The 140,037-nt window shown below is 36.0% G+C and overlaps 16 protein-coding genes, 1 long non-coding RNA gene and 2 pseudogenes across 29 annotated transcripts; 9 read left to right on the top strand and 10 right to left on the bottom strand.

The window, feature by feature from the left end:
* Positions 1–4,133: 4,133 nt before the first annotated feature.
* On the top strand, positions 4,134–8,499 carry LOC110668063 (reticulon-like protein B16). 4 transcript variants are annotated; one of them, XM_021829100.2, is made up of 7 exons: positions 4,134–4,350; positions 4,463–4,627; positions 5,873–6,053; positions 6,145–6,289; positions 7,388–7,457; positions 7,560–7,663; positions 7,780–7,971. In XM_021829100.2, exons 2-6 carry the CDS (start codon positions 4,465–4,467, stop codon positions 7,613–7,615), a joined length of 615 nt encoding a protein of 204 aa, XP_021684792.2. In that variant the 5' UTR covers positions 4,134–4,350; positions 4,463–4,464; the 3' UTR covers positions 7,616–7,663; positions 7,780–7,971. The 4 variants fall into 4 exon arrangements, with proteins under 4 accessions (XP_021684792.2, XP_021684786.2, XP_021684788.2 ...); XM_021829094.2 differs by lacking the exon at positions 7,560–7,663 and having other exon boundaries at positions 7,755–8,499; XM_021829096.2 differs by lacking the exon at positions 7,560–7,663 and having other exon boundaries at positions 4,138–4,350; positions 7,780–8,499.
* On the bottom strand, positions 8,371–26,069 carry LOC110668061 (uncharacterized). 5 transcript variants are annotated; one of them, XR_009150777.1, is made up of 8 exons: positions 25,568–26,069; positions 24,937–24,985; positions 24,753–24,855; positions 24,553–24,648; positions 24,391–24,465; positions 23,928–23,997; positions 8,773–9,127; positions 8,371–8,677 (listed from the first exon to the last, which is right to left on the bottom strand). XR_009150777.1 is itself a non-coding variant. In XM_058151932.1 (7 exons), exons 1-7 carry the CDS (start codon positions 25,916–25,918, stop codon positions 8,831–8,833), a joined length of 1,041 nt encoding a protein of 346 aa, XP_058007915.1. In that variant the 5' UTR covers positions 25,919–26,069; the 3' UTR covers positions 8,371–8,830. The 5 variants fall into 5 exon arrangements, 4 of the variants coding, with proteins under 4 accessions (XP_058007915.1, XP_058007916.1, XP_021684782.2 ...); XM_058151932.1 differs by having other exon boundaries at positions 8,371–9,127; XM_058151933.1 differs by lacking the exon at positions 25,568–26,069 and adding an exon at positions 25,465–25,538 and having other exon boundaries at positions 8,371–9,127.
* Positions 10,551–12,118, bottom strand: LOC131182394 (uncharacterized). The gene has a single exon (XM_058151930.1). It carries the CDS (start codon positions 12,102–12,104, stop codon positions 10,638–10,640), a length of 1,467 nt encoding a protein of 488 aa, XP_058007913.1. The 5' UTR covers positions 12,105–12,118; the 3' UTR covers positions 10,551–10,637.
* LOC131182395 (uncharacterized) lies at positions 12,961–21,932 on the bottom strand. Of its 2 annotated transcripts, XM_058151935.1 has the most exons (6): positions 21,668–21,928; positions 21,476–21,524; positions 21,297–21,399; positions 13,837–13,932; positions 13,558–13,739; positions 12,961–13,094 (listed from the first exon to the last, which is right to left on the bottom strand). In XM_058151935.1, the coding sequence occupies exons 2-5, from the start codon at positions 21,501–21,503 to the stop codon at positions 13,562–13,564; spliced, it is 405 nt and encodes a 134-aa protein (XP_058007918.1). In that variant the 5' UTR covers positions 21,504–21,524; positions 21,668–21,928; the 3' UTR covers positions 12,961–13,094; positions 13,558–13,561. The 2 variants fall into 2 exon arrangements, with proteins under 2 accessions (XP_058007918.1, XP_058007919.1); XM_058151936.1 differs by lacking the exons at positions 12,961–13,094; positions 13,558–13,739; positions 13,837–13,932 and adding exons at positions 20,276–20,829; positions 20,942–21,040 and having other exon boundaries at positions 21,668–21,932.
* Positions 26,070–26,083: 14 nt separating the features above from the next.
* On the bottom strand, positions 26,084–27,581 carry LOC110668062 (expansin-A8). The gene is made up of 3 exons (XM_021829091.2): positions 27,214–27,581; positions 26,808–27,120; positions 26,084–26,708 (listed from the first exon to the last, which is right to left on the bottom strand). Exons 1-3 carry the CDS (start codon positions 27,353–27,355, stop codon positions 26,405–26,407), a joined length of 759 nt encoding a protein of 252 aa, XP_021684783.2. The 5' UTR covers positions 27,356–27,581; the 3' UTR covers positions 26,084–26,404.
* Positions 27,582–29,888: 2,307 nt separating this feature from the next.
* LOC110668060 (folate synthesis bifunctional protein, mitochondrial-like) lies at positions 29,889–34,038 on the bottom strand (annotated as a pseudogene).
* Positions 34,039–34,519: 481 nt separating this feature from the next.
* LOC110668059 (transcription factor RF2b) lies at positions 34,520–38,085 on the bottom strand. Its single transcript, XM_058151931.1, has 4 exons — positions 37,492–38,085; positions 35,942–36,074; positions 35,758–35,842; positions 34,520–35,213 (listed from the first exon to the last, which is right to left on the bottom strand). Exons 1-4 carry the CDS (start codon positions 37,989–37,991, stop codon positions 34,855–34,857), a joined length of 1,077 nt encoding a protein of 358 aa, XP_058007914.1. The 5' UTR covers positions 37,992–38,085; the 3' UTR covers positions 34,520–34,854.
* A 1,770-nt stretch (positions 38,086–39,855) lies between these two features.
* LOC110668058 (RING-H2 finger protein ATL74) lies at positions 39,856–41,618 on the top strand. The gene has a single exon (XM_021829087.2). It carries the CDS (start codon positions 40,641–40,643, stop codon positions 41,235–41,237), a length of 597 nt encoding a protein of 198 aa, XP_021684779.2. The 5' UTR covers positions 39,856–40,640; the 3' UTR covers positions 41,238–41,618.
* Positions 41,619–43,555: 1,937 nt separating this feature from the next.
* LOC110668057 (chalcone isomerase-like protein 2) lies at positions 43,556–44,837 on the bottom strand. The gene is made up of 5 exons (XM_021829086.2): positions 44,656–44,837; positions 44,464–44,547; positions 44,215–44,370; positions 43,908–44,134; positions 43,556–43,819 (listed from the first exon to the last, which is right to left on the bottom strand). Coding segments are annotated over exons 1-5 (630 nt in total). The 5' UTR covers positions 44,657–44,837; the 3' UTR covers positions 43,556–43,657.
* A 2,461-nt stretch (positions 44,838–47,298) lies between these two features.
* On the top strand, positions 47,299–48,343 carry LOC110668056 (uncharacterized). The gene has a single exon (XM_021829084.2). It carries the CDS (start codon positions 47,473–47,475, stop codon positions 48,175–48,177), a length of 705 nt encoding a protein of 234 aa, XP_021684776.2. The 5' UTR covers positions 47,299–47,472; the 3' UTR covers positions 48,178–48,343.
* Positions 48,344–49,402: 1,059 nt separating this feature from the next.
* LOC110668054 (uncharacterized) lies at positions 49,403–53,852 on the top strand. Of its 3 annotated transcripts, XM_021829082.2 has the most exons (8): positions 49,403–49,920; positions 50,029–50,131; positions 50,528–50,770; positions 50,837–51,655; positions 51,829–51,891; positions 51,983–52,203; positions 52,566–52,684; positions 53,408–53,543. In XM_021829082.2, exons 1-8 carry the CDS (start codon positions 49,876–49,878, stop codon positions 53,511–53,513), a joined length of 1,719 nt encoding a protein of 572 aa, XP_021684774.2. In that variant the 5' UTR covers positions 49,403–49,875; the 3' UTR covers positions 53,514–53,543. The 3 variants fall into 3 exon arrangements, with proteins under 3 accessions (XP_021684774.2, XP_021684772.2, XP_021684773.2); XM_021829080.2 differs by having other exon boundaries at positions 49,405–49,920; positions 50,528–51,655; positions 53,408–53,852; XM_021829081.2 differs by having other exon boundaries at positions 49,406–49,920; positions 50,588–51,655.
* A 129-nt stretch (positions 53,853–53,981) lies between these two features.
* On the bottom strand, positions 53,982–58,222 carry LOC110668055 (U-box domain-containing protein 62). Of its 2 annotated transcripts, XM_058151939.1 has the most exons (8): positions 57,551–58,214; positions 57,198–57,453; positions 56,885–56,966; positions 56,155–56,212; positions 55,458–55,546; positions 55,042–55,137; positions 54,882–54,952; positions 53,982–54,408 (listed from the first exon to the last, which is right to left on the bottom strand). In XM_058151939.1, the coding sequence occupies exons 1-8, from the start codon at positions 58,095–58,097 to the stop codon at positions 54,285–54,287; spliced, it is 1,323 nt and encodes a 440-aa protein (XP_058007922.1). In that variant the 5' UTR covers positions 58,098–58,214; the 3' UTR covers positions 53,982–54,284. The 2 variants fall into 2 exon arrangements, with proteins under 2 accessions (XP_058007922.1, XP_058007921.1); XM_058151938.1 differs by having other exon boundaries at positions 53,982–54,952; positions 57,551–58,222.
* A 4,412-nt stretch (positions 58,223–62,634) lies between these two features.
* Positions 62,635–69,782, top strand: LOC110668053 (uncharacterized). 2 transcript variants are annotated; one of them, XM_021829079.2, is made up of 12 exons: positions 62,635–63,473; positions 64,228–64,329; positions 64,404–64,574; positions 64,877–64,942; positions 65,597–65,662; positions 66,095–66,211; positions 66,865–67,016; positions 67,193–67,283; positions 67,399–67,467; positions 68,018–68,109; positions 68,750–68,813; positions 69,412–69,782. In XM_021829079.2, the coding sequence occupies exons 1-12, from the start codon at positions 63,390–63,392 to the stop codon at positions 69,514–69,516; spliced, it is 1,179 nt and encodes a 392-aa protein (XP_021684771.2). In that variant the 5' UTR covers positions 62,635–63,389; the 3' UTR covers positions 69,517–69,782. The 2 variants fall into 2 exon arrangements, with proteins under 2 accessions (XP_021684771.2, XP_021684770.2); XM_021829078.2 differs by having other exon boundaries at positions 62,653–63,473; positions 66,089–66,211.
* Positions 69,783–69,907: 125 nt separating this feature from the next.
* On the top strand, positions 69,908–73,077 carry LOC110668051 (two-component response regulator ARR17). The gene is made up of 5 exons (XM_021829076.2): positions 69,908–72,157; positions 72,246–72,325; positions 72,405–72,482; positions 72,568–72,638; positions 72,728–73,077. The coding sequence occupies exons 1-5, from the start codon at positions 72,013–72,015 to the stop codon at positions 72,822–72,824; spliced, it is 471 nt and encodes a 156-aa protein (XP_021684768.1). The 5' UTR covers positions 69,908–72,012; the 3' UTR covers positions 72,825–73,077.
* Positions 73,078–73,246: 169 nt separating this feature from the next.
* LOC110668052 (uncharacterized) lies at positions 73,247–73,942 on the bottom strand. Its single transcript, XR_002497436.2, has 2 exons — positions 73,797–73,942; positions 73,247–73,681 (listed from the first exon to the last, which is right to left on the bottom strand). It is a non-coding gene; the product is annotated as an uncharacterized LOC110668052 (long non-coding RNA).
* A 401-nt stretch (positions 73,943–74,343) lies between these two features.
* On the top strand, positions 74,344–79,308 carry LOC110668050 (glycerol-3-phosphate dehydrogenase [NAD(+)] 2, chloroplastic). Its single transcript, XM_021829074.2, has 9 exons — positions 74,344–74,882; positions 75,026–75,162; positions 75,278–75,383; positions 75,530–75,731; positions 75,827–75,914; positions 76,540–76,687; positions 78,544–78,693; positions 78,780–78,929; positions 79,051–79,308. Exons 1-9 carry the CDS (start codon positions 74,595–74,597, stop codon positions 79,063–79,065), a joined length of 1,284 nt encoding a protein of 427 aa, XP_021684766.2. The 5' UTR covers positions 74,344–74,594; the 3' UTR covers positions 79,066–79,308.
* Positions 79,309–79,445: 137 nt separating this feature from the next.
* LOC110668049 (uncharacterized membrane protein YHL071W-like) lies at positions 79,446–84,069 on the top strand (annotated as a pseudogene).
* LOC110668048 (uncharacterized) lies at positions 84,016–102,805 on the bottom strand. The gene is made up of 21 exons (XM_021829072.2): positions 102,536–102,805; positions 101,592–101,690; positions 101,059–101,210; positions 100,689–100,761; positions 100,439–100,561; positions 99,841–99,949; positions 98,638–98,717; positions 98,423–98,504; positions 91,262–91,401; positions 91,065–91,175; positions 90,849–90,965; positions 90,637–90,726; positions 88,986–89,039; positions 88,713–88,787; positions 88,520–88,595; positions 87,324–87,423; positions 87,140–87,209; positions 86,602–86,675; positions 85,835–85,944; positions 85,010–85,270; positions 84,016–84,635 (listed from the first exon to the last, which is right to left on the bottom strand). The coding sequence occupies exons 1-21, from the start codon at positions 102,659–102,661 to the stop codon at positions 84,358–84,360; spliced, it is 2,400 nt and encodes a 799-aa protein (XP_021684764.2). The 5' UTR covers positions 102,662–102,805; the 3' UTR covers positions 84,016–84,357.
* Positions 102,806–104,667: 1,862 nt separating this feature from the next.
* LOC110668094 (WRKY transcription factor 55) lies at positions 104,668–106,733 on the top strand. The gene is made up of 3 exons (XM_021829185.2): positions 104,668–105,178; positions 105,646–105,777; positions 106,111–106,733. Exons 1-3 carry the CDS (start codon positions 104,745–104,747, stop codon positions 106,520–106,522), a joined length of 978 nt encoding a protein of 325 aa, XP_021684877.2. The 5' UTR covers positions 104,668–104,744; the 3' UTR covers positions 106,523–106,733.
* Positions 106,734–140,037: the final 33,304 nt, after the last annotated feature.

A 140,037-nucleotide genomic window follows, 5' to 3' on the forward strand; every position in this document is an offset into this window, starting at 1 on the left:
TGAATGCAATTATTAATCTATGTATGAGAGATCAGCAAAACATTGTAAGCATGAGATCGGCCTAAACTGAGAACAACCCCTGAACGGAACTTTAGATTATTAAAATTGGAAACCTGATCTGAACACTTAAGATCGGAAGCACCATTAAGCCGGATTAAAACCTTAATTTTATTGAACAACTATCTACAATATTTATGAAAGGGGGATCGGATGGCATGAAGACCTAATGTTGGTTCAATTTCGTTTGACAAGGGATCGGATGTGTGATTGACTGGCCAGGAAACTTGGTAATTGATTTGAGAGATCGGTAAGGATGGAGACCTGGTACTGGTTTGATCTCTTATAAAGAGAGATCGAAAATGTGATTAGTTGGCAAAGAGACTTGACTTTGGTTTGATCCCAAGGAAGAGAGATCGGAAATGAATTGAATGATAAGGAGGCTCGGTGCTGGGGGTCGATTTCAAGGTCTATTGATTTCGGGGATCGGCCAAAATATGGTGTCGACAGGAAGAATTGATCCATGAAAATAGTGAGGGAGTGGATAGAGGTGAAGTTGTTGAAGAGCAACTAGGTAGGGGACAAAGGGCCAAGCAACCTAGTGTTCGTTTGAAGGATTATGTGACAAACGCCATCAAAATTAGCCCCTCGGTATGCTCACCTTCCGAATCTGATTCCTCAGGTACGCCTTACTCTATAGCACATTATGTGGGTTATAATAAATTCTCTGCACAACACCAATGTTTTTTGGCAGCCATTACTATAGGACATGAACCAAGCTCTTATGCAGAAGCAGTTAAGGATGAACGGTGGAGAGCGGCTATGAGAAAAGAAATACAGGCTTTGGAGGATAATGGTACATGGACAGTTGAAAATCTGCCATTTGAGAAGAAAGCAATTGGAAGCAAGTGGGTATACAAAATTAAATACAATTCTGATGGAAGTGTTAAACGATACAAGGTGCGGTTAGTGATATTGGGAAATAATCAAGTTGAAGGCATAGATTATCAGGAGACTTTTGCTCCTATAGCAAAAATGGTTACTGTGCACACCTTTCTTGCCGTTGCGGCTGCAAAGAATTGGGAACTCCATCAGATGGATGTCCAAAATGCGTTCTTACACGGTGATTTGGAGGAAGAGGTTTACATGAAGATGCCTCCTGGATTTGCTTCTCAATCATCAGGAAAGGTTTGTAAACTCCGTAAATCTCTATACGGTTTGCGGCAAGCACCTACATGTTGGTTTGCGAAATTGGCTACATCTCTGAAAGCTTATGGATTTCAACAATTATATTCAGATTACTCTTTGTTCACTTTTCAAGCTGGAACTATTCAATTGAATGTGCTTATTTATGTGGATGACCTTATTATCCCCAGCAATGATGTTTCCGCTGTACAAAAATTCAAGAACTATTTGAGTCGTTGCTTTCATATGAAAGACTTGGGGAAGCTGAAATTTTTCTTAGGGATTGAAGTAGCCAGAAACTCAAATGGTATTTTCTTGTGTCAACGTAAGTATGCATTGGATGTAATTTCAGAAGTTGTATTACTAGGTTGCAAGCTGGCTAAAACTCCTCTTGAACAAATCACAAGCTGGCCCTTACCGAGAGTGATGATGTGGATGACCCTGCTCAGTATAGGCGTCTGGTGGGACTGCTTATTTATCTAACAATAACTCGGCCCGAGTTGTCTTACTGTGTGCATATTTTTGCTCAGTTCATGCAACAACCGAAGAAAGCTCATTGGGAGGCAGCTGTTAGAGTTGTGCATTATTTGAAAGGAAATCCAGGTCAGGGTATACTACTGCATGCCAATTGTGATCTCAAATTGTCTGCTTACTGTGATTCTGATTGAACTAGCTGTCCTTTGACAAGACGGTCTTTGACCGGTTATTTTGTTCTTTTGGGTGAATCCCCTATCTCGTGGAAGACTAAAAAGCAACAGACAGTGTCTCGTTCATCCGCTGAAGCTGAATATCGGTCTATGAGTACTACAACTTGTGAACTTAAATTGTTGAAATGATTATTGAATTCTCTTGGTGTGGCACATACTGAACCTATGAATTTGTATTATGATAGTCAGGCAGTTCTGCATATAGCTGCTAATCCTGTCTATCATGAACGTACCAAGCATATTGAAGTGGACTGTCATTTTATCCGTGATGAGATATTGAATGGTAACATTCGAACAGATTATGTACGTAGTTCAATACAACCTGCAGATATCTTCACAAAGGCGTTAGGAAAGAATTAGTTTGACTTTCTTCTTCGCAAGTTGGGCATTCGAGATCTCCATGCTCCAATTTGAGGGGGGGTATTGGAAAGGCAGTTGTTAGCTGCCACTTATTTTGTATTTATTTAAGATATTTGTTTAGGAATTTTTGTGTCCATATCTATTTTTACCTTTTGTTGTATAATTGTGATACAATTTTAGTAGTTTAGCTTGATTAAGAACCTAATTGTTAGCTGTAATTTTTTATATATATTTTTGATTTATGGAGCAATAAAGATCAGAATTCTTATTCTAGAATTTCTTAGTTCTTTTACACTCAATAAACATAAAGTTTGAACCTTGATTCTAATTCAAACCTGATTAGGCAGCTAACTTCAATTTCGCCCACCCCTTTCTTTCTCCCTCTTCGAAATAATAAAGTATTTCATATCATAATCATATTCATAGTATAAAACGGAAGAGAAACATAGTTCTCACTGGCAGCCAGCGAATCCCAACCAGAAAGATTGGAAAATTCTTCAGCCATCAATTAATGCATCTCCAAAATTCCCAGTATATATGCTTCCCACAATTATCAGTCCATTTCCTCCCTTGCATTCAATAATCTTTACAAGTACATCAAAGCACCCCAGCTGGATAAGGCATATATAGTATTCAGAGAAAATGATCAACGCTAGCTTTGATTCTTCGATCACCTGTGAAAGTACAGGCGATCAAAGTGCAGGGGATATTTCGTCTCCTCTTCTAAGCGAATCATCCATGAAGGTCTTGAGTTGTTTCTGACACGCAGCAACTTAGAGATCAGTGGTAAAATTAGAGTACGTGTGCTGTCCCAATGGGAATATTTCCTCCATGACTAATGATATATATATAGAAACGATAATTACAATTAAATCCCTCAAATTATAAATTTTTAAATATTGACTTGGGATAGACTTAATAAGAATAAATATATAATTTAATAAGTAATATTTTTAGTATAAGATGAAATTTTAAAAATTTGAAAAATATAGATTTTTTTTTTAGCATTTGTCCCTATTTTTAAGTTTTGTAAACTTAAATTTGAATTACTATTTTTCATATTCCCTCGAAGTGAATAGTATAATAAATAAATTTGTAAGTTTGCAAATGGAAATAAAAATAAATGAAATTAAATATAGAATTTTTTAAATTCAGTTGAAGTTTAATAAATTAAGAATTAATTAGTTACCCAATAAGCAATTATTTCCTTTTTTTTCACGATAATAATATATTTTTCAATGTTATTACATTTAAAATTAAAATAATATCTATTTATCTGTGCTTTTTCCATTTTGTAAAATTTAACTTAATAAACATTTTTTTAAGGAACTATTAAAATATAATTCTAATTTTCTTTCCTAGTAAATAGTCAGCAAGTTATCATTTGACATAAATTTTAATAATTATTCTTAAATTTTAAGAATTATAATAAAATCGTCCCTTAAAATATAGTATAAAATTTTTTAAATTTTAAAATTTTACATAATAGATTTTTTTAATTTTTAATTATTAATTTATAAATAATATGTTAATGTAAATAATTTAAAATGATGATAATATAAATAATTACTTTTATTTTTTAAAAATAAAATTTCTTTAATTAATTATTATATATTTAATTTTTATTATTATTTTAAATTATATAAATTAATTATTGAAAATTAAAATAATTTTATTATATAAAATTTTAAAATTTAAAAAATTTTATATCATATTTTTAAATTTAAAAATAATTTTATTATAATTCTTGAAATTTAGAGATAAGACTTGAAATTTACTTTTACCCCTCCAGTAAATTATATGAAAACTCGATCTATTAAAAAATTAATGAACTGAATATTCAATAAAAAAAAAAATTAATACTAATTATAGCTTGAATTAAGAAAGTGAAATTCATAATTTGGTGAGGTTAATATGCACACTGGACACAATAATTTGCCCACGACTTGGGAAAGTAGGTGATATTCATTCGCCACCGTCTATGACTTCCCTGTCGGCTTCTTCTTAGCACTTGACTTCTAGATAATCATGAAGACATTTCAAAAACGCAAGAGATACCCTTGTTTTTACACTAGCAGATCCACCAACCTATAACGGAAAGGTAAGATTTTTTTTATTCTTCAAATCAGTATTGTAAAGGATTTGGATTTGCTTTCGATATTCTCTTTCTTCGTGGAAGTGAATTACTAATTGGGATTGTTCTTGTTTAACAGTAATGGAGAATTCAGCTGATTTTGTAGAGAGAGTGGATGGCAATGGGGGAGAGACTAGAAACGACACAACAGCTTCCTTTAGTTATTCTTCTTCGACGATAACATCTGGCTATCGATTATTTGGTCGGCAATCCTCACTTCATCAGTTTATGGGTGGAGGCAAAGGTATTCTAAAATAAGAAAAAGGAAAAAGTTAGGGCTTTTTTTTTTTTTTGCATTTTTTTTATAATTTTTTATGTCTTAATCAAAGATAATAAGAAAGCTGCTTCCAGAATTGTGTTTCTACTTTCAACTGGAAGTTTTTAAATGGGTTCTCTTGCATACAGGGAAAAGCGTCTCTTTTGGTTTTGGTTAACTCATGCTGTTTGGTTCCATTTACATTTTGGAATTGGTTTTTTTTTAGAATGCATAATTAATAACAAACTCTTATGTGTTAAGATATCTGAAGTTTGAGCAAACTAGTAATGAAAGATTAACATGCTCTTCTTTGTGAGAATGAAAAATGACAGCCACTTGAATTAAAGAAAATTATTGATATGATTTCTGGTTTAAAGTGGCATTTGTTGAATAAATTGCTCTTCTACTTTATTTGATTTCTGTGGAGGTTAGTATTGAAATTGCATAGTTGAGGTCTTTTTTTCTTCAAGATATATATATTTTTTTTATGCATATACTGTCAATTACAAGTTTGTGTTTCAACTTCTAGACTAACTGTAATCTTCTTTTTTGTTTCTTTTTTTCTTTCATGTGATTTCATAAAGACCTATCTTGTTTTCACCATCACCATTGTTCATTTTATTCTGCTTACTTTTCTATTGGTTAATAAGTGAAAAATGCTGTTTATATTGCCACTGTTTTGCGGTTAAATATTGAGACGTACCTTATGTATGATTTGGTTGTTGTTTCAAAATCAATAATGAAATACTCTAATCCAGAAACTTGTTTTCTTCAAAACTTCAGAATGTAGAAGTAACATGATAGGAGTGCAAGATGAATTTGTGTAGTGTACTTTGGTGGTTGTACTACTATTTTTGCAATACAGTTTTTATTTTTATTGGCCTTTGATTTTTGAGTATTTAGCTCCACCCTTATGTACTTGTATTTTAACTTAGTTCATTCATTCCTCTTCTCTACCATGCCTCATTGATTGAATTAAATATTTGTCACAGATGCTAACTAGTTGGGGTAGAAGCATTGTTGAGTGGAGTATTGCTGGTTGATCCTTGCTGTTTTGGAAAAAAAAATCTCATCATCTAAAAATTTAATGCAAACTTAGGGAAATTTGTTACTGTTTATCTTGATTATGTTAGAACATATGATATTATTTACATAATTACTACATATATTGCATATTAGTGCACTTGATATTCTGCATGTATGGATGTTTGACAAATTTCTCTTTTATGGTAGCTGCTGATGTGCTTTTGTGGAAGCGGCAGCATGTCTCTTTTGGTGTAATTGTTGTTGCAACAGTTGCATGGTTTATATTTGAGCGGTCCGGATTACCATTCTTAACTATTTGTTCAGATGTCTTGCTGGTTGTGATTGTATTGTTATTCGTCCATGCCAACTTTTCTGCTTTCAGAAATAAGTATGCCTGATACCTATTACAACTATTCATCTGTAATCCCTTTTTGTTTCTGAAATCATTTCTGATGACAACCACTGTTTATTTTTTTAAGCAGACAACCACAATCATTACCAGAGCTAGTTTTGTCAGAGGAAATGGTTAATAATGCTGCTGCATCTTTTCGTGTTAAAATCAATAATGTTCTTCTTATGGCTCATGACATCACTATTGGAAAAGATTTTAGACTCTTTTTCAAGGTTAGTGTTGATTAACCTAAGATGATTAAATATCTATATGCCATCTATTGAAGGTTTTGGAGCTTAACAAGGCATCATGTAAGCGATTTGGATTTAGGTATTATATTTATGTACTTAAGTTTGCATGGGGATATTTTAGTCTTATTAATTTTGTAATATAAGTGATGTTGAATTCATTGGTAAATTCCATCAATTTTAAAAGAATTTGCTCCAAGTGTGAATTCCTTTTATGTTAACAAACGAATAGAAGAGGAATTGCAAATGAATTCTTAAAAGTGGAATTGCAAATGAATTCTTAAAATTGTGGTCCAAACATGATAAGTTCAGATGCGTGTGGGATTCTTATATTTCTGAAGTTATGGCAGCAGTGTTGGGTTTGCGATTGGCTCTTCAATTGTCATTTCATTCGCTTCTTGTTGAGTCTGATTGCAAGTATTTGATTGACTTACTCTCTTCAGCTTCTCATTTGCGTAATGGTTTAGCTTTATTTTGGATGACTGCTTTGATTATCAGAGTCAATTTCAACAGTGCAGTTGGTCTTTTGCCCCTCGAAATTGTAATGCACCAGCTCACTTTTTAGCTACGTTTTGTACTCGTGCAGTGGATGAACTGATTTGGATAGAGGAATTTCCTTCCTCTATTTCATAGCTGATTTCTGCTGATGTACCTTTTTCTTCTTGCTAATAATATTTGCTTCGTTTATAATCAAAAAAACCTTCCCTCAAGAATAATAAAAATGAAAGGACTCAACGAATTTTGGGACTTCTTGGTTGTGGAGAAATGTGAATCATCCTTAAAGCCTCATTACCCTGAGTTACTAGCAGGAATATCTGAAGTGGAATTTCCACTATGGCCTATGAAAATTTTATGGCGCACACTGCACAGGCATGAGGTCAGCATTTGATATAGTTGGTTTGTGAGTGATCCATGCTAATCAGCGTATTTTAGGTCCCAACCCACACCATTCTGAAGGATTTCTATATTATTTGAATATGTTTCTCAGGATCTATGTCAAAAAAAGCTACAATATCTATCTTTCTTGCGTTGTGTAGTGAACTGATTTAGGTCAATTATACAAAAGCATTTTTTATTTGACAGGTGGTGGTCTGTCTATGGCTCCTGTCTGCCACTGGTAGCTACTTCTCTTTCTTCACCCTCGCCTATGCAGGTATGACCACATGATCAATATATTTAGAAATGCAGCCTCTGTTATTTGTTAAAATTCTTTGGCACCTCGTTAAAATCTTTTATGATCTACTCCCATGTTAAGGAGCCAAGCTCTCTAGCTCCAAAGCACATTGCCATAGGAAGGCTTTCTTGCAATAGTAATGAATTGTCTTGAACCTAATGAGGTCCACTGCATATTTTAGTTATGTATGTAATTCACGGCCTCTCCTTAAATTGCTTGAATACATACATATTGAATGTTTGTGATTTAATAAATGGAGGACCTAAATGTTTACAGGTTTGTTATTGATCTTTGGTCACAGGAACCATCTTATCCATTACAATTCCTGCCTTGTATAGCAAATTCGAGGAGCACATTGATAAATACTGTGGGATGATCCATAGAAAATTATCACATCACTATAAGATAGTGGATGAGAGTGTTACTAATAGAATTCCTCACAGTTTATCCAAGGACAAAGATGAGTAAGTGTGAAATGCATACGGATGATGGTTGAGTCTGCTTTGCAGTGAAGTTCTAAAAGTTGCTGCCAAGTCTGCCCAGCGTCATGTTTGGCGAAATCATCTATTTTTTGTCATGTTATTTGCAGTGATTTTCCCTCACTAAAGATGTGCATCTTTCCCCTATCTCCATTACAATGAACTGAGCAAAGTGTTCCATAAGCTTCTGCAAACGTGTGAAATTCTGAAGTTTGGCTCGCTAGGTTTATCTTCTATTCATTCTTAAGGTCTGTATTTTAAATTTTAGAGCTAGTTTGTTTTTCATTCCTGGGGATTATTTCCTTGGGAAAGATGACGAATCAGATGGGTTGTGCATTGATAATAGGATGAATTGTACATTGATCTTCTTAGATAAAAAAAGAGGAAATGCCCTATAAAGAACAGTGGCCATGTACCACATACAAGATCGTGCTTAGTTACTTGATTTCTGGTATCGTGCATGTTACAAACTAGAAGATGGCAGGACTCGGCTGGAGTTCTTTTTCCTGTAGTTTATTGTAGACTTGGTTCTGATTTTTGAATCTTTCATTTCCACATTCAGCAAATTTTCAATTAAATGTTCAACATCCTTTCTTGTCTTATATTTATGGTGATTTTATTTTTCTTCCAATGCCGCCAAATGGTTGTGGACTTAATCAAGATTGAGCAAAACGTACTGATGATCCAGGCTATGGACACGAAGAGATTCCTGTGTTCTGCCTATATATAGCACCAGCAGATTGCAATGAGCTCTTCTTAGCGTTCATACACAATGTCATATTTTTTCTTAATGGTTTAATTAAATAAAAATATACCTTCCGACATCATTAACCTTTAACCAGTTGTCTTCTCTTCCGCACTCGCTGAGCAAATCTAGCCGACTTCCCTTGCCTCCAAGCAGGGGCAGATTTTGTTTTGGTTGAATTGTTTTTGGTTGGTGTTTCTTGTGCAGGTCGACAGTTCATGGAGAGGGCCTCCTTTAAAGATCTGCTTATGGTCTAAATCTGCTCGAGGCCAAAAGAAGTCTCTCCTTGCTTTGGCTGTTTGCATCTTCAGGATTTGATTATACAATACAACTGGAAAGGTCCAATGTGGCTGTTTGAGCTTTGCCGCAATGACTTCTTTTGTTGTTAGAGGGGAAAAAACACCCAGCAAGCCCACCGCCGCCACCTCCAAAGATTGCTACAATCAGAGGTGTTGAGCTCATATTCTCCTATCAAAACAAAAACTTCTCTAACAACAAAAGAAGTTATTGCGGCAAAGCTCAACCAGTTAATTGGAAAATCGGTTATAATAGATTAGAAGGAGTTTATTGTTACTCTAAACTAAAATTTAACCGGTTTGGTATTATAAATTGAAGTTTAGGGACAATATTGTTATACTAAACTCAACTAAGCCTTTTTCCCAAAAATTTGGGGTCGGCTATATAGATTCGCTTTCTCCACTCTGAACGATTTTGGGTTAAATCCTCAGAAATGTGTAATGTTTCTAGATCATGTTGTACTACTCACCTCCAAGTCAATTTAGGTCTACCCCTTTTTTTCTTTCTATCCTCTAACCTAATGTGCTCTACTTGTCTAACTGGAGCCTCTGTATGTCTACGCTTCACATGACCAAACAACCTCAATCTCCCTTCTCTCAACTTATCTTCAATTGGCACCACTCCTATCTTTTCTCTAATACTCTCATTACGGACTTTATCTAGTCTAGTATGGCCACTCATCCACCTTAACATTCTCATCTCTGCAACTCTTATCTTAGATGCAAACGACTCTTTCAGTGCCCAACACTCACTACCATATAACATAGCCGGTCGTATAGCTGTACGGTAAAATTTTCCTTTCAATTTATTGGAAATCTTACGATCACATAAAACTCCCGTGGCACGTCTCCACTTCAACCATCTGGCTTTAATCCTATGACTAACATCCTCCTCACATCCCCCATCTACTTGAAGGACTGAACCTAGATATTTAAAGTGATTACTTTGGGGCAGTATCACTCAATTCAAACTAACTCCTTCCCTATCACTAGTTTGGCCTTCACTGAACTTGCAATGCATGTATTCTGTCTTCGTTCTACTTAACTTAAAATCCTTTGACTCTAGAGTACTTCTTCAAAATTCTAGCTTTCTATTGACTCCTTCTCATGTCTCATCTATCAGAACAATATCATCCCCAAACATCATGCACCAAGGAATACTCTTTTGTATATGTTTCGTCAGTTCATCTAAAACCAATGTAAAAAGGTAAGGGCTTATGGCTGATCCTTAGTGTAATCCAATTAAGATCGGAAAATCTCTTGTGTCCCCTCCCACTGTGCGCACAATACTAGTTGCTCCTTCATACATATCTTTCAATACTTGTATGTACCTAATAGATACCCTCTTTTGTTCTAACACATTCCATAAAACCTCTATTAGAACACTATCATAAGCCTTCTCCAAATCAATAAAAGCCATGTGTAGATCTTTCTTCACATCTCTATATTTCTCCATCAAGCTTCTAATGAGAAAGATCGCTTTCATAGTTGAACAACCGGGCATGAAACCAAATTGATTGAGAGAGATAGAAGTATCATGACGTAATCGATGCTCCACAACTCTCTCCCACAACTTCATAGTATGACTCATGAGTTTAATTCCCCTATAGTTTGAGCAACTCTGTATGTCTCCCTTTTTTTAAAAAATAGGTACTAAAATACTCTTCCTCCATTCATCAGGCATTTTCTTTGAGTTTATAATCTTATTAAATAATTTAGTTAACCATGCAACTCCCATATCTCCCAAATACTTCCACACTTCAATTGGTATTTCATCGGGTCCACAGGCTTTACCCACTTTCATTCTCTTAAGTGCTTCCTTTACTTCTAAAGATCTAATCCTTCTAGTATAATTCACATTCTTTTCTATTGTTCTATAATCTATATTCACGCTATTACCATTTTGACTATTATTAAAGAGATCATTAAAATAATTTCTCCATCTTTCTTTAATGTCCTCATCTTTCACCAACACTTTTCCTTCTTTATCCTTGATGCACCTAACTTGATTGAGATCTTGACATTTCCTTTCTCTCATCCTTGCTAATCTATAAATATCTTTCTCCCCTTCTTTAGTTCCAAGTTTCTCATATAACTTTTCAAAGGCCTGTGCTCTTGCTTGACTAACTGCCTTTTTTGCCTCTTTCTTTGCTATCTTGTACTGTTCATATGCCTCATTATTATCACATTTAGGTAATTTCTTATACCATTCCCTTTTTCTCTTCACTGCTTTTTGTACTTTCTCATTCCACCACCATCTCTCTTTTGAGGGTGGTCCATGTCCTTTAGACTCTCCAAGTACTTTTCTAGCTACTTCTCTAATCTTTGACGCCATCTGTATCCACATATCATTGGCCTCCATATCCAGCTTCCATACTTCGGACTCGAGAAGCTCATTTTTGAACTTCACTTGCTTTATTCCTTTGAACTCCCACCACTTTGTTCGAGCTACACTATTTCTTCTGACCTTACTTGAATTGTTCCTAAACTTGACATCCAAGACCACTAACCGATGTTGACTCGTTAAAGCCTCTCCTGGAATGACCTTGCAATCTTTGCATAGAGCTCTATTTGTCTTCCTAGTTAAGAGGAAGTCGATTTGGCTTCTATGTTGCCCACTTTTGAAAGTCACTAAATGTGACTCTCTTTTTATAAAGTAGGTATTTGCCAGTATTAGGTCGTATGCCATAGCAAAATCCAAGATGCTTTTTCCCTCTTCATTTCGACTGCCAAAACCAAAACCTCCATGAACATTCTCATAACCTTGTCTATCACTCCCTACATGCCTATTCAAATCTCCACCAATGAAAACATTATCTTCATTCGGTATGCTTTGCAGTAAATCATCCATATCTTCCCAAAACCTTTGTTTACTCTCACTGTCTAGTCCTATTTGTGGGGCATAAGCACTAACTATATTTATTGTTTCTCCTTCTAGTACTAGCTTTACTAGTATAATTCTATCTCTTACTCTTTTCACAGCTATTACTGCGTCTTTCAATGTCCTGTCTATGATTATGCCCACTCCGTTCTTGTTTCTCTCCTTTCCGGTAAACCACAGTTTGTACCCTGAATTACCCACTTCCTTACTTTTCTCTCCTACCATTTAATCTCCTGAATGCAAGCAATATTCACCCTTCTCCTTTCCAAGGTATCCACAAACTCCATTAATTTTCCTGTAAGTGATCCAACATTCCAAGTACCAACCCTGATCCTCCTCCTATCCTGCTTCTTCCTAATTGGTCTCTTTCTATGATATCTTCTATTATTTTCTATGTCTATCTTGTGTTCTGTTCCACTATTTATTCTACTATCTGTCCTATGGACTAACTTCTTTACCCACACCCGTCCATGATGTGGGAACACTTGCTCACTTAAGACTACACACAGGTGCCGGCATAACGCGTCGCTTTCGGTGAACGCCCTACACCCTTGCATATTTCTCACTACACCCGGGCTCCGATGTAGCGCGTCATTAGTAAAAGACGCCCCAACGTTTATATCATTTGAATCCATATCATAGGGTGTGACGAAATTTTTACGCTGGTTGTCACCTACCGCAACCCTCCTCCTTTATCCGGGCTTGGGACTGGCTAAGCGCAAACTACTTAGGCGGAGTTAGGGACAATATTGTTATAACGCCCTAAATTCAAAAATCACGACGAAATTTGCCCCTCCATGCTTGCTATTGTGTCCCTCCTAGCTGGTCCATCCTTAGTCATGACAATTAGTGACACCACTTATTTTTACATCATAAAACTAGAGTTGAACTGATAAGATTAGCACGTAAGTTTTCAATAGAGTTGCTCTGTGTATAAAGGACATCAAACGAAACTACAAGAAGACTTAGTTCCAAAAATAAATAAGTAAAATAAAAAAAATGAACAGGAATCATGGCTGACAACACCAGCTTGTTTCGACCAATGGCAGGCCATATAATGACAACAAACAACATATTTGTGCAGGTATTGATCATTCAACTTCAAATTCTGCATAATCAGAAGTGGATACTTGAATCAAGCTAATGTAGAAGCAATTCCCTTGTCTTATCCAACCAAAAGTTGTAAGCTTTATCCACATACAGAACAAAGTGCATCTGCCAACAAAATTTAAAAGCAACAAGCAGTCAAGTATATGCAATTCTAAAGCACATATAGCCCTTAGAAGAGAGCTGTAAGCATCTATGGAAATCAAATGGCATTTTCTTGTGGTGTTCCATCATAGAAGCCTCTAGTTTTTATCCACACCTCTTTAAAATCATTTGCAAATTCTTTGACTGTACATATAGCTATCGTAGCAGCTTCCTTTAATGGATACTTGTAGAAATACAGAATTACCAGAGGTTAATGAACTCGTCACTAATTATGCAACACCAAACTCAGTGAATTCGATATATGTTCTTAACACTTGGAGCTCCTGTCCTTGTTGATGGCCAAATATTGCAAAAAGCAAGCCAAATATCTGAACATTCCAGTTAATTCTTTCTCCTATTGACTCACACTCTCAAGGCATATATGGCTATGATTCAACCGAAGCTTTTAATGAAAAATACTTTTTACCTACTCAAATCAGAGTTATGAAATGTGACAATTCATCAAGGGGCCAACAGATATCAAGGAGCCAACAGAAAAGGCCTTGGCCTAGGTGGTTCCATTTGGCAACTTGCCCATAAGCACCGCAACATATGGCAGGGAAAGCAATGTACTCAATCTTGTTGGCTTTGGCCACCATCAAGCTGTTCCTGTGACCATTAAACAGGGGATCTTATCTAGGTGAAAAAAAAAAAAAAAAAGATTAGTCATATCCTAAGAAAGAGAACCATCAATGCTACAATCCACCTGTAAGCATTTCTTAGAGAGGCTGCGGGGTTCTTATCAATAAAATGGATGGGGCCAACAGTGTGAATCACACAAGATGCAGGCAATTTGAAACCCCTGCACACAGTCAACATATCATCTCTCCAACAGAAATTGATTCATATGCAATAGTTAAAAACTATTATTATTAGAAAAATACACAGATGTCCACAGAAGACTCAATACTCACTTGGATCATATAATATTAGTTAGAATCTTATCATGAAGATTGTAATTGGATCATATACTATTAGTCTATACGCATTTATTGGTAATTTGGTAAATAAATACACAGAAGTTAAACATGCAACTACTGCAAGAGGAGGCTATGTGCAAGTGAAAGAGAGAAATGGGAGGTCTAGTACTAATTACAAAAGTCAAATTAATGTAAAGCAAGAAAAGCACACGGCGTAATTCTTGCTTCTCCTGTCGGGCAACGGACTCCAGGTTTGACTTCAGGGATGTTATAACATGCAACTCCGAGTTTTGGTCCGGCAGCTCTATGTATATCTAGCAAAATGTATCTAATTTTGTCAAAAATTGGGACTTTTAAGAGAACATTAGTGAAAAGGGGGATTAGAATTTAGATTACCTAAATCCCCGCCTCCATCTGCAAACATTAGCTTGTTTGTTGAATTAACCTGCAGAAGATGATAAATCAAAGGATGTAAAACTGGGATGAACATTGTATTTGCATTCATCAATTGCTCCACTGCGCATCACCTATTACTTGAACAAATTGACTCGGCATAAAAATATTCATTGTAGCATTCAAACAAGCACCTCCAAGATGATTTTGTGGAAATTGTAAGCCTTTCGGAGACGCAAGATGAATGATAATTTAAGAACTTCTTAATGTAAACAACTAAGAATTGTTAGTGGAAAATGAAAGTAAGAGATGGTTACAATAGCATCAGAGCGGCCATCGAAGAACCATTTGGTGATATGTCCTTTGTTGACTTTGAGGAGAGTCGAAGAAGACAAGGGAAAAACGTGGGTATGCTCATCTACCAACGAAAAATCAAAAAAAGCCAGCGGATAAACAACGGCTGAGATGTCCACCGGCATGACAAACAGAGATGGTGATGTTAAAGGAGGAGATGATCGTTGCAATAGGCCTCCGCTGAGTGGAAGTTATGGCCAGTTCGCAGAGTTTTGAGAACAAGAGAGAGTCAAGATAGAGCCATTGGCTTCGCGCGGTTTCCAACAAGTAATTTTATAATTACGATAAATTACAATTACGTCCTTAAAGTTTAATAAAACTCACATTTCAGTCTCTGATGTAAGTTTAATAATAATTTAATCCTTAAATTTTATTTATGTTTTATTAACAAATTGATTCTCAAAATTCACTAGTTATAAAAACCAATTTGTTAATAAAAGTAAAACATAAGGATGAAATTGGACCATAAAGTCCCTCTCAATTTTCAATTTTGAACAGGTTTGATTTGATTTTGATCAAAGTCAATGGTTGAAATTTTTTCGGTTCTCATAAAAAATTTGGTTTGGTCAGAAATTGAACTGGCTAGTTCTAATTCAATGCCAGTTTTGATCAATTTGATTTTGACTGGTTTCAATCCAATTTTTATTTCAATTTCAAATCAGACCATAGTTGAATCTACCTGCAAGTGATTGAGTTTTTCTTCCCATGCTTTCAAATGTATAAGCTGCAATGAGCCTTGATTCCACCATTCTAATGTTTGCCCACAATCAAATTATCACTCTCAGGATATTTTTCTGATTATTCGACTATGCATGAAATTATCTAATGAATGTAATCCCTTCTCTTTAATCCAACAAAGCTGACAATATCAGTTTATTTAGTCCAATGGAAGGTCACTATAACATGAAAATGAACAGCATAACTGTACAGGGATTGATCATTCAGCTTCAAATTATTCTGCACAATGAAAAGTAGGCACTTGAATCAAGCTAACATTGGAGGGAGCAATTCCCTTGTCTTGTTCAACCAAACATTATCCAACAGCAGAACCAAGTGCACCTACCAACAAAAATTTCGTAAAATCAACAAGTTGTCGAGGATTTTAGAACATATATAGCCCTCTAGAGTAGACCTGGCCAGGAGCTAGTCAAATCAAAACCAGTCAAAATCAATGATTGAATTGAATCGTGACTGAATTGGACTGGAATAAGCCGGTTTGGTTTTCTACTGAAGCTTTTAATAAGAAGAACAATTCATCAAGGGGCCAACAGAAAAGGCCTAGGTGGCTCCTTTGTGTCACGGGGCCACTTCCTAGCTCGGACAGTAGTCCCGTGCGGCGCCTAGACTTCCACCCAATCTAGGCCAGCCTACTCGTATTCAAGGGTCTTTCCCCCTTAAAGAGGAATTCCAATATCCTTATCGAGGGTCTCCGACGTATCTTAGCCCGATCATCGAGCATTGATATTCCTTGTAGCACGATGTCGCCCTTTATCGTGCACATCCTCCCGCATCTTCCGAAAGCCTAGCAACAGGCATTGTCCGACAGCAAGGTAATAAGCAACATCCGACCGTATGGCTGAACCCAAAGCCAATGTTCCCCTATACCGAGTAGCATCATTGGCCCGTATGCCGAGCAGCATCGTCGGCCTTATACCGAAACCTCGGGCCTCGGAGGAACGCGCACTACAAGCTCCTCGGCCTTGTAGTGTCCATGAAGCTCCTTCTTCATGGAGACACCGAGCTCTTATCCCTCGAGAACCCGATGCCCGCCGCCTAGTACAATGAGTACGTAGGGAGCTCACTTAGAGTCACGCCCTTGCGCCAGTGACCCCGGGGATGGTGGAGAGCTTGACACCAAATTCGGCAACTAGCTGGGCCCGACCGTGCTCACCAGTGCCCAACTAGTCACACCCCCCTAAAGAGCATTAGGAGCATAGTGACCTCTGGCAGGAGGAGACATCAGTATGTCTCACCCATCACACCCCCCTGGACTTTTCCATATTTATAAAAGTGTCCAGCAAACTTCTCATTCTCATCAATCGTGCCCTTATATCATTTCATAGACCTACGGCTTGGCTGGGTTTGGCCAATCCTCATGGGGTAACGGGCTGTCCGCCTTACATTCTCCCCCACTTAGACAATCGATGTCCTCATCGATTTGCCTCGAACACCTCTTATTGCACAATGCTCTCCTGAACATCTTGTGCCTCTCCAAGTTAGTCACTATATTGAACAAAGATCTCCCCAAATGTGCCTCTTCATGTTATTCATCATGTTGAACAAAGCTCTCCCCAAACATCTTGTGCCTCCACAAATCTTTCATCGTATCTGGTTCTCACATATTGATCTCATGATTCTCTTATGTATCTTCATATAAACTTGTGTGTCGTCATATACATTCTTCACGTCATCCTCATGTTAGGATTATGGCATGGTTGCTCCACTCAATCAATGATGGAACGGCTGCCCCGCTTGATTAATAATGACATTACCATTTTCTTCCTTGTGACATTCTGCCCCACTCGGATACTCGACAACCCTGTCGACTACTGTTGCTGTTACCGGCCTTGCATTCCAGTGATTTCTCACTATGATGGATCTGTTCAATCATCTGCATACTCCCCCACTTAATTCTTCACATCTCATGTTGTGATGGTTCTTCCGATGCTTCGTTTCTCCGTATTGTGATTACCATGCCTCTGCAGGAATATCCTCACCTCCGCTAAGTCATTCTCGTGGCTTTGCCTTATAGTTGCGCCATCATAAGTACCTCGCAAATAATCACAATACAAAATAGTATTATACATGAACTCAAGCATAAGGAAATAATAGTATTCCATTTCGGAGCTATGCTATAATATTATAGTTGCCAATAAGAAATAACATCGTCATCATGTAAATGAATCGAGAAACTTACACATTAACGATTTTGTGTATCACCACGTTCCTCTCAGGAACTCACATTATGCTCGTGGGACTCATTGCTCAAGTTATGCTTGCCCTCATTTCTTACTGCACACCCATTATTTGTATACTCATCTCTTGATGTTACGGCTTATCAACGATCAATAATTCTCGGCTACCAATTGCTTCCGCTCGCCTCGTTCTCTTCCGGTTTGGCTTTGATTCATCTTGGGCACCCCCAAGTGAGTTTGGCCTTCATGTTCTCTTGAGGTCTCCACCTTTTGCTAATTCTCATCCTCAACTTAGAATGTGGTTGACATCTCGACGAGATACTATATTGCTCATGATGGCACTCTCCACCTGCAAAATTTCCACAAGATTGTCTCGAGGGACTTCTCTTATCCCGCATGCTTCTCATTTTAGTTTCCTCGGTGAAAAACACATATACACGATTGCCACAGTCATCAGCTCATTTCGTTATCGCAATCTAAATGCTTGGACATCACAATTGCTTAGATTTCCCACAAATGTCTAGAACTCTGTTTGACACCACTATCATCACAATTGTGATCCCAAGATCATTCGTTTGCCCATAACTCAATGTCACTTGACAAGTGCTTCATCATCTCTATGTATTCTCACTTCATAGGGTATTCAAGGTGGCCTCAAGCTCTATTGGCACACCCAATTTATTGGGGAGTCATTACCCTCTCCTCAAAAGACTATATCTAATGAGGCGTGTAGCCCTCCCACATGTGGCAACACCACTTTTATCACAATGTGGCTCTGAACAGCACCATCTAGCATTTTAACATTGTTTTGGCAAGCTTTTCTCATGTAAGCTGCCACCATCAGCATTAGGACCTAGTTACCAGTACTAGGCATCCGAAACTTTTGAGTTTCATTGGGACATTCGGGCTACCGCTTGCCAACGCAACTTAATAGTGCTTACACGCACAATTGGGCCTCCGCCCTTTCTCATGTTATCACAAGTCAACTCGTTACCTTCGAAATTGGACCTTGGGTTTTATACCCTTTCTAGGCTTTTCATAAGCCATATCAATTTCTACGCAACATGATTAGGGATCCACCTGTCCCTTTTCCGAATTTATCTCGTAGCTGATTTTACTTCAGCAGCTCTTAGCATCTATTGCCTCGAAATTGAAGGGGATTCAATAGAATCCACGCATAATCTGAACTTGCCAGCAATGGCATTCAAGGGCCGTCTCGCCTCAAGTTGCACTCTAGCAACAGTTTCACTTTCTATGTTATCCATAAGATAGCAACATTCATATTTCAAGGGATTCAATATATTTCTCATCCTTCATTTGAAGGTTATAACAGCCAACCGCAATGGGCATTCTCCAAGGAGAAAACAACCGTCTCCATACCGATTAGGGTATTCCAACCCATAATTCCGAAGGTTCTCATAACCATTTAGCTATCTCGAATTTTCCCATCTCTTTACTCGCACAACATATGTTAAGGTATTTTTGAAGGCTCTCATAGCCAATAAGTAGCTCCCAAAATTCTAGCTCTTAACCCAATTAGGGTAAGACACCATCTCCATGAGATACGCCAATAATTTCGCAACTCTTGGGGATAGCACACCCCATGTCTCGAAAGACTTCCACAGTCTATTAACAATTCGCAGCCGTCTTATCAATCCTTGGGGCTTACTCGTCCCCACACATCTCGAAGACTTTCACAGTCTTTTAAGCAATCCCGAGTATTATCTCATCACCCGACAAGGGTCATTCACCATCTCAATGGCTTTAGGGCTACCAGTTGCCCCATATTTTCTAGTGTTTTCTCAATATCGATTGCCTCATTTTTATCCGACCAAAGTCTCAAATGATGTTACTTGCTTGGCAAATGTTATTTGCCAACTTCGCACATCGTTTTGCCCACGCTAGCATCCTTTGCATTGATGATCCCCAATTGGTGTACTGCACTCGCATACCACCTCTTCAGGGCTCAACAACATCAAGAATACTCATCTGCCCAACATATCACTTATACGTTGTGCATGCCACAATATGTTTCTGATAAGGACATCATGCCCTTCCCCCATCTCGGGTTGCATACTCCGCTCACCCTTTCTCAAGGTGAACACACGGTTAGCTTCCATCGCTTCTCATTATTTTCGCATCTCATGTGCATCACCCATCACGAGCACTGACCTTGCTCTGATACCAACTGTCACGGGGCCACTTCCTAGCTCGGACAGTAGTCCCGTGCGGCGCCTAGACTTCCACCCAATCTAGGCCAGCCTACTCGTATTCAAGGGTCTTTCCCCCTTAAAGAGGAATTCCAATATCCTTATCGAGGGTCTCCCACGTATCTTAGCCCGATCATCGAGCATTGATATTCCTAGTAGCACGATGTCGCCCTTCATCGTGTACATCCTCACGCATCATCCGAAAGCCTAGCAACAAGCATCGTCCGACAGCAAAGTAATAAGCAACATTCGACCGTATGGCTGAACCCAAAGCCAAAGTATAATATTTGTTCCCCTATACCGAGTAGCAACATTGGCCCGTATACCGAGCAGCATCGTCGGCCTTATACCGAAACCTCGGGCCTCGGAGAGACGCGCACTACAAGCTCCTCGGCCTTGTAGTGTCCATGAAGCTCCTTCTTCATGGAGACACCGAGCTCTTATCCCTCGAGAACCCGATGCCCGCCGCCTAGTACAATGAGTACGTAGGGAGCTCACTTAGAGTCACGCCCTTGCGCCAGTGACCCCGGGGATGGTGGAGAGCTTGACACCAAATTCGGCAACTAGCTGGGCCCGACCGTGCTCACCAGTGCCCAACTAGTCACACCCCCCTAAAGAGCATTAGGAGCATAGTGACCTCTGGCAGGAGGAGACATCAGTATGTCTCACCCATCACACCCCCCTGGACTTTTCCATATTTATAAAAGTGTCCAGCAAACTTCTCATTCTCATCAATCGTGCCCTTATATCATTTCATAGACCTACGGCTTGGCTGGGTTTGGCCAATCCTCATGGGGTAACGGGCTGTCCGCCTTACACTTTGGCAACTTACCCATAAGTACCACAGCTTCTGGTAGGAAAAGCAATATGCTCAATCTTGTTGGCTTTGGCGGCCATCAAGCTGTTCCTGTGACCATTAAACAAGAGACTTATCTAGGATGATAATAATAATAATAATAATAATAATAATAATAATAATAATAATGAGAAAAAGCACAATAATTAATGCTACAATTCACCTGTAAGCATTTCTTAAGGAGACTACAGGGTTCTTGTCAAAAAAAAAATGGATGGGATCAACTGTGCGAATAACATGAGATGCAGGCAATTTGAAACCCCTGCACACGTTCAACATGTCATCTCTACAACAGAAATTGATGCATTTACCGTTGCTAATGACTATTATTAGTAGACAAATACACAGAAGTCCATAGAAGACTGAATACTCACTTGGATCATATACTATCAGGCTATTATTTGTAGAGAAGTTAAAGCATGCAACTACTACTAGAGGAGGCCATGTGCAAGACAGAAATGGGTGGTCTCTAGTACTAATTACAAATGTCAAATTAATGCAAAGCAATAAAAGCATACGGAGTAATTCTTGCTTCTCCTGTTGGGCAAGGGATTCCAGGTTTGACTTCAGGGATGTCAAACAATGCACCTAGAAGTTGTTGCCCCGCAGCTCTATTTATAGCTAGCAAAATGTCTCCAAACTTGAGTCAATATAAGAACATCAGAAAAAACTGAGAAAGGGATTAGAATCAGATTACCTGCACCTGCGCCTCCACCTGTGCGCATTCGAATGTTTGTTGAATTAACCTGCAGAAGAAGATAAATCAACTGATGTAGGACTGGGTATTTGTATTCATTAATTAAAACCCAACTGCTCCACTGCGCATTATCTATCAATTAAACAAACTGACTCAGCAAGAAAATAACAGTTGTAGCATTTAAACAAGCACCTTTAGGATGAATGATTTTGTGGAAATTTCAAGCCTTTTGGCGTTGACGAGCTCTTGGGAATTGAAAGTTAAAAGGAATTACAACAGCATCATAGTGGCCATTGAGAAGATTCGAAGAAGCCAAGGGAAAAACGTGGCAATGCTTAACTTCCAATGAAGGAACTGCCGGATAAAACCCAGTAGAGATGTCACCGGCGTTATAAGGAGGAGATAATCAAGTTAAGGTCTCTTTGCAGAGTTTTCAAATCAAAGAGAAAACGTCAAAACATAGCCATTGGTAAATGACAAGATACAAAGGTTATATATATATATATATATATATATATATATATATATATATATATATATATATTTATTCTTCAGGATTTAAGTCTTCCAGAAATGGCACAGAAATTCCTTTCCTTCATTGTGAAGGAAACTTTTTTCCTATTGAAAAAAAAATAAAAATCCGTGAGTTAAACATGCACTTGCACTTTGATGAAATAAAGATTTTTAGCTTTGGATTTTGGTATCTGTCGAATGGAAATTTCTGTCAGGTACAGCATAGAGATTTTTTCCAAGTTGACAAGGCTAGCTTCTTGAGTTTTCTATTTTGGGCTTCAGATCCTCGACTGCCATATTCTCCACATTCTCTTCCTCCATTGCCAAATTCTCCAGATTCCTCGGCTCGCAATTGCTTTTAGTAATACATATGAGGAGTTCTTATTCCAGATTTGTCATTGAAGATTTTATAACTTAACCTTATTCCTATCATTCCTCAGGTTTTGTTGACTGCAAGAAACAGAACTTGCAATAAAATTTGAAGTTGAGGACTTTCTCCTTCTCAAACATTTTTCATCATCATCATCAATGTCTTCATCACATAACCTTGGAACAAAATCCTTCTAGTCCTGAACAAAAACTATTGATTTCACTTGCGTCTCTCTCTCTCTCTCTCCACCATTTTGCTGCAATACACAAAGAATTTCATCCAGTCACTGTTTCATGCATAAATTTAACTGGTTTAAGTTCATGTAGTCTCTCAAGCCTCTCATTTTAGAATCGGGGCTTTGTCTTCCAACTTTCATTGGATATGTAATCCCTGTAGTGACGGCCTCGATTCTTCCACTGATTCCTTGCTTGCCATAATCTCCACTAGTCTCAACTCTTCCATCTCTGTAGTGGCAGCCTCTAGTCCTTGTGGGCATGCATAACACTCCCTATCAGAGGCCTCCACAAGATAAGTCTAATTCATTGGATCGGTCTTCATGGTGATATCAGTGAAGCAAATACTACAAGTAAAATCTACGCACTTTTCTGTCTCCCATGAATTTCAATCATACAACACAATAAACCAAAACCAAAAGGAAAATCAGATTGACAAGCAAATATGAAATGTGTTTCTGATACAACCCTTCTTACACACCAGGATGAACATACAAAATCCCACTACAAATAGGAATAGTAATCCTATTCCTATTCCTATTCCTATACAAGTACCTACTTATGTTTCAACATTGAATTCCAGTGGACAATGTAACAAAACTACCTTAGAATAGTTCTAATTAATATTGGAACAGTACAGAGGCTCACATGCATTAATAATTAACTAAAATGGCTGTCGCCATCTTTCTATTCCATCCAAGTGAAACTCACAATGTTATCACAATCCCACACAAATATATAATCCTCAGCATCAACTTCATAATAACTAAAATAACAGTTCTGCATCTCATATAAAAGGGGATATGAAGATCCAGCTGCTGTGCATGCTAAGGTAGAAGCAATTGCTTCGCCTTCTTTAACCAAATATTGTAGATGTCATCCAAGAAAAGAACAAAATGTATCTGTCAATAATAATTGTGAGTAAAGGCCTAAGTTGTAAACTACAGGATCTCATGGACCAGCATGATGGAGAATGTATATGATTGATTTGCAACTTAAAAGGAGCAAGGAATGAGTTTTATAGAAGCTTAAAGGTCCTTTGATTATATAGAAAGGAAAAGCACATGAATTTTTCCACCTTAAAAGTAATTTCATTGCAAAAATTATGCGAAGAACCATGTATAAGAGGTCTATAAAGATAAGATGACCATTTATATTTTTGTTTCACCACAGGTGCACATTTGGTAAGAAAGTGGGGAAAAAGAAAACAATGACAATACTGCAATGGTTAGAGAATGCAAACATGAAACTTATGGAATAAAATGCCATGACCCATTTAAAAAGTGAAATGATTTAGCGTCCACATTATGAAGCTAAAAAACAAATAATATGATACCTCTTTCAAGTCATCTGCAAATTCTTTGACAGTGGATATAGCCACTGCAGCAGCTTCCTCATAAGGATATCTGAAATAATAGATAAATGAAGAGAAAGGAATGATTTGTGAGAGATAATGAATTTGCTGAATAGATTTTTCAGACGCCAAACCAGGTGAAATCTAATTCTGGGCCCTCATCCAATGATCCAATAAATAATAGTTTGAGCTCATGTCCTTATTGAAGGCTATTTTGCAATCATTACTCATAATAATTCTTTCTCCAATGAAATAATACTCACGAGGAATAGATAATTAAAACAAAATCAAATGCATTAGGAAAGATAAGTTTTTTCATTTATATTGGAATTAAGCAATGTGATCAATCCTTAAATTATATCTGGATGGGAAGAGAGAAAGTGATTTGGAGTGGGAAGAGAGAGAGATTGGGGAGGGGGAAACTCAGTTCTCCCTTTCAACTTACCCATAAACACCACAAGATATAGCAGGAAATGCAATATACTTGATGTTGTTTTCCTTGGCCACTGTCAAGCTGTTCCTGTAACCACGGACGGTAAAGAAGAGACTTTATTTGGCATAAGAAAATGAACTCACAATAAATGACAAGATCAATGTCAAGACAAACCTGTACGCGTTTTTCAGGGAGGACGCAGGGCCTCTATCAGTGTCATAGATAGGGCCAACAGTGTGAATCACATGAGATGCAGGCAATTTGAAACCTCTGCACATATTCAACGTGTCATCACTCAAATGATAAATGATAAATAAATTACAAGGATAAAGATATATCCCCATAGTAACAAAGGTTAAGCAAGAAAAGCATACAGAGTAATTCTTGCTTCTCCTGTTGGGCAGCGAACTCCAGGTTGGACTTCAGGGACCCTATAGCATGCATCTAGGAGTTCTGGTCCAGCAGCCCTATGTATGGCTAGGAAGATGCAATATTTATCAGAAGTAACCTGAAATCAAGTTAGTAAATTAAAAAGAAGATTATAAAAGACAAGAGTACCTCCATCTGCACCTCCGCCTCCAAGCATTTTCTCATTTGCTGGATTAACCTGCAGAAGATCAACACTTGATATATGTAATATGCCATCTGTCAGACACTTAAAGTGGAAAACTTTAGATTCTAACTTTGCGCAATCAGTCGTTCTCAATGTAATATGGAAAAAATTTGTACTCCTTGAAACTTTTTTGCGCCACTGCACACTGCTTGTCACTTAAAAATCTAAAATTTCTAACAATCCATTAGAGAAAGTTGAATCTATCACCAAACCGAATCAGTCGTAGGAATCTGTGGAACCCTCCCATCTCAAACACGATCATCAATTAAATTGCATAAATTTAGAGCTATTCATTCATGCATCTAAATTAATCAGCATGGTTGGTGGGTTAATAAGCGAAGCTCAATTAATGTCAAGACTACTATACCACATTTTCTCACACAGCAAGCATAGACTACAGTTACCGCGAAAGCAACAATAGCATCATTAATAAGTCGAGGTAATCAAGAAAACAGAGCATAGCATACCCATATCAAGCAACTTGATATTACTAAACCAAATAAGAATTAGAGAGAAATCAAAAGCGAAACAGAGAGAGAGAAAGAGAGAGAAAGAAAGAGAGAGATGTTTAGTTACAATAGCATCAGAGGAGCCATCAACGAACCACTTAGTGATATCCCCTTTGTTGATTTTGAGAACGGACGATGAAGACAAAGGAAAAACAGTGATATTATCCCCTCCATCATCAAAAGATGGCGCTGTAGAAACCCCAGCGGAGCTTTCTATCTGGGCCATGATCGATGACGATGATGTTAAGGGCAAGTGTTTCTTGAGGAGGCGATGGTGGCAATAGTGAAGTGATCTCTTTACAAGGTATGCGTTGTTACAGGAAAGGGAGAGAGAAGAATGAGGAGAGGCAGCCACGAGGAATCGAGGAGTTGATAGTCTCGATCCCACTAGAAGTATGCCTGTACAGAGTGCAGTCATTTTTGTGACTGGACATGTTTTTTTTCCTTTAGTTTTTATCCGCTAAGACGGCCTGAAAACGACTTCTTCTTTCATTTCAATGCGATAAAACTTCCACTCACCCAGCATCATAAATTCACAGTAACAGGAGAAAACCAACAGCAACAATGCTCCAAAGGCGGTTGCTAAAACGACAATAAAATTGATCGTTTACATATTACATAAATTGCCCCAACTCAACTACGATTCATCACAAGTTGGGGACTAAATCTACAAGCAAACAATGATATTTGATGGCTTTGAATGAAACAGAAAGCCACTAGGGAACATCCATCCCTATTCAGTCATATAAAAAGGCCTAGCGGGTGCCAATAAACCACCTCAGCAACGGCCAGCCATATTGGCCAACCTTCTTCTATACCCTAACCCCATCCCCTTCTCACAAACAGTTTTACAGTATTATAATAGAAACATAAATACAGTTGCTTCTCCTTGAAAAAAAAAAATCTAAAACTGGCCACCCTCAAATGTTTGCCCAAATTGCCAGTTAGCAGGCACAATATTGTAGCTTGTCACTGTCCTACCATCACTTGTGGTGACCTGAAAAGATAGGCTTTGCCCATTGAGGATTGCATTGCTTTGCCAGTTTTGGCCCCAGTTTCTTGACATGGTTTGCCACCCTGTCTTAGACCCCTTGATTGATATTGTATGTACATCTCCCGCTCCACCAACATTTGTGACCAATACCAAGTTGAAGTATGAGTGTCCATTGATGGTGAACCTTATTCCTCCTTTCTTCACACAGGGGACCCTGTTTAGACCACCCACAAGAATGTTAATGATGCCAATACAATATGGTGAAATTGTGAAGAGTTTAATTAGTTGACTTTGGAGGATGCTTTCTTTTTACCTTCTGAAAGAAATGGGTACAATTCCAGCTCTGTATTGAGCAATTTGCAAGAAAGCAGGCTCAGCCAAGTCAAAATGTTGGAGAGGAGGATTGCACCAGCCACCATTGTCATTTGACAGGGCGTTGTTTGGAGGGCAGAAGTTGGTAGCAGTGACTGTGATGGTTCCAGGGAGGCACCATCTGGGATCGTTGTCACATCTCATTTCATAGCAAGCTCCACAGCTCAATCCACTATTGAATAGGGCAGTACTAAGCGCTGCAGTGTTAGTACCGTAACCTTGGCTATACAAATTGCCATACCCACAAGCACCTCCTGCAAGAAACACAATCATTCAATCCATAATTCACTTAGCATTTTACTTCTCGCCCAAAAAAAAAATCATAAAGACAATTTCTTGAAACTTACCCATTGTCCCAGAAGCATCACCCCCACCGTAGAAAGTGGCATGACCACCTTGCCACCCTCCATAGTCCGCAAATGTGCCTCTAAAACAAAGATTGAGCACAAAAAGTAGAAGGGAAATTGCAGAGAATGCTACTGTGGCCATTGTCTGTATAAGGTTGTATGTTGAAGGGAAAAGAGAAGAGGGGATAAGAGTCTTAAATGCTGAGTGCTTGGTGCTTAGCAGAAGGGAATGAGAGCTTACTTATATAGCTAAAGGAAGGAATAGGATTTGATGTGGACTAGGAGAGTAACAAAAGACAAGTTGTAACAAAAGCTCATGTCAGAGAATCGCGAAAGAGGAAAAACCACAAAAACTGATTTTTCAAGTAATTTCCAAGAATCGAAATGCACATGCAAATGTTGATAGTTGGCCTACCAATTGCTAATCCAATGACCCCACAAGCACATGCGTTTTATCGACTGTTTAGTTTTAGGTTTACTTGTTCTTAGCATTAACATGTCTTATGTGTGGAACTGCAAGTATAAATGTTGAATTTTTCTCCCTTGAATGGCCTGAAATTCCGAATATTAGCCTGCAATCTTTTAGCCTTTGATTATGGGATTTGGGGTCCAATTTGGTGGGTTGGTTATAGAAGTTAAGTATCAATTCATGTTTGGTTTCATTCTTGACAAATCATATGCAACTCTCATATGAATAATAAACATGAATAAGTGAACATGATTAGCATGAATAAAAAAAATTGAGAAGCACACGTATGATGATCATTGATGATGATGATGATTAAGGGAGTTCCAAATAAGGAGAGAACTAGTTGGTTAGTGCTTGTGTGGATGATTAGGGTTTTCAGTCAAAAGGATTATGAGTTGATAATTACATATGTGTTTCTATGTTTGTAGTTTTATATATAATTAAAACTTGATTGATAGTGTAATTAGGGACCTACCATGTTACAAGCACATGCCTCTCCCACCCTTTGCGGTCCCTTATATTCATGCATCCTTTTCATGTATCAATTTTTCAATTGAAAAAAAAAATTCAAGAAATATGGGATTGTGTAAAGAAAATATATGATGCTACTTCACCATGATGAAATTAGACTTTGATTTTAATTATAATTATAATTTTTTACTGTTAAATAAACAATTAGCCTTAAAGAAATTTCCCAATATTCAATGTGGTTTGTTGCATGCCAAGTCAAGATTTGTGGCTTCCCAGCAAAAGATGGTGGCAATGTCAAAAAGGTGCCGTTTTCTCAACAGATTGTCCAGAAGACTCATCATGGAAAAAACAATAACGCATTAATTATTTCAAGATTTATACCTTGACTTTTGGATTCTTCTCTTACTTTACATCGAAGATTGAAACCAGAAAATGCCATGCACTGGTACTATACCAGCCACGAGCCGGTTAAATCTTGAACTGGACCGAGATTACTATGAATTAAATTTAGAGTTGGATCAGATCAACGGTTCAGGTTTATGATTCGGCCTGAACTATAAGGGAACCCATTCCAATTCTCATTTTCTGAACCTAAACAGAAATCGACCTAGAATTGGCTAAATTTAGGAAAAAAATTCTTTTTTTTTTTAATTATATTGAATTTATATTTGAGTCTTTTTAATTTTTTTAATTTAAAAAATTTATTATAATTTGATAATATTCTAGCTGAACAAGAGTCAGACCAAAATCATTTCAAAACAAAATTAATCCATACTATGAAGCCAGCTAAACCAACAGTTCCAACTTAGAACAGAACGAAATCAGCCCACAGCCACGTCCAACTGGTACCATGCAGCTGAAGGAACATTTAATATTTTGAAGCAACTTAAATATAGGTGGTGATATTTTTCTAAATATGAGGAAAATGCAAGTATTGGTTTCAGTTTTTTTTTTTTTTTTTTTTTTTTGTACAAATCTTATACTGGCAGGAACTAATATTTGTGAACGTAAAACACCAAAGAGGAACAATCTTGGGACCAACTCAAAATGACATCCACGAGGTAGAAGGATTTTATCCAAATGATATTGTCGGTTAGAGATCAAAATGAAAGAGCCCTTCACAAGGGGTTGTCTGTTAGTCCCAGTTGAAAGACACTAACAAACCCCAACATGCAGAGGACAACAGCCACTAGGGTTTTTGAATAGTCACTTTCTAATGGGTAGTTAACAACATGGCTGCTTAGGCCATCTGCAAACAACCCCACATGGACTTTCCAACAAGGTGCAATTCACTAAATAAAGGTGCAATCCCTACCATGTGAATTTTTAATGTGAGATCGGGAGTGTAGGCCACCATAACCCTTTGTAAGGAAACAAGTTAGTTATATTTGGTGCCTTAAGCTTGAGTTTTAGATACCTGATGACAAAATATGTCGGATGGCTTCATAATTAATACCACTTTTCTGGAGTAACTAGCTACTTAATCTTCTCGTTTACAGATACTCTGCTCAAGTTACAGTCACATGCAAACAGTTTGAAAACTGTCCTTCAGAAATGGTAATAGTTCAGGGATTTAACTTGGTCATATAATCTTACATCTAATTGCATAATCACTCAATGCAAGAAGGGAAGTACAGATATTCAAACCATGTCATCTATACTATAACCTGAAACATACCTTTTAAAATGGGAATAGTACTCCAGGAGACATGCAGCAAACAGTTTTCAAGAAAGAAAAGAAATGAATAATTGTCTGGTGATTATCATATTTTATTAAAGATACAAGGCACAGTATGGCGCAGCGCCTAGGCATGCACCTTTGAATATGAGGTGAAAAGCAACAAATTTGCTGGAAAATTCAAATTTAACATCATGCATTCATAAGAAAACTATTACACAAGACAACAAATTTGTAGCCCATACTCTCTTCTTTTGTATTAAGCAGTGTTTTATATAAACTCTCTTATGGAATTGTTACTGCTAGAATTACTAGAATCTATAGTTCTTGCCAAGACAAAGCCACAAAGGGCAAAAAAGAGTATGGGAAGACAAATCTATTAGAAACCATATTTAAGACAAAAGGAATGTTAATCTAATATTATAGGCTTCTTAAAACTCAATTTGGGGGAAAAAAAAAGAAGAAGAAATAAGTGAAATAAAGGTATAGGAAGGGGACAGGAGGGCAGGGGAAAGGAAAAAAGAAAATAGAGAAACAAGAGAGAGAGAGAGAGAGAGAGAGAGAAGAGAAGAGATTGGAGAAAGCAAAAAAATAGAGAACCCCTCACTGAAGAATAAAGAAGAGTAGAGATAGAGAGAAAGGAGACTGACTAAAGGGTTCTGTGGAAATTCAATTTGTAGCATTGTCTTCTTCTCTTCTTTTTTTTCCCCCTATTTTCTTTGGTGTATTTTCAATTGAAAATATTACAATATCTAGATAGTCATTCTCTTTGTTCTTCTTTTGTTGCTTTCATTTTGATGGGATGTATCATAAGACACCACAAACTGATACTCAACATCTCAGCCTTACGCTAATGATGTAACATCAAATAAATGGTTGCAGTCAAATATTAAAAGGCACACCTTTGTTGCGCCTTGTGCTTGGAAAAAGCCAAGATTCTCAGTTAAATCACCCACCCAACCAAGGCAAAAGGCGCCAGCCCTAGTGCCTGTTAAGCCTTAAGCCTCAGTCGCACCCCTAACAACTAGGATAATTATGAAGCAGAGCTCTTGCGTTTCAGCATGGCATCACATTGCTTTGCAGCATCTAGATTATCTCTAAGACTAACGTTATGTACTCTTACAATGTTTGCACCTCCCAAAATCCCAGCAGTGATAGAAGCAATGGTTGCAGGATCTCTTTCAATTGCTGCAGGGCGAGCACAAATTTCACCCAAAAATCTCTTTCTGGAAGGTCCAATAAGTATAGGAGCATGAGACATGGCCAAGCTTTTCCTTGCAATCACTGCTCGAATAGTTGGTAACCCATTAAGGATATCCAAATTATGCTTACTGTTCTTTGAAAATCCAATTCCAGGGTCAATAATAATCCTCCAAGCTAGGACACCTGATAATTCAGCATCTTTAATCTGCGAGTACAACTAAGAGACAACCTGCTTACAAACATTATCATATTGCAGGCTCTCACTATTTTGCATTGTTGTTGAGTCTCCTCGCATGTGCATTGCAACATAAGGAACCTCAAGGCCAGCAACAACCTTAGTCGTGTTAGGGTCCAACTGCCCCCCCGCCCCCGATACATCATTGATGAGTTGAGCTCCCTTTCTCACTGCTTCTACAGAAACTTCAGAGTAAAAGGTGTCCACAGATATGAGCTTTCCATTCATTTCGGGTATCTTTACAACAACTTCCAAGACAGGCATTAGTTATCTAATTCCTCCTGAGGGGATATCCTAGAGGCCATTGGCCTCGGTGATTGAGCATCAAAATCAATAATATCTGCCCCTTCTGAAATCATCAGGCGGACATGAGAAACTACTGAATCCACTGACTGGAACTTTCCTCCATCAGTAAACTATCTGGGGTTAAATTAATAACACCCATCACATTAGTCTTTTGCGACCAACCCACAAGTGATTTCCAACCAGCAAAACTCTTTTCATCTCTTCCTTCCCAATGAGGTATTCACCACCCAGTTTCTCCCATGATTCAAAAAGCCCGCCAGAATGTATTGACAAAGAATGCCAGTAAGCAACTGTATCATTCTCAACATCCAATCCCAGTAAATCCATCAATGGGGCCATTACAAATGGTCTCTCCCATATTCTCTCATAAGGGACAGTAAGTTAATCTGAATTAATCCCGAACTTCCCATAGAACAAGATATCCAAATCAATGGGTCTTGGCCCATATCTTATACCATCAGTACAACCAATATCCCTTTCAATCTTCTCAAGCACTCCCAACAACTCATGTGGACCAAGTTTTGTAACAGCTCTAACTACAGAGTTAAGAAAGTGGGGCTGATCTGTCACATTGGCAGGTGCTGTCTCATATAAACAACCATGTCTAGTAATGGTAATGCCAGATTTCTTCATCAAATGCAATGCCTGGTTAAAATTATGAAGTCTATTACCCACATTACATCCCAAAGCAATTACTACTTCCTGCTCTTGAGAATGAAGCTCCACATGACCATCTGGGGCTGAATGGAGAAAGCACAAAGAAGATCCTGCAATGTATAATGAAACAACTATAAAAGAACCAAACCTGGTAAGGTATGCTTTATACTACTAAAAGATTTCTTATTTACCAGACTAAGTTTCAAAGAGGTGAACTATTAACAAGAGCCGGAATAGGGGACATAAGCATGACCTATCAGAACATAAGCTACCAAATTTGTCAAAGAAAGAGAGAGAGAGAGAAGAGAACCACAAAAGACTACACCTTTATTATTTTCATTACTTTATAAAATAGAAGGTTACATATTTATACACAAATATCCTATAATTACTCTACTTGATCAGGAATATAAATCCTACACTAATTAGGAATGTAAATCCTATACTAATTAGAAATATATAAAATCTACTAATTAGGAATATATAAAATCCATATTGACTCTCCATAACACTCTCTCTTAAAATGGAATCTCATTAATTCCAACAGTCCAAATGACAATTAGCCTGTGGGTATCTAATCAGAGTACAAAACAAATGTCCTATGACAAAACAATAGCAGGTAACTTGGAAATGTCATATGACAAAACAATAGCAGGTAACTTGGCCCATAAAGACTAAATAAACAATATTACCTCTAAAGTGCTTCACGGTGTCAACAAGCACTTGTTTAGTTGGCATCAGCCGCTTGAAGAGGCTCATATCAGAAAGGTCCCAAAAAAATGCAAAGCTCTCTTCCAATATCCAATTTCTATTATTCTTCAGTATCAAATATGCCATGCTAAATTTCATTAACTAACAAGGCAATTCCATGGATAGCATACATGAAAAACAAGAAAAAACTTTTCACAAAATGCACCCCAATTAAAATAATTTTCAGTTGCAATTGCATGGGATTATTCAGTGAGAAGCAGAATTTCTGTAAGTGTCCCTTGGCACAAGTTAATATGGTTGCACTACTTTTTTTCGTGGATAGACAACTGGAATGGAACTATAAGCCTACGAAAAATGCTAATTTTATAAGAGTTTGGTAAGTGAGGATGACTTATATTTTCGCCTGTAGTTTCTTTAAGATTAATCGGAAGTAAGTTTTAGCACTGAATAATATTCATTTTCAGTAAAATATCGGAAGGAGTTCATGCGGGCTGCAATTGCAAAGGCATTGAAAGACGAAGTTATACACTTTTATGTAGGTTTTGTGTCGAACAGTTTGCGTGCAACACCAATGTGAAACAATCCAGCAAGGCACACACTTCACATTAGAAGACGAAACCAACACAAGACAGAAAAATTCAACAAAATTATTAAAGTGTACCGTTACAAATCTGAACGGAAGAGGGTTGAGCGACGTGGAGCATATAAAATAGGCAACAGTTGGCCCTTATCACCTTCTCTCAGGCTGCTAAATTCCACAGGACAGCCTCCTTTCAAATATAATATGTTTCTCCTTCTGATTGGCTCTATGAGATGAAGGTATTGACCTTTCCAAGATTCAATTTATAAGACAACCAGAGCCAACATTTTTCAGACAGTGAAGTTGGATTGATGGAACTCGCCACTCCCTTTTTCTTTTTTTTAAGCGCTCCACTGCTTGTGCTGGATTGTCTGAATCCATTTCTTTCATATTTCTTGAGATTTATCGGTTCTGTCTTTCATTTTTCAAACTTCTTGTTATTCTTTCATAGATTTGGGTTTGAGCCTTTTACATATGAATAATTGCCAACAAATAAGAATGAGTTATCTATTTTGCATAGAATTTTGGGTAACTGAAGTTAGAACGTACAATTTAAATGTTTTTCATTTTCAGCCTCTGAAGTATTGACCAATATTGATAAAAGAATGGTCATTTCCTTAGTGCAGTAAAATGCACCTCCAATATGCATTGAAAAAACTCACAAACGGTTGGAAACCAATAAAGCAAATAGAGATTCCATGTTCGAACATCGAGTTTGAGCCATTAATCAAACAAGAACACATTGCAAATAAGTTTAGTTTTACTAACATGCCAAACATCCAATCGTCAAGAGAATCAACATTCTCATACATTCACAAATCTGGGCATCAATGTCTCCCCTATCCTTAACAAAACTTCTAGAGTTATGAATTATTCACAAGACACTTCTGTAAAGACAGTAAATGAATTGTCATGGACGACATCACAAGTAGCTAATATTAAAATGAGAGAGAGAGAGAGAGAGAGAGAGAGAGAGAGAGAGAGCACATATTGAAATTATTGAGTAAATGAACGAAATCATTTTTCTGAGCAATACAAGTTTTGGATGGTAACAAACAAAATCTGACAAGAGGGGGCACTCAGCATGTAGGATGCATCAGTGCTAGGAACACCCTTCTATTCCAGATTAATCATTACCCCAAGATATGTAAATTTGATTCCAACAGAGAAAACCTCTCATCTTAAAGAGCTGGTCAACCAGAAACCAAAAATCCCACTCTAGAGTAAAGAATCGAACTGAAAAGAATATTACCTTAGTTTATCAATATGGTCAGTCTATAAACAATTCAACAAATAGGAATGGAATAAAGTTCAGCCTAGCAAATCTTGCATCAAATGCTGCTGCTTTCACTAGCAGAAAGTGAGGGGCCTTCAGATTTAACTAGAAGAGTGCTTTTGCTACCAATATCAAGCCCCTGCAAAAGCCCAAGAGGATCCTGTGGCAGTATCTCCAGCAAGGCATGTGAATGAGATGCAGCAGCTATAGGCATGTTAAATTGAAAGGGATGAAGCTGTGGCATTTGCATGTTTTGGGTGTTAACTGGCCTAGGTTGTGACTGTATTTGAAAATAGGAAGATTGGGTGCACGGCACATGGTGCATCCCAAAATTATAGGCATCTGCTGGTGTCATCATTTCTCCAGTGGCAATCTTGAGTCTTTCTACTTCCTTCTTTAGTGCTTCATTCAGAGCTGTATATCAGAGTTACATAACAGCTTAAAACTGTTAGAAACTTCAAACTTACTATTGTACGTAATTTAAGAACTGGAGACATGTCATATTGGAAGGAAAATGTGCAAGGGGAAATATGTCATTCCTCATCACATGTCAAAGTCTTAGATCATAAAATGTTGAATAGAAACTTCGTACACTAAGGATCCCAATGATAATGAGCAATTCAATATTCCATGCACCGAAACCCCAGAAAGTGGTCCAGATTGATGGAAGGGTAAACCACAATTATTGTTTTGACAGTATTTATGGTCCAGAATAAGTAGCAGCACCAATTAATTTCACATCATACAGAAAATAATTATTGCACCAAAACTATCATTGCATGTGTTGAAAGAACATGGAACAATCTTCATAGCCTATAATCTCTATGTCACTGCAAAAACTATTCAATTGCAGACAAGTGGGAATTGTCCCTCAACTACCTACTCAGTACTTTCCAAAAAAGATGCATCCAATAATGAACAAGGCAATAAAATTAAAGCAAGCAGGCTTAAAACACACCATCACGTAATTGAGCCTGTTGCTCCATAGCTTGTAACCGAATCTTAAGCTCAGTGTTCTCGGTAGTCAGACCTGTTGTATCTCTCTGAAAAATAACACAGGAACATAAATAACTGGCTAATCATGAAGTTTTTTATCTACTAGAATCAATGTTGTTTATTTTCATGAAACGTGGATTTTAAACCTGGAATAATGTGAGCCGTGCAGAAAGTGTAGTTGCTTCTGTCTGAAGAGTCTGCACTTTTCTTTCAAGTTCTGACATATAGTGGGCTTTCCTCTCTTTTGACCGAGTAGCAGACTGCCGATTTGCAATAATCCTGCATAAATTATAGTTTTAGACGAAAGCTAAAGAATGCACACTGCCAAACACCCATTTTCATCATTAGGTACAAGTGAATCGGATTCATGAAACAAATTTCCTTGATTAATATAAGAAACAGTTCCCTTCATGAATACAATACATACTACAGTAAAATAAATAAACATGTAAAACAAGGATAATAATAATTTTAAAAAAAAATTAAAAGAATAAATCAACAAAGCTTTCCGCATTTGACAGTCGATCAGTGTGATACAAAACACTGGTGCAAATCAATTTGTCTATCCAAGCTTCTCAAAACTTCATTTGCAATGCAATCAAACTACTTGGTGGTGGAAGCCTGTCAATCACTGAATGACTGGATTATATTTTTGCATAGGCTGCACTTACAAGCAGCTAATTTTATGGCTTTTACTTCCGATAACATAGCATAAAGCAACATCAACAATTCAAACAACAAATGTTCATATGATTGGTAAATCTCTGAATAATTAAAGAAACAAAAATAAGAAAAAACAAAGGAAAGAAAGAAGCCGATTTGTTGAGTTATTTGGCCAATAAATGTTGATTATGAAAAAATATGCCACCATTATTACCAAAAAAAAATAATATATGCCACCATCCGCAGAGACAGAAAGAGAACCGGAGATCAAGAAGGCAATTAGATTAATACATACTTTATAGGATTTCCTGGGCCTTATATAGAAGACAGCATTTCCTAAATGTCTACTGCACTTGTCAATATGCCTTGACAGAAGAAACCTGTACCAACAACCCATATATCATTACACAATAGAGCAACCCATACATGCATACGTAAAAACTCTCACCCACTCATCAAACTATATACTCAACTCAACCAACTGGGGTTAAGCTATATGAATCCATTTCCCCCACTCCACTAGATTTGGGGCTACATCTTTAGAAAAAAATGAAACTATACATGTAAGCCACCTATTTAAGCAGTAATCTAAAAGAAGCCTCAAATTAAAATATTTTTACAAAGTCAAGACATCACAGGTCCACAAAGTAAAAAAAAAAAAAGAAAAAAAAAACTGATTCAGTTCCTAATATAATATCATAACCTCGATAACCAATAAACGAATTGCCTATTTACATGGTAGATCTTTGGTATGTTTTGGATTGAAGCGTCCATTATGCTTCTATATCACCAAAACTCACACAGCTACTTTTTTTTCCCTATCAACATTTATGGGTCCCTCATACGCTTCAGATTTTAACCACCAACTTCACCAGGAAGAAGAAAAAGTCTGCTCCAAGAAGCTTAACCAAATATCAATCCAAGTTTGACGCACTTAATAAAGAAAAACTAGCTGACAATTTATTAACCAACCAAAACAAAATATTCAGATATAATTTTTAGAACATATAGAATTAGAATAAAAAGACAAAACCTTTTGGCTCGTTTTGGATCTACAGTCCACAGCTCAGCAAGTTTACCAGGAGCCATAGCTTTCTTGGCCTCTATAGACTCCATAACCGAAGACCCATCAACAGAATTGCTATACCTATGCCTTGGCCGCACATTCTTATCTCCCTCCACCTCACCGCCACCGCCGCCGCCGCCACTCAACCCATGAACCGCATTGTCAGGTTTGATACCAGAGGGGCCTTCATCGGTTCTGGATTCAAACTTTTCAATATCCATGTAGGCAGAGAAGAGGTCATCTTCGGATCCAAGCTCGTCGAACGAGCTTCCAGATGGGCCTTCGAATGGATCTGGGACGAGATCCAGGTCTTCCGGCAGACGAAAATGGACCTCTGAGTGGGCCCGACGGTGACAAGAGGTCCGGAAAGAAAATGGATATCCTTGTCCATGAGGAAAAGTTTGGGTTTCTGGAGTTGGGTTAGTTTTAATATTAGGGTTTTTGTTTGGATTTGGCGGATCCTGCATTTTGGGTACTTTTTCTTCTTGATCGTGCTCCTCCCGATCGAGCTTTTCTTCTTCTTCTTCTTCTTCTACCTCGAGTCGACGACGAGTCCCGCGACCAGCGCAGTGAGATCGCGGGTTATAGATGCAAGTATTTTACTTGGACATGACTACACGGTGTCGTTTCATGGCATTTTCTTAAGATCTAATTATTTAATCCTCAATAATTGGTTATTTATTAATTATTAACCGTAATTGTTAAATAAATATACCTTAAAAATACATTTACTATGGGATGAAGTTTGTATATTTCTGGTTTTCAAAAAAAAAAAAAAGAAGAAGTTTGTATATTTCTGTTTAAGATTTAAGTTGATAAAAACAGCAAATGTTTAAAATGATTGGTGGTGATGATAGATTATCTGTTTATTTGAAAACTGTTTTTTTTTTAATATATATTTTAGATATTATTAAATTTTTTTAATATTTTAATGACTAAAATTCATTAAATTTAATTTTAAATATTTTTTTAACACTCTTTAGTTAATATAAATAAAGAGTTGTGGAAAAGAGAAAGTTCAAGAATAATCATAGAGTGTCATAGTCAGAAACAACTCGATTCAACTTAGAGTGCAATGAAAGAGGCATTTGTCTCGTTATGTGTTATCTCGAGTTTGGTGATAAATTCACTCTAATAAATTTAGGTTAAATTAAGAATATTAATTGGTGACCCAACTCTTGAGTTTAAAGAGACTATTACTATGGTAACCGAAAAATTCTCATTTTTGGAGTTAAAAATAAAAAGTAAAAAGTGTGGAGACATGGATGTTAGTTGATTAGTTCACCTAGAAAAGGTATGGGTTTAAATACAAGGGTAGCAAAGTAGGTGAAGGCACATAGTAAGGTGAGTGATGGAAGTTGTTGGATGGAGATAGTCAATGTTAGGGAGACAAGTGTAAGGACTGTCCATCAGACCATACAATTGTGGACCTATGCTACAGATGAACTTCCCTTGGCTACAACATCTCCATTCTTTTACTTCTCATGCCAATACTCTCATATCAAAGTAGCATTTATCTATTTTGCATATTTCATGTATTAAGTCACCAACATTCACATCATTATAAAATTTCAAATTTAAATTTAAATAAAAGTTAATTCAATTTATTTTAATTTTACTACTAAAATTAAAATTTTTAATTTCTTATATTATGGGAAATGTATTCCATCATTGAATTAAAAGAACTAATTTTTATACTGCTTTTAGTTTTACAGTCACACAAATCAATAAGTTGACCATAATAGTACTTCTTAAGCTAGTTGATAGCCCACTAGAAAGTGGGGAACCTCCCAATGTGCTTTTTAATTTGGTAAGATGTGATTTCTAAGGATATTAATATGTCTATATTTAAGTTATTTAAGAACTTATGATAAATGGGTTAATTCAAGTGAATCATAAATTAATAAAAGAATTACAAAAAGAAAGATCAAATGTGTAAAACTAATCAAATGGTTTGATCTAATGTAATGTCAAAGTACAGCAAAATTAGCAGCATCTAAACAAAGGGATCTAAAGATGGGTATTGCCCACAATAAAACAATGGATGGAATTACTTCACCTTTTGATTAAAGGGAATGAATGCAGAGAGTGGGAGAAGGATTTGGTGCCCTAGAATATAAGCATAATTTTTTAAACAACTAATTGTGATTAGTTGGGATCAGGTACCATAAATCATAAAATTCTCACCCACCTTTTCTTTACTCTTGATTCTTAAAAGTTCAATTTGACCCCTAAGCATGTTCAATTAAGGTTAAAAATTAAATTTTTATGTTAAATCTCTCTCCCTGCAAAGCTTTTTCATCCTTTAACCTTAAGAGTATCTTTTTCCCCTCTCAACAATAATGAAGACACCAAACACAGTATCTTTCTTTCATTTGGTATCTTTTTTTTTTCTCATATGTATTCTAGTGTCCTTTGCCACATCCAAATACTACACCCACTTTTAACCACTCTGCTATTATACTTTTTCACAACTATTAAGCCATCCCTCATCTCTTCTTCTGCAGAGAATTAGCACCCACATTATAATTCTTTTAATCCAATCATCCTTCTGGGTTGGAGAGCTTAATTACAAGCCTTAAAAGCTCATTCTTTTTCTTGAATTGGGTTTAAAGGTTCTTACTTGCTGCTATTCAACTTTCTTTCTTTCCCTTTTTTAGTGCTCAGAAGGATGCTTTTTTTGATGTCCTTTGCTCCATAACTAAAAGGTTCATCTCTTTGCTCCTTAACTAAAAGGTTCATCTCTCTCTTTATCCCGGCCTAAAAGCAGATCAACAAGAACCAGAAGCTAGAAACCACAAAGGTAACACTTTTCTGCTTCCCCTTTCTTGAAGCATCAAAACCCATCAATCCTCTTAGTCTTTAGAAAGAAATCCTCCATTGCAAGCCCTTGCTTAGAAATCCGACACCAAAAGAAGCTGCTTGAGCTTAGATAGAATGAACTCTTTGCTTTCAATTTCCTTCGTGGTTCGATTTGATGCTAAGAAGCCTTGAAGCAATGAAATCTCCAGCCCATTTGCATAAGTTCATTGAAGAAACTCTAAACAAGTTACACAAGACCAAGGGGGTACTCTAGTACTTGTCAAATATACGCAGATTCAAAACATTTTGCAGGAATGATAACTCTTCCTCACCGTCCTCATCGGCTGCTTCTGGATGCAGAATCAAGTACACCACCACCAGCAAATGGAAGCAGAAGTCGCAACACCTACACAAACGAGGCCAATTTTGACACCAACATGGTGATCATTCTAGCAGCTCTGCTCTGTGCATTAATATGTGCGCTTGGACTAAACTCAATAGTACGGTGTGCCTTAAGATGCAGCAGAAGGTTTGCTTTTGAAACTCCTGATGAAGCTGCAGCTCGTTTAGCAGCAACAGGGCTTAAAAAAAGTGCATTGCGACAGATCCCTGTGGTCATATATGGGGCTGCAGGGATTCACATCATAGCCACAGATTGTGCAATTTGCCTTGGAGAGTTCATGGATGGTGAGAGAGTGAGAGTTTTGCCAAAATGTAGTCATGGTTTTCATGTAAGGTGTATAGACCCATGGTTGGGATCACACTCCTCCTGTCCAACTTGTCGACAGTCATTGCTGGAGCAACCAGCAACAAGTTCTGATGGTGCAGAAGCTGATGTTGGGATCAGAATTCATGGAAATGGAGCAGCAGTTCAAAGTGATGCGGCTATGGCTGCAGATGAGGTAGGTTGATCTTTCATTTTTTAACACCAAAGTAAAGGAAGAAGGAGGGGGAAGGGTTCTTCTTCATTCGTAATGTATACATTATTCTTGAAATGTTGAGTTGGTTGATGTAATTATGAGTACATAGAGGGAAATATATTTGGCTGAAGTGAAGCTTCAGCTAAGGAATCATTCTGTGGAGTGGAGGTTTATGAGGGAAATCTTTGTTTGTACATGTTTAGTGGGTGAGAAAATGATCCTTAATTAATTAGGAGGTTTGTTGTTTGCTTTTGTCTTAAAATTCAATGGAACTTCTATCAGAAAGAATTTACAAAAATTATCTCCAACTTGTTTCTGCCATTTTCTGATAAGGGGCTTTATAATGTATAAATCCAGTTTTTGTTTTTGTTATCAAGTGGTTTGTATTTTAAATATGTTTTTATCAGGCTGAATTATGATTTGAAAATTCATAATGCCATTTGAGTAGAATATTTTGTCAGTAATAACATAGGATAAAGTGCATAGTTTTAAAATTGGTAAATGTGAGACTCAACTTTAGATTTTTCACTTCTTACGGCTTAAAGTGAAAGAAATATTAATTAAGCTATTTTTAACTCTTAACTATTCTTAATAATCACCGAATATGGTAGTTTAGTAAAATGGTCTTGTTCCATCCTAGTTTGACTCTCTGCACTAGCATGATGATTAAATATTGTTTATGCTTAAGAATACATTGAGAGAAGGCGGCGGATTGTCCAATGATTCGTCTCATTAGGTATCATCTCGGGTTGCCTTTAATTAAGTTTTTTACCCTTAAACTTGGGACATGAGAAATTCTTGTTTAGATCCGATTTATAATAAATTTAAGATATAAATATATGAAATCTATGTATTTAATAAGTAAACTTCACCATACATGTTGTGTCTTGGATTTGTGATAAACCAAATTTAGATAATAAAAATCTCAAAGACAATATTCTATTTTGTGTAAGAATAACTCAAACTATTGTTTACCGGAAATCTTTATGTAGTTTAAAATTCATTTTCATCCTCCCTAACATTACAATATGTGATATATATTTTTTAAAAATTATATTTTTTAATTACATTTAAAATAGTAATTTAAAAAAAAAATATTAAAAAATGTTTTTTTTTTTTAAATATTTTTTAGCCTTTTTAATTCAAATCCTAAATGAGATAATTTTTTTTAAGTACAATGTTAAGAGAGTGAAAAATCGAAAATCTAGTAGATAAGTAATATATGTTTAACTACTGCATAAGTCGGACTAAATCTAAATTCAAACAAGAAGTGAGCATTAAATACACCAAATATTAATTAATAGTCTTTAAATCAAAATAACTTATGGTAACCATTAAAGGTGCTTTTCAAGTCATAAGATTGGATAGGATAAGTCCAAAGTTGAGAGGAAGAAATGATTGTGGAATCCAACTTATTTAAGCCCACATAGTATTATATATACTAATAACATGGAGGGGAGGGATGATTAAATATATGAAAAAGAGAGAGGGAATTGAAAGCAAAGAAGCATATATATCTCAAGATAAGGAAGCTTAATTTATAGTCTACTTTTTCCCTGTTTGATTTGATGGGGCATTTTGGAGTAGAAGCATATGTAAAACAGGGAATCATGATTTTGTGCTTAAAGAATGGAATCTCAAACTCATTTCTCTTCTTTTTCTTTATTTCTAAAACCCTTTTTGTGGGTCTAGTAAGTTCATGATTAGGAAAATTCATTCATTCCACTACCTATACTCTTTGCACATTTGTCTGACAAGTAATGAGAACATCTCTACTAGGATTAAGACTTGATGTTCAGCATCTTTTATCATTTGCATCACCCCTTTTTCTGCCCCATTTGATTTGAAAATATTAAATTTCATTTTCATTCCATAATAATGTAGGTTTTATGATAATATTCAATAATTACAGTATGTTATATGTACTTCTAGTACCAAGACCCATATCTGGTAGAAAATGCTACCATAAGATGGTGATGAGATCTTATAGGTATGGGTACCCAGCATAAATCCAGAGCCAAGGGGAGGATTGGGCCCTTTCCTTTCTAAATGGCTTACCATACAGCACGTAAGATGACATGCTGCTGGGTTACATTTCAAAGAACAAAATAATTTTCCTTTAAAGCCCAATTCATAAAAGGCAGAAACTCAAAATGAGGCTTAAATGCATGGGATATTTTATTGAGGGAAAAGCATTAATAAAGGGCTAATTATTAGATCATTTCTTACAGGAAAGTGAGTCTTTTTTAAAAAATAAAAAATTAATTTCACATGAGAAATGATAATTATGAGAAATGATGCATTTATAATTACTTAATAATTGATCAGAGGCTTACTTCACAGGTAAAGGGTACAAACTTAGGTTCATCTCAATTTCCAAGCATACAAACAGAAACCCAAAAGGCCCATTTTCATTTAGACAAATGGGCAGAAAGGTTATTGGCCAGGGAGGATATGGTTGTGGCAGACACCCCCCTAGTTCCATCCAAGTACCATTTTTTGATCATCTCCACAACGTTTTTGTTCTCCACCTTCATCTTTGCCTCCTCTTTCCCTTCTGTGCTAAATACAATCTGTTCACATTTAACAAATCCATGGAATGATATTAGTACCTGCCCTGCTAAAAAATCAATATAAGCTCTGAATTGGTACAGTTTTTACCTCAGCAGCAGCTGGAGAAACTGAAAAATGATATGTGATAACAGAGTCTTTCTTCAAGTACTTGGACCGGAAGAATTCAACAATTTTCTCCAAGGCTTCTTCCTCCTCCTCTTCGTATTTATCATCTGCTGCTAATCTATCTCTCACAGCACTCTCTAGCTGCACCCCATATTGAGATCCTTTAATTTCCTTGATCACCACTATTCTTATGAACTTCTCCACAGGAGCTGCACATATAATTGGAAGAAAATAGTTCATGAAACTTGTTCCATGGTATATATGTTGCAGAGTAAAATCTGTTAATTACCAGCAATAAGAGCATCAAAGAAGTCATCATCTTCTGCTAGATGATTTCCAGGTTTTCCCTTCCACTGTTGCAAATGCCCCACAACTTCAGGGTCTATATAAACTCCAATTGCTGTGAACTTAATCTGGAGAAAGTGTATTTCAATGTCTGTGATTCCTGTCTCAGACCACAAGAAACACATTAATTAGTGACATATTTAAGAAAAGGAATTGAATTCAGTAGATTTGAACAAAAGTGTTTCAGTTTTACCATGACCAAGCAGAGATAAAGGCTTGGAGGTAGTGACCTGAGAAGGAAAAGGGACTTCATCCACCATAACAACTTCAGAACCCACTACATACAACACATAAAAAACATTAGAATCTGTCTCAGTACTTGTGGTAAAAGACAAAGCTTACAGAGAGAGAGAGAGAGAGAGAGAGAGAGAGAGAGAGGTTTTACTGGTTGATTTTGTAGATTATTTTGTGGAGGGGAAGGAGTTGTGAAGAGGGTTTTCAGAGATAGAATTAAGGAGGACAGTTGATAACTTAATATACATGACTAAGGTGGTTGGTGGTGGAAGTTGGGAGAGCTTGTGATTCATCTCATTTTCTCCTGTCATTAGAAGGAATGGTGAACCTTATTTGCTTCCAGCTACCCACGTGGTTGGCTACGTAGCTAACCATCTACCACTCATTTTACCTACCCCCTCTCCCATTTCTTTTTTCTTTTCTTTCATTGAAATTTTAAACGATGATAGAAAATTTCTTAAAAAATTTTATTATAATAAACACATAAGTAAGATAAAAGAAAAAAATTTTATTATAACGAATAAAGTAAGATATCATTATTCGAAACTCTCAAATCCTAATTCTAATGTATTTAGATTCATGAAAAACATATTTAAATTTTAAGTCACAAAAATAATAAAAATTTACTCCACTCGATAAAAGTCAAATTATTTATAAAATAAAATCATGATAAATTGTTTTATAATATATGCATGAGTTAGCTTTTGAGTAGAGTTAAACTCGATTGATTTTTTTTATAAAGTATCATAAGCTACTTACAGATGTGTTTGTCAATTTTAAGCTCTAAATGTCCATGTCTGGACATAAGAAGGTAAGGTGTTTGTGGTAAAGAAGTTGAAGTCAAGTATGCTCCTCTTCTCTTCACAAACACACAGATTTTTTCAAGAAAGTGACAGAAAAATTACTGTGAAATAGACCTCAGTGATAGAGAATGCAGGCATTAATGAAGCAGCCCATTTATCTAAAGCTATGCTTGAATTCAAAATGATGGATTGTTGGGCTTTTCATTTGGTTTCTGGATTTTGCAAATTGGATTTGATGGGCTAACGTTTTATGAATGGCTAATCTTTTTAAAGCCCATCTTTCTTTTTCACCAGTCGACGTGGGAGTCTCATTCCACCAAGCAACATCAATAGATGGAGGATGTAGAGTCGCTATGTATTGTTATTCTCTATAAAAAGTATTATTTTTTTCTGCTAGTAAATTAGATAATAAAAATAAAAAAATTTTAAAATTCAAACTGAAATCAAATCGATTAATCTAAATAGCTGAATTGAAGAATCAAATTCATTCAGTTTGATTATTCAATTTTAATAGAAGAGAGAAAAAGAGCTTTATTTTTTTTTATTATTTTAAAATATTTTTAGTTTATTTAATTTTTATTGAAATTCTAAAGCCTCATAATTTTAAGAGGTTATTTAATTTAACTATTTATTTTTAATTTTTAATTTAAAATATATTTTTTAATTTATAATTAAGTTAATTTAAAAATAAATAATTAATTATTTGATAAAATTATTTAAAATTAATTTTTAAATAATTTAAGTATTTAATTAAAAAATATTTAAAAAAACTTAATATAGCAAAATGATCAAAACGATGTTGTGGTTATTAAAATAAGGATAGTTTTGATATTTTTAAAAATTATTATGATAATATAGTCTTTTATTTAATTAAATAATAATTTTAACTTATTTTAAATAATTTATTTAGCTTATAAATCAAATTAAATATTAATATACTTATAAATAGATTTAACTAACTTATAAGTCAAACTAAACACCTTCATAGTCATTTACTTAATCAAATAGTAATTTTAAAATAAGTAGGTAAATTATAAATAAAATATGACTTCTTACTATTCTTTTAATATATAAGTCAAGCTAAATCAAACACCGATGAACTTATGACTTTTCACTTATAAATAGATTTGACTAACTTATAAGTAAAATCAAATACCTTATAAATAGCGATTTTAATATTTTCATTAATTTTGTGTATAATAAGCTTATTATAAACTTAAAGAGTCTTATGCTAACCTAAATTCTATTGTTAGTAAAATAACTAAATTTGAGTCATTACAAATATTCTTAAATTAAAACTTATGAATTATGTATAGGTCTAGTCAAAGTTTTAATTCCTTTGAGGATACGAGTCTAAACAAATCTTAAGATTTGATTTTGATTTCAGTTTCAATAGAATATAATTTTAATTAAATTCAAACGTGCATAATTTTTTTTTTTTCAAAATTTTAACATTTTAATAAATAAAAAAATAAATTCCATGATTTAAACGTTAATTTAGTTTTTTTCTCATGAAAAATCAGTCATAATCAAGAGAGTGTCTACAAGTGAAAAGAACCAAAATTTCATGATGTAAACGTTGCCAAATAAGCTTTTGCTGACTAGGAATTCTCGTGTCAACCTGCGGTTGCTGGAGAACCTTGGCGTGTGCTCGCTTTATCTCGCGTGCAATTTGTGCGTGCCTCCACGTGCTTTCTCCGTTTCATGCCCTCCCTGCCACATTCTCCATATTGGACTTCCTCCGTTCTTCACCATCAACGGCTCTGATTCAATCCACACCTAATACTACTACCTCAGCTAGTGTACCCGAGGACCTGTCTTCTCTTCGTCTAACCCTTGGATTTATTTCCTGAGACAGATGTAGAGCAAAAACTAAAATGAACAGTTTAAGACCGTTGGATTTGACATGTTGGAAAAGAGATGGCGCGTGTATGTGGTTTCAGGCGTAGAGGATTAGATTATGAGTTGGAAAATGGTGGGACCTATCTCAACCATTTGGAAGACACGGTCGTTAATCATGCCAATCTTGACCGTCCAATCAATACTCTGTTTCTTGCCTCCTTCCTTGCCCAATGTAAACTACACTCTCTTCCACGGCTCATATATACCAAGCCAATCCAGCAAAGGTTTTCTCGTGGTTTCCGATTTCCGATTCTCTCCGCTCCATGGCATCGGCGGCTATTCGTTGTCACGGAAACCGGCATTTCATCAATAGCCGTTGGCCGGGAGATACTTCTCCGATTAATCAGAATGCTCGTGTAGGGATGTGTTCCGTCTCGAAAAATGCTTGTTCCAGACGGAAACGATGGAGGATTTGTTCGATGTCGATGGGGAAAAGGACGGGAATAGCGGTGGCAAATTATAAGAATAAGATCAACGGCGGTGATGAGGTGGCGGTTGTATATGAGAAGTTGGATGAGTGGATGAAAAATTCGGTGGTGGAGATCGTGAAGAATTTACGAGAAGCGCCTTTGCTGGTACAGATTTACGATAAGGGAGAAACAACGACGTTGAAGACGGAGAAGGCGGTGGAGGAGCAAACGTGGCCTTTGGTGATGCGAAAATGGGAGAAAAGAGAAGCGCCATTGCCTGAAGGGGTAATATTCGTGGAGCAATTGGAAAAGGATGAGAAAGAGGAAGTGGAAGGGGAAGGGGAAGGGGAAGGGGAAGGGATGACGAGGGCTTGGGGAATAGTTGTGCAGGGGAAAGGGGTTGATTGTGGGCCGGTGTGCTACTTGTTGAAGACGAGCAGAGCTGGGTCATCGGGCTTAGGAGTCTGCTGCACCCATTTCTGCTTGATGAGGGTGAAGAATTTTAGGGAAAGTGCCAGGTCTCAGCTCAAGAATTGCTGGTTGCTACAAGGGCAATAAGCTACTGGGTTAGTTGATCAATTACTGGCGTAAACAATTTGGATTATTTTAATATTGGTTATGATGTAAATGATTTTTATAGGAACTTCATTACTCTAAACTGTAATGATACATTCATCTCATCAAATCTTATGAGCAGTGAAGGTTGATTCTTTTTTTCGTTAAACATCAGCCAATTTGCAAATAATTTTTATGTTTAAAAATGTATCTTTGTATCCTGAAAGAAAGAAGTTAGCAAATCATATAATTTCATCCAATCATATAATTTCGTTTAGCTTATAAGTTGTTAAATCTATATTATAAATAAAAAATTATTATTTATTTTAATTTTTAAGCTAAAAGTAATTACTTAAAATAAATTATAAATTTATTTATTTTAAAATTATTTAATAATATATTTATTTTAATCATTTTGATAAATTAAATTTTTTTAAAAATATCTTTTAATTAAAAATAGAAATTATTTAAAAATTTATTTTAAATAGTGTTACCAAATAATTGAAATCGGGACAATAATAAAAAACTAAAGAGAGTCTCATTCTCAATTTTTTTATAAATATAAAAATTCAAAAATTATCAAATGTATCTAAAATATTAAATTTTAATATTTTTTATTTTAATATAAACATAGATAATTTATAAATTATGAAGAGTAAATTTTACAGATATATTATTTACATTTATGTTTGGCAAGGCATAATATAATATAATATAATTAATTATGTAATATAATTAAAATTATAATTTAATATAATTATCATTATATTTCTCTATTTTGTCATAAAATAAAAATACAAATACTGTAATGTAATCATAATTTTTATTTTAATATTTAACTTATTTATAATGTTAATAATAAGTGATAGTGGTGTAATATAATTGAATGGTAATAATAGTTAAGTGGTGATTATTGTGATGGTAGTATCAACTGTAATTGAATGATGGTGGTAATAGCAAAATGAAGAAGGTAATAATTAGATTGTGATAATTGTAATAATAACTATAATCATAACGACAGCAAAGTAAAGGTAAAAGGATGGTGATGAAATGGTAGTGATTAGTAGCGCAGTAACGGTGGTGATTGATGATTAAGTAATAATGATAATAATAGTATTGATAATTAATAAAAAATAATATAATTAAATATATAATATAATTAAGAGTAATTTTGATTGCGCGGTATTAAATAAGACGCTAATGATTGGAGCTCAAATTGATCAGATGACCACGTGCACAGGGGGAAATGGCTTGTAAGAAGCTACGGCCTATAGTATATAGGCTATGCATTACAAGATGAGAATATAAAAGGCCCTACGGCCCAAACCAAAATCCCTCCACCACCTATTTTGAATTTGAAAAACTCTATCCTTTCAAAATTCAATCCATAATTAACTCGTTTTCTATTCCAATATTCTAATTGCTAAGCGCGCTCTTTCATACTCCAATTCAAATTAATAAACATTTCAATTACGGATCTGCTATTCCCTTTTCTAAACCATATTATCCATTCCATTCTACTTTCATTCACTCCCTTGTCAACAAAGTTTCTGTCTTGGTTATTATTTATTTATTTATTATTATTTTTTTGTTAGTTTTCGTTCATGGGTTACTGCAAACCCTCTTCAATTTAAAGTTTTTTTAATACTTTTTGAATTTTGTGCCAATAAAGTATTGGACTTGAACTGGGTTTCCAAGATAATGAAGAATCAAAGTGATTTACGGTTGCTCGGATCTGATTCTACGGTTGGTTTCTATATTTCTTGGCAGCTTTTGATTGAATTTGTGTTTTATGTTTCTGTTTCAATCTGATTTTATATGATTTTTTCCTCTTTTTTATTGGGTTGCTTTTAGGTGATTGGAGAGAAGCGAAGTAGTAGCAGATTGGGAGAGAAACAAGAAAGTGCTCATAAGCGGATTAAAATGAGAAATCTTGATTCCGTGTTGAGGTCTGAAGGTAATTATTGTTATTATTATTATTATCAAGTTATCAATTTTGTTGATTCTATTGGCTGCTTTGCCAATGAATTTTGAGTCTTAAGGAATGCTAGAATTGATTTCCGTTGAATTACTAATGGATATTTGGTTACGTAGTTAATTCTTTATAGTTTTTCATTTCCAAAAGGGCAGCTTTATTTATGTTTCTGTTCTATAAATTGCCCTTGCTAGCCAATTAGGCCAATTTTTGTTCGCTTTCTCAATGTACATTCAATCCTGTCACTTTTAGACCTCTACTAATTTACTTGCACTTACAGGAGATGCAAATTTTTTTTCCCCAATTATGGTAATTCTCATATAGACATTATTTTTGAAGCTTAAACTCTTACATTTTTAATGCTTTAAAATTCCACAGAAACCAGCACCCATCATTTGAAAAATATAGAAGCTAGTGACCAATTTCAGTTTCGTGTAGAAATTTCTCAAGTTACCAGTTTGCCTGTAACCTTGGATCCGGATGCTACGCAAGTAGAAAGACGTGGGAGGACTTCATTATCAGTCGAGGTCAATTCTTCCCCTAGACCACTGGATCTCAATGGTGAAGCTTGTGTTGCTAATAATTCAGCAAGCAATGAAAGTCCAGAAAACACTGAGACATGTAAGAAAGTCTCCTTGCTTAAACAGCATGATAGAGAACATGAAAGTAAATATGCAACCTCTGCAGGGATTGGATTGGATCTCAATGCAGAAGATGTTACTAGCTCCATGAAGCAGGAATCATTTCATAATTCCAAAAATCACGATCACTTGAAATCAAAAAGGGATGCTTCTGAGTGTGGGAGTACTACTAGTCCAGTTGAGGAGAAAGATCCATTGAGAGTTTGGAAGGAGATGAAGCAAAATGGTTTTCTCTCATCTTCTCATGGAGGCATTTCGATTCAAAGTGGTTTAACCTCATCTTCACATGGAGGAATACCAATGCCGAAGCAACGTGGGAGGAAAAGCAAGAATGATCTTCTCAAGAAAAAGATGGAGCTTGCAAAGAAAGAACAAGTTGATAGGTTCACGAAAATTGCTGCTCCAAGTGGACTGTTAAATGGATTGAACCCTGGGATTATAAACCATGTGAGGAACAAAAAACAGGTCCATTCCATAATAGAGGCCTTAGTGAGGTCTGAAAAACTTGAAAATGGTTGTGTTGAAGCCAAGCATGAAAGGCATCTAAAGACTCAAACTAAAGAAACCAGCAATGTTAGTGATTCCGTTATACGTCTACTCAGTTTTTCTCAAGGAAATGGGGATTCAGCTATTTTATGTGGTAACAAACAAATAGGAGGACACCATATATTAACTGGAGAGTGTGACTCCAGCATGGTAGATAGGATATGTGGTAGAAATTCTGTCTCAAATTCCACTGCTGTCATTGAGGATGATACATTAGCACTTAAGTTATCAACATCAAGCAAGGTATCTGAGGAATCTAGAACTTTTTCTAATGAGGAATCGACAAATGTCATAAGCATTTCTTCTCTTTCAGTAAGAGGTGTGTACACAAAGAGAATCTGTAATTTAATTTATGCACTTTTATATATGAAGAAAATGTGGTAGTTTATCAACAGTTTACAAGAAACATAGGAATAGCATTCGAGTTCTTTATTTTGCAAGTATTTAGGCATCACTGTCTTCATTAAATGAATGCTTTTTCTCAACTTCCAGCTGCTAGCGTTGCTTCTCAATGGCTAGAGCTTCTTCATCAAGACATTAAAGGGCGCCTCTCAGGTAGTGGTCTATTATTTGAAAAAATACCGAAGGTTTTAGTGAAGAATACATAGCACTATCCTGGCAAATAAGCTGTGTTCTATACTTGCAGCATTGCGACGCAGTAAGAAAAGAGTCCGAGCTGTAATTACTACAGAGTTACCTTTTTTAATATCAAAAGAATTCCCATCTAATGAAGAGAATGATCCTTTTATGATGAAAACTTCATCCGATGGACTGTCCGATAATGCAATATCTGCCATGCATCAAGCAAGATGGAGCACATTGTTTGATCAGATGGATAAAGCGCTTTCTGAAGAAGAGAAACAACTTGTAAGAATGAGAGGAGAATATTCTGTTTCATATCAATGGCTCCTAGTAGATGAAATATAGGTGTTTCCTGAAACAGAGTTTCCTTTCTCTTTGGAGAGGATAAAGAAATACAATTTGACTAAATTGGATCTTTCATCCATTTATAGATGTTTGATTTAACTTATTATTCACCTAACTGTTTTAATGGAAACATAATATTTTTTTCCCCACAAAATAGTTGTCTCCAAAGTTTATGTAAAAAGAAGATGCTGTTTTCCTCGATCTAATATACTGTACAGAAATTCTTTAAACTAGAAACTTTGTTTTATTAATGAGGTCAATATCAATAACTAAACCTTTATCTTTTGTGGCTTAAATTGCAGGAAAGTTGGTTGATCCAGGTAAAAGAAATGCAACTGCACTGTGATGAGGGGCTGCAAAATTTTCATTGGAACTCCATTTTTGGTTTCCAACAGCAGGAAACATCAGAAAATTACCAAAGGTAAAGCTTTTATGAGCTAAAAATAGCTCCATTGCGGTTGGTCTGCCTTAGCATTTTAAATTAGCATATACACTTCACGTTTCAAATCTTCTGCATTGTGTTGGAAGTTGGACATAATTTCAGTCATTCTATGTACTCCACTGCCTTACTTCATGGGGAAAAGGAAATATGATCAGTAAGGTATTGATCTTAATATAGTCTAAATAAAAAGGAGGAAAGTATGGCTTTTATGGTAGGAAATAATCTTTAACTTTTGTCCTGTCTGGCTTTAAGAGAAAACGTACATTGAAGTAAACATGTCAAATATTTGCTTCATGTCGTCCTTGTCAAGGATATGCATCCTTAAAAAATGTTATAAAATAAAATTTAGTTCTCTTTTCATCAAGTTGACATTCATGCTTGTCTTTTTTTTTTTTTTGGCAAGGCTGGAGTGCTGCAAAATATGGCAAGTAGCAAAATTCTTGCAAATTAGTATTGAAGACTGTTTCTGAATAGGCTCAAGTTATTTTTATTGTGCAAGTGCAGGTCTTTGATATTGAAACATAAAAATAAAATTTTCTTATCATCTTTAATCTTTAGTTGGCAGTTTGCTTTTTGTTGCCACTATCCTGTGGAAAATTTAAATAATGCATTTCCTGTTACACTTTTTCTCAATCAAGGGTTCCTGTATGGTGGATATTGCTATGAGTTTTTCAACAATTTATTATTTTCTTTGTGGTGCAGGAAAGTTGACAGCTCTGAGAGAGAAATAGCAGTTAGAGCAGCTGCAGCCTCTATCTATTCGACCTGCAGTTTTCTGATGTCAAAGGAGAACGTATCCTGTTTCTGATCTCGTTAACAAATACCTTTCCCCCCCCCTCCTCCCCCCCCCTTTCAACCTATCTTATTGTGGTGACTTGCCTAATACTGAACCTTGAAATGTCCATGTGCATTTAGCAAACTACTGATTAGGCGTTCAAATTTGCAAGGCTAAGCAGCTTATCAAGTCTGCAACATTAGGAGAGGAACGCTTTTGACCTTTTCTCTTGTTTTAAATTTATCTGCCAGCAGTATCAGAGCAGTGGTAGAATAATAAAATCCTTCATGTAATTCTTTTCTTGGTTTTTATCTGAGTGTAGAATGATTTAGAATTTTTAACCGTTATTCATGATAATCTTACTTCTTTCAATGTCTAGCTCAGGAAAAAAAAAAAAGAAAGTATGATGCACCCTCTTTCTGTGGGTACACGTAGGAATATATAGCCAGTTCAATTTTGCACCAAGAACAGAAAATGCCTTGATTGTTTTGATCAGCTATATTCAAGCTAAAGGGCTCGCTGTAAAGCAGAGCCAACATGAAGCAGCCACTGCTCATGATATTATAAACAGAAATGGTTACATTACAATCATGTTTACAGAAACATTAGTTAAATACAAAGACAACTGCAGTGATATGTGAAACAAAAATGACTAATTTAAAAGGCCTTCATATCAACATATTTGCCTGTGAGAAAAACAATATAGAAGAGCACAAGCAAGAAAGCTGTAAAATATAAGTTAGATTGTGTGAAATGCTGCATTTTGGTAACACATAGCTGCCTCATTTTGTATAAGCATTAGCTCTAGAGCCGATTTGGGGGCATCTTGCCGGACATAGCCTTAGTGGATGGGTCATCCAAAACTTTGTCCAGAGAACGATACTGCAATTTTACACTCTCTGCATTATCCAATGTCTTCACCACATACCTATACATGACTTATGCATCAGTTAATGAATAACCAGCTGAGTTTCCAGATGAGATTTTTTTACCTCTACAACAGCCACTACATAAAACTGAAGTCTTAATCAACAGAGTTCTAATTTCAACTTATACAGGTCCAATTTATTAATCTTTGCTTACTACATTATCCTTCTAGGAGTCTACTGTGTTAAAAAGCAGATTTCATGTTATACATATATTTCTACAAAAGGAGACTTTTTAAAAGGAGGAGCAAGTTGGGGGGAAAGATATCCTCCTCTCAAGGGAACGAAAAATGTTATCAAAGAAAAGAAAAAGGAAAAAACAACTATCGACGAAGCAAGACATTTAATAACACATGTAAGTGCGAATAAGCTCACCATAAGAAAGCAATTCAGATCAATTTCTATTTTTATTGTACAATATGGCAAACCTTCAAATCTGCTAAAAAAATGAAGATAGAGCAAGAAAGTATCAAACCATCCATTTAAGCATTGTGTTGTCACGACCGCCTCACGCCCAACAAACTGCTGAGGTGTCCTCTTGTTTCCCTGATTCATTTGTCCTCTTAACATTAATTTCAATTGACTAATAAATAAGGATACAGCCAAAACTTGGAAGCTTTTGGGAGGGAAAGAACCTTTATAATAACCCGGTCTGTCACAGAAAATGGGAACTGCACACCTCGTCCCCTTGGGGTATCCATTGCAGGTGAATCACCATAAACACCTTTGTCCTGCAAGGATAGAAAAATTATTTTAGATAAAATGTCAGAAATAATACAAGGATAGCTGTAGTGCATATGATATGAGAAATTGTTAGCAAGCAAAATAGCAATATGCCATTTGAGAATACCAAAAAAAGTCATTGATTAACAGGATTTCATAAAAAACAGTTCAGCTTAACTGCCAATCTACCATGATTCACTACATAAACTGGCTGCTCAATTATTTTTTTCCCTTTGTATATTCCTTAGCACATATATTAATACCACTTACGAAGTAATTTAAAAAAAATTATATTATTAGAAAAATCCAAGGCATGAAGAAGGCAAACCTGCTCAAACCTCTCTCTCCTCCTTTTGGATGAGTGATAATATTGTAACTCCTCTTCCCGGCGGAATGCCTGCACTGCAGCTTGGAGAGCTGTACAAATACGATCACAAAAGACTACAATAAGGAGAACGGGAACTGCAATAAACCAGTGTTTTATATTTATCTTTGGCCCTGTTTGTCAATATTAATTGTTTTAATAGCTGCTAGCCGTTTCAATAGTTGTTAGTCGTTTTACTAGCAGTTATCTGTTAGTTATTAGCTATTAATGGTTAGCTGTTAGACATTAGCTATTAATGGTTAACTGTTTATATACCTATTAAAGTAAAAATGTTCGGTAAAAATGACTATTAGATTAGCTGTTAAACATAAAAATAGTAATAAAATTTTGTCGACCTTAATCAAAACGCTCCCTCAACCTTTAAAAGTTATGAGGGATAGTTTTTCATGAACCACTCCCTTAATTTCCAAAAGTTAGTATAAACATTATATTACCGAACAACATAATTAAGAGTAGTGTTTTAACCAGAGTCAAAACACTAAACGCTACCTTAAAAGCTATTGCCGAACAGGGTCTTTGTCATAATAAGTATGATCTATCCATCCCTAATTCTTGCTGCCACTCTTAATAGTTATCTGAATGATTTGGTGAAATCTTTACCATTAAAGTGAATTAATAGGACAAAAAAATTACCACTTACAGAGATTAGGAGCTATCGAGTCTTCAGAAACTGACTGTGAACAAGTGTGGCAAGCTTTCTGAAATTGCATTGCAAAAGATATCAAAATCATATCTCATAATAAGGGTAAGAAAATTGATAAGTGTGTGCTTTTGCGCACACACAGATCAGAAAGCATCAAAGTTAACATAGTTCAAAGAAACAAGACCAGTATCCATGAACAACTAAAAGAAAAAAATTGTTATTAAGCATAGCTTGACAGAAGGCTACCATGTACATGTATCTCATAAAACCCATCTATAAAATGAGTGTAAAAAGCAAATGAACAATGTCAACAAGAAAATTCACTCAAGCAACATAAAGGAGGCCAATTAAAATCCCAGAACATAAAAATTAATTAAGAAAACAAATTTTCGATAGAATATCAACTGCATCAATGTTGCTGTTTGACACAGACAAGTGGGTAGACAGTGTATTTTTTGAAACCAATTAATTGTAACAACAAAATAATAATAGAGCTCCAATACCATGAGTCATCATGTCTACAAAGCGATGGAATAACTAGCAAAATGATAGTCAAATTGATATTTGGTGATGAGTTACATTTTATCGGCAGTTAACATATGACTCTTTGATATTCACAACAAAATTTACCAGATGCTAGACATTTCCTATTGCATGAATTTTCCCTACAACATCTTGAAATGAATGATACCAAAAACCTAAAAATAGCCTTTGACTAAGAACTTACCATTCTGATAACATGCTGCAGTCCACCAGCTCCAAATGAATGTCCACATGGTAATATCATTGCATCATCCATTAGAGCTCCCCTGAATCGAAAAGCTAACGTAAATATGTAACACAAGTGAACACTCTAGCAAGCAGAAAGTTCGCAACAAGAAAGACAAAAGAACATTACAACATATCAAAGTCAACCAAAACATAAAACGTGCACCCTGAGCTCAAGCACATTCTCCTTGATAAATATAAAAGGACTTCTCTGTTTCACGCAAAGTATAGTTTGACCATAAACAAACAAAAAATACAACATACAAACTTACGTGACTGAGTCCGATAGAATGGCGCTCAAGGAGTCTCCAGACTCGCATGAAAACGACGAACCTTCCTTTCTTCCACTAAAACCACAACCATCACCTCCCATATCCTTCCCCGCACTACCAGACCCCTCTGTTCCCTGCAAATACTGAGTGTAATACATATGCCCATCAGATTCTGCTATTGTCACTGTATTATTCCCCGTTTGGCCTACACTCCCACCTCCACTTTTTACCGCCATAATTTCTCCGGTAGCCCCAACTAGTAAAAAGATAAAATCAACGGAAAAACCCAAACAGGAAAGAAACACAAAAATGGAGAGTAGAGAAGCTAAATTGGACCATGTACCTATACTTACCAAAAGAAGGATGGTGCTTGGGCTTTCCATTTCCATTCCCCATTTTATCTACATTACCAGTATTGCTAGTGGTACCAGTAGTAGCGGTTGCATCGTTGTTATTGCTTTTGCCGCTATTATTATTGTTATTATCGTTACTAGTACTATTATCAACACCAACCAGTGCCTCCACTTCATTATCATGGTCACCATCACCACCATCCACGCCATCATCATCGACCTCGTCATATTCCTCACCGTCTGATTCATCACCGCGGGTCCCGTTCCCGTTCCAATTACGATTCTCCCGGTACATATTGCGCGGGAATTGGGGACCGCCCTGGTGGGAGGGGAAGTAACGGTTGTTGGCGGCGGCGGAGTTGGAGGAAGAGAAAAGCTTGTCATCGATAAAGCCAGTGAGTTCTCGGGTAGTGGTCATGCGGCCCCGATGCCCTCCGACGCGGCGCTGGGGAGGCCCGCAGTTGAAGCGCAAGGGATCATTTTGGAAGACGAGCTGAGAATTTAGGCCATTTTGGGAGGGAACTAAGGAGATTTCCTCCGTTGACATAATTTTGGAGGTCAAATTACATGAAAATGGAACCCTAATTTTGATGAATTGAGCATGAATTTGATTTACCTGAAGAAAGGAGTGAGCAACGGTGACAGATTAAAAAAAATGAAATTGTTTTCAGAGACAGTCAGAGAAGATACGAGACGACGTCGTTTAGGATGAGGAAAGGAAAACATTATGGAAACCTAAAGAAAATAAAACCAAATCTAACATAAAAAATGCAATACACACATATGTATATCCAAAATAAGTAATCATAAAATATTTCTCAGTAGGATCAAATCATAATTAATAAAAAAAATTTTCATATTTATTAACTGAATTAACTATGTTACACAAGTTAAGATTTTTATAATTAATTTATTTTTTTAATAATATAAATTTAAATAATAAAAGAATAATGATGTTTTATATTATTACTATTTTTTTTATCAAATTTTATGGTTACTTGACTTTATACAAAATAAAATTAATTTATTATAAAAGTAAAATAATCTAATATAAATATATAACTTACCTTATGAAATTTTTATAAAATAATTTTTTTTTATAAAATAATTGATTACGAAAAATTTATTAATTTATTGAGACAAAAATAAAGTTTATTCATGTAAAAGAAAATATAATACTTTTAATAATATGAAAAAATATTAATTAAATAAGATATAATGATTTAATAAAAAGAATAAGTAATTTATGTAAAAAAATACACATTAAATATTATATTTTTTTGCTTGAAAAAATTTTACTTTTTTAAGTTAATAAATTTTTCATAATAAATTATTTTTAATAAAAATGTGTTTTATAAATTTTTTTTATTAAATTAATTTATTTTCCGTAAAATGTAAGATTACTTTGTAGTAAAATCAAGTAACAATATAAAAACTAAAAATAATATAATAACTTAACTCGAACTCTCCTCACGGACGTTGCAAGGAATACAAGGAGAAGAACAAGAGAAGCTACCAAGAAAAAGAACATAAGCAAAGCGGCAATGACTACAGCTTTTTGTGGGTTTCATTTCGTCATTTATGTAGAAGGAATTAGAAAGTATCACATGACTTTGAATCTTGAATCTCTCTGCTCAGAAGGTTAAGGTTTTTAAGCTTATACGTCAAACACTTTCATAGTATATGCACAGATATGAATATCAGAGTTGGTATGGTGGTCTTGCTTGTTTTGATCACTGCCAATGGATCATACACTACTCAGGTAACCCACCATACATCTCCACTGATATTTTATGTTAACATTTTTATTTCTAGAAATAGAAACTTTGATTCTTTTGATGTGTGTTTCTGGGTAGCTGAAAATGGAATTTGTAAATTTCTTTTTTTCTTTGTTGGGTGGCTTTTAGATTTCTCCTTCGCCTAGTCCAAAGCCCATTGTGGGTTCTGATGGAATTGCATTAGTTGTTGCATTAATTGATGAGAGGTTATCAAATTCCTTAACAAGAGCCATTTCCTGAATCAAATGACTGCTTCCCTCAATATTTCTGGTGGCGAGTAAAGTTTGAATCTTTACCCTTATTATGTTCTCTTTCATTGAATTTCTCATGTAGGTTTTTAGTTGCTTTGAACAATTTTAGTTAGTTGTTATTGAGTTCAAAATTAAATCATTAGTAAAATTCAAATGTGTTTGAAGTAGACACGAATGTTTTAGAAGGCATTTTTAGAAGGAAACTGCTTATAAAGTTTGAACGTGAAATGTCAGGAATTTATCCTCAAGAGTTGCAGTATGGTTGTATTTTGGTTGCATAATAGCACATATGCCACTGTATCTTGCTTGCTGAAGATTATCATATTCTTATTATCGTGAAAAACTTATGAAATCATGTTGTCATACTTTCGCTATATTTCAAATTATTTAATAAGAAACTTTCTAAAAAAGAATAAGAGAAGAGGATGGTGAAGGATCTCAATTGTCAACCTGATTCGTGGCTAATTTTTTTGTTTTCCAACCTCAACTTAAATTTGTATTTTTCGTGTATTCAAGTCTACTAAGCCTTAGTTCCAATCTAGTTAGATTTGGTTTGAACTCAACTTTGATATATTTTGTTTCAAGATTCATTTTTTTCTAGATGAATATCTTTTTGTTCTTGAACTTATCGTCATTTCTTCCATTTTTTAATTTACAGTTACGTTTGACAACACACTGTTCGTCTCCTGAACAGAGCATTCTCTTGCCTACCCATAAATTGTTTCTACTGCAGATTGTTAAGGCTGGATACATGGCCATTTTGGATCATAATCACCTCAAACTCTAATAAGTATGGGCTAGATCCCTCGAGCTTTCTTTAAAAGTGAAGCCCTTTTATCTATGACTAGAACCAGCTCCGCTATCACAATAATACTTAAGTTGAAGGGTAGTTTCAGCCTCACTCTTCTTTCAAGTTTTCATGATAGTGCATCGTATATACAGGAACATTTCTGAAGCACATCAATATCCTAGTGGAGAAAGAAAGTGTTTACATTTGCAGTAGCATTAAAAGAAATCTGTGAAGTTAATATTTTCTACGATAATGGTCACAAAGTTAGGATAGAAGTTTTCATATGTGCTTCAACAAAATGTTGCACATGATTCCAAATGAATTTCAAGGTGTTGCGTACTTTGCACGTCCTTCAACCTTCATTTAAACATGCCCATTTTCCAACTATGTGAATGGCTATTTGAGGTCATTTCAGATTGTCTTGCATTCAGCCTGTGCAATTGCTTGCTAGGAGGTTGCTTGTTAGTTTAGGATATGAATTAGTCACTCTGATCTTTAATTATTTATACCATTGGATATTTTTTTTTTTTTGGGAGCCCTTGATTAATAAAGTCATCAAAGTGAATGATGCTTAACTATAAAGATTTTCTCAGTGTTATAGCTACAGAAAAACTGCATCAATTTATACCAAGCGTGATAGCTTTATTCTCTTTTTCCCTTGAAATTTGAATATAGACCCCATTTACTCTCAACTCAAATTGCTTATCTCAAATCTTTCTCTGTAGTTGGTGATTAAACATTCTTTCAGGGTGACTCTTTCTCTTCGTAGACTTTGATCTGTAATTTGTACTTCACGCTGTGTGTTGATCAAATTTCCCATGAACAAAGGTAGCCTTTGATTTTCACAACGTGATAATGGATATTTGGATTTGGTTTTGTTATCTTGTGTTCTTGAATTCTTAATGGCTAACACTGAATTGCTCTTTTTTTACATGTAGCTACCAAGGATTTGTTTCTTCTTGTCCAGAATGATGGAGAGGATCCTCTGAAAGTGAATGACACAAGCATAGATATTGACATTACTATCCCAGAGATACAAGTACTTAAACACCAAGCCAAAAAGGTTCAGTTCCAATTAGACTTTTGCTAATCCCTTTTAGAATTGGAGATGACTTTGTAGGAAAACATGATTAACACCTTCTCAATATTTTTTTTTTATGAGACATTGAGGCAATTTTATCTACTCTTCTCTAGGTTGGCCTTTGATTGATCTTATTGCCTTTTTTTTTCTCGATCAAAATCATGGCAAATATTGAAGGAAGTCCATCTATAGTAATAAAATCTGGGATTGGGAAATGTACGATTCCCATCGGATCAAAGAAATCAGATAGTGGATTTTATAAGCAGTTTGCCACCCATTATTATCCCTCACCTATGGTGCCTACTTATTGTTTTTTACATTTCAGATTGCTGGAGGAGCATGGGTCTGCTGTAAGATTGGGAAAAATGAACAGCATGATGGTGGAGTTCCATGTCAGGAACTAGAAATGGAGCTACCGGCGTGCCACTCGGCTAATGACAAGGAAACGGCAGTAGGATGGAATCAAGGTTGGGTTGGTGACTGGGTTGAGCAACAGGAAGTGAAATCAGCAAATGAACATCAAATGGAAAATGTTTCACCCACTGTCTCTCTTCCCGCATTGTCTATGTTTTACACTTGCTTAACGATAATGGCTACCTTCCTTCCCACCACCTTCTTCTCTCTCAAATTCCCTTCCTATTCTAACTTCTCCACTATCCATTGCCCTACCCACCTTCAACGAAGCAGCCATGATAATGGGTCTCTTAGCCTCTTGGACGTAGCCTTAGCTAACATTTTATCACATGCAACCAGAATCAGGCACTTTCAAGTTTCAACTATCTCGCACCATGAAAAATGACTCATTCTCTCGATCTGCTTTATTGTCACTAATTAAATGACCAACCATGAAGATTCGAAGACCCTAGGCTTATCATCTCTTTTATTCAGGTTCTTTTGAATTCTTCAACATCTTAATTTTTTTTTTTGTTTCTTTGATTGTTATTATTTCATATTGTTTATCAAGTTAGAGTTTATAAATAACAGGTTTGTTTTTGGTTGCTTAAGAAGGGGATCCCAAATATCATTGAGATGAGCAATAGCAAGAGATGAAGAAACGTCCATTTCCAAGTTTAACGAATAATGCAGAAAAAAAATTATGGAACTGGTTCTGGTTCTTTTATTTTTATTCTTGGGTTCAATTGAGCTGATTAAATTGAAAGGTTTAGATTTTATATCTGCCAAATTAATGAAATAATTGTTGTCTCAATTAATAGAATTTTGGGTTCCATAATTACTAAGCACTCTGTGATTCTGAGAAAAATTAAGGGGATTCAAGAGGATGAGAGATTTTAGTTTCTGGGTACAAGGTGCTTTTGATTTAATCATTAAGAAAGTGAAGCTTTTGGGTTCATGAGATTTTGTTTCTGTTGTGGGAGAACTTTTGGGTTCTTGAAAACTTGTAGACATCAATTAATTCAAACCCGAGATTTCATAACTCTATTAATGACTCGATATTTCTCGGCCTCCAAACACCAAAGCTCCCTTCTTTCAACAAATCAAACTTCCTTGTATCCCCTCCATCCAAATCAAAATCCTAATCATCCTTAACCACAATTTTAAAATCATCAGGAATGTCATGGAATTTGGATGATTTTGCAAGGCCAAGCCATAAAATTTAGACTTTGAGGAAGCTTTAATCGATTTCCAAAAGTAGAGATAAAGTATTTTTTTGCAAAAGCTCATTGGTTAGGCACAGTGGCAGGGCTTTTGTGGGTTGAATTGACGAAAGCCTCTGCTTGCGAGGTTGGGCTCCAATGGGCCTATTTCTTGTGCCTAACGATGAAAACTCACAAGTTTCCCACTCACCCAACGTGCGCTGAAAACCCTATCAAGGCATTCTTCCTGTAACCTGCGACTGTGAGTGAAACCCCAAGTTTAAAACAAGAAGAAGTGAAACAAATTGGAAGTCTGACGCAGAAGAAAACACTGAGGATTGGGCATGGCATCTACTGATGAAAGCATCACTCTCAAAAGAAAGCAATTAATAGCATCAGCTCTCATCAAGCACCTATCTTTAGATCCTGTAAGCCTTAAAATACAATTCAAATTTGAATTACCTCTACATTCTTTTATTCTTATTGAGTCTTTAGCTGGGTGTTCTTCAATTATGATTCTCGAGTGGATAAGTATTGATTACTGATTACCACCAGCTTTATGATTCTTTAGTACGCTAAATTTGTTGGGTTCATTTTAAATTGCAGTCCCTTTGCTTGGGAAATTAATATGTTGGAGCTTATTAATTTATCTTCAAAACCTCTTCAGTTTGACAACATCGTTGGAGGCTCTTCTTGTGCATTTTACTATGTTTGTTTTTGCCTATTTTTGTGGCTGTTGAAAATTTGTGTGTGGAAATTGTATCAGCTGTAGTTCAATTTGATAAGTTTATATATATTGCAATGAATATTTAATATTTGCAAGTTAATTAGTGTGTTCATACAAAGGTTGCATCTATCAGATTTTTCATCTCAATAAAATGATTCATGTACTTTCCTTCTTCTAGATAATAATGCTATTCTTACTGATTCATCTCTTAAATTGAAAGCTTTTTTCTTCCTCTCTCTTTTCTTTCCCTTACGCATCCTCACTGATATTATCTTGTTATCTTTCATCTGCTATTCATGAAAGAAAGGCCATTGGACTTGCCTATTTGGATGGAATTACGAATGGATCTTTTGGCACCAAGTTGTGGAATTTCTGAATTTCATTCTGACCTGACTTTTACTGTGATACATTGGCTTTTACGATTTTGTGGCTAAGTTTGAAATTAATTTCTGCAGGGGGCTTCTTTGAGTGTCAGTGGCAAGGATAGTATTACGAGTTTGTACACAAACATTTTGAAGTCATCGGGAAAATGTTCTCCACAGAAAGAAAATAACGAGGTAAGGTTGCACTGGTTTGCCTATGACTGAGACACTATCTTGCTATAACTTCAGCCTGAACCTTTTTTTTATAGGTGATGAAGTGGATAGTGTTTGCAGAGAGTTTTCCTGTAGACTCTCAGGCGTGCTTTGATGCTCTCTGTGGATTCAATCAAGACTTGGCTCAGAACTCTGTACTATTGGGCAATGGAACTACTCCTTCTGAGGCTGATGTCATTGTGTTTTCAGTAATACATTCTTCAGTGGTATGCTCTATGTATACCTGTATTTTGCCCCTGCTTTTTAATATATATATTTTTGTTCAAGCTGAAATTTGGTAAGGGGTTGGTATTTTTCAACTTTTGGTAAACAAATCAATTTGGAATTCAGAGGGTTACAATTTTTTTTATAAAAAAATTGTAACCCTTCCACCCCACAAACCCCGACCAACCCCAATCCCAACCCCCCCCCCCCCCCGGGCGGTTTTCTGAATGCAGAATTTTTCATCTTGATATTATAGATGGTTAGATACATGTTTGAAATTATTCTGAATCTAACCTTTTCCCAGATTGGCCTTTCACATTTAGAGAGAGAAAAGTTGACACATGTGATGAGATGGATGGATTACATTCAGGTTAGGCCCCATCCTTAACTTATTATTATTTATGTTATCAAATTTTGTTAAGAGTTTTATGGTAACTTTCTATGGAATGAAATCTTCCTAGTTACCCTGTGTTATCATCAAATGCTGACATATGAACTCCTTGCTAAAAGATGATTTTTGCAATGTAGCTATCAAGACTTTGGCTGTGAGTCTGACTTGATTATGTCTCTTCTTTGGCTGTTGGTTCCGTGCACAACAATCTGATATGTTTGGCAGCTTTATGCATTATATTTGTTTGAGTAATATATGCTTTTACTTGTTTGAAGTTTGGGTTTAGAGTTGCCACAATATAAATAAGTCTACCATGTAGGAGCAGTTTATGTTGTCTCAGTTACAATTGGCTGAGTTTTTGTTCAATTGACAAATCTTGGTGCATCTCTGAGCAGTTTTCAAAATTTGTGCCCTCATCTCTGATTTAAATAGATAAGAATGAACAGTGAATGTTTATCTGTGGAATTGTTTTGTCCTGAATTTTTTAATCTTTTTTTATAACCTGAATCTGCATATTCGCAGTTAGCAGCTTGACTCCTGAGACAACTATCCAAAAATATGGCCCAGTTTCTTTTTTTTTTTTTTTTTTTTTAATAAGATATTTTAGTTTACTTGTTTCTTTCATTAGTACAGCACAAGGAGGAGTTTGTGGACCTATTTGAAAAGATATTGCTTGAAAAGCCTGCATTTGAGCCTCTGGTGAGCTATCTTGATATTATTATATTGCGTTCAGCTGTTTCATTTTACCTTACTGACTCAGTAATTTGAGGCAAGAAGGGTTTGAGTGTTGAAGAGTAATTGGGATATGTTGGTTCCACTGAGTGATATGATGCTGTACTTATCATAAAATGAAACCTAAGTTTAAGGAGAAGAGTGATAATTGATCTTATTTTATTTGATCCTGTATCATGGGAATGGAAATAGTCCTGCTTATACTAGTAAATTTTTTTTTTCGTTTGAATGGAAGAAAGCATTTTACCTCTGTTATTATAGCTCTTTTTTGCTGCTGTGTGCCGTGTTTGGTTGAGACAACCGCTATTCTTTTTCCCTGTCTTGTATGCAAATTTATTAAATGCTTTTGGAACATTCTTTTGGTTGAGTTCTTATTATTCTTTATTTATTTAGTTGCAGGGTAAAAGGGGTATGGCTAAGGTTGAAGTGGATTCAAATGCAAAAAAGACACTGCAAAGCACAAAGAACACAGAAAAATCAGAAGCGGAAAAGAATATAAAGAAAAATGATGCTGGGGTAAGTCTTTTTTCTAGCTTTATTTTTCTGTTCCCATTTTCTGGTTTTTTCAATGTATAATGCCAATATTATATGATCTTTCTTTTTCAGTTTGGTAATAATAGAAATCGTATTCATCCAAGTTTGTCATTGCAAAGAATACCAAGAGGTTCAGTAATATGTTGATAATAATTATAGAATTCAGAAGTTGATATTTAAAATCATAGTCTATTAGAGAATCATTGGCTGTCTATGCATCTATGGTCGTAGGCAAATGATCTATTTGAAGCTTTTATAGGTGTAGGAACTGAAATGCCACTTAAGCATTTGATCACATTGAACTCATATTACTTGCTGCATGCCATGTTTGATAAAACTTAACATCTAGTGAAGACAACTGTAGTATGTTTTAGTTTCTGATGAGTACTTGTTGACTATCAACAGAAATCCTCAAGTTAACTCTTTTTTTTCTTATATATATATATATATATAAATTTGTATTAGTTAAACACATTGTGTGTTCGAGTTTTTGTGCGCTTGCAATTTTATGGTGAAGCTGTGAAATTTTAGATGAGTGACGCTGGTTATTTTATTATTCTAATTACTTTTATCTTTTGATCTTGGTACTCTTCTTGTGCATTAACAATTCTATGGTTTTGTTTGTTACCTTAAAGAAAAAGGTTACAGAAAATAAGGAATCTATGCCAGAGAAAAAGAAACCAGCTGAAACAGAACCTGCTGAGAAAGATAAAGAAGTAAGTGTTAGTTTGCTGAACATACAGGTTGGACTTATTCGCAAAGCATGGAAACATCCATCTGCCGATAGGTAAGCTGACAACTCATTCTTCTCCTCGAATTGTTCATTATATTCATTAGAAAAGCTGTTCAACTGCTTGTAACCTGGTTATGGTACCTTTAAGTTTGAAGTATCTTAATTTATGCAGCATGACATTTCTGATAGAAAAGTATTTGTGACATTTTTAATTTTGATTATTAATTCAGTTTATTGGTTGAGGAGATAGATGTTGGGGATGCAAAATTGAGGCAGGTGGTCAGTGGTTTGGCAAAGTTTTGCAGTCCAGATGAGTTGACGGTATGATTTCTTATATAGTCTCCTGCGAACTATTTTTGTTTAATTGTTTGGGATTTATTGAAGTGCCAAAGCCCAGTTGCTAATTCTCCATTTGGTGTTTGCATTTTCTATAAAGAATCGTCACGTTGTGCTGATAACTAATGTAAAACCTGGAAAGCTACGTGACGTGATGTCAGAAGGACTTGTAAGTTTTCTATACATTTTCATTGTTGTATGAATCAAGTAATGATGCTCTCTATATTCAGCAAAAGCTTATGATGTAATAGTGCTTTTGTTTTCAGTATTTGTTTTGCTGTTCTCTATAAACTTTGCAACTGCAGAATAAAACAAGCAAGGATATGATTGGTGTCTTGCTAGTAGGATTATTCTACTCCTGTAATAGTGTCGTGGTGAAATTTTTGTTCTTCTTATGTGGAATAATTATTATGAACTTGGTCATATGATTGATGTTGTTCTTCTTCTCTAGGATAATATGCATTAATAAATTTTAGTTATTTGTCATTGATCTGATTATAACCACGTGACAGTGATGCTAATTGATTCCCTTTCATGAAATATTGGCAGTGCCCATGTATATGGCTTGTCATTTCCTCTTTCTTGTTGCCAAAGATCTCAGATATTCTAGGTTGTAATGATGGGTTAATTTATTTGTACCACATTAACTTAGTTGACATAAGAATCCCAAGGAATGAAGTTGATGCTTGTGTGCATGTCTTTGCTTCCTAATTTTTCAGGTCCTGTGTGCTTCTAATGAGGATCACACTGTTGTAGAGCCTTTGCTCCCTCCAGAAGGTGCCAAAATTGGAGAACGCGTATCATTTTCAGGGTAAGCATGCAGAAGTTGCTTAAAGCTAAAATAATAATTTAATTCCTGAAATATTTCTGGAGGAGAAAGTGTAAAGCGCACTTTTGAATAGCTAATAGCCAGTTGAGTACTTGCTAGTGGCTGCCACTTTTGATAGTGCATGCATATTTTTGTCTTCCCTGTGATATGCTAGTATCAATTTCTCTTGCAAGCAATATTGCTGGTCGGTGTGCTTGCCAACTTCTTGGAGTATCTGGCATTCAATCTGATGATTCTGCCCTAGACCGTGTGTGAACATTAAATTATCCTGTTATAGCTATAGCCAACGTCTGTTTCCTCTTTTTTTTTTTTTTTTTTTTTTTTTTTTTTTTGGGGGGGGGGCGATGTTGTACTTGTCATTGAGCATGAAAATCATTCGACTTTGAACAATCAAATAGCACTTTTTTTTTTGTTGGGTAAAGTGGCTCTTGTGCCATTATAAGACTAGAAAACTAGGAATAGACAGCTGCAGGATGCCTACTGCCATATACAAATGATTCTCATGCATGAGTATGGCCGGACAATTTATATAGTCAGACAGCATTGTTGTGTAATTTCTTCCTTCTATATTCCTCAAAATTGTGTGGTTTTCTGCTGAAACTATTTTGATGTTTTCATTCAGGATTGATGGTAAGCCAGAAGATATCCTAAATCCAAAAAAGAAGCAGTTGGAGAAAATAACACTGGTATGTGGTTCAAACTTTCAGTTGTTTTTTATTTTTATTTTTATTTTTTTATTTTTTTTGAGCTCCTGGTTCATTTTATAGTGTGCATATTCATCTTATCCTGCACCTCATCTATCAAACTTCAAAATTATCTTCTCATTAACTAGGATTATGTTCCATAGACCTCAGAAAAAGTATGGGTGAATGAATTGGTCGTTAGTTGGACAATGTGGTTTTCTTTCTGGTTCTGTGGCCCACTGCAGGTAACTATCAATTAATTAGATGATGTGATTCAATGAGCATGCCAACTGTTAAAATTTAAGGAGTCATATTTCCTTCCTACTTCATGGTAGATATGACAAATTTTGAAGGTATCAGCAGGAAGTTATGAGTTATAGTTTGTCTTGCTTTTATGGTTTGTGAATCATTACATTTTTTTGTCTTTAGCGCTTGTTATCTTAAAAGAGGCTATTGAAAGTACTGATGGGTAGGTGAACTGGTTTCTTATACTGCAACATAAATGCTGTGGTCATTGCTTGTGTCATTATTGCCTTTTCCTTTAGTTTTTATATGAATGCTTTGGGTATGGTTTTTGATCATGAGCATTTCATGGGTGCAGAATCTTTTCACTGATGACAAGGGTGTGGCCACATTTAAGGGCATACCATTTATGACATCGGGTGGGCCATGCACATCATCCATTCCAAAGGCAAGCATCAAATGACAACGATGATCAATTGGACCACAATGAGCTTACTGTTTACTTGTTCCTATCTGAGTTTTAGCTTTAAGCTCTATTTGTTGTCTGGTACAAGAAAATACATGTTAAAACAGCCATTGGTTTTGAATCATGTAGTAACATGAAATGGTTTCAAACTGTCTCATTCATTTGGGATCTAACGTTAAACAAAATTCAGCAAGGTATGTTCTTAATCACATTACCAATATTTTTATATCAAATATCAATAGAAATTTTGAGGTGTCTTGCAATGGGTGTATTGAGCCAAGTTGGAAACCTCTTCTGCTTGCTCTTTTTTTATTATTGTTATTTTTTTATTTTTCAGCTCACTTTAATCACAGCAATCCTTGTATGCCAGTCTCTTATGTTTATGCTACTGTGGCTGCTCTAAAAAATTGCATCTTGTCCATGCTCGTGTTGTGGATGCATGGGATTGGAACATATTTTATAAAATAGCTTATATTCTTGCAGCTCTCCCAAATTTGCCTTGTTCAGATCAATGACAGGACAAAGCCACATGCAAATCTGTTATGCAAATTGTCTGAGAATTAAGGAATGGATGAATGTAGAAATGGACAGCGTTGCCCATCCTGTGCAATTCTTTATGCTTGTTAAATAGATCTTGTTGGATGCTCACCCACGAGAGCTTTCTTTTTTAGCACTACAATCAGTCTTGCCTTAGAAAATCCAATTCCCTGAATCAATATCAAGTATCTTGTACCTCAAATATGCAAGGACTAGTACAAATCTTTGAATTGAAACAAGTGAAAGATGATTCCCCACAGCCGTCATTCCAAACAAATGAAGTTGCATAACTCTTGTGCTCATATATTTGTGACAACTAATTGGCATCTCATTTTCAATCACAACTCTTATGGGTCTGTCCTTTGTGCTTCCATCGTTTCTTTGTATTTTTCTTTTAAATACACAGGACAAAGCCATTTACAGTGTGAATGGGCAAGCGTGCAAAGGCCATCAGTAGCTAAATTTAGCTTCACTTATTGATGGATGTTATGGGTCTTAAATCAGTGCACTGAGGGCTTAGGCATCTAGAAAAAGAATTAAGGAATGGATGAAATATACAGATGTCCATCCTGTGGAATTCTCAATGTTTGTTAAATAAATCTTGTTGATTGCTCACCCATGAGGAGGAGATGTGATTGCTGCTATTATGTTTTATTTGATGCTGTAAGAGTATCAAAGAAAGAATCCCAGTGGATTTTGTTTCATAATAGTACCTATTTAACAATTGGTAAATGATCCTCAAAGCTTCTCTGCAATCCGTACTACTTTCAATGATCAAACCATCGCAGATTCTATTCTGGAAAAAAAAGAAAAGGGAAAAATAATGTCCATCCTCTTTTTTAAAATTCAATTATTATTATTATTATTATGCCTATCTGTCCAGCTGTGCGTATAAGATTTTATATGGATCTTGCCCTGGTAAGCCAATGAGAAAATCATTTCATATCCTATAAAATCACCATTATACATAATCTCAAATTTTCGGGTCTTATTAAAAAATATGATACGTCTTACCTAAAATTATAATTTATCAGGTATAAATCAAATTATGCACTGAATATATGTAATAATTTTCCATTTTTCAATACTTATTTCAGATCTATATCAATCACATTTTTTAATCCTAATCATTAATCACTCGATGAAACTTCTATAATATCTACTGAGGTTGGTTGGCTTCACAGGTATACTTGGAGTGATCTATGGCAGACATTATGGGTTCTTTTTCAAGACCAAGAAGATTGTAATGAAAAATGATAATCTGGATTAAAAATAAGTTATTATAGAATTTCCCATTTGTTGATCTTGTTTATTAACGTGAAGAAGATTAACAATAAGAGATTAATCTTTCTTTTCAGATTGTGGCCCAAACCAAGAAAATAAAAGCAGTTTGAAAGTTGACAGAAATGTTAAGTGGTCCAAAATCCATGAAGTGCAGGGCAGAGTGAGCATCTTGTAGAAAGGATATAGATGCTGATTCTATAGATTTGTACATACAGAGAAACAGAGCTTAGAGAGAGAGAGAGAGAGAAAGAATGACGTGATATGGCTGTAAGAATGGGACTGAATCAAATCAAGAGAAACCCAAGAAGGATCACGAAATATCTGTGATCTACTTTGAGAGGATATTCTTCTCTGAGCATACACACCGTGAATAATTTGATAATATAGTCTCCATTCCTTTATGTCTAAATTCCTCTTTTAATAATTTATTTTCTCACCCACCATCTTCATTTTCTTGCGGTTTCTCACTATAAATTCGCACTCATATTACGTTCATACATCTCCTGTGAGTCTGTTTGTTGGTTTTCTTTTATTGTAGGCTTTGTCAGAGAGGCGTTTTTATGTAGTCTTGTACTATATAATAGCTGCCTGGAAGCACCTTTATTGCAACCTCCTGTTACGTACAGCCTTTTTCTTATTCTTCTCCTTCTTCTTCATTTTTTTTTAATATATATGGATGGTGGTAATTGTGGGTCTCGTTCATCAATGGAAAAGGTGATGGGAGACTATGGAGATCAACCGCATGTTTTAGCAGTGGATGACAATCTGATAGACCGAAAACTCATCGAAAAATTGCTTAAGAACTCTTCTTGCAAAGGTACTGATTCTCTCTTTCTCTGTCTTCAAAACACAGATGGATTAGAAATGGTGCATGACCAGTATCAAATTCGTCTGACTTGCTGCAGTCACCACAGCAGAGAATGGGCTAAGAGCATTGGAGTATTTAGGCTTGGGAGATGATGGAAGAAACAACTTAGATACCAAAGTAAGCAGCATACTTCCATAAGCTTGCACCTAAAAGTTGAGGAAAATATAACAGTGATCCTTAATATTTGTTTTTGCAGGGTTCCAAGGTGAACTTGATCATCACTGATTATTGTATGCCAGGAATGACAGGCTACGAGCTACTCAAGAAAATCAAGGTAGTATTAATTGAAATTTTTATGATCTTACCCTTATGTATTATAGCCTGCAATCCGTTCATATTTATGTGTTACCCGAAAGCAGGAATCATCAATCATGAAGGAGGTTCCGGTTGTGATTATGTCATCTGAGAACATCCCAGCTCGTATTAACAAGTAATATATTTGCCAATAAAGCCATTTTTACTTTTGAAATTTAGTATTTTTCTCATTTTTTTTAAAGGCTTGACTCTATGTTCAAGCAGGTGCTTAGAGGAAGGAGCACAGATGTTCATGCTAAAGCCCCTCAAGCAATCTGACGTGAAGAAATTGAGGTCTAAGTTAATGAACTGCAGAAGCTGAAACACATTTTTTTGTAAAGGATTTTTGAAACAACACCCACGAAGACTAAAACAAGGGTGCCATTACAGGAGGCCACACACTTTGTCAATTCTGTGACTGTGATTGTGACTGTCTTTCTCAACCTACCTCTGTTATTAGATCAACTTGGTTTAGCTTGAAGCAAACAGCATATTTTGATTTTGTTCAAAGCTCACTGACTTATGCACTAACTATTTAGATGGAAATTTAATTTAATTAAATGACTTGTGCATTATGATCAAGAAACTATTGTTAGTATTTTTTTTTTTACTTTTTATATTTTTAGAATTATTTATATAACCTAAATCAGACACTTGCCTATTTGCTTCCTTAATCCATTAATGGATATGGAAAGCATGAGTTTTTCAATTCAATTAATTTATGTCCTATTAATTAAAGCAAAATGCAAGAGAAGAATGAGAACATGTATATATAAATCTGTCTTCAAATCAACAAAGATCAAAGAGGCAATTCCTAACCACTAAAGCATATATAATTAACCTACCCTTGGAACGTAATTGCATTAATACTAGAAAGCAGATAAAATTGAAATTGGGCATACCAAAGCAATTAAATTTCTTGGTGATGGGGATAATTGAAGGTGAATCAATGGAAATGCCTGTGGTGATGATGATGGTGTCTATGGTCATCCCAACCAAAGCACTGCACAACGGGGTAACAACATACAAACAAACATCTACTAACCCTTTTAGAAATGGAGGACACCAGAAAACATGGCATGCATGGATTCATATATCTTCTTGTTCTGGTGATCTTCCCTTGCTCTTGCTGGGAAAGACCATGACTTTCCTTGCCCTTTGTCATCCCAAATCAACCACCTAAATAAAAGAAATTGAAAGCATTCAAGACCCAGATAAACATCATGGCAATTAAAGATTTTCAAGAACCATAATCAAGAACATATAAATGAAGTATAGAACAAGTTTCAAGTACTTCAAAACTTTGAGGTTGATTAGGTGAGACTGGAAATCAAAGTAAGAAGAACATAATAGTAACTGGGTTTGGTATCAAATGGACAAGTTGATGTTGTGAGGCAGAGAATATTCGCATAGAGACAATGGAAAGCTTTTCCCTTTCTCAAAGGGGAAGCAAACTAATCGTTCGGGGATGTTTACAAGTTGGACAGAGATGAGGAGAGAGTCGGCAACTCTGAATACGCGTTGGCAGCGTGCGGCTTGCGTGGGCTAAGTGAGATACTTGTCCATTTTTCTTTCTTTAATTCAGTGTAAGATTTATTAATATTTGACTCAAATTAGCATTAATATAAATTTTATCATTTGTTTCAGATCGAAACTCGCAGCCCTGGTGATACCCAAATCTCCAACGCTGGTCAAGAGGCAGATATAAAATATGCGCAACAAGAAGACGAAGACAGCAAGAACAAAAGAAGGTGGTGCTTTCCTTGAAGAGACCATGTTCAATTTAAACCTATGAACCATTAATTAAGGCCAATCCCAAATTTGATCAGATCAAACTCCATCTGATTCAAGGCCTGAACCGGCCCTGCCGATGTCCAAGTTGGAACAACCATATATTTTCTTTGTCTTTCAATTGGGCTCCATATTCTACTGGATCTGGCCCATATAAGAAAAACCCATTGAGCCCAAAACGATTAAACATCAAGTCTCTCCAGCATCTGTGCTGCTGCACACTGTCACAAGAGATTGATTGGCATAGAAGATAGAAGGCTGTGTCTTCTGTTTTGTCAATCAAAATTTTATCTTAACCAAGATGGTAGCGCTATTTGAAGCACCGCCATTCTTTAACTGCAACCACCCACTCTTCTCCTCCCGAAACAGTTTAACCGCCGTCACTTCTTGCTCTGCTTCAAGTCTTCCGCCTCCATCATCTCCCAAAATCCCGGAAGGGGAAACCACTGACCCCAATTCACTTAATATTGCTCCTGACAGGTCCAGGGATCGCCGGAAGGTTGTTCGACTGGCCTGGGAGAAGCTGGTCCGCTGGTCCCGCTCTTGGCGCTCTAAGAACGGGACTGACGTCCTCCAAGACACAAACAAGGTTACCTTTCTCTTTTTTCCAACTTCTATCTATTATTTGGAATTTTTAGTGCGAACCCAGAATTATAAATGGTGGAAAGGTCCAAAATTTGGAACCTTGTTATGTTATAATCAGCTTTTGGTTGATGGGTTTTATATTTGTAGGTGGTGGTGCTTGGAGGAGGATCCTTTGGTACGGCAATGGCTGCCCATGTTGCTAATAGAAAGGCTCATTTGGAGGTTCACATGCTTCTACGTGATCCTTTAGTCTGTCAATCGATCAATGACGACCACTGTAATTGGTACTTGCTATCCACGCACATGCAATCACTACTCCATTAATGTCTTGGTTTAGACGCATATATATAGAGTTGTTATTTGTAAGCTGTAACATTTGTCTATTTTCCTTAATCGCAGCAAATACTTCCCAGAACACAAGTTACCAGACAATGTCATCGCCACCACTGATCCTAAAACTGCTTTGCTTGGTGCAGACTACTGCCTTCACGCTGTACCTGTTCAGGTCCTTTGGTTCCTTCCCCTTTGCTCTCCTCGTGTCAATTTTGTACTGGAAAAACTTGCATATAAAGATCATTCAAACATTATAAGACATGGCAACTTATATGCCTATATCATTCTAAATTGTAATTATTTAAAATTTTAATGCAGTTCAGCTCATCATTTCTTGAGGGCATTTCAGAATTTGTTGATCCAGGCTTGCCTTTTATATCCCTTAGCAAAGGCTTGGAGCTCAATACATTAAGGATGATGTCTCAGATTATTCCTCAAGCACTGAAGAATCCTCGCCAGCCTTTTGTTGCATTATCTGGACCTTCTTTTGCCCTGGAATTGATGAATAAGTTACCAACAGGTGACTCATGCATACTGGATAAACTATACATGAACTTAGTTTTTCAGTTGTGGTATTAAATGTTTTTACTTTTTAATTGCCTTTTGCTTCTGCAGCAATGGTGGTGGCATCCAAGGACAAAAAGTTGGCAAATGCTACTCAACAGCTACTAGCCTCTTCTCATTTAAGAATAAGCACTTCAAGGTACAAGTTTTTCACGAATTCCACGAAAATAATTTGGTTTCACTTCCATATATCGAAAAAAAAAAAAAGCCCTTTGTGTGACACCTTCCCTATCCATGCATGCATGTGCATAGAGACACACACATGGAAACATGCACCACCCCCAAGCCCACTCCAATTATTTATTTCACTCTTTGGTAATTGTGGCGTATGGTAAAGAATTTATTGAATGAACTGAACTGCTGGATAAATAAGACACTAAATAGAACTTGGAAGTTGGAATCAGTGAATTACATGCATGATCCTTATTTGATGAAATAAAATAGTTAGATGTCTATTAATTCCTAGTAAAGTTGATATCCTCTGAGAGAATCCAATTATGTGTTACGTATTCTATATTGACTCCATTTAATTGGTCTTTCTGGTATCAAGTCCTCCATTCAATTGGTCTTTCTGGTATCAAGTCCATTTCTTCTTACCTAATTTTACGTATGTCCCATCTTCAAGGATAGTTGTCTTTTTCTGTCTCCTCAAGACCCCACTTCTAGGTCCAGTCAAAGTTTTAGCTGTTTATGTTATGGAAAGTTGAGAAATATATATGCATACAAGTGAATATGCTCAGTTTGTAACATCTGATAAACTCCAGTGATGTTACAGGGGTGGAGATTGCAGGTGCTCTAAAAAATGTGCTTGCCATAGCAGCTGGGATTGTGGAAGGAATGAATCTGGGTAATAATTCGATGGCAGCTCTTGTTGCACAAGGTTGTTCTGAGATCCGATGGCTGGCTACAAAGGTGTTATCTTTGTTCCTTGCTCATTAATAATCCATTTATTGCGCAAATATTAACTTTACTGTTTTTGTCCTTTTTGGCTGGACAAAGGGTAATTCATTCTTTATTATAGGACACTTTTGGGAACATTAACATTTCTATTAACTTCTAGTTTGATGGTAATACCTGGATGGAGCAAACAGAAGCTATCTCTTAATGATGGTTGTCAATTGCTGTTGCTCCAATCCCATTGGTTGAGGAAGAAAAAGGTGAATTCTAGCTGTGGAAGACATTTTGTGAAGTTGTAGGTTTTGTACAAGTGCCTAGATTTTAGAAATAATAAATAATTGGCATTGCATATGGTTAATACTGTAGCATAACGGTGTGCTCTCTTGTTAGCATTAGACTACAATGACAATCTGATTCCCATGGTCTATCGTGGAAAAGAGATCATATATGTTTTAATGTTATTCTGTCATGCACATGGAATAGAAGTGAAAGGCTCATAAATCATAATCCTATGGACCACCTTGATAATATGGAAGGGCTTTCACATTAACTACGAGGTGATACTTGGTCTTATTTGTTTTCTTGCTATAAAAAGTGATAGAGTTGATGAGATTTTCTCTATATTGAGGAGATTATTAAGGAGATAATTTAAGGAGAAGATTACTCCTTAATTTAGGAATGATTTATGTCCATAAGTCAAAGGATTTTAGGAGTAATATATGGTTTTATACCTTCTATCTTTCATTATAAATGCTTATGTATTATGTAAAGTGTGTGATGCGAATGAAAAATGTAGTCGTTATACCCTTTGTGTTCTTTCTCACTTCCTTCCTCTTTTCTTCTTATTATCTTTCTTTCTAAAAACTTAACAAAAAGAACAACAACATGATCTGAATTTCTTATTCTGCCTATGTTTGCATCAGCTAGCCCATTTGTGGCATAAGCTCTGTCAATTTGTTAATCAGCATCTTCACGAGTATCAACTTTATAGAATAACTAGGCTTTTGCCTGTGCCTTGCGCGGGTGTGTTCATCATCAATATATTATATAACTAAGCAAAGATGTTTCTTATATTTGTATTTAAATTATTTGAAATGTTTTAAGAAATTTTTGTAAAAGCAACCAGGAAAATATAAAAAAATAAATACGAAGAATTATTATAAATTAAAAATAAAAATAAAGAATAAAGATAAAATACCAATAAAATGTATGTAAATAAATTCTTATAAGATGAAGATTGTACTAGGTCGTGTAAATTTTTTATTTTTAATGCCTTGGTTACTAAAAAACATCTGGTAGGCTTGAGAGAAAATATTGGTTGGACATTGTATTTTTTATTTATATTAGGAGGTGACTAGTTTGATTTTTGATATGTGATATTAGTTTATATAATTTATGACTATAACTCATAGTTTTCCTAGTATTCATTAAATTGTAAATATCGTCATAAATTTTTTATTATAATGAATTAAATATATTATTTTATTTATTGTGGACAATGAAAAGGTTGTTTTGGTTTATATAATTTATAACTATAATTCTTAGTTTTCCTAGTATTAATTGCAGCATAAATTTTTTAAATTAATGAGGAGATAAAAGGCCTAAGAAAGTAAAGAAAGGAGAGAATTTTGTTATTAAACTTTGATGTGGCTCTCCTATTATGCCAAGTGGCACTAATACAGAAAGCCACATGGCAGTTTGGCATCAACCTATACTTATTATTATTTATATAGATAGATTATATAGATAAGTTTCTACTATTATATATATATATATATATATATATATATTTTTAACTCTGAACCTACCATGTGCTCATCCCTAAGATTTTACATTTTTTTTTTTGTCTTCCTTTGCTTTGATTCCTGAAGATGGGTGCCAAACCTGCAACAATTACTGGTCTGTCGGGAACAGGAGACATTATGCTTACATGTTTTGTTAATCTTTCAAGAAATAAAACAGTTGGAGTGCGCCTTGGATCAGGGGAGCAGCTTGATGATATATTAAATTCAATGAATCAGGTGCTTGTAATTATTTGCGTAACTGTTATCTCTTGATGGTTAAAATTTTGCTAGTTGATGAGGTAGTGTGGTGGTAATTTCTGTAGGTAGCAGAAGGTGTATCAACAGCAGGGGCTGTGATTGCATTAGCCCAGAAATATAATGTTAAGATGCCAGTTCTGACAGCAGTTGCTCGGATCATAGATAATGAACTGACCCCAAAAAAGGCTGTTCTTGAATTGATGAGACTCCCTCAGGTCATTCAATATCCCCAGTTAGTTCTTTTTTTTTTTTTTTTTTTCACTTGCATACTGTTTTCTTATTTGTCTATGGAATGGTCTTTTAGCAACATTTAAAGCTATCACTTTCTGATTATAGGTTGAAGAAGTTTGAGAAGAAGGTGGGAGTTCTGAGATGCCTCATTTCTTTCCAAGTGCTTTTTTTTTTTAGCAGATGTCAGTTTAGTCATATTCTTTCAATTTTACCCTTTTTTTTTTATTTCCTGTTAATTATGTAATGTTACTCTGCCCTAAATTTGGTCCAGAGATAGATTTTGTAAGCTAGGGATTAGACATTTTGCAAAAAAGTAAACTAAGTAAAAAAAAAAAAAAAGGAACAATATTTTTTAAGACCATATATGTACTTCTTTGCTTCAAAATTTACTTTGTACCTCCTAGACATGCAGTGAGACCATAAATAAGATAATTATTCATCCTAGGGAAAATAAAATAGCATCATGTTGTCTATAGCCATCTAAATAATGATGCATCTCTACTAAGGTCATTTTTCCAGGAATTGATACTGTCTTCCCGCATATCCTGGGAGTCTCATGCAATTTTTCCTGGTGAAACTGCAGCATTCTGATCCCTCATGAAATCAGTTTGGACGTTACTTGGATAAATTTCGTCTCTTAGCCTATTTTAATTTCCAATAATGATACCACATTTGGAATGGTTATAGACTTATGGCTTATTGGTTTGGTTACTTAAGAAAGAAAATTCTGGCAGCAGAAGTCGTAAAGCTTCTTCCTTTGTACAGGTTATAAGGTTGTAAGAAGCCTCTTCAAACCTATTTCCATGTCCAAAATTCTTCCGAAGGATGTATTAATTGCCTGCCTGCCTGCCTGCCTGTGAGAACTTTTGTCCATAAATGCAGGCACGTGTTTGAATCTACACATTTCTCTCAAACATTCATATCTAGCGAGCTCCCCTTTGTCCCTATCCTTGTTCAATTCCAAAATCAAAGCCTTGGTTTTACAACTTGGAAGCCTTGCAAGTTGCAGTTTTACTCCAGAAATCCTCTTATTTCTCCCTTTTTTTTTATTTTTTTGTTTTAAAAAAAAAAGCTTATAGTAAATGTAGTTCTTGGGCGCCCATTCTAGAGCATGAGCTAATAAAAGATTCAATGCATTTGTTTACTTCATTGCTTGACCCTAGATAGAGTTCACCAGTTTTCAGCTATTGGAATTTTGGGTAGCAACGAAAGCTGACATAATGTCTCAAAACAATGGAATGCAAATATGCAAATATGTGTTTCTTGCATGATTTGATTAATTCTCTAGGGTTAAATTGAATCCATTTTATCAATAATTAAAACAATAAAATAGAATAGGATTTGGGAAAACTATTTATTACCATTTCATTTTATTTAAAAGGTGAAGCAAAGATGTCCTAGTAGTTATTTGATCAAATGGAGGAGGTTAAAAGAAATTGAAGTCTTGAATGCCATGCATAGCACAAAGTTTCGACTTTCAAGAATGCCCATTTAAGGATAATCTCCAAACAGATATATATTTTTTTAAAATTATTTTCTTTCCCCTACAAAGTACTTATAATTTAGGCAATTTCAAAAGATATATCTGTCATTTGACTCTGAATATCTTAGTCATCATGTTCTAAATTCCTTGCACATTCTCCCTGCCTATTGCATTATATTTCTCGACTCTGTTATCAACATTTCAAAGAGGGAGGGCAAACACGGAGAAGAAGATGGTGCATTGGGTTTTTCATGATCTAGGAACAAATGGGCGGGCCATAATCATAGTTATAGTAATGTGTATAAGCTGGTTTTCAATAACACAAGTGGATGCTTCGATCCATGAATACCGGAACGAAGCTTTCATTCGTCGTTCCAATTCCTTCTTCGTCCATGGTGGCAGTGACGGCCTTTATGCCCCTAAACTTCCAAATAAACCCTCCTCTCAGGGAGCAAGCCCCTCAATGGCAAGTCCTTTATCAGGTTATTTGTTTTATAAATGTCTTTTTTTTTTCTTTATACTATTTCATTCAATAGTTTATATTTGTGTTTGATGATCTGTTTGTTTCCCAGAAAAATACATGGAACGCTTTTAATGAATGGAAAAAAGGATTGCTCTAGTGAAACACAGGTGTCATTAGGCTTTTATAAGTTTGATAGATGTCAATGACTTCAGGGGAGAGAAAAGGGAAAACCATCATTTCTTTTTTGTGATTTTTTTTTTAAATTCTACATATATTGTGCTGAATAAAAATATTTATTTTTTGCAACATTAAAGACCAATTTCCTTCATTCTTTGTGGCTGCAATGAGGAAAAAATACAAACTGTGTCTCTCTTCCGCCCCAGTTCCCTTCTGCCTTCTCTTAATATGTGTATTTTATATTGTTGCTTCAGTTTGCTATTGATTGTTTCAACGATGACTCTAACTACTGTAATGCTGATAAGGATGACTTCCGGTAAAAAGCTTGTATTTTTATTTTCTTAAAAATTAGTTCTAAATTATGCGGAAATGTGGTGTTCAGGAAACCACACAATTAGTTCAGCTTTGATTAATGGAGCTTTGCACAGTCTTTGATTTTTTATAACAAAAATACAAGCAAAAAATGAATTTTTTTATAATCAAGTCATGAATGTTCTATTTTAATTTACAATTAATTCAGAGTTGAAGTGAATCACTTTTTTGTGTTGCCTAACACCATCTTTGACTATTGCTGGTGTCTGTTATGTAGTCAAATAAATCAAAATGCAATGCAATGAATTTCATGCCATGCCATTTTTACTAGGAAGTGAGGTGAATGCTGTCTTTTTGCTGCTTCTGTGTATAAAGTTCTTGAAAGTGAGTTTGTGTCCTCAAGAAAACTGGAATGATTGGTAGTTATATCCCTTCCATGCTTTTTCCAATTGTAGATTTGAATCAATCACTTCAGAAAGAATCTGCTGAAAAAAGAAGAATGAAATGCAGCAAAAGACTGGACTAGTTGAAGCACTAGTAGTTGTTGTCAGAGACACAGAGAAAATTGGGGGTTCTTATATCAATTCTAGTGCAATTTGCTGTACTGCAGATCTTGCCAAGGATGAATCCTGCAAAGCAGGAGAGGTAGTAATCCACCAAGACCCCAATAACCGAGATGGGCCAAAAAGACTTCAGACCTTCTTTGAAGGAAAAAATGAAGAGGCTAAAATGGTTCTTCAAACAATTGAGATCAACAGCACTGGAATGTACTATCTGTATTTTATGTTTTGTGATCCAGAACTTAAAAGGGATGATAGTCAGTGGTGGGACAGTCTGGAGAAACCCAGATGGTTGTCTTCCTAGAAAGATGGCGCCAATGATGACTTTCTTTGTGCTTATGTCTTTAGCATACCTTGCTCTAGGACTTTGTCTTGTTTATCTGGTTTGTGAAGTGCTGGAAAGACATTATTCAATTGCACTATCACATTACAGTTGTGATAGGTTTGGGAACGTGTGAAATGGCTTTTTGGTACTTCGAATATGCTAATTTTAATTCAAATGGAAGCAGGCCAATGGGAATCACCCTTTGGGCAGTAACCTTTAGTGCTGTTAAGAAGACTGTTTGCCGTTGGCTTCTTTTGGTGGTTTCAATGGGCTATGGTGTTGTGCGGCCAACTCTTGGTGGTATAACATCAAAAGTAATGCTCCTTGGTATCGCATATTTCATTGCTTCAGAAGAACTTGGGTTTGTTGAGAACTTGGGGAATATCAATGACTTTTCTGGAAAAGCAATGCTAGTGCCAGTGTTGCCTGTGGCTCTGCTGGATGCCTGCTTTATTATTTGTATTTTTTCATCGTTATCCCAAACTCTAGAGAAGCTTCAGGTGATCATATACTTGGTAACACCATTCTTTCCATGCTGTTACTTTATACATATAATCATGCTCTACCATTCATTGTTTGCATTTGTTAAGGAAAGGATATTCCATTATGTGCCTGATGCATACGATTTTCCGACATGTCTATGTGCATACAAAGTCATAATTGTGACTTAATTCTGTGAAGGGTAGCTTCTATCCATCATAAGGAATAGCCTTGATTTATGTACAAATAAGTGCTTGTCTAATTTTTATCTTCATGATTTATCTAATAATGTAGAGTAATAAACTTTGTTGCCATTGGAACTGCAAGATAGAAGTGATCATCCATTGGCTAGATTCCATGCAGATTTATATTTATGGCAACTATTTTTAATTCCTCAGTTCATTCTCTACTTTGTGGACAGATAAGAAGAAGCGCAGCTAAATTTGCACTCTACCAGAAATTTACTAATTTCCTTGCAGTAGCAGTGCTAATCTCCATTGCTTGGATTGGATATGAGGTTGGTTATTTCTTTTGATTTTAGTTCTTTTGGTTTCCCCAAACCTCCTTCCCACTTTAATTTTCTTTTTCTCTCTCCTTCCATTTAGATTATCCCCTATCACACACTCATATGCTCCAAATCCTTCTTGTCTCAGTTGTACCTCAATGCATCTTGCTTGCATTTGTGCTACTGGTAGTCATATGCCTTCTCTGGGCTCCATCAAATAACCCGACAAGGTACTTTCTGAAACTTAAGTCTTTCCTCCTGCAATATGCCATTGCCTGACTTGTTTTCTAGCTTTTAATACATCAGGTTATTCAAGTTCAACTTTAAAGCATTTGGCAGTTTCACTTTTCTTACCAGTTGTTACTAATAAAGATACGTATTTTCTAAGGAGATGGACGAAGAGAGTATTCCTCTGTCTGTGAGTAGAGTTAAGGTGGTTGAAGATTTAGCTACCAAGCTGGAAAGAGAGGAAAGGAAGGCATCAACTGCTCCAGAACAGCATGTGCTTGAGCTTGGAGAAGATCTTGAGGAAGACAAAAGAGAATGATGGTGTTCCTGTCTCCTCATTCTACTTGACCACACTGCTTCCTCAACTTTGTTCTTGCAAATGGCTGGGTTTGCTGTAATTACTAAACAGTGGAAGTGTTAGAATTTGCATAGCGTCCTGAATTAAAAATTCAGATGATGGGAATGATGTATTACTGGAAACGAACATGAACCAGATGAACTTTTACTAACACACGCAGTCACAGTTATAGAAGAAAAAGGCAAAACTTTCCATTTCTTTTATAAAACAAAATTGACATTACATTCCAAGTATGTCTACATGCCCTATGATTAAGCTAATTCCAAACTGAAGTTGCTGCGGACACTAATTTATGCTACAAAGCAGTGAGGCATACAGCAACTTCTTCAAAAGAAGAAACAGAACAAAAACAATATTTTGTAGAAAAGAATGATAATACAAATCAAATATGTTGGGAGAAAGTAGCAAATACAACTTAAGGTGACGGATTCAAGTATTTCAATGTGAAAACCAGTCACCAAAGAAAAAAAAATTTACAGATCTTGATCTTCCCTCATCTTCTTTAGTTCTGTGTCACTAGATTACATTCCAGAGGATGTCCGGTTTATCCTTTGTGCGCCCAATTTTGGAACAGCAGTTTTAGCTCCTCGGCCTCTACCAGCTGACAATGGTTTGGCTCTTGTAGTCGGTGGAGGAGCAGCGATGGCAGCCCAAGGATCATCATCATCAAGCGTAGATGTTGTTTTAACATTCAAGGGTTTTGATGACGTTTTTGGAGCAGGAGCAGCTATGGAACCCCATAAATCATCATCTTCATCCTTTGTTACCTTTCCTGTATTTTTAGGTCGCAGACTTGCAGCTGATAAGGGGATTAAACAAATACTCATTAAACAGACTTCTTAAGTGTCTTGTCAAAGAATAAATCTAAACAAGGCAAAAACATTAATAATATATAAAAAAAAAAAGCGTGATAAGGAAATGTACCTAATATTACATTAAGCAGTCGTATACAAGAAAAAAAAAACTTTCAAAATTAAGATGCCTGTAGTGTTGGCATTTATTATAGGCCCAGCATTTAGTGAAGGATCCCAGATCCAACAAAATTGTCTAAAAATAGGATATAAGAAGAGGCTGCAGCTCCAAGTTCACCAAAAATGCTCCATATGGCCCAAACATTCAGTCTAGCTTTACATTTCCCATTAACAACCATAATTATATTTATGCATGTATTACCTTGTGGTTTTGGTTGTGAAACTGGCTGTGAGACTGGCCGCTTTTGAGCCGCTTGAATGTTTGCAAGGGCTGGAGATGGCTTTGGCTCTTCAAGAGGTTCAATATCACCCCAACCATCTTTGTCACTATCTTGCTCTTCGTGAATTCCATTTTCAATTTCTCCCCAGCCATCTGTTGAAGTAGGAGATACAGGTACTGGTTGATCGGCTAAGTCTGTGCTGGAATTTACACGGGCTGGTGCAGTGCTTGGAGTATCCATGCCTTTGATTGCATAAGAAACCCAACATCAGATATTAAACTGTTAAATAACGGCATCAACGTAAAATTGGGCAGAAGTAACGAACCATTGGAATCACCAATTTATGAGTAGAAGTATTGATAGTCCATTAGTTTATTTTTCAAATAACTGACATTTAAATCCTTCTACAACTGTATCAGCAGCTGAAGTAAATTCACTACTAAATGTTCTTTTGATTGCCCATTTATCTAATTCCTCACTAGTTACTAAATTACCAAATAATTGCCCCTTGTGATTAAATTATCGATTAAAATTCTCCTCCAGAACCCTAGTACTTCAAGGTCACTACAAACAAAGAGTACATCAATTTAAACTATTCAGTTATCCAAATTCCAAATCATGTGTTTCTTAAGTATCTAGTTCACAAAGAAGTTGGCATGTGCACTATGAAGAGCAATCATTATTCAGAATACATATTTACCAAAGCAAATTTCACAAGTATTTATGTCTTTGAATATTGATGACTAGATGATAGAAGTTTTTCTTCTATTTAGCACAAATATCAAATGAGTAATCAAGATGAATACCTAAGCTGGCATTGGACGCTGCAGAAGTTAGAGGTGCACTAGAATTTATAGGAGGAAGTGAAGCTTGTTCAGATGGTTTACCCTTGAGAGTCAAGGAACTCATAGCCCATCTGCAAGATAAATATATCTTCAGTTCCGGCAAAAAAATATGGAGGGAACAAGAAAAAATGGCAAAGAGAAGTCCATTTGAAGTACAACAATATAACAGCAAAATGATAAATAATGGATCTGTTGATCAAAGGAGCTGTAAATGAGAAATAACAAATAAAAGAACCAATAATATTCTGCAGCCACTTTAATCAGTGAAAGTCAACTTGGCAGACAAAATAGAATTGCAAGTTGCCTACCTGAAAAGCCATATGTTTAAATTCACCACTACACCAAAAGAAAGACAGAATGACATTATTCAAAACTCAGGATGTCCTTTATAATTATTGTTCAAGAAAAACCAATTGATGTATAATGTAGAACCATGGCATCATTTATGCACTGCAAATTGCAATAGATAAGATCCAAAACAAAATCTGAATCTCTACCCCAAAGAAAAGAAAAAGGAAAAGAAGAATACAAATCAAGACGCCAAGCAAAAGAGGGAAAATGTTACACAAAAAGAAAAAAATTGAAGTACATAAATATGTACAGTAAGTTATAAAATCCACCTACTATAGGACTGGATACACCAGTTCTTAAATCCCTCATTTAGTGAACCAGCATCAAGTAACTGCAATTTAAGATGTGCCAATTATAAATATCCAAAATAAACTCACCCAAGTAAACTAGCATTTCCTGGTAATGACGAAATTCCCATAGTTGCATCTGCAGTGGTATCTCCAGCAGTTGTCTATAGAAAGTCCAGAGGGGAGAAATCAGTATACAAAATTGCAAATATAACTTCAAAAAATCTGAACCAGATCGTGAACATTTAACATATAAGCATATGACCAAGAATATCATGGAGTATAAGATGAAAAGAAAGGAAGCAGAACGAAGCAGCGAAAACCTATGCATTCAGCTTACAATATTATATTTTATGTACATGCTTAAATTAAGTTCAGTTGACTACTTTAACCAAAATGGCTAGAATTGAATTTCCAAAGAACGACAGGAATGCTAATGACATAAAATGACAGTTGTGTTATTACTGTAGCAAGTATGCATTGCAGCTACATAAAAGCAGCATAACTTCAAAGCCTTAGCTCATTTCCTATCATAAGCTCTTCATCAAGTGCGAGTGTGCTAGAGTCCCCACGAAAGTCAGCCACATGAAGACATTGATACAGAAGCAACAAGAATTTAAGGACACACCTTTTCATGATACTGCCTGACTATTTGCAGAAATTGATCAACAGCTTGAAAAGCTTTTGATCGAACATCACTGTTCAAAAGAAAGAAAGAATTACATTTCATCCGCATCAAGGGTAAACTAACAATGTATAAATCCTCTAACCTAACAAGGAAACAAGTATAAAACATTCATAGAAAATATGACCTGTCAGCATCAATAGTGAGTACAACAACATTGGGAAGAATTCGAGTTGCAATCTCATTCATGTCATAATAAGAACTAGTGGCGCACAAGGCCATTATTCCTGCCACATTCGTAGTTCATTTTCATCAGTATAACATTAAGACCAAAAGGAATAAAATTACACATTTCAAGTAAATAAATTAAAGACCTAAATGCACCCAAAAAAAAAATCCTATAATTTGTGCAAATTTGTGTTCTAATCCAAATCTTTTAATTTTGGCAACTTAGGCCCAATTGGAGAATTTTGTTGCAATTTTATTCAACTGACCAAAATGGTCAAAATTGAAATTAAAACAATTTTTTTTTCTTTTACTTTTCTTTTCTCCTCTCTCCTCACTCTCTCTCTCTCTCTTTACCTTCACCCACCACCCTATCCCTTCATCTTGGAAACTGGCCTCCTCATTGTTTTTGTCATTGCTGGTCATCCCCAGTCACCATTACCAGACTCGCCTTGTTATCCTGACTATGTCAGTACCAGCCACACTCCCAGATGACCAGCTGTTCTCAAGAATTGAAGCTTTGAAGCTTCGATCACCACCCTCACTGGTCCCTGATAACTCCCTTGTGACATTGCCAACACTGATTGACTCTTGGAGTCATGGTGACCTCCCAGCTGTCCTCCACTCTCCTCATAATCACCGATGTTATTGTGAATGAGTCAGAGGAGGCTTGAGGTTGGAGTGGGGGGCATTCAAGAAGACAAGAGAGAGATGCACATAGGGGGCTTATGGGACTCATTTGCTTAGGCTGGCAAATGAAAATTTCATTTGAGAGAGAAAGAGAGATGGAGAAGGGACAACGGTGGAGGCAGAGGGGGTGGGGGATGGCGGGTGAAAGAATTAAAACCAATTTCTTAAAATTTTAATTGAATATGATTATTATTTTTTTAATTTCAATTTTGAACAAATTGGTCAGTTGGATAAAATTGCAACCAATTTCAGAAATTGCGCTTAAATTGCCAAAATTAAAAGATTTGGATTAGTACGCAAATTTGCACAAAGGTTTGGATTTTTGGTGTAATTAGGCCTAAATTAAATTGGAAAATATTAGAGCTAATCAATGACTAAAATTGTAGGACAGCAAATAAGGCTTCAAAGATGTAAAAAGTAAAAAAATAATAAAAAATAAAAAAAGATCAAGGCATATAATTCTTATACCTGCTCCTCTGGCAGGAGAAAAGGTGTCACGCAGTGCACGGACTGTAAAAGCATTAATTAATACTCTCTTCCTTGTCTGCATTGCAATTCAAACACATCAGATGATACTTACACACTGAACCATCTAATAAATATGTTTATGAATACTAATAAACTCAAATAATAAAAATAGTAACTACTTGTTCATAATTACCCCTTCATTTAGATAGCTTGCAATATTCCCAAGTAATATGGTGGTGTTTGTCCTAATTGCAGGCTCTTCATCAACCTGTGAAAACATAAAATTAAAAAAAAAAAATCACAAACCACACAACCAAATAACCATAATACATATTCCATTAAAAATGAAAGGGAAAAAAGATCCTCAACTGCATCAAAGAAGAACCAACCATAAAATTCAACAGAGTGATATTACAAACCAAATCAGACAGACTTCTGTGTTATTAACGAACAAATGATTAAATACCTGTAACTTTGAAAGATACTTCAATAAGGAGCCCGAAATAGTACGTTGAGAAAGCTGCAATATCAGGTCAAAGAGAAGCAACACTCAGGATGAGTCAGCAACCCCAATTAAATTATCCATCTGAGTATAAAATAAACCTATGGAGACAATCAACAATCAAATAACAACACAGGATGCATGACCTAGATGAAAGGATAAGATTAAGCATGATTTGCGAGGTGCAAATAACCATATTGCACAATGTCAACCACAACAATCAATCAACTCAGGAAAAGGCCACCATTCTCATCACTTAGGACCAGCTCTAAAATCTCTTTACCATTTTTCACTCCACCTTGGACCCTACGCTCCATCAAATCACAACATCCTAGTCAAACATTTTTTTTAACCTTCCTGATTTTGCTTTCTTTACTTCTTCCTTCCATAACAGAGCCTTTAACTGAAGTCAAATTACTCTGCTCTAAACATGAAAACATCTTTCCACCTGCCACAAGTATGTCAGATGGCATTCTTGTATCACATGCAAGCTCCTAGATTGTGCTTCTAGAATATCTTTGAATACCCATTCTATATCTACTTTTGCATTGCCACTAATCACCATGTTTCCACGAAATTCCTCTCCAGATAACCTGATAGGGCATATTTGTAGCCATCTTCCACCATCTGTCCTTTTTTTAGGGGGAGAGAAAGAAAAAGAAAAGAAGAGAGGAGATCCATTTGCATCAGCACTTAGAGAGTGTTCTTCCACAATAACTTGTCCCAGGACTCCAAGCTGACACCATACCTGAGCAGATACCCCACAACTCTGCACGCATTGAAGAAGCAATACCAATATTCTGAGCAAAACCCTCCAGGCTCCACCCAAACACCATCTTTGTCCCTGAATGGATAGCGGATACCCTATTACTGCCTGTCTTGTTTCTCTTTTTGATGCTCCTCCTGCATTCACCTTAAGCCGTCCTGGAGGAGAAGCATCCCAACCTCCCATACATACCTCGGAATCAAAATCACAGCATTTCCATTGAAGTATCTTTCAAAGAAAATATGATCATTTCTCCACTTCCATGCTGGCCATGCTCCAAAGCTAAATTGAGACCACTCTTAATACCTGCTCCTGAAATTAGCTATCAGATTCTCAATGACCCATTATTCAATATTAGCCAAAAAAAAAAAAACCACTGCCACTTGTTTCTTTCAACCATAGCCTGCCAAACTCCCCTGATCATAGGACAATCCGTTAATTTAACAAGTTATGACCAACCCACTAACACTCCAAAGAATTTCTCTTCGTCCATGCTGCTAAATGCTACAAACATCACCATAATCTCACAGTGGATACTCATCCTTAAGCTAAGAAGCTCTCAAAAACATAAATAAAAGCATGTGTTTGAAACCATCCACCACTTTGGATCACCTATCGTCACATCAAACTTATGAGTTATTATCAAATATTTAGAGACCTTTATGAGCCGAAATTCAATAGAAAATGAAACAAATAAAATAAATGTTTAGATCATACTACTAAATCCATAGGTAAAAACAACAGTAACAATACAGAGAGTGATAATAATCATAGGACAATAATAAATTTGATATAATTATCAGACATACTAAAGAAGCAAAGATCCCACTGGAAAACTATCAAATGTACCTTGGGTGCCAAAACAAGCATGGATTTGAGGGTCAATTCACGAAGGAACGCTGATGTATCAGAAAACCCAGTAGCAACATGAGGATAAACCTAATTACAAGCAAGACAATCAAACCATATGATATTTTAGAAGTTGACCCAACCAAAAGTTACTAGTTTGACAAAATCAAATAGATGTTTAAGTCATTATCATCTAATTACTAAATGCATACTTGCTCATCAACAACTTGTGCTGATAATGACTCTCCATATTGATCAATATGCTGCAAGAGACTGACTCGAATGGCACGGTCATTTGAGGCAAATAGCTTGACAATTGTTGGCAATACCTAAAAAGAAAAAAACAAAAGGAAAGGACTCACTCCAGTCAAAAGACAGTAATATGTCAATAATGAGAACATCTAATGCTTGAAAAGAAAGAAGATGACCTTAATATTAAATTCTTCAGCTGAAAGCCAAGAACCCATTTTCAACAAGGCAGTCAAAGCAGGGGCAGCAGCAGAACCAAATTCAAGGGCAGAAGCTAATAAAGGAAGCAACTGTAAAATCCAGAATAAAAATGATAAATGGGAAAAGCATAGAGAAAAAAAAAAATCATATACACATCAGAAATGAATTTTCACACCTTTTTCAGCACAATTTGGCGAGGAAGCTGCTCTGCTAAATTTGGAAGTTTACGGAAGAAGGTATCCTTCTCAACACTGTCTTTCAACGTAAGAATTTCCATGAAATGTATGGTGTCCACCAACTTATTATGAAAGTATTCTGCAAATACATGAGTTGAAAACTTCATTAGTAACAAAAGAAAAGAAGGGCACCATGATGAAAGCCATAGAAACCAACAAAAAAAAAAAGGTGAAAAAACAGAAAATCCAGAAACAAACTGTTATGGTCCCGGCTAACGGATCTAGTTATGTGTCGATGGGTAGTAGGAGGGGTTGGTGTTTGGGTGTTTGGGTTAGGGTGTTTCCTTGAGCGACCTATGGTGGAAGACAAGAAAAAGTCAGACTCGTTAAAGGGAGCTTGAAACCTCAGTCAAGAAGACTTAAATTGGGTTTTTAACAGTCTGTTTTATTCCATCAGATTTGCTGAATATATACAAGTGCAGAAATAACTACTCCCTACATACAAGGAGCACTACTTCTATATGGAGGAATAACCTCCCACTAACAACAAGAAAATAGGAAAATGGAGGAATACCCTCCTACAATGTAGGAATGTTGAAACAGAATCAAAACAGAAAGAGAACAACTATTGCTGACTAATTCAGCCACTCAATTACTGGTGACTTGGATTTAGGACCATGGGTATAACGGGAATATACTTGCAGGGGTTTGGTAACATTACTTCCCGCCCCCAATGGAAGCTTGTCCGCAAGCTTGAAGTCTGGAAACTTGTCTGTTATATGTTGGACCCTTTCCCACGAAGCATCTGCTGGTGAAGAATGACTCCAATGAATTAAAACCTCTGGAATTCCTCCTTTGATACGATGATCCAGAACAGCTAAAGGATGGACAGGATCCTCCAAAAGAATGGTAGGTGGTAATGTTGGAGTGACAGGCTGACCGGCATGATAGGGCTTGAGATAGGAAACATGGAAAACAGGGTGGATCTTGGACTCTGCTGGAAGGTCTAGTTTATAGGCCATGGTGCCAATGCATTCCAGAACCCGAAAGGGTCCGTAAAACCTGGCGGACAGCTTGTGATTAGTTCTTTTTGCAACTGACTGTTGTCTATACGCCTTTAAACGCAGCAGGACCATGTCACCAACTTTAAATTCCAGCGAGCGGTGGGACTGATCATAAGTGGCTTTCATCTTATTTTGGGCTTGTAACAGATTTTGGCGAAGTAGGTGCAGCATGTCATCCCGTTGGCGCAGAACAGTATCAACCGCTTCAATTGAAGAACTGCCATGCAAGTAAGATAATAGTCGAGGAGGTGGTCGACCATAAACAGTCTCAAAAGGTGTGGATTTAAGTGAGGTATGGTAGCTGGTGTTGTAGCAGTATTCAGCCCAAGACAACCAATCAATCCACTTTGATGGCGATGAACTAGTGAAACGGCAGAGATACATTTCAACAGTACGGTTCACAACCTGCATGCGTCGTCGATTGTGGATGGTAAGAGGAACTGAAACACAGCTTGGTCCCACATAAACGGAATAGTTCTTTCCAAAAAGAACTTGTGAAAGTCACATCCCTGTCACTGACCATAGTTTCTGGCAACCCATGTAATTTAAAAATGTTGTCAAAGAAGGTGCGAGCAACACTTACAGCGGTGTACGGGTGAGTGAGAGCAAAAAAATGTCCGTACTTTGAGAACCGATCAACGACAACCATCAAAACATTCTTTCCGCGTGAAGTGGGAATGCCTTCTATGAAGTCAATGGAGATATCAGCCCAAATTTAAGTGGGAACGGGCAAAGGTTGAAGGAGTCCCGCCGGTTGTAGTGTGTCAGTTTTATGTCATGACATACATCACAAGAACGCAAAAAATCCCTTACGAAATTTTTCATCCCCTGCCAATAGAAATCTCTAGTGATTCTGTATAATGTCTTCTAGTAACCTTCATGACTTTGGTTGTGAAGAGCACTAACAACCAGCTGAATTGATGGGGAATTGGGAGGCAGGTAAACTCTGTTATTGTAGAAGAGTAACCCATCCCGAAAAACCCATTTTGAAGCGACTGTTCCATTGGTAATTGCAGAGATTTGTTGCTGAATTGCTGGTGAATCACTATGTTCCTTCCGAATTTCATCAAACAAACTGAGTTGAGGCATGGAAACAGCCATAAGGATTGAATCATCGGCATTCCGTCGAGAAAGAGCGTCCGCCACCACATTAGATTTGCCAGCCCTGTATTCAACAGTAAAAGAAAAACCCAGGAGCTTGCTAATCCAATGTTGTTGAGTTGCTGAGAGATGGCGCTGCTCAAGCAGATATTTCAATGTATAATGATCTGTCCGAACAACAAATTCACGTCCCCACAGATAGGAATGCCAATGCTTTAATGCCTTCACTAAGCCAATCAATTCTCGCTCGTAAGCCGGAAGATTTTGATGACGAGCTGCCAAGGAACGGCTGAAATATGCGACTGGCCGGTCGTGTTGTAACAAGACTGCTCCAATCCCTGTACCAGAAGCGTCACATTCTATAACAAAAGTTAGATCAAAATTCGGTAGAAGCAGGATTGGAGTAGATGTCAAGGCTGCCTTTAACTTCTGGAATGCATCGATAGCGTGATCAGTCCAGTGGAAGTTGTTTTTACGCAGCATAGCAGTGAGGGGGGTGACAATGATGCCGTAATTTTGCACAAACTTGCGATAATAACCTGTGAGCCCTAGGAATCCACGTAAGCCACGAATGGTGTTGGGCTTTGGCCATTCTAATACAGCAGCAACTTTGGACTGATCCACCTGCACTCCTTGGGAAGAAATAATATGACCCAAATAGGAAATCTGAGATTGACCAAAGACACACTTCGACCGTTTGAGGACCAACTGATTCTGTAACAGCAATTGGAAAACCAGCCGCAAATGGTGGATGTGTTCTGCCCAGGATTGACTGAAAACCAAAATATCGTCAAAAAAGACGAGTACAAATTTTCGTAAGTAAAGTTGGAATACCTCGTTCATTAGGGCCTGAAAAGTTGAGGGAGCGTTGGATAATCCAAACGGCATCACCAGGAATTCAAAGTGTCCGTGGTGAGTGCGGAAGGCAGTTTTCTCTATATCAGCAGGATGCATCCCCACCTGAAAGTAACCCGAAAGCAGATCTAACTTTGAGAAGAACTTAGCTCCACCCAATTCCTCCAATAATTCGTCAATAACCGGAATAGGGAATTTGTCTTTGATGGTTTTGGCGTTTAATTCTCTGTAATCAACACAAAGGCGCCAGGAACCATCAGCTTTGGGAACCAGAATCACCGGTGACGAGAATGGGGAACGGCTGGGACGGATTATACCCTGCTGTAACATTGCAGCACATTGCTTTTCAATTTCGTCCTTCTGACCATGAGGGTAACGGTATGGTCGAACTACCACAGGACCAGCTCCGGGGATTAGGGGAATACGATGATCACAAGATCTGCTAGGGGGCAGCCCAGTAGGAGCATTGAATAAAGAAGCAAATTCCGCCAATAATTTCTGGAGTTGGATGTCTGGGTCAGATGAAATCTGCATGTTGTTCAGATCTGAACCGTGGGAAGAGCTTGAAGAAGTAATACCCTGCAATGTCACTAAGTGGCCCTGTTGATAAAAGCTCATGCTCATAACGGTGAAATCCCACAGAATGGGTCCCAAGGTTCGAAGCCAATTAACCCCCAAAACCATATCGAAATTGGTTAAGGGTAAAACAAACAAATCAACCATGAAAGAATTAGACTTCAGAAGGACCGGAATTCCCTTACAAATACCTGGGCTAGTAAGTTGCTCGCCATTGGCAACGTGTACCTTTAAACCATTCTGTTTGTTTACCACAGCATTCAGTTCCTCAACTTTTGCGGCAGAAACAAAACTGTGAGTGCTGCCGGAGTCGATGAGGATCAAGACTTGCCCAAGCATCCAACTGCCTATCAACCTCATGGACTGGGGATTTCGAATCCCAGTAATGGCATTCAAAGAAATTTCTGGATCAGCTGTGAAATCCTCTACATCTTCCGTCTCTTCCAAATCAATCCAGAACAATTTCTTACATTGATGGCCTCGAACAAACTGATCATCACAATTAAAACAGAGTCCTTTCTTCCGCCTCTCCTCCATTTCATCAGGGGACAGCCGCCTCACTATCCGATTGGCGCGGTTGTCAGGTGGAATTGCAGCGCGACGAGTATCCCTCGCAGCTGAAGAACGTGGAAACGCTTTATGCGTTCATACAGCCGAGAAATGCTCATAGCATTAACCAAGTCGGTGGGATGGTGAAGCTCCACTTCAACCGCAATGGAGTCTTGTAAACCACTGAGGTATAATTGGACCTTCTGGTGTTGAGTGAGAGTTCCAGCCCGAGACACAAGAGCCTCAAACTGATTCTGATAATCCGCGATGCACCCGTTTGCTTGATTTAGCTAATTCACCAAGTTTGTTCTGCGGATTGGAGGCCCAAAACGGAGGTTACATTGGTGAGAAAACTCAGCCCAAGAGGGATTCGAATGTCATCCAAAGAATCGCATGTACCAAAGTTGGGCAATTCCTTCGAGATGGTATGAAGCTAAACTAACCATCTCTTCTTCCGGAGTTTGTTGGTGCTGAAAGAAGTGTTTGCAACGGTTTAGCCATCCCAAAGGGTCATCTTTCCCATCATAGCGAGGAAAATCCAGTTTTGTGAATTTCGATACAAACGAGCTTCCTCCAGATTTTTCGTCGTGCGATGCAGAAATTCCCTTATCTCTCCGTAAGCTTGCTGGACTTCCAGTGCTGCTGGTTTGGAAATCCTTTTTAGTGGATTCCCATTCCTGAGTTAGAGCATCGAATTTGGCGTGCAGTTCCTTGTTGGATTGTTGCTCGGCTAATAACAAGTTAAAGAGCTTAGCCAGCTGGTCTTGAACAGAATCTCCCATAACTGCAGGCTCTGATACCAAACTGTTATGGTCCCGGCTAACGGATCTAGTTATGGGTCGATGGGTAGTAGGAGGGGTTGGTGTTTGGGTGTTTGGGTTAGGGTGTTTCCTTGAGCGACCTATGGTGGAAGACAAGAAAAAGTCAGACTCGTTAAAGGGAGCCTGAAACCTCAGTCAAGAAGACTTAAATTGGGTTTTTAACAGTCTGTTTTATTCCATCAGATTTGCTGAATATATACAAGTGCAGAAATAACTACTCCCTACATACAAGGAGCACTACTTCTATATGGAGGAATAACCTCCCACTAACAACAAGAAAATAGGAAAATGGAGGAATACCCTCCTACAATGCAGGAATGTTGAAACAGAATCAAAACAGAAAGAGAACAACTATTGCTGACTAATTCAGCCACTCAATTACTGGTGACTTGGATTTAGGACCATGGGTATAACGGGAATATACTTGCAGGGGTTTGGTAACACAAACACTTGTGCATACAGTGAATTCCTGAAATTCATTTAACCATGATCATAGATATAAGAATCAAAGAGTAAATAGATGATAATAAAAGTTTTCCTACAAATATTAGCAAATAGTAAAGATTACAAAAAAGAGATGTTATGAAAATAATTAATATCACTTCATCACTATTGAAGTTTAGAATGATAGAATATTGAAGTTTAGAATGATAGAAAAGATAGAAGAAAATAACAAAAGAATGATCTATGTAGTTCAGCTACTGAGAGCCTACTTCCACGAACACAAAACATCAAAGAGTTACATTTTATTCACTTGTGTTGTGTGTTTTACATAATACATAAAACTCCATATTTATAATCGAAGATACATGATAAATATGAAATGCTATCAATAAATCATAGATCACTCCTAAGATTTTGCTAATCAATCTCATCATTTTCTCATAATCATGAGATTTTTCAATGAGACATCCCATGCATTAAGGAAAAATCTCATCAATTCCAACACTCCCCCTTGATGAGATTTTTGCTCAAGTCATGGCTTCATCATCACGTTCTCTCTCTCTCTCTTAAACTGTCCTCTCTTTCTTTTTCTTTTTTTTTTAATTCTCTCTCTTTCTTTTTTTTTTTTTCCCATTTTTCTTGGGTCTGTTTCTTTTCTTGAGAAATAAAGGGGACAAATGGAAGAAATAGAGTATGGACCTGAAACCTATGGCTTTGAGGAAGAAAAATAGAGCGACTTCAATCGCTCTAATGAAGAAGAAAAAGAGTTGGGACTTTAACGTAGGCTCTAACATCATATTGAAAATTAGAATCATAGAAAAGATAGGAGAAAATAATAAGAGAAGGAATTACATGGTTCGGCTACTAAGAGCCTACATCCATGGACACAAAACCTTAAAAGAGTTAAATTTTATTTATGTGTTGTGTGTTTTACATAATAAATTGAACTCCATATTTATATAGAAAATTCATGATATACATGAAATGTTATCAATAAATAATAAATCACTCCTAAGATTTTGTTAATCAATCTCATGATTTTCTCATAATCATAAGATTCAACGAGACATATCCCATGTATTAAGGAAAAATCCCATCAATCACAACAATTACTTATAATGATAAACACATACAAACTTACAAAGTTAAACTTCAATTATGTGAAAAGTAAGATATCCCACAAAATAAATGGTCTACTAGTTTCTCTATATTTCCCTTTAAGGGGGCAGTGTCAATCCCTCAAAACAGTTGCAAAAAACTAGTTGTGCATTTTCCTCCTGTCTCCAGGACCCAATTCTATAAAGCCATAGAGACAAGAATAGCAACCCAAACATACATGTAGAAATGTTAAACACCCAAATATGCTCATCCTCAATTTGTCCATTTCTTTCCTAAACAAAAAGACAAACTATTAGTTTCAACAAAATATCGTGCAAAGATCTTCTGCTTTATTTTGACTTGAGAAAGAGAGATGATCTGGCAATAAATAGTTTTTAAAAGTTACATATTGTACTACTGAAAACAAGTTGGATCTATAATCACCTAGAAAATAACATAACAATCTACTATCCACACAATGAAAAATGTCTTTGGCCTTACAAATACAAAATAGTCCATATTAATAGTGAGTGTAACAAGAAGACCTACAATAGACAAACGAATGGAAAAAAGGCTTGTCTCACATTAACTCTTACTGCTATGAAATTCCTACAAACACAAGAAATACAATAAACCCAAAATAAGAACTCACCACTATTTTCTATAAGCTTTGATGTATTCATCCTGCGAGAGGGCATAGAACTAAGGAGCCGCTGGTAATCCTGAAGCAATGACTGAAGAAAACACATATGCAAATGGAAATGAGTCCTCAAATGAATTCAAAGCAACCTACAAAAACATAATAAAATGCACACACAAAAACCAAAAAGAATCCAATAATATCATTGTTTCAAATACAGATAAAACCTTTGGAATGGAACCAGTGTTGCGCAACTCCTCCGTTTTCCCCAACTTAATACCAGAAAAGAGTTCATAAATGAAACAACCTATGAATTAAGTCCAAAAGGGAAAAGACAAATTAGATTCTACATTGTACCATATATGGGAAGAAATTAAGAAAAAGAATACAGTCCTCCGTAAATTCTGTGCCCTATCAGCTAACAAATTTTAGGAAGCCAAATGTTACAATTCAATGCAATCCACAATGATGAAAGAAACACAGTTAACAGTTAAACAAACTTTAGATCATGAAACTTTTCCCTTATTTAGTGTTACTGTATTGGGAGCGGAAGGTTACAAAAGCAAATGGAGTTGATTCACCATCAGAGAAAATAAAGAGAACTCTCAACTCAACTCAACTCAACTCAACTAAGCCTTTATCCCAAAAATAAAGAGAACATCAAATGAAAATGCATAACATATGCAATAAAAGGAGCAACAAAAAAAGAGAAAATGCAAGGGGACAATGAGTTGATTTGTCGGATAATATGAGCTAGGTAGCGGAGGATTGAAGAAGGAACCGGGAGGACATGAAAATAGTTAAACAAGCTATCCTGTGCATAACTACTTCTTAAGGATCAATATACAATCATGGGAGTTTTTCAAGGATGATTTCAAGACCTAGAGGAATAACGTATGGGTCCTCTAGAGGATCCAAAAGGGGAAAAAGAATCAGATTCATCTTTTTAGTACCTCCAATCCTCCATGGAGTACTTATAGGTGGAAGAGTACACCCATGTACCACAAGAACCATAACCGCAAGTGACAAAAAGTGTTCTACCATGAAATAATAAAACGTCAAGTTACAAGAATGTCTTCCTGAAGAAACTGATCATATGTTTCTCAAGGAATGCAATCTAACATTTGAATAATATTAATGTAAGGTTATTTGTTACAAAATTGCCAAACGGTGCTCATGTGACAGCCCAGAGATGGAGTTGTCAACATAGAAATAGCATCATATTCACATAAACCTCTAAAAAAGGGCAGGAATAAACTTGTACATTAGCCCAACAGAAGGTAGGGGGGAAGAAGAAATCTCTAGTGAAACTCAATTGAACATACATTATCTTTGCTCAAAATGTGTGAAAGGTATCAATTTCAGTTTCATGGAACAAAATATAAAAACCATTTAGCACCAAAAGAAAAAGATGAGCTGCAGGGTCTCACCCAAACCCCAAGAATCAACAGCCCAAGGTGGAGATTTTCTGATTGCAACCCAGTCAGACTTAGCCAACTCCATTGGTTTGTATTGTGGCCCAACAAGCCATTCATATTGCTGATGGAAAAAGAAACAACTAAATAGAATTAATAACAAGCAAAATGCATTCAATTCTTACTGAAATGCCAAAGTTGAAAGAAATCCACATTGAACCATGCAGAATGAATAAAACTATGAAATAGCATACACCATCATAAAGAATCCTGCAGTTGAGTAAAAGAACAATGTGGAAAAAATTTTTCAAATGAGAATTACGTGAAACATTTCATTAACAAAAATTGAAGGCTGCACAGAATAAGATGAGTTGCAGAAACCTTTGAGTCAAAGACTTTCCAGGAGAGGAGGGATAAAGGAAATCGAAAACTAAACTTAATTAATGCAACTTAATTGGCAAGGAATGAGTTTATGATGTTATTCCGAACATAGTCATCAGGGATTATACCACTCATGTGCTGCTTAGGTTGTAAATTCAAGATAACAGCATATGTCATACAGGAATAAAAAAGAAATAGCAATCGATTGCTCACTCCCAAGCATGTGGATTACCAGCATTGGTCCAGTTGCAGTTTCATTATTCCCATCAAATTCAGATAACACATCAAAAGCATGCAGCTTCCAGTCAAGAGTTGGTGTGACAACAACACTGGCTAAACAAACATTTCCATGTACCTGTGGTTGAAGCAAGTCAGTCAGTGAATAAACAACAAAGAAAGAAAAATCTAGAAAGAAAAAAAAAAATAGAGTCAGATTATTCCATTACTCAATTGTGACCACTTAACAAGATGAAAAATCATACCAGTTTACAATCATTATTCAAAAAGCTCACAGCTTTAGCTATCTGGTGCAGCCCCCAAGCATAATACTCATCTCTGTTAACAAAATAATGTCACAAGTAAAAAAATGTAACGAAATTGGCACTTGCCAGGGTGAAAGGTTCCATCAACTCTGCATAAGTGTGCGTAAAATACCCAATTAGTGACTAAGTATGACAGAAGAGCTTGAAATATTAACCTGTGGATTAACAGTGAGTAAAGTTGCACACATCACCATGCAAAGAATGATGAGTAAAGCATTAACTAGAATCATGTAACATACGAAAAAAGCATTGAAAGTTGCATAACCAATAACCAAAGGAGCACAACCCCAGCAGATTACTGCAATTATACCTTTGTGTGCCTTCTAAACCTAGCTCCTTGATCTTCTCAGATAATGGCATAACAGGTTCAGTCACCATATACAAAGTAATCCTTGAGGTAGAACCATCTAAAGTTTCAACCTCAGTACTGTATAGAAATGATAGAATATTTGGATGCCTGACCTGAAAGGAGTAAGAGCAACCTTTTATGCTTGTTGGCATAATTCCAATAAATAGAAAGAATACATTTACCTAAAGCTATAGCACTCAAATACTAAATCCTCATCAAGAGAATTGGAATGTACTTCTTAGTTGAATTAATTTTTTATCAGAACCTTCACAGCGCTGTTATTACAAATAACTGACTTTAAATGTGCATCAGAAACCTACTAAATGTAGCAGGAAAATTGCCATCTAGACCATTGAAAATTATTACACAATTTCCTATCAGAAAATTCAAAAATGTATCACCCTACTGGAATGGAACTCCCAAATAAAGTTAGCAAAACAAGAAGAAAGTCCCATTTATGCCAATTGAATCTAACAGAAACCACTACAGCTTACTGTGCGAAGGCGCTTGACACCATTACGACCAGCTGCTAGATGTCTATCCTGAGCATTACTTCCAGAAAGAGAAAAAATTGAGACTGGAGATCCATCATCCTGAAAATTAAACCAATAGCACAAGCATGTCAACTTTGAAGAAGAGAACTGAAAGAGAAAAGACTGTGATATCATGTTAAAGAGCTCATCATTCAAACTTTTTAGCATAGTTGGGAGACTAAAATCCTCCAAATTCACAAATGGGTATTCCCGGACAGAACACACTCTTTATATGGTGACAACAAGGTAGTGCCCAGGCAGAAAAAAAATAAGACATTTTTAGTAATAATGTTTCCTGTCCTTCTACGTACATGAATGGTGACATGAAAAAAGCCAGCAGAACAATATGACAAATCACATGTTATGAAGTCCTAATTGACTAAATGATTTACCCAAAGTTGGCGTAGGGAACAGCAATGAAAATCAATCATGTGATCATCCAAAAAGAAGAATAAGCCATTTAAAATACATAACCCTCATGCAATACACATTCGATTTGTGAAAGCTCTCAAGCAAGGGATGGAAAAGAAGGAGGGGAAGGTTGGGGGTGGTGGTGGGGGAGAGACAGAACGTTCAATGCATGTTTCTGAGTGAATGATGAGAACAGCCATAACTTGAAGTAACGTGTAGGTAGACATTATTAGTTAATTACAAAGCAGAAAAGGCCCTAAGCAAATTAACACTTGCTTAGGCAACCAATTCTCAACTGCAAATATATGAGGTAGTACATTCCAGTAGTTTCACTAAGCACTCACACCCATTTGCACCTAGTGTTTCTTAAGACACCCATTTGAACCCAATTGAATAATGATCGAAAATATTGGTTAAGCAATCGGATAGGGACAAGTGGAGACGAAGCCTGGAAACAATAGGAACAATAAGAATTTGGAGAAGAGAAAAGGTACCTTGGAGGTGCCGTGATGGTGTGTCCAAGAGCCCCAAGCAGAGGGGTAAGGTTCGCCGATATTGTACGGGAGATCCTTAAGTCCGGTACCAGATCCACCCACCACTCCCTTCAAAAATTTAAACATCTTGTCCTTGTTCTTTTATGTTAGAAATAAGAATACACAGAGAGAGGAATTGGCGATCTGCTAACTTGGAATGGATGCGATTGGATCTGAAAGAGATGCTGAGAATTGGAGAGAGCGAAAGCAAATAGAATGCTGCATCTGTTAACTTTTGGGCTCTTTCTAGTTTCAGGTTGTTGTCGTCCTTTGGGCCCCTAAATAACCATGCTCGTCAAACGCATGCTTATTTTAGGGCCTCTCTCGCCTCCACTTCAGCCTGGCTAACGGGAAGAACCGGACCGAGTGATTCAGAATCCGCGGTTTTAGTTTAAGGTTTAAGAGAATCAGAATCGGAATTTTAATGGGCCCGTAATTTTAGTTTCAGTTTTAAATATTTCGATCCAATTTAATACGATTTTAATCAATATGCGATTTTGATTATAAATTGAGAGTTCTCATGATAGATAATTTTGAATTATAATTAATAATTTATTTATTTATAGTGAAAAATGAGATACCTGTAAATATTATTTATTTTATTTTTTTTAATTTATATACTTTTATGGTGCACAATAAAAATAAAATTATTAATTAAATAATTTTAATAATAAAAAATATTTGTTATTGCGTAAAGATTTATTGATTAAACATCTGTAATATAAAGTCATACTTCAAATTTTGATGCAACAATGGGTTGACCTGTCCTTGAATTGTTGTTGCAGTGGAAGTGTCGCATCATTACATTTTCATGGAGGCTTCAATGGCTGTCGAGTTCATCAAATATAAGTTTCATTTTTTTTTTTCTTTCCCCAATCCTCAACTCTCAAGTAAATTAATGTGAAAATGAAACATATTTTTGTTGATAAAGTAGAGAAGGGGACATCTTTTAGCAAGGAAATGTGGATGTCCCCATCTACCCTAATTAATTAGACATATAAAGTAAATTTGAAAAGCTATTTAATTATATTGTTAAAGTTTTTACGATTAAAATATAATTAATTTTTAATAACATTTAATTAATATATTTAAAATTATTTTTTATACATTCCTGTTTATTCTGACTTGATTCAGATTCAAGTATACCCTTCTCAACGAAGGCTTCTCAAAAAGGGCTATTCTTATTGATGAGATAAAGGAGCTTTGCTAAAAGAAAAAGAGAAAGAGAACATTTTGTGTATTGGGATGGATTAAAACATTGTCTTTATACTTTTTTTTAGTTTGCAAAATCATTATAGGAGAGGGAAGTCCAAGTAACCTTACCTAACTAAAGAGGAAAATCTTCTGATAGAAACGTCCAGGGAAAAGGATTTATGAAAATAAGTAGCTTATTAGTAAGATTAATTAAGAGTAGCACACAAAATGCAGTAATATATGTGATTATTATGATATAAGAAGGTTCTGCTGCACTTATAATTAACTAATCTTGACATAAATCACCGCCCAAATTAAATGCACTCTCCATGCAGCGGCTAAAGACCGCTACAAGCACATCATGGAGACTAAATTCAACCTTCTACAATGCATTGCATGCAATTCTCCTTTCATTTTGCTTTGTGCATGCATGGGACCTGGAATCTTGACCCGTCTTGGCAAAGGTACAGGTTTCTTGGAGGGTCTGACCATAAAGTTATACCCATGACGTGGGGTTGAATGACCTAAAAAAAATCATATAATGTAGATCATTAATTTATAAGAGTTTTTTAATTAATTCTGATGACTGTGTTGAACTTTCATGGAAGGTAAATGCATGAGAAATTATTAATTCAAGATAACCTAGAAGCAGGAGGAATTCCATTGGCATTAGTCAAAGCTAAGAAAATTCTTCCAGGTCTGAAACAAACTATGATAGTGGTTTCCATAGGGCAAATATGGTCTTCCTCTAGACTGAAACAAATGCATACCAAGAAGACCATGACTTGGTCTTATTTTCCAAGTTACTTTTTGTTGTACCGTGTAAAAGAAAACATAAATTACTTTGAATATATAAATGCTTTCACTTTTCTTTATAACGAATTGAAGAACCAGCACCCTCATAGAAGCACACCAAAAAACTCTATTAATTCCTCATTTATATATCCTTTAACGTACTTACCATACACAACCCAATATGGATGAGTTCTTTTCTTTAATCCTTCAAGGGATCAAGTTAGCTAAAGACCTTGAACCAATCCTACAAAACTTAGCCACCCACCATCACCGAGATATGCTTTCCAAGTTAGATGAAATCATTAGGGTTTTCATTTCTGCTAAGGAGAGGTTAATTAATACTCATTATCATCAAGACCCTTCTCAAATGTTGTTCCGAGAGCTGCAGCAGCAACCCCAGATTGATCCAAGGTTACAGGAATATTGGCTTAGTACTAAAATGATGGAGGCATTTCAATCACAACTAACAGCTGAGAGGATCAGCAGCAGTTCAGGGTTGGAAAATAAGCAGGCAACAAGTGGGATGCAAATGGGGTCAGGAGATCTGGCCATGGAATTGGGTGGTAGAGATGTTCAAGCAATGGCTTCATCATCGACACAAAGACCGCGAAGAAGGTAAGAAACTTCTTCAATGCCTTCATTTTCAATTAACATGTATATAAGATAATTTCACTGTAGGTTGCTTGGGTTTTACGATCAGAATCATCTTTGCAAACCTACAACAGTTCAATGAGAGTCCTGGGGAGTGCTTTTTTTTTCAATTTCATCCTTTAGTAACATGAAGGAAAATATTCAAAGGCATTTCATGAGGAAAAAAGCAATCTCACTTACGCTGCTAATTTCTTGAAAAAATGCCACCATGCCACTTGGTTGTTTCCATCTATATATTTGTAGTACTTATATTTCTTTAAACTTCAGATGACATATAACCCATTGAATCACATCTCATCATATATCAGTAGGCTAATGCATGAGATTATATTTTCTTTACATATTGCTAGTTTTAAACGGGTTACTTGCAAATTCCTTTTCCAAGATTTTCCAATTCTAAAGGCTAAGGTATTTATGATTTAATTTCACAGGAAGGATGATGCAGAGAATGAGACGGTGAGGGTACCTGCACCTCGGATGGGAAATACTGAAATCCCACCTGAGGATGGCTACACTTGGAGGAAATATGGCCAGAAAGAAATACTAGGGGCAAAGTTCCCAAGGTAAATTACATTTCAATATTCTTGCTTTTTCCAGATTTTCATTCATATGCCTAATTATGTGACACATTCAAACCTATTTATATATTTTTAAGCCATTTTTAACCAATATTTTCTAAACCAAAAGATTTTGACCTAGTATATATGGAAGCAACTAAGATTGAGTCATTGAATGACTAATAGCACATAGTGATCTGAGCCTTACAGAACTAGTTGGTGAATGCCCAATATATATATGCAGATCCTTTTCAATGTGCATGGACTAGCTTGGAAGAAAATTATACATGTTTGAAAAATCAAACGACTCAGTTGAAATCATTATACTGTCTCTTTCAGGAGCTACTATAGGTGCACCCACCAAAAATTGTACCAATGTCCAGCCAAGAAGCAAGTTCAGAGACTAGATGATGATCCCTACACGTTTGAAATTACATACCGGAGTGATCACACATGCCACATGTCTGCTACAGCACCATCTGTTCGACCACCACCACCACCAGAAATTACCCAGGAGATGACTCGAACTATGGCTGCTCAGCCTCCAGTACCATGGCTGGAATTTAGTCTAGGTGGTGGAGGGGGTGGTGGCAGCAGTGGCAGTAGCATGGCAGGTGCAGGTCCCTCCACTGTTCGATATGGCAAAGAAGTTGAATATCCTGTAGCAGATATGGCTGATGTGATGTTTAACTCTGGCAGCAGTAGTAGCAACAGCATGGAATTGATTTTCACTTCCATGGAAGATAAGTGAGAAGCAGGAGGAGACAAGAAAAATTGATTCTTAATTAGCCAAATAGGAGTGGTTAATCAGAGTAATTAAGCTAGTGAAATATTTATTGTCACTTCATTTTGTGGAAATTAGATTAATTGTTTATCAATTGCCTTAGGGCCATAACATGGACCTGATTTTTGTAGCCTATATTTTCTTACTGAATTAATTTATGCTTCATATTAACATTTTAGGTGAAGAAAATTTTATGTAGATTAATATTTTGTCATGCTTGCTATTTGAAAATTCATTATTTTTTAAACTTTTAAAAGAATAATTAAGCCATATATGATCCCCATCTCACAATAATGAAGTAATATTTCCATTCTCAAATTATTCTCGTGTATATTGTCGCCTGATCATCCTAAAGTTAGAACTATTTATATGTATTTTGTTAGACTTTATTGAAAAATAAAGATCTTAGGTTACATTTAGTAAAATGTAATGTAATGCAATGTAATCAATTATGTAATGCAATCAAAATTGTAATGTAATGTAATTGCTATTACATTCCTCTATTTGTTTGCAAAATAAAAATATAAGTAGTGCAATGTAATGATAAATTTTTATTTTAATATTTAATTTATTTATAATATTAATAATAAATAGTAATGATTACAGTGATTGGTAGTCAAGCAGCAATAGTAGTGACTAAGTGGTGGTGGTGGCGGCAACAACAATAATTAAATGGTGTTGGTTGTGGCAAGGTGAGTAGTAGCAATAGTAGTGACCATGTGGTGGTAGATATAACAATAACTAAATAGTGATAAGGATGGTAAAGTGATGGTGATAGTAATAGTGATTAATATGATTATTGGTTAATTTTTTTTAATAAGCAATCATTTTATTAATAGTAAGTTATCTAGAAAAAATTTATTATGAGAACGTCCAAGCTGGTCCAAGCCATCAGACATCTTATTTTACACCAAACCTAAAATAAATCATATTAAGTAAATAAAAAAAAAATGCACATCAAAAAACAACCAAAACGTAAAAGAAACGCCTGAACGTTCAACCAACAAAACAATCAGCATTAACCCAAACACCAATACCCGGATATTAATAGTTGAAAACATCTCAGCTAATAGTATAATAATTAATATAATTAAGTAATAAGGAAAATAATAATATTATTAATCAGACTTCATGTGACTTAATTACGTCAAGATTAAAAGTTTGATAAAACGGATTGAAATTAATGAATAGATATGGCATCTGAGGTGAAGTTTGTCACGACCCGATCCTATGGTCCAGACCGGCAATTAGGTTTTGGGTCAATATAAGGACCCCGAAGCCCATGGTAAGTCCAATCAAACTCTAACCCATCATTAAATTCGTTTTGGGCCCAATTTTGAAAAATCAACCGGATAGAGTCTAGCTATAGAATGGACTATCCAACGGGTAGTTATTAACTCACTCGACTTCTAATATCAATGAAAATATATTTGAGGAGCTCAGCTCACTCGTCAATTATTCACAATCCCAAAATAAAATCAATGGGATCTCAGCTCCCTCATCCATCATATACCCAGTTCATTCAACATCACATGCATCATAAGCAGTTTACAAATTTTCAAAAGAATAAAGATATAATCTTTTACAATCCAAATCAAATTAAATAACCCCTACACATGCGGAGTTCTAAAACTTCTCTTGATTACATAAATTATACAAAATGAACATAAGTGGACCTATGAGGAAGGGAATAGGTTAGCAACAACAAAGCTCTCCTGTATCCTGGAAAAAATAGTGAATAGGAGTGAGCGTTTGACTCGGATAGTAAATATTTATTTTATCTATAATTTCTAGAACTATCTAATTCCAATGCATCCTTAGAAATGAAATGCATAATCTTCATACAAGTCTTGCAAATAAGTCTGGTTACATCAAAGATAATCTGGAGCACTCACGCACCCATGTCATATTCATGCTCAAACATACATATATAGGGAGCTGATCCCCCTACCTAGCTCTTTTAATCCAAGACCTGTCAGCGAGATTAACTCGAGCCAAACTTTCACTTAATAATCCATATGCATGGGCCAGCGAGATCAACTCAAAGTCGTGCCTACCTCGACTTATCTATAATAAAGATCTGGTCCCATCGAGTCAAGCTCCAACCATGTCTACCTGTCCCACCCATATCCATATGCTACACATACACACCAACTCACACACACAGCTCCAGATTATCAAAACACAGCAACCAAAGTAATATCATTAAGTATAAATGCAAAACAGGGCATGCCTAATATTTAACTACATAAATATAAGTATAAGTGATGCAACATGCCATAAATATAATAATATTGAAATTATAAATAAAATAAATATCTACCCAAAACATTTTTACAAGCTACTGCGGTGGTTGGGCAGAGGAAGAAGGCTGTCCCGACTCACCTAAATAATATATCAAAATTTATTAATAAATAACTTAAAATAAAGCTGTAGAGAATCAAAAGACAACATACCCTAAGGTTTTGCCGAAAATCCGACAGAGTTCTTCCTATACCTAGGACCTACCCAACCTGCAAAAGGGTTCAAACAACACTTCTAATTCTCAATTTCTACAATCACAACACATCAATAACATATGGCCCCTCCTGGGCCCTCAAAATCAATCAAAACTCACAAGCTAGAAAAATTACAATTTTATCCCTAGAACTAACTTTCCAACAAAAACCACCTAAATAAGCTTTAAAAATTCTTAAATTTTGCCCCGTGGTCCTTAGCAATATTATTAAGCTAATGCAAAATGAATTATAATTTTCTAACCTACCACGAATATTTTATAGATTTTTAATCGAAATTAGGCATTAGACAATTAAGAAAAATTAGGGTTTGGGTTTACCTATGCCAATTCCGACGCTTGGTATGCGTCCAGAACGTCTGAAAATGATGTGGTAGCCTATAATCTCGATCCGATTCTGAAGTTTTTCCCGTAGCCTACCTACCGGGCCCAAAATTGTACTCGAGCAACTGTCGAATTTCCGAGAAACGAGGGTACCTATGAGAAGCCCACAATACCAAAAGTTAGAAAAAAAATATTTACGAAATTAATTAAGTTCAAATGAAGCTCGAAAAAATACTGCGAAGTTCGCGGGACCCACCGAAATTTTGGTGTTGGAAATTTTGAAAGTTTTATCCTCGCGAAGCTCTCATCGTGTAGAGAGCGCTGGTACTCTCGGATTTTCCTTGGAGTTTCCGGTTTGGGAGAAATTTAGCCCACCAGTAAAAATGAGTTAAAACTGTAACACCCCTTACCTGTCTGCAGTGTAGTCGAGCAAGGTATGCTACGTTCGGTGTCAGAGCACCATATCCTGTCTTATCGTGTACAATATTAATTTAATGTCTATTTAATTTCATTATCTTACATGTCGATTTTTTTTCATCACATCTTATTTTTGTGAAGACCCAGACAGAATCTCGTCTGTTTTATTAGTGCATGGCGGGTTCTATGATTTACCTGTTCAAATCCCATATTCATATTATTTTCCATAAACTATGTCATGTCATTATAATACTCATAACCATTCCCAAATATATAAAGTACTTCATTACATTCATATAAAATCAAGTACAATATTTATAATTTTTATTTACAGTCACAAAATAATTTACATCATCTAAATTATATTTAATAACCAAAATGCAAAATTAACTATACATGAGCCCTAGCAAAATAACAGTCTGAGGTGGCAATCTACACTGTAGCAGATCTGATCAAAGCCCTGTTTAAGCTCTACTGCGGCAGCTGGTGGTCTCTTGTATCTACGCGATGAAAAAACCAACGCGCTAAGCATAACGCTTAGTGGTGCATAAATTGAAATAAAAATAACTAAATAATTAAAATAATTAATTTCACGTGTAACCTTATAAAGAAATATAAAATTTTCATGTATTTAAAGTCTTTTACATATTTTTCTAAAACTTTGGAAGCACATAAGTCAATAGGGATCTTTTTTGTGCATGTATCTCATATTCAGTCTTATAAAATTTATATTAATGGCCTTCTCATCTATTTCTTTAAATTTAATTTATTACTCATATTTATGTCCAAGTAACCTATGACAGACTATAAAAACTGGATACATGGGAGTATACAAGTTAGACATCCGTATGCCTATAATGTATACATCTGTCATGTCAGGCACAAGGCCAACAGGTAGGCATAAAGCCAGAAATAAAATTAGGTACAATGGCCAACGAGTAGGCATGAAGCCTGTAGAACAATCATATCAGACATATATTGTCTATCAATGATTATTCCTGTGAGCAGTACTGCAATCTGTAGTCCCTAATTGGTATACTAATCGATCCATGCTATATAAATAAGTCTAAGTATACTTTGGGCAAATTAGTATTATTAATTACTTATGATCTTATCATTTAATGTCATGCACTATTAGTGCTTTATAGTAGTTTCATGTCAATTTATAGTGGGAAAATAGGTTCCCCCTTCATTTTCATGTAACTTATACATTTAGCAATTCATATAGGTAATTTACATGTCATGTATCAAATAATATTTTGAACCTTTCTTTAGGTCTATATTTGGTATCTTATATTCTCCTAGCAATTTGGCTAAGATGTGGCCACTGTTTGGCTACACTTCCTTCATGAAAGTTGTCTCTATATGTCTTGTCTTTGTTTTTCTTTTTAAATCATGTCATTTGGAGTTTTAGAACTCAAGTTATGGTTAAATAACCAAAATTGGTTTCTTAACTCACTCAAGTTCTAGAACCAAGCATATTCTAGAGTCAATATTTTCTTAATTATTTGGATATGTTACAGCCACTTTTAGAGCTAATGTTCTTCATAGAAGTTGTTACCTATGTCTTATGATTACTCAAAATTTTGAATTACAATTATTAAGGTTTTGTAGAATTAATTATAGCAATTTAACTGGCCTGGACTCAGGTACCCTGTGTCTATAGGATCCCAGGTTCAGGTCAATGGCTTTGACTCCCATTTTAGGGTTCTTACACTCAAATTTTGATAAAAGTTTGTAAACCAAAGTTGAAGCCCTATCTCTTAGGTTTTCAGAACAGTTTGGCTCATCCCATTTGGGATTTCCTAGTAAAAGTTATTATATAAATTCTATTCTGGGGTCAGGTGGTAGTTGAGGCAAATTCTAGGATTTGGTGTACTGACTTGTTCTAACAATTTGACTTAGTTCCCTTGGGTTTTGAGTTCTAGTCAAAACATCAATATTGTAGATCTATGTCTTACAAAACTTTTGGTACTAGTTTCATTGCTTTTGCAATTTTGTAGACCAAATTATGGCATTTTTGCCAAAACTAGTCTGGTGAGCCTAAGTCCAACAAATTCTGGGCAGATTGGTTCTGGATAGTTTTATTGATCTAATTTATGCTAACAATTTGACTTGGTTAGAGGCAGATCTGGGTTCTATGTTCTACATGAAAAATGTGCTCCTATGTCTAACCTTTCTAATGGTTCAAGAATCAGGTCATTCTAACCTTCCTAGTGTAAGTTGTGGCCATTTGAATATTTACTGTTTATTTGGTCATTTTTCTAGGTCCAAATTAGGGTTACCCAGATTCAAGTCAATTTTAAGCTAGGTTAGGTACAGTTTTTGGACATGGTTTCTTCATGAAAAATGGGGCATTATGACCCTAGTTTCATCTCAAATTGGCCTCATACCAATTGGAGCAACAAAACTCTATTTATGGTTCAAAAACCTCATTGGACTCATAAGTCCTAATTTCCTACAAGAGAAATTACACTCCCAATTTCAAATCCTCCCAACTCCAAAACTTCATTTCATATTCATAACACTTCAAATGATCAACAATTCATCTCAACATACTCAATTTCAAGCCATAATGCAAAAGTACCAAAATTAGGTTAAAATCCTAACTCAATATTCCCAATTTATGCACACCACATGTGAATCAATATGCTAATTACATTTACTTGTTAATCAACACTAGTAACCACAAGTATAACCTTCATTTCATCAAAATCCCATAAATTCTCATGGCTTCCAAAAATTTAATTCGTCACATACTTTTTATTTTCTTCAATTTTCATGTCATATTAACTTGTTTCACATGCTTACAACACTTAAAGAAAAGATGTAGGGTGATTATTGCACTAACCTTTAGATGACCTCTTCTTGACTTATGAAAACTCTAAGATTCTTCAATTGCTTGGCAGCCAAAGTCTTCCTAATGGTGTGGGGAGAATTTTTAGTGAAAGGAGTCTAGGGTTTTATGGTGAGAAAGGGGAGGAATCAAGCTTGCAAGAAAGAAAAAAATGGTGGAAGCTATTTAGGAGAGAGATTCAGCCATGGGTTCTCAAGGAAGAAGAAAGTAAGTCTTTTAATTAATTAAGTCAATTTTGTCTCTATTTACATCTCTTCTTATCCCTTTATAATTGTTTGTTTAAATTTTATTGGTTAAAAATTTTAAATGATGTCATTATGACATTATGCTTAGGTAATAATTTTCTTTCTTTTCTTTTCTTTTCTTTTCCCATTTTCATTACATTTTTCATGATTTTAATTTATTTTATGTGTTTTAATCTCCCTCATTTTATTTAATATTTAGGTCAAAATTCAACTCTGAGGTTGAAATGACCAAAATGTCCCTTATTATACTTATCGAGTTATAATTATCTGTACTGATTAATAAATTTTCTTGAATTTTCTTTGACATTTTTAATGTTATATATACCTCAGTAAACCTTTAATTTAGCCCTAAAAATCATTTCCTAGGGTTCCTCACATGTCTGAGGTCAGCAACTGTCTTCGCAGTCGCTTCCCAGTATGGTCACCCATTGCTGTAATCCCGGCTCGTTTAACCGAGTTGCACTTTGCTTGTTTTATTTTTTCTTGATTTTTCTTGGTCTTTATTCAATCAATTTATGGCTCCTCACTCTAGTTTAAGTGTAGTTCCAAACATCCTAGTTGTCCGAACAGACATTAATCATCGGAACAGTAGATTGTACAGACTACCTAAAGTGAGGGTGTTACAATTCTCCCCCTCTAATAAAAATTTCGTCCTCGAAATTTACCCTGTGTAAACAGTTGAGGTACTGCTATCTCCTTGTTTCTTCACTTTTCTATGTTATAATACTCCACATTCTCCTTAGTCTATGTTACTTAATCTAGCTCAACATGCTTATCTTTAACTTTTTCCCTTTGCTCCCTCTGTTCTACGTTTTTTTTTTTTTTTCCATCGTATTTTCAAACTCATTTCTAGTAATAGAACTCTGTTCTGGCATAACTATACCAAAGCAAAGACCATATGCAAATATCCTCATCTCGATGTGCTATCGGAAATATGTAGCTCTACACAATAGTCCCACGTCAGTACTATAATCTACAGCTTACAGCACAAACATCGAGAACATTGCATAGTTACTACGGTATATCCCAATAGATCAAATTTTTCCTATACTTATCCTTTTCGAATTTATGACTTTCTGTGGACCGGGATCCATACTTCAACCTAAAATAACCAGAAAAAACAGATCTGCATTAGTGTCACCTCGACTCCTAATTAAAGGCTCATGCATGTTATGCACACTATATCTTTCCATCTACCTATGCCTAAGAACGCCTAAACCTTTGCTCTGATACCAATAAATGTAACACCCCTTACCTGTCTACAGTGTAGTCGAGCAAGGTGTGTTACATTCTATATCGGAGCACCCTATCCTGTCTTGTCGTGTACAATATTAATTTAATGTCTATTTAATTTCATTATCTTACTTATAGATTATTTTTTTTTATCACATCTTATTTTTCTGGAGACCCAGATAGAGTCTCGTCTGTTTTATTAGTACATGGCGGATTCTATGATTTACCTGTTCAAATCCCATATTCATATTATTTTCTATAAACCATGTCATGTCATTATAATACTCATAACCATTCCCAAATAAATAAAATACTTCATTACATTCATATAAAATCAAGTACAATATTTATAATTTTTATTTACAGTCACAAAATAATTTACATCATCTAAATTACATACAATAACCAAAATGCAAAATTTAGCTATACATGAGCCTTACCAAAATAACAGTCTGAGGTGACAATCTACACTGCAGCAGATCTGATCAAAGCCCTGCCTAAGCTCTACTGCGGCTGATGGTGGTCTCCTGTACCTACGCGATGGAAAAATCAACGCGAAGCATAACGCTTAGTGGTGCATAAATTGAAATAAAAATAACTAAATAATTAAAATAATTAATTTCACGTATAACTTTATAAAGAAATATAAAATTTTCGTGTATTTAAAGTCTTTTACATATTTTTCTAGAACTTTGGAAGCACTTAAGTCAATAGGGATCTTTTCTGTGCATGTATCTCATATTCAGTCTTATAAAATTTATATTAATGGCCTTCTCATGTATTTCTTTAAATTTAATTTATTACTCATATCTGTGCCCAAGTAACCTATGACAGACTATAAAGACTGGATACACGGGAGTATACAAGTTAGACATCCGTATACCTATCATGTATACATCTGTCATGTCAGGCATAAGGCCAGCAGGCAGACATAAAGCCATAAATAAAATTAGGCACAATGGCCAACGAGCAGGCATGAAACCTATAGAACATTCATATCAGACATATATTGTCTATCAATGATTATTTCTGTGGGCAGTACTACAATCTGTAGTCCCTAATTGGTATACCAATCGATCCATGCTATATAAATAAGTCTATGTATACTTTGGGCAAATTAGTATTATTAATTACTTATGATCTTATTATTTAATGTCATGCACTATTAGTGCTTTATAGTAGTTTCATGTCAATTTATAGTGGAAAAATAGGTTCCCCCTTCATTTTCATGTAACTTATACATTTAGCAATTCATATAGGTAATTTACATGTCATGTATCAAATAATATTTGAACCTTTCTTTAGGTCCAGATTTGGTATCTTATATTCTCCTAGCAATTTGGCCAAGATGTGGCCACTGTTTGGCTACACTTCCTTCATGGAAGTTGTCTCTCTATGTCTTGTCTTTGTTTCCCTTTTTGAATCATGTCATTTGGAGCTTTTGAACTCAAGTTATGGTTAAATAACCAAAACTGGTTCCTTAAATCACTCAAGTTCCAGAACCAGGCAGATTCTAGAGTCAATTTTTCCTAATTATTTGGACATGTTACAGCTACTTTTAGGCCTAATGTTCTTCATAGAAATTGTTACCCTATGCCTTATGATTACTCAAAATTTTGAATTACAATTTTTCAGGTCTTGTAGAATTAATTATAGCAATTTAACTGGCCTAGACTCAGGTACCCTGTGTGTACAAGATCCAAGGATCAAGTCATTGGTTTTGACTCCTATTTTATAGTTCTTACACTCAAATTTTGAGAAAAGTTTCTGAATCAAAGTTGAAGCCCTATCTCTTAGGTTTCCAGAACCATTTAGCTCATTCCATTTGGGATTTCTTAGTGAAAGTTATGATATAAATTCTATTCTGGGGTCAGGGGGTAGTTGAGGCAAATTCTAGGATTTGGTGTACTAAATTGTTCTAACAATTTGACTTAGTTCCCTTGGGTTCTAACTTCTGGTCAAAACATCAATATTGTAGATCTATGTCTTATAAAACTTTTGGCACTAGTTTCATTGCTTTTGCAATTTTGTAGACCAAATTATGGCATTTTTGTCAAAACTAGTCGGGTGAGCCTAAGTTCAACAAATTCTGGGCAGATTGGTTCTAGATAGTTTTATTGATCTAACTTGTGCTAACAATTTGACTTGGTTAAAGGCAGATCTGGATTCTATGTTCTTCATGAAAAATGAGCTTCTATGTCATACCTTTCCAATGGTTCAAGAATTAGGTCATTCTAATCTTCCTAGTGTAAGTTGTGGCTATTTGAACATTTACTGTTCATTTGGCATTTTTCTAGGTCCAAATAGGGTTACCCAGATTCAAATCAATTTTAGGCCAGGTTAGGTATAGTTTTTGGGCACAGTTTCTTCATGAAAAATGGGGTATTATGACCCTAGTTTCTTCTCCAAATGGCCTCATACCAATTGGAGTAACACAACTCTATCTATGGTTCAAAAATCTAATTGGACTCATAGGTCCGAATTTCTTGCAAAAGAAATTACACTCCCAATTTCAAATCCTCCCAACTCCCAAACTTTATTTCACATTCATAGCACTTTAAATGATCAGAAATTCATCTCAACATACTCAATTTTAAGCCATAATGCAAAAGTACCAAAATTAGGTCAAAATCCTAACTCAATATTCCCAATTTATGCACACCACGTGTGAATCAACATGCTAATCACATTTACTTGTTAATCAACACTAGTGACCACAAGTATAACCTTCATTTCATCAAAATCCCATAAATTCTCATGGCTGCCAAAAATTTAATTCCTCACATACTTGTTATTTTCTTCAATTTTCATGTCATATTAACTTGTTTCACATGCTTACAACACTTAAAGAAAAGATGTAGGGTGATTATTGCACTAACCTTTAGATGACCTCTTCTTGACTTATGAAAACTCTAAGATTCTTCAATTGCTTGGCAGCCAAAGTCTTCCTAATGGTGTGGGGAGAATTTTTAGTGAAAGGAGTATAGGGTTTTATGGTGAGAAAGGGGAGGAATCAAGCTTGCAAGAAAGAAAAAAATGGTGGAAGCTATTTAGGAGAGAGATTCAGCCATGGGTTCTCAAGGAAGAAGAAAGTAAGTCTTTTAATTAATTAAGTCAATTTTGTCTCCATTTACATCTCTTCTTATCCCTTTATAATTGTTTGTTTAAATTTTATTAGTTAAAAATTTTAAATGATGTCATTATGACATCATGTTTAGGTAATAATTCTTTTCTTTTCTTTTCTTTTCTTTTCTTTTTCCATTTTCATTACATTTTTCATGATTTTAATTTATTTTATGTGTTTTAATCTCTCTCATTTTAATTAAAATTTAGGTTAAAATTCAACTCTGAGGTTGAAATGACCAAAATGTCCCTTATTGTACTTATCGAGTATAATTATCTGTACTGATTAATAAATTTTCTTGAATTTTCTTTGACATTTTTAATGTCATTTATACCTCAGTAAACCTTTAATTTAGCCTTAAAAATCATTTCCTAGGGTTCCTGACAAGTTTGGGGTCAGCAACTGTCTTCGCAGTCGCTTCCTAGTACGGTCACCCATCGTTGTGACCCCGGCTCGTTTAACCGAGTTGCACTTTACTTGTTTTATTTTTCCTTGATTTTTCTTGGTCTTTATTTAATCAATTTATGGCTCCTCACTCTAGTTTAAGTGTAGTTCCAGACATCCTAGCTATCCAAACACACATTAGTCGACGGAACAGTAGATTGTACGGACTACCTAAAGTGAGGGTGTTACAAAAACTTTCCGAACAAAAATTGGACAATCTCCTTAATGAAAATTTGTGTTTTTGGTGTTTATAGAAAGCTCTCAATGAGTAGAAAATATTTGGGACAAAACCCGATCCGATTGGTACCCGAATCAGCCAGATTTTGGCCGGAAAGGTGAAAGGTCGAGCTGTGTGTGCAAGGGAGGAAATGGGGAGATTTCTAGCGATCTGGAAGGCGGTCGGTGATGAGGAAGGGTAGAGGTTGTGCGCCAGCGTGTGGGGGAGGGCTGGGTGGTGGGGGCCAGTGGTGGGGAGAAGAGAAGAGAGAGAAATTGCGAGAGAGCAAAGAGGAGGTCTAGCGCGACTCGAGGAAGGGAGAGGGGAAAAGAAAAGGCCTGTTCGATTTGATCGGTCTGACCCGATTCGGTTCGATTCGACTTGTCCGATTTAGAATACGCAAAATTAAATTTTTACTCTGCTCTGAGATAAAAAAACGAGGCCCAAAAATTCCGAAAAAATTTTAGAAAACTCAGAAAAATTTTTTGAGTCCAAATATATTTTTAGTTTTGCCACGTAGTCTTTAAATTAATTTGTAAAAATTAACAAAGTTTATTGACTTTAAAAAATAAATCCGATTTTTGAAATTTGAAAAATTTCAAATAAATTCTCTAAATTTTCGTAATATAAAATATTAATATTTTGTACATAAAATAAGTATTTTAAAAATTAGGGGTGTAACAAATTTTTAATCAACCCGCAATTCAGAATTAATGCTCGACTTGAATCTATATAAAAGAAATTGAAATCTAAAATCGAGAAGTAAACTAAGTACCACGATCAGAGACAATGGAAATTGAAACACCATAAAGACTAACAATCTTGTCTATATACAACTGTGCAAGTTTAACAAAGTCATATATAGTCTTCATAGGAAGGAAATGAGCAGATTTTGTCAATCTATCCACTATCACCCAAATTGCATTGTAACCACCTCGTGTACTAGGTAAGCCCACAACAAAGTCCATATTAATGTACTCCCACTTCCACTCGGGAATGGGTAACAGCTGAAGTAACCCAGATGGTCTCTGATGTTCTGCCTTAACATATTGACAAGTCAAACATTTAGCAACAAAGTCTAAAACATCCCTCTTCATGCCACCCCACCAATAATGCTCCCTTAAATCATGGTACATCTTAGTTGAACCTGGGTGTACTATGTAAGCAGAATGGTGTGCCTCCTCCATGATTTATCTTCTTAACTCATCAACATTGGGGACACAAAGTCTAGTGCGATAACGAAGAACTCCATCATCATTTAACATGAACCCTTGAGCTTGGCCTTAATGAATACTATCTATAATCTCACATAACTAAGAATCCCTCTTCTGAATAGCCTTAATTCGATCAATCAAGATAGGCCTAACTCAAAAATGTGCTAAGAATGATCCAGCTACGATTTCAAACTCTACTCCCCGATCTAATAACTCGTGTAATTCACTAATCAGAGGCCTCCTCTTGGTAGATATATGGGCTAAACTACCAGAAAACTTCTTGCTTAGAGCATTAGCCACCACATTAGCTTTTCTAGGGTGATACTATATGGTACAATCATAATCCTTCAGCAATTCTACCCATCTCCTTTGCCTATGATTAAGATCACGTTCGTCAAAGATGTATTTGAGAGTTTTGTGGTCAGTGAAGATTTCACAAGTCTCACCATATAGATAGTGCCTCCAGATTTTTAAAATAAAAAATACTGCAGCCATTTCCAAATCATGAGTTGGATAATTCTGCTCATGCCTTTTCAACTGATGAGAAGCATATGCAATAACCCGTCCATGCTGCATCAAAACACATCCTAAACTAATCCTAGAAGCATCACAATACACTGCATAACCCCCTGATCCAGACGGAAGGGCTAACACTGGTATTGTAGTTGAACGAGTCTTAAGCTCCTAAAAACTTTTTTCACAAGCCTCAGACCACTGAAATTTCATATTCTTCCATGTCAACTTAGTTAAAGGTGCGGCAATACGAGAGAAGTCTTAAACAAACCATCTATAATACCCTGCTAAACCCAAGAAACTACGAATCTCTGACACAGTTGTGGGTCTAGGCCAATGAAGCACTATCTCAACTTTCTGCTTATCAACACACACCCCATCCTTAGATACTGCATGGCCTAGGAAAGCTACATTATCTAACTAGAACTCACATTTTGAGAACTTGGCATATAGCTTGTGTTCCCGTAAGGTCTGAAGGACAATTCTCAAATGCTGTTCATGCTCCTCTTTACTCTTTGAGTACACTAGAATGTCATCGATGAACACTATAACAAATAGATCTAAAAAAGGCTTGAAAACTCTATTCATGAGATCCATAAAAGTGGCTGGAGCATTGGTAAGACCGAAAGACATTACAAGAAATTCATAGTGTCCATACCTAGTCCTAAAGGCCGTCTTGAGTATGTCTTCTTTCTTGACCCTCAATTATTGATACCTAGATCAAATATCAATCTTGGAAAAATACTTTGCACCTTGAAGTTGGCCGAACAGGTCATCTATGCGTGGAAAAGGATACTTATTATGCACAGTCACCTTATTCAATTGCCTATAATTAATGCACATTCTCAAAGACCCATCATTCTTTCGCACAAATAACATAGGAGCACCCCATGGAGAAACACTAGGGCGAATAAACCCCTTATCTAGTAGGTCCTGTAGCTACTCCTTCAACTCCTTAAGTTTCACAGGTGCCATTCGATAAGGTGGCATAGATATGGGCTCAGTTTCAGAAACTTAGTCTATACCAAACTCTACCTCTCGCTCCGAGGGTAAACCTAATAAATCTTATGGAAATACATCAGGGAATTCCTTAATCACTACAACATTCTCTAAACCAGCACTTTCTGCCTGAACGTCTCTAACATAAGCAAGATACCCCTTACACCTCTTTCTCAATAATCAGCTAGCACTCACTACTGAGATAAAATTACTAGAGGATATACTGCGATCTCCCTGAAATTGAAAGTTTGCCTCCCTTGGAATTTTAAAGAGTACAACTTTGTTATGACAATCCAATGAAACGTGATAAGTGGCTAACCAATCCATGCCTAAAATCACATCAAACTCAAACATATCCAAAGAAACAAGATCTACAGCTAATTTCCTATCTCCAATGTAAACTATATATCCCCTATACACCATATCAGTGTCTATTGCATTCCCCATAGGCGTTGATACGGATAAAGGATACTCTAACAAAGTAGGTGGTGTATTAAATCTCATGGAAAAGTATGGAGAAACAAAGAAATGATTGGAACCAGGATCAAACAGTACTCTAGTATCAAATGAGCAAATAGGAAGTGTACCTATCATTACTGCATTAGATGCCTGAGCATCCTGTAACGCCCTCACTTTACATAGTCTGTACATTCTACTATTCTAGTGATTAATGTCTGTCCGGACAGCCAGGATGACTGGAACTACACTCCAACTAGAGTGAGGAGGCATAAATTAACTAGAATAAGGACTAAGTAAAATCAAGAAAAAATAAAATAAATAAAGTGCAAGTGAGTTAAACGAGCTAAAGTCACAGCGATGGGTGACCTTAACAGGAAGCTACTGTAAAGACAGCTAGCAACCCCAAACCTGTGAGAAACCCTATGAAATAATTTCTGGGACTCCGGTGAAGAGTTATTGAGGGTTCGATGACCATAAATTTGCTAAGAAAACACAAGGAGAATTAAAATAATAGGTACAGACAATTTTAGCTTATTAAGCTAAATGGAGGGCATTTTGGTCATTTCGCCTTCAGAGACAATTTTTGACCAACTTGTCCATCTAAGTAAATAAATTATATGGCTTAAAATATGAATTAATATTGAGCAAACTTAAATTAAAAATGAGTAGAAAAAAATAAAAGAAATGAACGAAAAAATATTAACATTTATGACATAAGTTTATATGATGTCATAATGACATCATAAAAAGATATAACCAATGGGCAATTAACACACAATTAAAAGGGATAAGGAAGAGTTTAAAATGAGAAAAAATTCATTAAAATAGTCATCTTCTTCATTTTGGCTTCCATGGCCGATTCCCTCTTCTTCTATGCTCTTTTTATTATTTCATTTTCTACCTTGATTTTCCCTAAGTTTTCTTCCATAAAACCCTAAACACCCTTCACAAAAACTAATCCCCGCATCAAGAGGAACATTTTGATTGTCATAAAGTGAAAAAAATTCAAAGTTTTAACAAGCCAAGAAAGTGGTCAAAGAGGTTAGTGCACTAATTCACTTCTCTTTCTTTTATAAACATGAAAAGCTTGCTAAATTAAGTTAAATTGACATGAAATTAAAAGAAATTCATGAGGATATGAAGTTACTAAATTTCGGTAGACCTAGAATAAGAATGAAATTGATGGTTTAATAGTTTTAAATTGGTTAGGGAAGTTGATTAATGAAGTTTAATGTGTTGGGAATTGACTTGCATGGGTATATGCTTGATTTGGAAATATTGAATTAGGGTTTGATCATAAATTTAGGGTTTTTGTGTAATTATTAGAGATTGACTTGTTGAGATTGATTGTTGACTAATTAAAGTGCTATGAATGACAAATTGTAGTATGGGAGTAAGGAGGAATGACTATTGGGAGTGCTTCTCTTATGCAGGAAATTTGAACCTATGAGTCCAGTGTTTTTTTTTAGTTATAATTGAAGTTGTGTGAATTCAATTTGTGTAAGGCCAATTAAAGGTGAAACTAGACTCAAAATACCCCATTTTTCATGAAGAAATCCTGCAGAAATTCTATCAAAATCTTGGTTAATTTACTATCCCAATCCGGATATCCAAACACTGAACCCAGAAAAATGACCAAATGAACAGTACGTGTTCCTTTGGCCATAACTCCCTCTAGACATGTCCAAATGACCTGAATTTTACACCGTTGAAAAGATTAGACATAGGAATACAACTTTTATTGAGAATACCAAGCTCAGAAATGCCTCTAACCAAATGAAATTACTAACCCAAGTTAAGTCACCAAACTGACTAGAATCAATTCTGTCCAGAATTTCCTGGACATAGACCACCCGACCAGTTTTGGCAAAATGGCCATAACTTGGTCTATAAAAATCTAAATGCAATGAAACTAATGGAAAATTTTTTATAAGATGTAGGTCTACAATATTGGTCTTTTGACCAAAACCCAAAACCTAAAGAAACTAGATCAAATGGTTAGAAAAATTTAGCACATCAAAACCTGGAGTTTGACCAAACTACACTTGACCCCAGAATAGTCTTTAAGTCATATCTCCCATAAGAAAACTCTAATTGGGAAGAGCCTAACTGTTCTGGAAACTTAAGAAATAGGGATCCAACTTTGATTGAGAGACTTGCCTCAAATTTTAAATGTAAGAACCCCAAAATGAAAGTCAAAGCTACTGACCTAAACATGCACCCTGAAGACACAGGGCACATGAGTCCAGGCCAGTGATTTGGACTATAATACATAGGGTAATAACTTGTATGAAGAACCTTAAGCCCAAACATGACTGTAACAGGTCCAATTAATTAGACTAAGACAAACTCTAGAATCTGCATAATTCTGGACTCAAAAAGAGACAGTGAACCAGTTATGGTTATTTGACCATAACTTAAGTTCCAAAACTTCAAATAACATGGTTCAAAAGGAAAAATAAAGATAAGACATAGAGGAACAACTTCCATGAAGGAAGTGTAGCCAAATAAGGGCCACATCATGGCCAACTTGCTAGGTGAATCTAAGATACTAAACCTGGACCTTGAGAAAGGTTCCTAATATGATTTGGCATATGAGATGAAATAAATTTCAATAACTTACTAAGCATGAAAATGACAAGAATCAATGAAACTGTGAGTATTAAATAACATTATTTTACCCAGAGTACACCTAGACTCATTTATATAGCTTGGATCAATTGGTATACCAATTAGGCATTACATATTGCAGTACTGCCCACAGGGATAATCATTGACTGATAACATATGTCTAAGATGATTGTTCTACTGGCTTTATGTATGCCCGATGGCCATAGTGTCAATTTTCATTATTACTGGCTTATGCCTGCTATCTAGCTTTGTGCTTGATATGACCGTTGTATACTGGGTAGACATACGGATGTCTAACTAGTATACTCCCGTGTATCCAGTCTTCATAGTCTGTCATAGGTTACTTGGGCACAGTTACGATAAATAAAATTTTAAATTCAAACAAGTACATGAGAGAACCATTAATATAAATTATATAAGACCGAATATAATATACATGACTAAAAAGATCCCGATTAACTTAATTGCTTCTAAAAGACTGTAAATTCATATAATTGTATATTTCTTTATAATGTTTTATGCAGGATAATTATTTCAATTATTTCAATATTTTTATTTCAATTTATGCACCACTAAGTAATATGCTTAGTGCCTTGGTTCTTACCACGCGTAGGTACTGGAGAGCAGCAGTAGCAGTAGTGCTTAGATCGGACTTCGACTAGATCTGCTACAGTGTGGGTTGTCACCTCATCAGTTATTTTGGTAGGGCTCATGTACATATTAGATTTTGCATTTTGGTATTGTATGTGTAATTAAATGATGTAAATAATTTTGGATTGTATATGAATTGTAAATGTTGTACTTGACTTTATATGAATGAAATATGTCGACACCATATTTTGGCCGATCACTGAAGTCAAGAGACTTTAAAATCGACTCCCAGCCGACGTCTTTCGATCACAAATGAATTTTCCAAATACATCGATTGCTCGATCATGAAATAAATCGATCCCACACTTAGTTAATTGTTTTCCAATCTCTTATCAGAGGGGTTTGAACCAATGTCAGGTCTCCGTACCATCCAGTCTTGCCCCCCGATCTCTCTTGACAAATATTGTTGAAAGTCATTTAGCTAATGCTAGAATCGGGTTCTTCACTTGAATGTCCCAGATATTCCTTAAAATAAAGTTAAGGTTTCTGTTCGGTGTAATGATAATGCTGACCTCAAGAATTGAAATTGAGTATTTTCAATTCTAATGTTCTAAAGTTTTACCCGGTGTTTGGTCATGGCTTAGTCCGATCTCATGCTTACAAGTGATGTCTTTCCGATCTCTTATACTTAGGTTAATAGTTGCTTTTAAGTTTGATGTTCTAATACATTCAAATAATCAAGTACTCATACAATTGGGACGCTTTCCGATCTCATCAAGAAACTGAACAAAAAGAGAGGACTTCACTTTTTTCCAAAATAAAAATTTACAAGTCATTCGACTGGAGGGTCTCCCCCCTGATACATTATCAATTCTCTCATTCTCTCTCTCTCTCTCTCTTGGGCTCCTCCTCGCTCCCCTCTTCGTCTCTAGGAGCAAGATCAACCATCCAGGAGAAGTCTTCCCCAGGATAACGCCTTTCAAGCTCGGCCAGAAGATCGCCATGTGCATTCACATAAGCGCCAGCTTCCCTTGTCACGGGACTTTCACTCTGATCTCTTCAGTGAGGCGACCGATATCAGTAGTTAGGTAGGCCCAATCTTCTTCTAGTTCACGCTCCAGTTCGGCTATCTTGTCCTCATAAGATTTTTTCCGACCCTCAATCTCGGTGATATAGTCTTGAGCGAACGAAAGTTGGGCTCAGGCGGAAGCGGCGTCCTGGACTGCCTTCAGAATTTCCTGCCTCAGGAGATGAGCCTTTTTCCTGATTATGTGTTGGTTCACCAAGCTCTCTACACTCAAGCTCATCATTTGAGCTAAGAGATTATTAAGGCTATTCGGGGTTAGCCTGTTCTGATCATCCTGAAGGCATATGGTGGCACCCAGAACTTTGGCCAAGCCCGAATTCCCCAAAACTGAGCGATTCTTCTCAAGAGAGTGAATGAGGACCTGGGTGCCACGAGAAAGGGTCCTTATAGCAGGTTGAGAAGATCCTCCCTCAGCACTTGAGGAAACAGGCGAAGGTGACGGTTCTTCCTATCGAGGAGGGGAAGGAGTGATCTACACCTCTGGGATCAGTTGTTCCAAAGGACGAGATGAAGAGCCCAGCACTTCTCCCAAATCTCGCCTTGGTGTCTAGGATGCCACGGCGATCTTCATTTCTCGCACCTTCGGGAAGACCTCTCTTTCTCGCTTGCGGCTCTCCTTTGCGCCTTCGCCTCCAGCCATTCCTGCACGGAAAAACAAGTTAGTGAGATCACCTGAGTCAGGAGGCTAAAGGTTTAGGTTATAGGTTTAGGTTATACTGATTCCGAGTCCGAGGTCAGAGAGCTGTAGTTCATAATCTTCATTAGCGATCACCCTCATAAGCCACCACTTCAATTTGGCCATTATGGCATATGGGCAACAATACTTATGGGTGGCCGCCTGCTCCTTCAATTCCTTTACCATGGCGTCATCGTCTCTAATCAAAGTGACCTTTTTTGGAGTCGAGGGGTCTAGGTATTGCCAGCTGCGTGGGAAACCTTCGAAGCCATTCGGGATCTTGTTCCTCAATATAAAGAACCAGTTCTTCCAATTCTTCAGCGAAGAGGGGAGGTCGGTAAAAAGCTCACAGTGCGGCTTGGCTTGGAAGAACCAGTACTTGTTGTCCTTTCAGCGAGAAAGCCTATGCAACTCAGCAAAAACCTTCGCTGTAGGCTCAAGTTTTTTTGCTCGGCATAACCCTCTGAAGGCCACCAAGATCCGCCATGAATTAGGGTGCACTTGGACTACGCTTACATAATGAAGCTTCAGAACCGCCTTGTAAAATTCGTCCAAAGGGAAATGGAGCCCGGCCTTCAGCTGCTCTTCATACACCATGATGAGATCGCTCTCATCGAAGAAGTGATCGGCCCGATGATCGCCATGGCATTTGATCAGTTCAAAGGAGTCGATCCACAGATTGTACTCCTGACTTATAGATTGGAGATTGGTTTCTCTCAAGACTGAAGGTAACTCATCAATTGGCAAGTTTTCTCTCCTCAAAGACACCCCTCGCCTCGATCCAATAGCCGGTCCAGTAACCGGAATGATGGCTGTGCTGGTTCAGCTACCTAATCTAATCACATCGCCCTCTTCCGAGGTCTACAAAACATGGACAGAAGGCGGGCTCGCGGTTCTCTGACCCTCGGCGTAGTTCATTTTTAGAAAAAACAAAAGAAATTAACAGAGAAAAAGAATCAAAATCCTTACTGGAATGTGATCGATGTCGGAAAAGCTTGAAAAACAAGAGAATGCTGAGATTGCTGGGGGAAGGGGTTCTGAAAATGACATAAGGATGCAATTGACAGACCCTCCCCCTATTTATACCCGTTTGAGCATTTAATGCTCACGAAGTCCCAAGCAGCGCATCGGTTAGTGGAATCAGCTGGCTTTCCTGACACGTCGAGGGAAGATTCCAGAAACACAATAATAAAATCAAATTAAAGAGATCAGTTAGCTAGGGTTATCAGATTGAGCAAACTTTCAAAACCATAGATCGGCTAATGGCGATTCATTTAGGGATCAGATCGGATATGCATATCAGAGATCGAAAAAGTAACTAACACAATAATAAAACAAAAATCTTCAAATAAAATATCATTTCATTTCCAAAAGATCGGATGACATCATCTAGGAGATCTCAAGAGATCGGATTACATCATTAGGGAAATCTTTAAATATCGGATAACATCATTTGGGTGATCTCTAAAGATCAGCACTACGTCTTACCTAATAATGGCCTATGTCAAAGCCTAGTCTTGTGGCCGAATCAAAATATGTGTTTGATCAGAAAGCCAGCCACAAGTATTGGATAGATGTGCAGCTCAGATAGGGTGACTATGACTCTTATGATGGTGAGTTAAGTCATCATCGATGTCATCGACCAGAATCGAGCTGCAGTCAGGACGCCCGATGTGGTGAGGGGCCAAATGAACTTCAAGAGGTGGTCACCAACATTAAAATTGAAATTAGCAATCCTTTTGCCCGAGATCAGTTCACTGATTATATCGGTAGACCGATTCGGGATCGGCATGATCGTCACTTTCGATCTTGATCGGTAAATTAGTTCGGTTCCCTCACTGTCATCGGATGTTGTCCTCATGGTTCTCCGATCGCTGGGATCGTAAATTTTCAGGAAAAGGGCAAAGAAAACAGTCAGAAAAAGATCAAAAGTAGTCACCATAGTCAGAATTGTTACTGGAGAAGCTATAATAGGAAAAATGGAGAAATGGAAGGAGGAGAAGTGAAATGTGAAGGAGCTTTCTCGCTGGTGCATATATATAGGGCCTGAGCATTTATTACATACAGAAACCGAAGCGGATGCATCGGTAACCGAAGAATTAATTGCTTTGACTAAGGCAGGTCAGATAAAGAGGAAAAATCTAGAATGGGAGAGATCGGGAAGTGATGAGGGACCCGATATGAGAAAGATCAGAAAAGGAGAGGGTCATAATAGAGAGATCAGAAAGAATAAAGATCAGAAAGCACGAAGAGGATAAAATGACTTCCAATCAACTCTCTTCATAATCAATTCCGAGTTAGTTAAAGCGTTACAGGCAGATCAAATCTTCACCGCGCGCCTCATCTGCAAAAAAGCCCACCTAGCTGACATACGCCAAAACAGTTACGACAGTCCTGTACACCTTGATCTCCACTGTTGATCATACTTGTAAGGATGGACCCGGAGCCCTTGGATCAAAAAGCAGATGAAAGGTCCGGCATTTTTTATTCCCAGCCCTCGGATCCATCTTGTAAGGTAAAACCCTTAGCCGTTGGATTAAGAGGAGAAAAGGACGGATATTCTGAATAGGATCCCAGCTGTCCATTTTGATTCTCTTGACCCTTCATTAAGAGCACCCGCTCCCTATAAATACTTGCATGTAATACTGTAGCAGGGACGAATGAAAAAGGTGGTGGTGATTATAGTGGAAAGGCTCTGAAATCTAATTCAGTCTTGCTACTTTGCCATTCTGAGATTTCAAGAAACTTTAAAAACCAGTTTTCTTAAGTATCTTCATCGAAGAAGGAGTTCTGAACCCTGAAATCTCCATTTTTCAGTGCTTGTTCATTGCTCCGAAAGGCCATTTTCTTTACTCAGTTTCATTCCCACTTCCCCGATATCGGTATATTACTCCCCTCATTCAACTTCATTCCGACCTGATTCCTGCTATTTCGAGAAAGTTTTAGTCTTTTGGCCATTGGTTTCCACCTCTACAAGATTTGTGGACACCAGAGTTAGCTCAACAGCCTTAACCTCCCACAGGTAAGTGTCTAGACTGTCTTTTCACTGGATGGTCATGTTTCATTTTATCTGTTTTTATTCTTCAAATTTCCATTATGTTCAGTCGCACTAAAATCCCAACGTAGATTATTCAGGCTGATAGTTATTTCTCGATGTTTACTTCTTCTATTCATTCGTAAACTTTATTCATTTCTTATTGGTTTTCATTTCCTTCGAAAATAGGTGTTCTAGTTGTGGGCAACTTGTAGGTAACTTAAAAGATATTGGTAGAAGTATCTTAATGTGAATTTTTTTTTCGAACAAATAAAAATAACAAAAGGTCGAATAGTTGGTCAGAGAAATAAGTTATAAGGTCAGGTTACGAAATGAGCCCAGGAGATAACATAATAGAGCGGGAATAGAGATGAGATTGAGTCCCAGACTAGCAACTAAAAGAGATCGGATATCGCCAGCCAAAGAGCTCTGATAAGGCTATCACATAGGAGATCGACGAGAAGTTCGGTCTTGTATCCACCCTCTAGTTATAAGGCTCAGGGGGAAAAGAAAAGCTTTGCACGGGTTTCTGGCACTCTCTGGTGCCAGAATCCTTAGTTCAAAGTCCTTACAATATATGATCCTAACAAACACTTTAAGAGATCGGGGGAGAGTTCTTACCTGATTCTCATTTAAATAAAAACACGAAGATTGGAGGAGAGTTCTTATCCGAGATCCTTCACTTAAAATTTTAAACTAAACACTTTAAGAGATCGGGGGAGAGTTCTTACCTGATTCTCATTTAAATAAAAACACGGAGATCGGAGGAGAGTTCTTATCCGAGGTCCTTCACTTAAAATTTTAAATTAAACACTCTAAGAGATTGGGGGAGAGTTCTTACTTGATTCTCATTTAAATAAAACACGGAGATCGGAGGAGAATTCTTATCCGAGATCTTTCACTTAAAATTTTAAATTAAACACTCTAAAAGATCGGGGGAGAGTTCTTACATGATTCTTATTTAAATAAAAACACGGAGATCAAAAGAGAGTTCTTATTCGAGGTCCTTCACTTAAAATTTTAAATTAAACACTCTAAGTGATCGGGGGAGAGTTCTTACCTGATTCTCATTTAAATAAAAACACGAAGATCGGAGGAGAGTTCTTATCCAAGGTCCTTCACTTAAAATTTTAAACTAAATACTCTAAGAGATCGGGAGAGAGTTCTTACCTGATTCTCATTTAAATAAAAACACGGAGATTGTAGGAGAGTTCTTATCTGAGATCCTCCACTAAAAAAAAAACTTTAGACCGAATACTTTAAGATATCGAGGGAGAGTTCTTAGCCGATTCTCAGCTAAAACCTTAATAAAATATGTGGAGATCGGATGAGAGTTCTTATCCAAAATCTCCCGCTTAAAACTCTAAAAAAAACATACTTAGAGATCGGTAGAAACTTCTTATCCAAGCTCTCTTAACAAAATCCTAATTAAAATAACACAACTCCAATACACAAGATAACTTTACTTGATACCTATTCACTAAAGGGCCATCTCGTGAACTCGTGTTCTTGGGCAATCCAAAATAAGTGAAATATCAAATATTTCTTTATGTCGCACAAAGGATTAACATCATCACTATCCCAACTCTCTAATTATCTTTTTAACTTATGAAAAGTATAACATTAAATCTGTTTACCCTCATTGAGGGACAAGGTGGGGTGCCTAACACCTTCCCCACCCGTATATGGACTCCGAACCTAGAATTTCTGTTTTCGAAGTGGTTGCTTTTAATTTACCTTCACAGATGGTTTTCTTTAATTTCCCTCAAAATTAAAGTGGCGACTCCTCACTTTTTCCACTTTGGTGAAGAGCTTTGTCGAGGCGACCGCAAATTACCTTGCGATAAAACACAATATTTTATTTTCTTGAAAATTTATATGAGCATGAGGAATAATATGATGAATGAATAGATGTAAATGATATGAATTGTTTTAACAGGTAACATAGAACCCACCATGCACTAATAGAACAGAGGGGACTCTGTCTGGATCTCCATAAAAATGAAATGGGATAAAAAAAAATTTTTTTTTCACAAGTGAGATAATAAAATTAAATGGACATTAAATTAATATTGTAAACGATAAGACAGGATTGGGTGCTCCGGCACCGAATGTAGCACGCCTTATACGGCTACACTGTAGACGGGAGAGGGGTGTTATATTTATTGGTATCAGAGCAAAGGTTTAGGCATTCCTAGGCATAGGTAGACAGAAAGATATAGTGTGCATAATACGCATGAGCCCTTATTTAGGAGTCGAGGTGACACTAATGCAGGTCTGTTCTTTGTCTATTTTATAGGATTGATGGAGTCTGATCCTTCAGAGCAAGGGTCTTACAGACCAGAGGAGGAGGAGGTTGGTAGTCATATACCTACTCCTAGTCAGGAGCGAGGCAGGAGAGAGGAGTCGTCACATGGTGCTGCGGGTAGAACACAGCAGGCATTCTTAAAGCAGATGAACCAGATGCTCCGCCAGTTTACCTGGGCTATTCCACAACCGCAGCTACAGCCACAACCAGTACAGCGGTCCCCATTAGAGAAGCTGAGAAAATATGGGGCCGTCGACTTTATGGGTAAGAAGGAGGATGACCCAGTTGCTACTGAGCATTGGCTAGAGCGGACTGAGATAGTGCTAAAGCAGTTACATTGCATGCCAGAGCAGCAGCTAGAGTGCACTCTGTTGTTACTACAGGAGGAAGCCTATCAGTGGTTGGATACAGTTTCCAAAGAGGTACAATCGACGAAGCTAACTTGGGATTTCTTCTTGATTGAGTTCAAGAAGAAGTATATTAGTCATAAATACTTAAAGGCCAGAAGGAGAGAGTTCTTAACTCTAAGGCAGAGGTAGCTCTCGGTCTCTGAGTATGAGAGGGAGTTTGTGAGGCTGGGTAGATAATGCCTACAGAGGCAAAGAGGTGTCATAGGTTTGAGGATGGACTGAACGATAATATCAGAATTATAGTGACGGCACATGGGTATACGAATTTCTCTCGGTTAGTAGCTGTATCACTTAATGTTGAGAGAGTATGAAATGAGGAGCAGTCTAGAAAGGATAGACAGTGAAAGAGGAATTCTGGACAAGGTCAGTCTAGTACGCCAGTTTTTAAGGGTAAGAGGCCTAAGGGTTCACCAGGCCAAGGCCAGAGACAGAGGTCTCAGTTTACACAGAGAGGAGGACAATCCAGAGCATCAGTGGGAAGTTCTCCAGGCACCGCAGTAGAGGGATTAACCTCCATACCATTATGCACCTATTGTGAGAGAAGGCACAGAGGAGAGTGCCGGTTATTGACTGGGGGATGCTTCCGATGCGGAGCTACTGATCATTTTCTACGGGATTGTCCCCATAGGAGTGTTCCCACTGCCCCATCATCGACTGAGAGATCTGCCTCCACAGCTCAGAGGGGTAGCAGACCTGCGAGGCCAGAGGTGATGGGTACATCACAGAGACCGACTTCTGAGACCATTGAGTGACCCGAGGCCCAAATAGCACCTTGTGTATATGCTATGAGGGCACAGGAGGAGCTAGAGCCGACAGACATTGTCAGATGTATACTTTCTCTTTATAATCCTTTAGTATATGTAATAATAGACCCTGTAAATGAGATGAGAGAAAATAGGTACAGAATTAGTTGAGAATAAGAATGTAAAACTAGAACTAGTAAAATAGACTAAAGAGACAGTAGTGCCTCGATTATTTACACCGGATAAATTTCAAGGACAAAATTTTTATTAGAGGAGGAGAATTGTAACGCCCTCACTTTAGGTAGTTCGTACATTCTACTGTTCCGGCGACTAACGTCTGTCCAGACAGCCAGGATGATTGGAACTACACTCCAATTAGAGTGAGGAGACATAAATTGACTGAATAAGTGCTAAGTAAAATCAAGGAAAAATAAAAGAAATGAAGTGCTAGTGAGTTAAATGAGCCGGAGTCACAGCGATGGGTGACCTTAACGGGAAGCTACTGTAAAGACAGCTAGCAACCCCAAACCTGTGGAGAACCCTATGAAATAATTCTTGGGACTCCAGTGAAGAGTTATTGAGGGTTCGATGACCATAAATTTGATAAGAAAACACAAGGAGAATTAAAACAATAGGTACAAACAATTTTAGCTTGTTAAGCTAAATGGAGGGCATTTTGGTCATTTCGCCTTCAGAAACGATTTTTGACTAACTTGTTCATTTAAGTAAATAAATTATATGGCTTAAAATATGAATTAATATTGAGGAAACTTAAATTAAAAATGAGTAGAAAAAAAAATAAAAGAAATGAAAGAAAAGAAAAATTAACATTTATGACATAAGTTTATATGATGTCATAATGACATCATAAAAAGAGATAACCAATGGGCAATTAACACACAATTAAAAGGGATAAGGAAGAGTTTAAAATGAGACAAAATTCATTAAAAATAGTCATCTTCTTCATTTTGGCTTCCATGGCCGATTCCCTCTTCTTCCATGCTCTTTTTATTATTTCATTTTCTACCTTGATTTTCCCTAAGTTTTCTTCCATAAAACCCTAAACACCCTTCACAAAAATTAATCCCCACATCAAGAGGAACATTTTGATTGTCATAAATTGAAAAAAATTCAAAGTTTTAACAAGCCAAGAAAGTGGTCAAAGAGGTTAGTGCACTAATTCACTTCTTTTTCTTTTATAAACATGAAAAGCTTACTAAATTAAGTTAAATTGACATGAAATTAAAAGAAATTCATGAGGATATGAAGTTACTAAATTTCGGTAGCCCTAGAATAAGAATGAAATTGATGGTTTAATAGTTTTAAATTGGTTAGGGAAGTTGATTAATGAAGTTTAATGTGTTGGAAATAGACTTGCACAGGTGTATACTTGATTTGGAAATATTGAATTAGGGTTTAATCATAAATTTAGGGTTTTTGTGTAATTGTTAGAGATTGACTTGTTGAGATTGATTGTTGACTAATTGAAGTGCTATGAATGATAAATTGTAGTATGGGAGTAAGGAGGAATGAATATTGGGAGTGCTTCTCTTATGCAGGAAATTCAGACCTATGAGTCCAGTGTTTTTTTGAGTTATAACTGAAGTTGTGTGACTCCAATTAGTGTGAGGCCAATTGGAGGTGAAACTAGACTCAAAATACACCATTTTTCATGAAGAAATCCTGCCTAAATTCTATCAAAATCTTGGTCAATTTACTGTCCCAATCCAAATATCTAAACACTGAACCCAGAAAAATGACCAAATGAATAGCCATAACTCCCTCTAGACAGGTCCAAATGATATGAATTTTATAACATTGGAAAGATTAGACACAGGACTACAACTTTTATTGAGAACACCAAGCCCAGAAATTCCTTTAACCAAATGAAATTACTGACCCAAGTTAGATCACCAAACTGACCAGAATCAATTTTGCCCAGAATTTTCTGGACATAGACCACTTGACCAGTTTTGGCAAAATGGCTATAACTTGGTCTATAAAAATCCAAATGCAATGAAACTAATAGAAAAATTTTTATAAGACATAGGTCTACAATATTGGTCTTTTGACCAAAACCCAGAACCCAAAGGAACTAGGTCAAATGGTTAGAAAAATTTAGCACATCAAAACCTGGAGTTTGACCAAACTACACTTGACCCCAGAACAGGCTTTAAGTCATATCTCCCACTAGAAAACTATAAATGGGAAGAGACCAACTGTTCTAGAAACCTAAGAAGTAGGGCTCAAACTTTGATTTAGAGACTTGCTCAAATTTGGAATGTAAGAACCCTGAAATGAAAGTCAAATCTATTGACCTGAACATGAACCCTAAAGACACAAGGCACATGAGTCCAGGCTAGTGATTTGGGTATAATTAATTCTAAAAACCTTGAAAAATTGTAATTAAAATTTCTGAGTGACTATAAGACATAGGGTAACAACTTCTATGAAGAATCTTATGCCCAAAAATGACTGTAACAGATCTAATTAATTAGACCAAGATAAACTCCAGAATCTGCCTAATTCTAGACCCAGAAAGAGACAGTGAACTAGTTATGGTTATTTGACCATAACTTGAATTCTAAAACTTCAAATAACATGGTTCAAAAGGGAAAACAAAGACAAGACATAGAGGAATAACTTCCATGGAGGAAGTGTAGCCAAATAAGGGCCACATCTTAGCCAACTTGCTAGGTGAATCTAAGATACTAAACCTGGACCTTGAGAAAGGTTCCTAATATGATTTGACATATGAGATGAAATAAATTTCAATAACTTGTTAAGCATGAAAATGACAAGAATCAATGAAACTATGAGTATTAAAACATTATTTTGCCCAAAGTACACCTAGACTCGTTTATATAGGTCGGATCAATTGGTATACCAATTAGGGATTATATATTGCAGTACTGCCCACAGGGATAATCATTGACAGACAACATATGTCTAAGATGATTGTTCTACTGGCTTTATGCCTGCCCGATGGCCATAGTGCCAATTTTCATTATTACTGACTTATGCCTGCCCGATATCTTTGTGCCTGATATGACCATTATATACTGGGTAGACATATGGATGTCTAACTAGTATACTCCCATGTATCCAGTTTTTATAGTCTGTCATAGGTTACTTGGACACATTTATGATAAATAAAATTTTAAATTCAAACAAGTACATGAGAGAACCATTAATATAAATTATATAAGACTGAATATAATAAATATGACTAAAAAGATCCCGATTAACTTAATTGCTTCCAAAAGACTGTAAATTCATATAATTGTATATTTCTTTATAATGTTATACGCAGGATAATTATTTCAATTATTTCGATGTTTTTATTTCAATTTATGCATCACTAAGCAATATGCTTAGTGCATTAGTTCTTACCACGCGTAGGTATTGGAGAGCAGCAGTAGCAGTAGTGCTTAGATCGGACTTGGACCAGATCTGCTAAAGTGTGAGTCGTTACCTCATCAGTTGTTTTGGTAGGGCTCATGTACATATTAGATTTTGCATTTTGGTATTGTATGTAATTAAAAGATGTAAATAATTTTGGATTGTATATGAATTGTAAATATTGTACTTGACTTTATATGAATGAAATGCTGTATTTATTTTCTTGAAAATTTATATGAGCATGAGGAATAATATGATGAATGAATAGATGTAAAGGATATGAATTGTTTTAACAGGTAACATGAAACCCACCATGCACTAATAGAACAGAGGGGACTCTGTCTGGGTCTCCATAAAAATGAAATGGGATGAAAAAAAAAATTCTACAAGTGAGATAATAAAATTAAATGGACATTAAATTAATATTGTAAACAATAAGACAGGATAGGGAGCTCTGGCACTGAATGTAGCACGCCTTACTCGGCTACACTGTAGACGGGAGAGGGGTATTACACATCCTGCTGAGTCAAAGCAAAAACCCTGGCTTGACCTCTACCACCAGATGTTTGTTTCTGAGTTTGAGTAGATCCTTTACCACTCTGACCATGACCACCAGAAACCTGACTTCTACCACTATACTACGAAATTGGCTAAACTTGAGAGGGAGTAGAATGTGCTGCCTAACTAGCACCCTGAGTTGTCCCACTAGTAGGACAGTCTTGTCTACGATGTCCCAACTGTCCACAACCAAAGCATGCTTCAGTGACCCAATGACAAGTGCCCTTATGTAGCTTACCACAATGCTAACAAGGAGGGGAAACAGGCCCAGTGCTAATTTGACTATACCGAGCATTCCTTGCATGAGTCCTCTACTCATGTCCCTGACTAACTTCAGATTGATGTGCCCTATTGTCAACTGTAGACTAAGAACCCTACTTATTACCCTGATAAGAGCCTTGATGACTCTGTCCTTTGTTAAACTGATTAACCTAACCATCTTTTTTAAACTGCTTATGCTACTCATGAGCCCAACGTTCATTATCATATATCTTCATCTGTCTAGCCTGATCAACCACCTCCTCATATTTAGGTAGTCATAAAGGAGCTACACGATCAATTAGCTTATCTCGTAAACCCCTTTCAAACCTGCGAGCCTTTTTCTCCTCATTTGGAATCAAGTGTTTACCAAAGTGAGATAATTTGGTAAACTTCATCTCATACTCTGTAACTGTCATGTTGCCTTGCTTCAAAGTTTCAAACTCTAAAGCCTTAGCCTCTTAACACTAGGAGGGAGAAATCGCTCTAAGAAGAGAGAGTAAAACTCAGGCCAGAGGATAGAACCTTTGGGTTGCCCATTCTTCTTAGAGAGATACCACTCCCGAGCAACTCCCTTAAGCTGATTTCCTGCCAACATCACCATCCTAGCACTACTGCAACCCATAGTGTCATAACACCTCTCCATGTCATCTAAAAAATCTAAGGGATTAGCTAATGCATCCTCTCCAGTGAACTCCTTTGGTTTTAGCTTGAGAAAGTCTGTAGAGTCAAGAAATCGAGCCCTATCCTGAGCTGGTGCTGAAATAAGGCCAACCACAGGTTTCTGTTATTGAGTTGTAAGGTACTCAGTTATAGTATTAACAGCACGATTCACTGCATGCAATCCTGCTGCCAAATCTACCATAGTAACCTGATCAGCTCTAGGTGCTTGAGCTGCAGTAGCTAATTGAAATGGTTGTGCCCCAGTCTTAGCCATAGGCATCTGTTTAGATGTTTGATTAATAGTTTGAGGTGGTACCTCCCCTATTGGATCCAGGTTTGCACCATTAAGACCCTTGGCCCTAGCTCTCCTCTTACGTTTAACAGACCCAGACACCTATTCATTTTAATAAACAAGCATTCAATCTAAAAATGTGAGCCAAATTAAGATAGGTGAAAAAGTACGAAGGACGCAGATATCTAAAGCAATGATAAACTGAAAAGTCGTTAAGGATCCTATGCTCCGCAAGTTTACTAGACTTCAACCGGGCTCTTATACCAACTTTATCATGATCCAAAATTTTGTGTCATGATCAGCATATAATTTAAGTATTTTTAAATCATGCAAGCCTTATCAGAGTATGTTGAATAAATATATTATCACTTACTAATAAAAAAAAATAAAATCTAAATAAATAAAATACTGAATATTCCATAAGTAAACTGCGGAGTCTCTACAGATTTCAAATAAAAACTTAAACTGTTCAATAAACTAAACTAATTATTAGCCCAAGAAAATATTAATTCGGGCATACCATGAGAACAAATCAAAGATTGTCCCTCTCCAGAAAATGGACTGAATATTTGGATCAGCTGCAGAATTCTACTGATCTGAAATAGATAACAAACAGAAAAAGCATAGTTTGAGCTAATGCTCAGTGAATAATAATTATAGCACATAACGGAATAGGAACAGGCAGACGCTTGATTAATTTCATAATAAATTTTCTAATTAATAAAATCATGCTCATGCTATCAAAATCATTAATAAAATAATTTCATAAAACGTATATATATAAAAAATTCATTCAATAAAATCTTATGGTACCATACACCAGGATGATGATACCCCACATCACCAAAAGTTAGATGGTAAGCGCGCTACCAGATATTAGATACCTTCCTCCTCCTTCACAAATATCAATGCATATGATACTAATGCAAACCATAAATTGCAATGATGCATGACTCAACAATGCAACCTAATACCGTGATAGTCCATAAGGTGGGACCAGATAGCAGATACAGATACTGGGTACAGTTACCAATTCAAAACAGAAAATCAATTTTCATAAATCAATCAAAATCAACCCAAAGATTTTAGATAATGAACAATAATTGACAGTGTAATTCTAACAGTTTATTTTAACAATTTCAGAGAGTCAACAAGATCAAATTAATCTCAAATCAATTTTGCGTAACACATATATAAATTTCACAATTAGATATCAATCAATATAAAAGATATTAAAGGCCTGTTCCCAGAATCCTAATGGCTCTAATAAAGAGATAATTGACAAAATCAATTATTTAATCAAAATCGAAATAAAATTCAAGAATAAAATAAAAAATATAGAAAGTCACATGTAAAATAATTGTTAAAATATTGATTTAAAATTTCATTTAATAACAAATTTAATGCTGAGAAATTTTAAAATGGACTAAAATGGTGTCATGTACTATAACTACCACTCACCTAGAACCTCCAAAACAATAACTAGATTCAATAAAAGAGAGATAATTTCAACTGACAGATTGAATATTCGAATCTTTTACACATTCAACATATAAAAGAAAAATATCAAATAATATATATATACAAGATGATGAAAATACCTATTGAGAGTATTTGGTAGAAAAAAAATAGGTGATAAACAGGCTTTGAGAGCAAGGTTTAGCAGAAAGAAATAATTATGATATATATATTTTAAGAGTTCTATTAGGTATAGAATGTGATAAGAGTTATTATTGAATTGAGTTGTTCAGATTACAGATATATATTTAATTTAAAAAATAATATATATATATATAAATAAGAAGGCTATACAATAAAATATTTCTTTTTTTCTATAAATATATCTAAATATTATTAACTAATTACAATAAATAAATAAAATATTGGATTTCCAAAAATTGCTATTTGCGCATCCCCGAATGCTTCACCCACTCTCTTTCTTGCCTTATCAAAACTATTAAGGAGTGTCCATAGAATTCTTTTTTAAATTATTATTAACCCATTGTAAAGAAACGGCATCGTCTTATGAGCTCAATTTGTACTAATATCCACCGAAGGCATGTTTATTGGTGACGAATAAAACTCTTTTAAGCCTAATGTGTAGATAATGATTCTATTTCTATGATTAAACTTAGATTTGTTATATTTAAATAATTTTGATATATTTACTTATAATTTAAGTTTTTTTATTATTTATAAGAAAACTAAAAAAAAAATGAACAACTAATTTTATAATTTAGTTAAGTTAATAAAAAAAATTTTAAAATT

Source organism: Hevea brasiliensis, chromosome 8, assembly GCF_030052815.1.
Source record: "Hevea brasiliensis isolate MT/VB/25A 57/8 chromosome 8, ASM3005281v1, whole genome shotgun sequence".
Lineage (NCBI taxonomy): Eukaryota > Viridiplantae > Streptophyta > Magnoliopsida > Malpighiales > Euphorbiaceae > Hevea > Hevea brasiliensis.

Bases quoted from the DNA above. Each gene is read 5' to 3' on its own strand.
- LOC110668094 (XM_021829185.2), top strand. From the start codon at position 104,745: ATGGATGAGTTCTTTTCTTTAATCCTTCAAGGGATCAAGTTAGCTAAA. The intron at 105,179-105,645 runs GTAAGAAACTTC...TTAATTTCACAG, and splicing joins ACACAAAGACCGCGAAGAAG to GAAGGATGATGCAGAGAATG. The intron at 105,778-106,110 runs GTAAATTACATT...TGTCTCTTTCAG, and splicing joins CTAGGGGCAAAGTTCCCAAG to GAGCTACTATAGGTGCACCC.
- LOC110668059 (XM_058151931.1), bottom strand. From the start codon at position 37,991: ATGCAGGATCCGCCAAATCCAAACAAAAACCCTAATATTAAAACTAAC. The intron at 36,075-37,491 runs GTTTTGTCTTTT...TAATTTATGCAG, and splicing joins GATCCAAAACGAGCCAAAAG to GATTATTGCAAATCGGCAGT. The intron at 35,214-35,757 runs GTGTGTTTTAAG...TCTGATATACAG, and splicing joins ACAGGCTCAATTACGTGATG to CTCTGAATGAAGCACTAAAG.
- LOC131182394 (XM_058151930.1), bottom strand. From the start codon at position 12,104: ATGGTAGGAGAGAAAAGTAAGGAAGTGGGTAATTCAGGGTACAAACTG.
- LOC131182395 (XM_058151935.1), bottom strand. From the start codon at position 21,503: ATGCGCACAGGTGGAGGCGCAGGTGCAG. The intron at 21,400-21,475 runs GTAATCTGATTC...ACATTTTGCTAG, and splicing joins AGGTGGAGGCGCAGGTGCAG to CTATAAATAGAGCTGCGGGG. The intron at 13,740-13,836 runs GTGGATTGTAGC...TAATGGTCACAG, and splicing joins TCTCTAAGAAATGCTTACAG to GAACAGCTTGATGGTGGCCA.
- LOC110668056 (XM_021829084.2), top strand. From the start codon at position 47,473: ATGGCATCGGCGGCTATTCGTTGTCACGGAAACCGGCATTTCATCAAT.
- LOC110668050 (XM_021829074.2), top strand. From the start codon at position 74,595: ATGGTAGCGCTATTTGAAGCACCGCCATTCTTTAACTGCAACCACCCA. The intron at 75,915-76,539 runs GTACAAGTTTTT...GATAAACTCCAG, and splicing joins TTAAGAATAAGCACTTCAAG to TGATGTTACAGGGGTGGAGA. The intron at 76,688-78,543 runs GTGTTATCTTTG...TGATTCCTGAAG, and splicing joins TCCGATGGCTGGCTACAAAG to ATGGGTGCCAAACCTGCAAC.
- LOC110668058 (XM_021829087.2), top strand. From the start codon at position 40,641: ATGATAACTCTTCCTCACCGTCCTCATCGGCTGCTTCTGGATGCAGAA.
- LOC110668055 (XM_058151938.1), bottom strand. From the start codon at position 58,097: ATGTCAACGGAGGAAATCTCCTTAGTTCCCTCCCAAAATGGCCTAAAT. The intron at 57,454-57,550 runs GTAAGTATAGGT...TCTTTTTACTAG, and splicing joins CAAGCACCATCCTTCTTTTG to TTGGGGCTACCGGAGAAATT. The intron at 55,138-55,457 runs GTTTGCCTTCTT...CTATCCTTGCAG, and splicing joins GGAGAGAGAGGTTTGAGCAG to GACAAAGGTGTTTATGGTGA.
- LOC110668057 (XM_021829086.2), bottom strand. The intron at 44,135-44,214 runs GTAATTAACAGA...TTATATGTGCAG, and splicing joins CTTTGATGCTCTTATTGCTG to CTCCTGTGGAGAAGTTCATA. The intron at 43,820-43,907 runs GTAAAAACTGTA...AAATGTGAACAG, and splicing joins TTTCTCCAGCTGCTGCTGAG to ATTGTATTTAGCACAGAAGG.
- LOC110668048 (XM_021829072.2), bottom strand. From the start codon at position 102,661: ATGTTTAAATTTTTGAAGGGAGTGGTGGGTGGATCTGGTACCGGACTT. The intron at 101,691-102,535 runs GTACCTTTTCTC...TTTAATTTTCAG, and splicing joins ACCATCACGGCACCTCCAAG to GATGATGGATCTCCAGTCTC. The intron at 89,040-90,636 runs GTACATTTGATA...CTGATATTGCAG, and splicing joins TGCTTGTTTTGGCACCCAAG to CTTTCTCAACGTACTATTTC.
- LOC110668062 (XM_021829091.2), bottom strand. From the start codon at position 27,355: ATGGCCACAGTAGCATTCTCTGCAATTTCCCTTCTACTTTTTGTGCTC. The intron at 27,121-27,213 runs GTAAGTTTCAAG...TGTTTCTTGCAG, and splicing joins TGATGCTTCTGGGACAATGG to GAGGTGCTTGTGGGTATGGC. The intron at 26,709-26,807 runs GTAAAAAGAAAG...TGGTCTAAACAG, and splicing joins GTACCCATTTCTTTCAGAAG to GGTCCCCTGTGTGAAGAAAG.
- LOC110668061 (XM_058151932.1), bottom strand. From the start codon at position 25,918: ATGACTGCACTCTGTACAGGCATACTTCTAGTGGGATCGAGACTATCA. The intron at 24,986-25,567 runs GTAACTAAACAT...GATCTTCTGCAG, and splicing joins ATGGCTCCTCTGATGCTATT to GTTAATCCAGCAAATGAGAA. The intron at 24,856-24,936 runs GTACTCTTGTCT...GCATCTTCCTAG, and splicing joins AGGCGGAGGTGCAGATGGAG to CCATACATAGGGCTGCTGGA.
- LOC110668051 (XM_021829076.2), top strand. From the start codon at position 72,013: ATGGATGGTGGTAATTGTGGGTCTCGTTCATCAATGGAAAAGGTGATG. The intron at 72,326-72,404 runs GTAAGCAGCATA...TTGTTTTTGCAG, and splicing joins GAAACAACTTAGATACCAAA to GGTTCCAAGGTGAACTTGAT. The intron at 72,483-72,567 runs GTAGTATTAATT...ACCCGAAAGCAG, and splicing joins AGCTACTCAAGAAAATCAAG to GAATCATCAATCATGAAGGA.
- LOC110668053 (XM_021829078.2), top strand. From the start codon at position 63,390: ATGGCATCTACTGATGAAAGCATCACTCTCAAAAGAAAGCAATTAATA. The intron at 64,943-65,596 runs GTTAGGCCCCAT...TCATTAGTACAG, and splicing joins GATGGATGGATTACATTCAG to CACAAGGAGGAGTTTGTGGA. The intron at 68,814-69,411 runs GTATGTGGTTCA...TCATGGGTGCAG, and splicing joins AGTTGGAGAAAATAACACTG to AATCTTTTCACTGATGACAA.
- LOC110668054 (XM_021829080.2), top strand. From the start codon at position 49,876: ATGAAGAATCAAAGTGATTTACGGTTGCTCGGATCTGATTCTACG. The intron at 51,656-51,828 runs GTGTGTACACAA...CTCAACTTCCAG, and splicing joins TTCTTCTCTTTCAGTAAGAG to CTGCTAGCGTTGCTTCTCAA. The intron at 51,892-51,982 runs GTAGTGGTCTAT...CTATACTTGCAG, and splicing joins CATTAAAGGGCGCCTCTCAG to CATTGCGACGCAGTAAGAAA.
- LOC110668063 (XM_021829096.2), top strand. From the start codon at position 4,465: ATGGAGAATTCAGCTGATTTTGTAGAGAGAGTGGATGGCAATGGGGGA. The intron at 4,628-5,872 runs GTATTCTAAAAT...CTTTTATGGTAG, and splicing joins GTTTATGGGTGGAGGCAAAG to CTGCTGATGTGCTTTTGTGG. The intron at 7,458-7,779 runs GTATGACCACAT...CTTTGGTCACAG, and splicing joins CTTCACCCTCGCCTATGCAG to GAACCATCTTATCCATTACA.